This window comes from Empidonax traillii, unplaced genomic scaffold, assembly GCF_003031625.1.
Source record: "Empidonax traillii isolate 1590-97213 ecotype Southwest subspecies unplaced genomic scaffold, ASM303162v1 scaffold69:size3087049, whole genome shotgun sequence".
NCBI classification, from domain to species: domain Eukaryota; kingdom Metazoa; phylum Chordata; class Aves; order Passeriformes; family Tyrannidae; genus Empidonax; species Empidonax traillii.
In genome coordinates this window covers 793,882-938,060 of record NW_020955262.1, presented here as the reverse complement: position 1 = coordinate 938,060, position 144,179 = coordinate 793,882, and the positions used below count along the sequence as shown (strand labels likewise).

The 144,179-nt window shown below is 39.2% G+C and overlaps 1 protein-coding gene across 5 annotated transcripts; it reads right to left on the bottom strand.

The window, feature by feature from the left end:
* Nucleotides 1–35,571: 35,571 nt before the first annotated feature.
* NEK7 (NIMA related kinase 7) lies at nt 35,572–113,566 on the bottom strand. 5 transcript variants are annotated; one of them, XR_003570843.1, is made up of 11 exons: nt 113,453–113,566; nt 100,964–101,051; nt 97,028–97,168; nt 87,871–87,933; nt 87,209–87,319; nt 69,929–70,037; nt 67,596–67,703; nt 60,968–61,062; nt 56,401–56,514; nt 49,356–49,685; nt 35,572–35,582 (listed from the first exon to the last, which is right to left on the bottom strand). XR_003570843.1 is itself a non-coding variant. In XM_027880401.1 (10 exons), exons 2-10 carry the CDS (start codon nt 101,021–101,023, stop codon nt 49,575–49,577), a joined length of 912 nt encoding a protein of 303 aa, XP_027736202.1. In that variant the 5' UTR covers nt 101,024–101,051; nt 113,453–113,566; the 3' UTR covers nt 48,023–49,574. The 5 variants fall into 5 exon arrangements, 3 of the variants coding, with proteins under 3 accessions (XP_027736202.1, XP_027736204.1, XP_027736203.1); XR_003570844.1 differs by lacking the exon at nt 35,572–35,582 and adding an exon at nt 53,095–53,300 and having other exon boundaries at nt 49,577–49,685; XM_027880401.1 differs by lacking the exon at nt 35,572–35,582 and having other exon boundaries at nt 48,023–49,685.
* Nucleotides 113,567–144,179: the final 30,613 nt, after the last annotated feature.

The following is a 144,179-nucleotide window of genomic DNA, read 5'->3' as shown; positions in this document are numbered from 1 at the left end:
TGACTCTTCCTGTTGGTGTGCAGCCACCACCACTCTGCCTCTTCGGATCATCACTTGGGTTGGTACACGAGCAGAAATCCTGTGATCTGCTCTCAGCTCTGTCAGAGACGTTGCAATTTGTATCTTAAATTTTTACTTAGCTTTTCCATCTCTTGCCTGTAAAGTGGAAGTGACAATAGTAATTACTTAATACCAGAAAGCTAACTGTATTCACGGGCAGATTCTCTGTGCCCTGTTCTCCAAAGAGCTTCAGATGCTAATCCATTCAGGTATGAATCCATTCTCCTGTTTCTCCTTGCTATCTATTTACATTCAAAACATCAGGGAAGGAAAGGCTGCAAACAATTAGCACAGTGCTGTTGCCAGTGTCCCATTGCCAAGCCTCTGAGCTTGCAAGGAAGTTCCTCCATCCTGATGCTCTGGATCTTTACAGGACTGTGCCTCTGTAACAGCTTGTTTTTTGCATGACAGCAAGGACTGGGGGAGTCTTAATTAAAACCTGGGGTCTCTAATCCCTACCAGTATGAGACATAATCCTCAACTGGTGCCAAAGTGTCTGTAGGCCATTTGCAATGCCTTCATCAAGCCAGCCTCCTCTGTCTGCTTATAACAGTTACGAAATAGGAACCACCACCTGCTTGGTAGTCATTCTGAAATACAGAAGCTGTGGCTGTTGCTCTGCTCAGCTCAAACAAGAGAAGGGAGTTGATGTTACACAACTCAAATAGCAAGGAGAAAGTGTCCAGCAGCAACATTAACAAATGTACAGAATTCATTCACACTTCTTCTCAATATGGGACTGTTCCCCATATGCTTTTTCCTGACCAAACAGGTTTTCTATGCAATTTTCTCCCAGCTTCAAGTTGGATACAGTCTTTGTAAAACTATCTGCTTAAAAGGAGAAAATCAATCTCTTTAGCAAGGCTTTGGAAAATTAGCATCGTTTGTGTCACAGTGTATTAGTAGGATATCATGGGGGATTTTGTTTAGCCAGAAAGGCAATGTTTAGGCTAGTGACCAAAACACATCTTTGAAACATCCAGTGTGCACATACCTCTGCACAGTCTGCTGCTTCACGTGGGGGATCCATGAGGCTGGCACCCCCCTGCTGCCACCCCTGCACCTCAGCAGCCTCTAGCACCAGTCTGTGGTTTCCACAAGTGCTGATATTTCCAGTTTTCCTGTACCTGCAGCTGGTTGTTGTTTAGACAGCTTCCACAGTGTTAGAAAGTAGCAATGACTGATCTCAAGCCTGAAGGAGTATTTTCACTGCTAGCACTGCTGTTCAGCCTTTAGAAGCAGAGGTAAGTAATTCAGGAAGAATTTTCTCTGACAAATGTAAATATGATATGTGTAAATTTTCATTAATATTTCACATGAAGAAAACAAGGCCAAACGATAAGCAACCTGGTGGTGATAAGCAACCTCACCAAACCCACAACTCTCTTCAGTTCACTCAAGGGAGTGAACTGAAAGGGAGTCACCTGGCAGCAAATACAGCAGTAACTGCAACCCATCGGCCACAGAAGATGATAGAAACAAATCCCACCAGCCTCAGCAGGCTTCTATTTGCCAGTGGTAGAAAAACAATCTTCAAAGTATACCTGGCCCGTGGAGAAGCCAGAGGTTTGAAGTAAAACTGTAGGAGCTCTCCCACAGGTTAGTACCAGAGTCTGGTGAATTCAATCCGAGAGGCCCAGACAACTTCCAACTGTGCAGCCACAGAGCTGTGGACAATCTGCCTAAATTCTGCATTTCTCTGCAAAGAAGTACTTAACTCCTCAAATTTAACATTGAGCTAATGTCAGCACTAATCTAGAACACATATAGCTGTATAACAGCAATTTGAACTCAGATTTCAGAAGCAAGTTGAAAGTACTGTACTAACAAAATGCACTTTGTGACATAGTCCACACCTAGTTTTAGACACCTCAGAGACCCTTAATGGTTTGGGGCTTTTTTCTTAGTTGGGGGTTGTTTTCTGGGTTTGGTAATATTTCATTTACAGGAAGGTTGAATACTGTATGCCAATATATGCACTTGCACCATATTTCCTTAAATATGTTCCAGGAAATGCCATACTCATGAACTGCTCTGTAATGCAATCCTTCAGACTGGAGCAATTCATAAGATCCTAAGAACAAAAAAGCTTTTTCAGCAGGTATAGTTAATCAGGAAGTGAGTACATGCCACATTAGAATCCCTGCAGGGTTTCTAGTTCCCAAGCAGAGCATGGCCAGTTTGTTGTTTTGCTGGGAAAGCTGTCACGGGACAGACATCCTCATCAGAGCTCCATTTCCATGGTCTCTCGAGATCAGAGCAGAAGCTTTGCCACCTCTGCTCTGAGACCTTCACTGGTTGAAAACTAGGGTGGACTTGAAGAAAAAATTCTCAGCCCTACAGTCCAAAAAGTTCACAGTGTAAGAAGCAATTCACACTAAGGATAAACTGTGAAATGCATTCTTAAAAGTGTTTTATTATCGTTTTTTTCTTTGAGCCTGGTGCTGGAGGTAGATATATTTCTTTGACACAAAGCCCTTTGTCCCACTACCACTGTAAGAGCTCCAGGGACAAAACTGCAAATTGGTTTCCAAGTCTATTTTAGGAATGATTTAACAATCAGAAGAGGAAACGTGATATTCAAATCAAATGGCTAAATTTTTCAGTATTAAAGGTGATGGGGTGAGCTCTGCTCTAATAGCACAGAATGAAGAACAAAATGCAAATATTCTAGTGCAGAGCAGCTGTGCACGGGCCAGTGCCTGCTGAAGTCACTCATTTCTACCTGCTGACTTTGGTAGGGGATAAGGCTGTAGGGGAGCCCCTGGGGGACAGAAAACCTGGGGGCTGGGGCTTGCATCCTCCTCCTAACACAGCACAGCAGTCGATGGTGAGGAGCTCTCTTGCTGCAATATGTAAGCCACAGTACACCAATATGAAGTCCAACAGCCTCCAGCCAATCACCCACCAGGGAACACTTCCACCCTCCCGTGAACACCCCGAAAAGCAATAGTTTGAGGGACACAACAGCTTCTCATTGCTGGAGCAGACTCAATTAGAACAGGGTAACAAATTACACCAGGCTGGCACGTAAGGCAATCCCTCCCAGCCCAGAGTCTCTGGAGCCTCTCTGGAGCCTGGCAGGTGGCAGCAGGATGTGATATAAGCACCTAGGCTGTACCTGGGCAGTATTGCTGTATATGGCAGCTGAGGGTGGCCTGTACAGACATTGTCGTTTCAAACTCTTTCCAAAAACTCCACTGAAAAGAGAATACAGATACACATGAAAGTAAACCTAGGTTTGTTTACAATTAGCAGAGACAGGTTTCTTAGTGTTCACATAAAGCTTTTTGTGATTAGTACGGTTACTTGCAAAAGCAGAAGGCTTTTATAGCATTTTGCCAGAGAAATAAAACAAATATTATTCAGCTGACAGCATAACTCAACTGCCCCAAAGAGAATGGAGCAACACTAATTTACATGAGCAAAGGACCCAGCCTCCAGCATCCTCTGTGTATTCATATTAAATGGACACACTGCAACCTTTCGTCTGGTATAAAAAGTACTGAAAAAATCGCTGCTGGTTCAAAACCAGCTGTGCCTTTGTACTGGCTTTTCCTGTGGAGCACATTGTATGCATTTTCGTGGCCTGATTCACAAAACAAGGCACCCAACCCATACACCACACAGCAGGTACGAAATCCAGCTACGTGCTGCTTTAAGTGTATCTGCATATACCATTGCTCAAAAATTTAATTCTTGGTATCATTGGCACTGGGGTCGAGTTGGTGCTCTGAAACATGTCTACTTATGGGAAATGGATACTACTATACTTGTCTAAGGGTTTGTCAATATAGGGGAGATTTACTGAGGCAATTAAACTGCTGTAACTGAGCACTGACCCGCTGCAGTCACACTCATGCAACTCCCCAGTACTGAAGTACTTACTTGCAGCTCATGTTAAATTGCTTTGAATGCAATATCATTATTACACTGACATAATCATAAGAGCAAATATCCCTTTGCAGACAACTTTAAGGAGCAAAAGGCTTTTCTGCACTGGAAAAAACCTAGGCAGATAGAAACAATGCATCATCAGATTTTTTTCTTTCTCTGATTATCCATGTCTGTCTTAACAGCCTACATGTCAGGCAGCTTGGGCTAACGGACTGGGTGTGGGTTTAAGACACTGAGCATCTCATCTCCAGTTTTCACATGTTGAGTGACAGCAGGTAAGTCACCTGTGCTTCTTGCCTTTGAGTTTGTTAGTAGCACCAATATTTTTTCTGGCAAGTCAGTACAGGAAAAAAATGCCAATTTAATAGTTTTGCCAATTCAAATACTTTTTTTTAACACTAATTAAAATAAACCAAGACATCTATTGCTCCAGCATTCAATGTCACAACATTCCCCACACAAATATGCCTCCTCTGTTCAATGCATCTGGTGCTGACAGTTGCAAATGGTTTGCACATTTAGAAACTAATCTGAGCTCAAAACTGAGGTCCTCTGTGTGAATCTGATGTAACCCTCCAGAGACAGGTGAGGAAGAGCAGACACATTTGAATACTGTTCCTCTTAAACCACAGAGGAAGAAGTTCTTTGTTTCACCACGGCATTTTACCTGCAGTGCTGCAGAGATGCATGTGGTGACTGCCATCCCAGATCTCCAAAAATAGGTCTTATTACACTATCTTGCCCTGCTAGATATGGATTAGGTCCACCATCTGATTTAGATGACCTTAAAGTCTATTTGCTAATAGGTTGATGTTGGTCTAGTCTCAAAAAACACTCAAAAAGTCTCACCACAATCCAGAGCATAATGGGTCACTGCAGAAACAGAAGCACCTCCCAGCCAGGCACTGGATCATGAGAGCCTATGGGCCTCTGGAGACTGATACAACATCTCCCTGATTCATTTTTTCAGCCTCTACCATGGCTCCCTATTCCCAGTAAATGCTTTATGTGGTCTCCTTAGGCACCAATCTATGCCATAACTAGGGGGTTTTCAAAATTAGGGGATCAATAATGTCACATATTTGAGGGCTAGATGCCTGGACTGTCAAAATGACTTCAGGCTTCCTTTGGGGTAGCTAAGTCAGAGCATCCTTTTCTGAGATTGATTTTCTTTGTTTGGTTAACTGACAGGTGGGAGCTAGGGGCAATCTTCCTTCTTATTTTCAGGTGCCTGCCAGCACACAGGGACGTGGGCACAGCTGCCAGATACTCCAGTCACAGTGAGAAGCAGTGAGGCCAGCACCCCTGCCTCTCCACAGCACTGTAGGCATGCCAGGCAGGGAGTTCCACAGTGGGGACTGCTAAGCCTGACATCAAAACTGGGGAAACCACACCATGCTGCAAAATGCCCTGACAAAAGCTCAGCTGCCCTGAGCCCCTCACTTTGCCCCTGCACCCTGCACGATGCCCTATCTTGAACACACACTGCACCCTGCCCGTGTTTCACAGGGGTCCTGGCATGCATGAAGCATTTTAGAGGCAAAGAGTCACAAGCAACATGTAGGCTAAATAGGTAACAGCTTGACGTACATGACAGAAAAAACAGTACCCCCTTCAAACCCAACCTGCAAATACATGAAAAAAGCCAGTGCTCCCAAGGCAACTGTCCAAGATGATTCAGACTAAAAGCCAGTGATGTGCCATTATACTCCTGAGCACATCTCGGGATTTACCTTTTTTCCCTAGTATTGCTGAATAGCAAAGTGCAAATCATGTGAAAAGGTATGTGTGTCCTTCTCCACCCAGCTGCCACAGGCCATGGTTAGCAGGCTAGAAGAGATGATGCATCCCGTGAAATGCCTGTGAGAAAAAACATGGTGAATGTGCCAGTACATCCCAATAGGAAGAATGGAGCAAGGCAAGAACATGCTGGCACACAGTCCTTAAGGTCAGTGAGGAACATGAAAATATCAACCTTTTTTTTCTCATAACATGGAAAATGTCCATTCATATTGTTCTTCACAAAGCAGCAAAAAATGAGAAGAAAAAAAAAAAAAGGAACATCTCACAAGGGAATTGTTTTGGATAAACAAACACAAAGGGGGGGATTCATAAAGATAACACTTGCATCCTGCCCATCCAACAGCCTTGCACACCGAAATGACTGCATGAAGTCCTGAACTCACGAAGATTTGGAGTCAGTTTTATCCATCTAGGTAGGATCTTACATTTAAGAGAAAAGGGATTTCAAGCTTAAGTCACCAGTGAGGGTAACACCTGGAAACTTTCTGCATTGTCACATACCTGCTTTTTAACACAAAAGTATCCTGAAACACTTAAGTTAGCATCTCTCTGAAATATTCACAGCTCAGTAAAGTATAGCTGTCATATGCTGCAGATATTCACTTTACACAATCAAATGATCAATTCATGCCGAAAATGTGCACACATTTATCTGATATATTTTAACAGAAAAAATCCAATTCTGTCTATGTGGACAATGCTCTCAGGCACATGGTGTGATTCTTGGGGCAGGAGTTGTATTCCGATGATCCTTGCTGGTCCCTTCCAACTCAGGATAATGCTGATTCTATGATTCTATTAGCTGAAGTGAACTTTTTAAAATCAGTATTCATTATTCTTAAAGCATCTAAATGTATGACTCACATAAGTGTCCCATCACTATCTAAAGACCAAGGTAACCGTACGACTTCACACTTCTGAATGAGATTGTTCGTATTTGCTAAACTAAGCAAACATGTAACTCTTTGAAGGCATGGAAAATAGTTTGAGACATTAAGTTGTACAATGAAAAAAAAAAGAGATGGCACAAGCAAAGAGATCACAAAGACATGTTAGATCAGCATGACATGGCTACCTCACTTCTAGGGTACTTTTAAGAAAAGTATTAGATCTTCAAGAGATGCTGATTATTTACCTTCAGAGAAAAAACAAGCCCATCTGAAGGTGCCAGACAATCAGCCTGCTCTTGTGATAGAGGTCTCGGGTTTCACTTCTGCTGCACCAAGGGACATTCTGCCTCACCTCACCAAACCTCTAAAAAAATCTTGTAAAAACCACGATGGAAAGTGCCTTATTCCAGGACAAATGGATATCACGGCACTGGGAGTCAAATAAATATCTGGAAAAGAGTCATCAACCACAGCGTGAAGACTAGTTTGCTTCAGGGTTTTTCTTCAGCTTGTTTTCAATTTGGTGCTTGCTTAATTTTTAATCTCTTGCTCGGGAGCCCAGCACTGGGCGGGGAGCAGCGTGGGTCATCCTGGGCAGCATCTCGAGCTCCACCGCTACAAGTGGCTGCTCCAGGCAACAAGAAAAGCAAGAGATGAAGGGCATTGTGCACTTTTTAGGCGTAGGTTGTCAGCAAAGTTACTACGCATGACACTTTTTTGGTACGGGCACTCGTTCCTAGGAAACACTTTGGTAAACAACTTTGAAGTCAAAATGAAAAATTACAGCCTGAGTGCTTTTTTCGCTTTTATCCACCGTACCTTCATGACTGTACTAGTCCATTTAAATGGCAAAGCAGTGCTGAATGCAAACAGCCTCCTTCTGCAGGCTGTCTCCACAGTTCAATTACCAGTGCTTTAACAGTGCTAATTAGCATTCCTCAGAGCTAGATCTCTTTGAGTGACAGGTAACCATGGAGAGTCACAATCCTGTAGGTGATCAGCAAGAGTCTGACTTTTCTTTTTAATTAAAAATTAGAAATGCCTTATACAAAAATAATAATTCACTGATTTATGCTATTATCCCAGGGTTGCCAAGCTGGTGAGAATAACATTAGTGTTGTAAAAATGAAACAATTTTTAAATGAATAGACTAGAGCGACAGAAAGGAGAGCAGGTTTATTATCTGTAACAAGAGAATGTACTCGTAATGATGGTACAAAATAGTAGACACTTCTCCAGAGAGTTGGCATGGAGACCAAAAATAGGACACTTTCCTGAATGTTGGATGGGATTGCCACAATTTATTTTAGATTTTAACATGATAGATAGATAAATACTAAGTCTGTTGCACAAATCGGAAATTCATAGGGATATCGTTTCAGTAAAATTTAACCATGAGGTATATTGAGAGATAATATTGCATCTGGCCCAAGCGAGAGCCAAGACTGGGAATTGAATCAGCCAGATAATCAATTAGTGAAAATTGTTTTCAACGTAACTATGCCATTTACCGCCAGCTAATGATCCAGTTCTCTTTCCAGAAAAGGACTCCAGCAGCAAAAAATTCAGACATATTTTTGAAAATTGTATTGGGTTTAAATTAGCAGTGTTGACCCAACCTAATCTGAAGGTTATTCACCAACAAATAATAAGGAAAATTTTTAAGCTGAACTTGCCAAAAATAGGAGGATGGATATATGCATATTTGTGATTACAAAATATTTTCCAAGCCATCTCAACTCAGCAAACTCTTTAATTGGAGATTCTGATGAAAATAATAGACATACAGACAATAAAAGTAAACAGATGATTGAGCAAAAATTATTTTAGTTACCAACAATCACAAAGCAGAATTCTAACCATTGTTCACAGGCAAAATCATGGCTCTTAATTATGAAGCACTTATTAAACATGGGGTTTTTGAACCTTCCCCATATGATTTCTTGTATGCAAAAAACTCCCCAAAACTCCATGGTTAAATCAATATAGTTCTCTTTGATATAGAGGTATTTACATCTTTAGAGTAAATGAGAGTTAAATTTAACTCTATATGGGAAGAAAAAAACTAAAGGTAACTGCATCCCTATTAAAATTTCAATTGGATTGCCTAGTACTATTTCAATTTAAAATTAGAATGTCGACCAAAAAGTTAATTTCTACAAGTACAGGGAGGAACACTTTCCTAAAAACACAAGTAGCTTTCCAAGATAGCTTTCCAGATTATCAATTATAAATGTATAGTAGGCACAAGTAAAATAAATACCAAATTTTCAGCTCATTAATTTAATATTTTAAGCTTACAAATTAATAACAAAGTATCTATCTATAGCTGTCAAGACATGTAAACAGGCAGCGCTAATCACAGTTTTACCAAAGTTGATAATATAGTCAAATAAATAAAGAAAAAAAAAAAAAAGATGAAACATGTATCTGAGTGTAATATTATCTTTTGGGTTTTTCGTGTATTTACAAAAATATCATTCACTGACAGATTTTTAACTCCACTGAATGCTCTGAACTTTTTCTTTTGTGAGGAGAAATTTTGAAAGCAAACAAATCTGAGAACTGGCTTTGTGCCATCAAGAGACTTAAGCACTACCCAACCTGCAGGCTCTTACCCAAAAAGCAGATCTCAGCAGACCCCGCAGCACTGACCTGACTCAGCCTCAGCCAACCCTGATGACTCCCAGTAAATTCAGTTTGACTCCTTACTAGCTATCCACACACACATGCACATCTCCTTCTAACTCTGATATTTCCAGGATATAATAAATCAAGTTTTATAATAAAGCTATTTTGCTCTAAATTCAGTCTGCTTATGTATCCACGTGGAACGGTTCATTCAAATGCTGCAAACTTCAGTCACCAGCATTGACAGAAAATTCTTAATAAAAGACAACTAATTGGTGGAAAATAACTCGGTGAAAAAAAGGCAGCCTGCTCTGGAGACCAGGTTCATCAGCTTGCTTTTAAAGCTGCTCTGCTTTCCTTAATCCCTACTGCAATGCAAAGGGAGACAGAGAGCTTATGCAGGAAAAGAGGAGAAAATAAACCCACCACTATCTTGCCACAGCTGCTCTTATCCTTGCTCCTGGAAAGCAACTGTCTCTCTCATCTGTGAAGTTATCACCTACTTAAACAGAAAGTAGATTTGAGCAACTACAAAAATCATAAATATTTCTGTCAGTAAGCTTCAAACTTAAAGAGGTGACAGAAATAACCATCATCTCAAATGCCAAAGAAATTTTTAAAAAATTATTGTGTTTGGTTCAGGGTTTAATTAAAAACATTGAAAATTAAACCTTCAGTATTATTCCTATTTTGTTTAACCATTTACACGCTGCTTGCTTCATTTGCCTAAATAATCACATTCTGGAAATTTTAGCGTTTCAAAGATAAATTATCCTACCCAAAGAAGATTCATTTGCCTCGAGAACACTTTCCCTTCGTGTTGGTAAACTGATAAGCATCACCATGCTTATTTTCTACTAGTAGGCTATAACCGAAACAAGCTCTCTGGTAGATCTTAGCTGAGGGATGAAGTTCACTGACAAAGGAAGCTGATTAATTCCCCCCCAAAGTGGCTATCAGAAATTCTCAGCTACATCTCTCAGTATTACAGCCTCCATGCCTTGCCCTGTGGCTGTGAAGCTGGCAGGGCTGCTGGCTGGAATCTCTTGGTTTCCTTTGCAAAACCTTTGACAAAATCTCCATCACTCTCATCCTTCCCCCCAAAAAATCAATGCAAGCAATCAGACTGCCTTCAGTAGAACTTGTGCCAAGACTTAAATGTGCTTCTGTTACCGATTCTGTGATTGATTCTGGTGGATATTTTGGTATTTGTAAATATTTATAAAACTTCAGAATTTTTTATAAGCTATTATTTCTCCTTTTCCCTGACAGAAACCCTCTGGCTATGAAAATTGACTGGCATTTTTCTGAAACCACACTCTGCTTCTCTTCTTTCAACTCTTGCCTCAGATATCTTACAAACAAAAATAACCTCAGCCCAGTCCAGTCTTCCCATTAATCTAATAGGCAGGTATCATATGGAAATATCAACAATATTTTCTTTTTTTTTTTTTTTTTTGAGGGGTCCATAATTGTTCACCAGCCTTTGACTGTGGAGATAGTTTTCAAAAGCAGGAGCCTTTACAGGTGGTGCTTCAACACACTGTCTCTGTCCCTGCTGTGATAAGCTCATCTTGTTTTCATGATTTCTTTACACTTTGAAACGTTTACAATTTGTTACAATCCAATTTCTGAATAATATTACTGGGAGTACATAAATCTGCTGTTTAGAAGTCCCTCTGGATGAGAGAATAATTCTATAGCTGAAAATACTTCCTTCAAGATAAGAAACAAAACATACTGAAAATATTGAATTATTAAAGTGAAAAAAAATTGCTCTCCTGAAAAACAGAATGCAATTCTATAATATGCCTTTCTTGCTGCAAAGCCCACCCTGGCCTGAGCTCTGGCCTCCTCTGCAAGCCCTCAGAAGTCCTTGAGCCACAGAGCAGGGGTGTCATCTTCTCCTAATCTAAATTACACTCAACTGTATTTCTGTCAACTTTGGAAGAGCCCTCAGGTGTGTTGTGCAGCCTGAGCTCAGAAGCAGGAACAGTGCCAGTGGTCAGCAATGAACCCGCCTTGCTCCTGACTCTAGCACAGCCTAAGAGGTCAAAAGTGGAGTGTGGCACTCACTGCTATATATTTTCCTATCATATGTTTTTGTTAGGTCCATTATGGGGTCACTTTATAAAGGTGGCACACATAGCAGTGTTGTTGTTTTCAGGTGGCTAAACTTTGGTTAAATATGCGTGACACAGGGAAAGAGAAGATCTAAGTCAGACATTCAAGAAAATAACTTTTGCATCTCGTTTTTAAAGAGCCTGTTGGAAAAGCTGCTGGCAGATGCAGAAGCCCTGCCCAGTTTGGATACTCCTTTCAGATTTGGTGTCAAAATGGAAAATTTCAGTGCTGTCCAACATAGATGCTGCATTTTGACTTTCTCAGGAATAGGACAGGAATTGGAAACTAATGAAAGTGTACTCTACTTTTTCCTTTGGCACCAAAGAGGCTGAAACACATCTGAAAGCCTAGAAAGAAAAAGAGTAGGATACATCTTCTTATTTCAAATAAGAGGAATTAACTGCAAAGAAAGAAAATATCTCAAGCTCACATATTGAGTTTAAAATTTACATACACAGGTAGCTGTGCACATGTTATAAAAATTCCAAATGCATAAGGGGTAAATTTAAGTTTCAGCAATGTTAAAAAGCTGTTTGCTACTTATTTCATCAGGCCATAAGTGATTTTTATATTCAGACAGAATGTATTTCTTTTAGGTACAGCAAACTGAGTCTCTCGCAATGAAAGGCTGCATTGTTTTGTTCAAACTAGAGAGAAATAGTTGATGAGTGAATAAGAGCATGATCTAAAGCCTATTGAAATCAATGGAAAGATTCTCATTGACTTCTCCAGGCTTTGGATCAAGCCTCAAAAGAGCAGCTATTTCTCTCTGATACAGCGAGGAATCAATTCCCTCTCCCAGCGGTACTCTAAATAATTCAATATTTTGTCTCAGATCATTTCCTAAGAAAAATGATGAGGATGTTGTTTAAGTGGGCGATACCCTGAAGTGACAGAGTTTACAATGCATTCAGCCATGTAAAATGTGCTCTGTGCTGCACGCCCGCACAAAGGCAGGGCAGACTCAGAGCAGCCCTCAGACACCCAGGACTGCTCCCCGCCCACCGGCTGACGGACAACACACAGCCCTGCTTCCCCTCTCGCTGCCCAGAAAGAGCTGGAGGAATTTTGCTAAGTCTCGGAGGAATGCCTGCTCTGTGACAATTATTTAAAGAAGCAACATTATTCTTTTTCTTTGCAGTAAAGTCACGCTCTCTTTGCACACTTTGTTTCGATGTCCACAGAAAGGCAAAAATTGCCATGCTGATCATATTTTATTTATATTAAGAAAAAAAAAAAGAAATCGAGGGTCTCACCATTCTGCAATGGTTTTGCCTTATAGAGCAAAACACTATATGGAAGCGATAATCTTCTTTTCGAGCTCTTTTGTTCCACATGAAAAATTAATCCGTACCAAGCAGACCAGCATTAGATTAAGGAGCTCTGCTGCAAACTACAGCAAAACCTTGCTAATTTTTACTTCCCCACCACAGTCAGGTGGCCTTCTGCACACTATTCACTTTCTTCTGTAAATTGGAGAAGCCTGTTACAACTTCTTTACGGACAGCTCAGGATGAGCCACAGCATCCGTGCCGTCTCCCAGGCAGGCTCCCAGACAGGAGCACAGCCCTGCTCTCAGTCATGCTGCCCTTCAGCTGGAGGCAGAGCAGCTCTGGGATGTGTTCTCCCCATTTGCACATAGGGACAGCAATTTGCAATGCACAGTTTCAAGAGTGGGGGGAAAAAAATCCCACTTCTCCCCTCCTACCAGGCAGCTACCTAGCAACAGTTGACAAATGAGCAGGATGAAATTGGTACTGAGCTACAACTGGAGTGATTATCCCCCTTCCTGATCACTTCTGATTCAGTTACACCTGTGGGAAGCAACATGCCAGCAGCCCCTCTGATGACTGCAGACATGGCAGCTCTGGCACATTTGCTCTCTTCATTTCCAACACAAAGCATATCCCATTCTTCCATCATCATTTGTGGAGAAATACTAACCAGCATCTGTCCAAGCATGCTACTGTTTCCCTCTCCCAACCTCCTTGCTGTATATGTACACGTGTACTCACAACTCGCTCACCATGCAGTTCAACTGCTTACAGCATTGGACACTGTCTCAGGTGCACTGTGGTGCCCGTCCCACAGGCTTGTCCTGACTCCTATGCAAAGCCTGGAAATCCTCAAGTACAGAGAGAAATCCACTGCCAAGGCCAGCTTCCCCAGCCAGCTCTTCCATAAAAGCAGGAAAAGACACAGGCTCTTCCTTTCAACAGCGCTGCTCAGTGACAGCTTTAAGAGATCAGCTGGGTATTTGTGCCAAAGCCCACCCAGCTGCTGCTCACCACTGGCACAGCTGGGACAGCCACAGGGCATGGCTGACTGCCCAAAACCACTCGTGAAATCCTCCTCATGGGTGGTACAAAATATACCTGCTCTCCTCTCAGACAGCAGGAAGCGTGTGATCTTGGCAACACTGGAGAAGGGGATCCTCAGTCCCCCTCCCTCTGCCATTTGCCTAACAATGCCACATACAGCCTAGCTTCTCATCCACCCCCAAAGTATTTCTGCTCCAGTTTCAGAAGACTGTATTTGCTAAATTGAGCTGTTGCTCAAAAAAAGAGACTCAGAATATTTCTGACACATCCTTCAACTTTGTCAGAAAGTGCCCTTTTGGTTTCTTATAGGATCAAGACATTTAAGAATGATGAATTCCAAAGACATGTCCAAAGACATGATAATAATCAGACACTGAAAAACACTGTCTACACTTCTAGTCAGAGAAAAAACTTCTCTGTAGATAGATTAATGCATTCTAGCCATTTTGATTGTTGCTTTTATATTACGGTCACCAAAATGCCTACTTTTCAGGAAAAGGCTTTCATATAATGCAGCAATAAGCCATTAGCTTTATATCCTCTCATTTAAACAGTATTCCTAAACCTTTCAAATCAGATTCTTCCTCCCAAATCAATTTCTTCATTTGACAATTTGTTACAATACCGACAGGGATTTGGCAAAATACTATAGTTAGGACTCACTGTACAAAAAATACGAACTATCTCTATGATTTGTTGTGTACACCTACAAAGATGAGTTAATATCAACATCATTCGGCCATCTGAATTGCCATAACAATGCTTTGTGAGCAAACTGTAAGACTAAAAACAACAATTTGAATTCCTTGTTTTAATTCACATGTTGAGTTGGGTTTTAAAGAGAGCATAAACACCTTTTTGCAGGTTTTTTATGAGGAAGCAAAAATAAATGTTATAGTTAGAAACTTTCTTCAAGTTCAAACCATTTAATCTGTTGTATATATGAAGCATTTCACCTTTTTGCATGGAAATTTAGGCACTGCGTACAGAAGACAAGTTTTTCTTCTCCCCTTACCACATAAGAGAACCAAACTGAATATTCACCCCCTTTCATTGTACCTTAGACCCAACAGCTTGACTGTTGCACTGAAAAGACCACAATACTCACCTCTGTGCATCACTACAGCCTCATCAACAAGTGGCAGAGTAATGCCTACGTGTACCTCTGCCCTGCACCTCCGACCATTTCAAAGAACAAGAGGAGACTTTCACAGTGCCACAAGTAAAGGGGAAAGGCAGCACAAAAAGAAATTAGCTGCTAAAACACCATTCCCTTTTCTAATGAGCAATTTCACACAGCGATGTATAAAACAAATTGGAGAGCTGTTCTGTATCGCAAGGAAAATAAAAATGCTGAGAGCACACAGAAAGCACATTTACTGGGGAAGACACTGCATCCAGTTCTCAAACATATTAACCCCTAACTCAGTTGAGGGAGAAATGTTCAGCTTTTTCTTTAAGCAACCCTGGTTCATGTTATTAAACACTCCCCCCACTGTTGATAAAAACCAGCAGCGCAGGAGACCCCACACTGGCTGTCTTGCCTCTTTTCCACCCCAAGCATGGCTCTGCCTTTGGGAGGCTCCCAGCCGGATCCCACACTGCCAGGAGCATGTGTACGCCCGCTCTGCTGCCAGACACACAAAACCTCATTGTAGCCCCTTTGATTCTGTACTTTCTGTCCCTGGCTAGATAACTTTTCAGAAGCTGACAGAGCCTTTACAATTTAATTGGTGTTGACACCTTTTGAAGCAATGCCTTGAGGCACTGAGGGTCATTGTCTACTTTATCCTGCTTTTCTGCCGCTGCCTCCATTTGGCTACCTTGCAGCCTGTGGTGCTCTGGTGGCCCCTGCACTCTTCATTCATGTTTGTACTTGTACTGGGTCCCGTTACAAGGACCCTTGTTAAACGCCCAGCAGGCAGCACTGAATAGAGATTTTGACTATCTGGGATTTGAAGGCCTCTAGCAATAAGGGAGAAAGGCCTGTAAACACAAAAGTATCCCAGTAGCAGTGGGGTGTTAACGTAATCACGCATTTATGCCACAGGACCTCAGGACCAAGCTCCTTACTGTCGATTCACTGGCTATTAAGCCTTGGTAATTAGGTGGTTTCCCGTGACTTTTCTTTCCTGGGATTCACCAACTATCATTTTCCATATGTCCCTTTTTCCCAGAGCAGCTATACACCCTCACACACTCAATAAGCCAGGCAGATGGTACCACATTACCAGGCTCTGAGCAGCCAAAGCCAATTCAAAACAAGTAAAAAGGTTTGGCGCAGCATTCCCAAAGCTGCCCAGGAAACCTGGATCCAAAAATCACAGAGGTCACACGGCCCCGTGAGAGCAAACACATCTCTCCAGGTTCAGCCCTGCAGTGCCTCATAACAAGAGAGACGCTTAAGGGCAGTCACATCCCCAAAGAAGGCGAGCAGGAGAGACCACTTTGAGAACCATCTTTCACTCCATAAACAACTTTTAATATGGATTTCTCTGATGTTTTCCAGGTTTAAATAATTAAGGCTCTCAGATTTCCTACTGAAAATGCAAAGGACTCACTCACTTCATTTGGTCCTAAGCGCCAGTCAGCTTGGGGCCACATCTCAGTAAAACTCAGCCTCAAACACTGTATTAAGAGAGTGAATAAATGAGAGCATGACCAACTAAAATGGAAAATAACATTTCAGTTAGGTAAATCCAAGATATTAAAGAATGGCCAGAATGACCTCAGTGGCAATTTCCTATTTGAAAAATTCCCTGCCCTCCCAAAAAACCAATCTTGCTAGTCAAACCTAGTGGCTGGGTTTTGCATTTTCCAGCGCTCTCTCTGCCACATTTCAGAGTCTGCTTTTCCACAGTCATTCTGAATTCCAGCAGTTCACCTACAGAGCTCTGACAAATGAGACTGGTAATTCCACTGTGATGCTGCCAACTCCTCCCACATTCAGTATCTCTTGGTCCTTTGCCATCTGGGGGACGCTTGTCCCCGTATCCACGATCCCATTGACCCCTTGCTTCTACTGTGGAAAAAGACAATCAAAACCAGGCCCCTGTGCATGCCTGCATCCCATGGAAACAGGGATCCAACTCCAGATCTTTACTCCTTGTTTCCTCTCTCCCTTGCAGTCATGCCTGCAAGCCTCTTGTTCACAGCCAGCTGCAGCCATCCTCCTTCCCTCTGTCCCAGCCTTCCTGAAAGGCGGTTGCACCTCTGGGCTCTGCACCTGAACCAGTGCCATGACGATACATTTCCATTACCACAATTAACCTGCAATCATGAGCTACCAAGGTTCAGAATAAGAACAACTTTCCACACACTGACAAAGCTGCACTCAACTGTGACAAAGGACGTACCTTTCTTCTGCTTTACGAAATCCCTTTGTATCTTTCCATATGCCTCTCTGCCATGGACACTGGGTTTTCTGGAAGCACATCAACATCCAACAAACAGGGGCAGCGGAAAAATGCGTAGGCAAAGTGTAAGAAAGCAGCAGTTCTGGAGAGGCCAGGCCAGCCTGGTGATGAAAAGACACGGTAGAGAGTTCCACAGAAACCACTCCCAGTGACAGATATGCTGGTTCAATAAGCTAAATGTAAATAATTCCCAGAACAGCTTCCAGCTGCAACACGCTTCAGGCAGCTCTGCTAGGAGAAGTTCCCTTTGGCTGATAGAGGCGAAGGTCATCTGCAAAGCACAAGTGCCCCACAAACATCATCAGTGGTAACAGTTTGCTGCACTGGCAGCAAAGAAAGTCAGTGGATCAGAGTTGATTATATCCACCTTGAAGACTAAAGTCAATCCAAAGGTCACTACAGCTGAGCTGAGAGCACATGTTTGGGCAGAACTTTACTTTTTATTTTCTAGCTGCCATCCCAACTTGCAGACTTGGTATGAGATGATCAAAATAGAAGAAGAGCAAAGAAGCTCCTCTAGACTTGCCACTCTCTATCATGTAAGTTCAGCTCAAGGTGTTCCTTGCAACAATTAAACCAAAAACATAACTCTTTCCTCAAGGAGGCAAAGGCTTTACAGAGTCCATTGCAAGGTACAGGATATTATCCTTCTGCATGAACAACCACCATATCTGGTCAGATGAGAGGCAGACCTTCCTTTTTCTGTAAATGGCCTTTTGCACTTTTATTTTTATTTTTTTTATGCCCTTAGTGAAGCTTTCCTTTCATCATGTGCCCAGTTTCTTTCCAAGTCCATGCAAATTTTTGATACCCACCAGCAGATAACCACCCATTCCAGAATCACCACGCTCATTTAGAATATTTGCTGTTTTCCTAACAAATCATACAAAACAGCACAAAATTCAGGAACTGTTCTCTCAGCTAGAACAATTTTCTCATCTTGCACACTTGTCTTATTACCAAAAGGCTATGAAGAAAACATTAATTTTATTTCTGAAGTGTTTAATATCCTTCTTTTGTTAATTTGGTTTTTGGTGGTTTTTTTTCTGTTTGTTTTGCTCTGTTTTGTTTGTTTGTTTTTAATTTTTTTTGTTTGTTTGTGGGGGTTTTGTTGTGGCTGTTTTTTGTTTGGTTGGTTGGTTTTTTTGTTTTGTTTTATTTAGTTTGGTTGGTTTGGGTGGTGTTTTTCTAATTCCCCTGTGTTCTTTCCAACATGGCAGTACTGTACTCTGCTCAAGGACTTTCACCTACAGAACATGCTGAGCCCAAAGAATCCCCATGTCTGCCCTTCCTCTGACAAACTTTATGTGGGAGCTCTCTCTCACCCACCTTTCATACCCTAAACACAGGCAAACAAGAAAGGATACCCCTGTTCTTTTAAGAGCTAGCAAGGGTAAGTTATGTCAAGGTACAGCCTGTGTCCAGCAAAGCACAAAGGCTTCCCCAGCATCTGCTACTCAGACCTGTATCCTTGGGGCTAAATAGTCATGCTGATTACAATGTGCTCCAAAATCTGCTCATTTTAGGGAGAAAAGTCCTCTGGCTGTCTTCTGGGAATTTACCTCTGATCTACAGCACACTGAGGATGAAGTTGTCCATCTGAATCTAGTTACCAAAAAATCCCAATACTGATCCTACCAGGCGTCCAAGGGGAGATTATAAATGAGGGAAGGAGCCACCCCAACTGATTGGATACACTTCTAAATCCTTTCCTTTCCGCATCCTGCATTTGCTATTTATTAAAGCACAAAATAATAATGCGGTGTTTACTCAGTGCACAGGGTAGCTGTAAAATTTAATTAATCAGTGTAGCTTAGCTTGCTGAGATTTTTTCAATGAAAACCCCAATAAAAATGTAATGCCTGCTATAAAGAAAACCCCTCAAAATTTCCTGACTTCCTGCTTTTGTTTTGCACCTTATGGGACCTGAGATAGGACATTGCCTATAATCCTGATTCAGCAAATTACCTGAAAGTCAGTACATACCTAAGTCAGTGGACACCAAGGCATGCATTGATACAGTTAACTTGGGATGGAGTTAAATTGGTGCCCTACAGACTGTTTGCTGCCACATTTCCTGTCCCCCTCCAAGGGAGTCCAATTACAGATGAATCCTTCGTTTCTCACTCCCAGATTTCCAAACACAAAGTCAAAGCGTGAGCCCCCATTTAATAGTACCTTACTTTAGGAATATGCCTGTGGGTCTGAATGAGCGGGTACTGCTCATTGTGATCAACAATTTACTGTAAAAAACAATTACATCTAGGATTGCCGACCTAGGAAAAGAAAGATATCCCTTCCCACACCCATCTCTGCCCCACTGCCCCCCGCTTTGCCCCAAATTTGGCTGTGATTTGCCCCAAGGTGTAACACATGAATGCACATGGTGGTACAAAAGATGAATGCTGTATCTCAAGTGCTTCTTTTGTCCTCTGGGTAATTCAGTTTTATCATATGAATATATACTGTTACAAGCTGATAATCCCTACAGATCTCCTTTCTTCTCAATCAGATACGCTACAAGACAGCAAATACTCTTTTTTTTTTTTTTTCCCTAATTTACAGCCTTAAATAAAGATTAGGACATAGGGATGGGATGAACACAGAACATTTTCTCCCCCTACAGACATTATTTTCCCTGCTCCAACCTGAATAAAATAACCTCACAGGTTAATTTTTTTTTTCAGTTACAGGGAAAAGCAGAAGAGAGGGCCCTTAGTGAGGTACAATAACATGTGCAGGTTTTCTTGGATCAATTGCCAGCATTGACACTGTATCCTTCAGCTAGCAGTGTGTGATGAATGGTACCCTGTAGCATTGGAGAGAGCAACAGCAGCCAGGCAGCATGGGTGACTGCGTGCCCTCCTAACTGGTTGATGAATCAGGAAACTCAAGAGAGACTCTGAGTGTGGAAGCTGGAGTGGTAAATGTTTTCATCTTTCTCTTTTATGATCTTCCCTTCTCCATTTATATAGGACATTTTAGAGATTGAGCTTTGTTACAAACTATTAGCCCAAGGCAGTGGGCTGGGGACGTGAGATCTCATGGAAAGACAGAGCACAAGAAAGTGTGAACAACTGGAACTACATGTGATATTATTGGTTTGTTGTTGAAGGAATTTCTGTTTGGATTGTAGTTCAGACAGTTGCCTTGATGTACTGGAATGAAAATCAGCACCCAATGTGCCTAGAGACAAACCACAGAACTGTCAAAAAATACTTGTCTTTTTATCTCCCAGAATCCTGAATTCAAAATGAAAATCCCCATTCACCCACAGCACAAAAAACACAGCTCACCACTCGCAGTGCTGCACGGCACCATGCTACAGAAAACAAGAAAAATCAACTCCCCTACAAGAGCACCACAGTGAGACACCGGTGTATCCAATTGCTCAGATATACTCTGTCACTCCAATACACTGGAGAGCCCAACTGGAAGCAATTCCAGCTCTGGTAACAGCCAGGAGCCTGGGAAGCACCCACTCAGATTGACCAGATATCAGTTTGGGACAATTCATGATTCAATTTTCTTTCCATGTTTTCTTCCACACAGTGGAGAAGACTATGGTATTTGCTAAGTGTATCATGACCCACATGTGAGCAAGGCTTTAACCTGTGTGGGATCAGTTTGCTCATCTGTGCTGCAGCTTCGTCTCAGTCTGGTGTAAGCTCTCTATCCCCCAGGGAGCCACAGATCCACACAGGCCAAGAGTACGGGCTAGTGTTTGCATTCCACCCTGAGCTGGGAGCAACGTCATGCTTGCCACTGAAAACACTCAGCTGCAGCAGAGCTTGTGCAACAGCTTCCCAGAAAACAACAAGAAACTGCTCACACAGGTGCTCATTTAAATGGCAGTAGGCAGGCTACGAGTGCCAGGAATTTCTCTGGTCTCTTAACTAGCTACAGCTCTTAACTAGCAAGATGAGAAAGCCGATGCATTGAAAACAATGTCTTTCTCAGCACTGCATGCTTGACATAGCAATAGGAGAGGCTCCTAAAGAACACATACAATAAAATCCACATGGAGAGTCCATAGATGGAAAGGGATACCTGGGGACACCCCAGAAACATTTGGTTTCTCTGATGGTCTGGCAACCTCACTCAAAAATTTTAATTTAACTGAAAAATCATAGTGGCACAATGCTATGAGGTCCTGCATGATACTTGCTTGGGTTTACTACCACATGTCAAGGTGGGAACCACTGCGTGACTGAGTTCATTCCATGGGCACATTACAGAACTGTGTTAGATGGCTGAGTAGTCTTGGAGGAGCTCTGCAACTGATCAAAATTAAAAATATTGTCTACAGCTTGTTAAAATAGCTGGCTTTGGTCCTTTAATTGTGAGAAGACTAGCTGTGATTAGTTTCCTTCCTGTCAAATAAATGGTTTGTTTTCCACCTGAGGCAAACCAAACTGCCTACTGGGGGAGCCCTCCAAAGGAAAAGGCTGAGGTACAAACCCCCAGTTGTGAGGAACTGAGGGCTCTGACCAAAGGGAAGTGTTATTTCTTTATTACAATAATCAGTTTACAAAATATGAGATCATAAAGGAAAAGAGGAGTTCCCTTGTTAAATATTTACCACTAAATCTCTGCAGGGACCCCTACCATAAGCCAAAGAAAAGGAGAAGTTGTTTATTTTCTGCACCATGGTATCCATAAGGCCTGCAGGACGGGACAAAAATCTTCACCCTGAAGGAAGCATTAAAGATGGAACTGTCTTCTCCCCCTGAGTACACCTTTGAAGAGTTTAGTTTCTTCTCCTCTTTTACTCTCTTTCATTAATTATATTAAATTACTCCACAGGAAAACTTCAGATCTCAGCTCAAAACTTATAACAACAGGAAACTGAACGAATCAAGGCCAGGTTGGATGGGGCTTTGAGCAACCCGGTCTAGTGGAAGGTGTCCCTGCCCACACAGCAGGGGAACTGGAACCAGATGATCTTTAAGATCCCTTACAACACAAATCTTTCCATTATTCTATGAATGTTCACGTTTAAATACAGAGCGTGATCTTCCAAAGTATAGGCTAAAATTAATGAATTTACAAACCCAGCTTTATTATCTATTAAAGTTATTTTTGCAATGCTTCTCAGTTTCTTTTTAGAATATTTTGTAGAACAATTCTGTATTTTGTCTGCCCTTGCTTATGTGAGTGAGAAATTTTTAGTTAATGAAACAAAAGTAACTTCTAGGTCCTTCAAGCAGATGGAATGGAACATGCATGTTCTACCAAAAAAATCCAAACCAAACCAAACCAACCAACCAACCAACCAAAAAAACCCAAACAAACAAAAAACCCAAAACAAACCAAAAATACCCCCACCAAAATAAGCCACAGAACCACAAAGAAAATCACCATTTTCATGCTTAGGTAGAAAGGCATTTGAAAAATTATAATAGTAAATCCCCAAATAGAAAGCAGGGTCGTTACCAATCTAGGAGACATTCAGTGACAGGCACTTGAGTGAGAAAATGCCACATCAGAGGTGATTTCACCTACACAGTCAAAACCAAAAAAATCACCCAGGCAATTCTGCATGTCCATGAATATTAATGACACACCTTTCTATTTTCTCAACAAGAAAAAAATAACAAGAAAAAGGCTTCCTTAGTCTACCATACCCATCAAAACATGTTCCCATCACCTTCCTAACATTCCAAGCAAAGAACCCACTGATCAGCCGTGTTCAGCCAGGGGAGCAGCAACAAGGACAAGGAACTAAGACATCAGGGAAGACAACACAGGACAACTACAAAACCCAATGGCTTGGCCTGACAAATTGCATGTTAAAGTGTCTTCAGCAAGTCAATATCCTGACTGGTGAGGGTCAGCCTAAGTAAAGGTCACATTTTATTTATTTCTAATGGAAAATAAGAGAAAGAAGGAAGAAGTGTCTGAGGAGGCTGACAGAGGAGCCCAGCAAGAGTGACAAATGTTTTGGTTCCAGTTGCAAGTTGCTCTAGCAACCATGTGAGATTCCAGGAATGCTTTCACCCAGCTCTTGCCCATAACAAAGCCCAAACTTGCCTGGAATATGTTTAAGTTTCATATAGTTCAGGCACACCTCATTTGTAAATAGTCTGTGTCACTTTTAATAGAAATACTAGAAATACGTGTTATCACAACAAGACCAAATAAGGATGCCAGACCTACTTCAGACAGGAAAACCAAACTTTCCTATCATTCCAGTAGATGGTAAAGTTCTGCTGCCTTCAACCCTCAAAGTCTGGTGCCAAAAGATGTCGCAGTACCGCAGCAGCACCGCGATGGAAGTAGCTGTCAATGGCCGAGTCCTGAACTACTCCAACAGCCACAACATGTTGTACATAACGTGAGCAAAACAATCAGTGCCAGGCTTGACCCATCTCCTCTAACCTGACTTTTGCCTGGTGGCATCCTATCTACTGGTTCAGCCTGGGAACCAGAGAGAGTCCATGTCTCCGTGTTAACTAACAAGAAGGTGCCACAGGGAGGGAAGAGGGGAAAACATTCTCATTGACCTCGTGGATCTCTGTTACTCTGGCACAAATCCTGGAGAGAATATGGTCAAAACTCACCACTGAAACAAATATAATTTCCAGCCTTGAACTTCAGCCACCTTTTCACCTCCAGCTCTCTACGATTTCAGGCCAGAGCAGCCTGTTGTTGCCACTTGAGTGGTGCTAAATGGAGTGAACAGAAACTCATTTTGAGCAAAGCTCTTATGCAGAATAACCAGTTGTCCTCCTGGCCTAGACACCCAACACTGTGGATGTGGAAAAAATGCAAAAATGCAAAAAACCCTTAAACAACCTCAAAGGCTCATTCTTCCAAAGCAAAGATGAGGCATAGTGAAAAATGAGCACTCATTATACTTATTTTAACAAGCAAAAGATATCGGACTTGGCCTGGTCGGTGCTGAATCTTTCTGAAACACTTGGAGCTTGATTTTTTTTCTGCTATATGTCAATAAGGTCAAACTTCCAGAATTAACCCCTCAATTTGCATGGCAATGAAACTCAGGGAAAGACATACATTTATCAATATAATATACAAGAGGTAAGATGATATAATAAGGAATTATCCTCATTGAAAGTAAAACAGAAGGGCGAAATAAAAGGACTCCACCTGCTTTTAATTTGAACCCACAACACAAGGGAGAAGTTAAAACTGAAATAGGTACATACGTTCCTTTGAAAAGCTAGATCTGTGCCTGAACAAAAGAAAGAGGCTTTTCACTTACCTCCTGTGGTATCAAAGAGCCCATTAAAAACCAATAAAATATTATGAAGCTTTTTCCCTTTGTGAAAAAGTGCAATTAATATCCTTCAGCAGATGATTATTGATTTTTATAAAGCAATTTACAGGCTTCTAAAGTCATGATTATTCAACCCTCTGGAGGCCAGAAAGGAAGAGTTTTCAGAAGTAGGAATCGTATTCTCATTTCCACATCAGCACAGCCAGAATTTACAGACTTCTGATTTTTTTTTTTTTCTTGCCCCCAGGATATTTTTGTTGTTGTTGATGTTGCAGTGCTCCAGCACAGGATTAACCCTTTTATTCTCTCCCACCTGAGACAGATTTTTTTCGTGATCTGTTCTTGAAGTATATCGCCTGTCAGATATTTATCCGCTGCTCACGGCTGGTGGGTTGGATGCTCAGCAGAGTAGACTTCGTGTCAGAAAATCAGCAGCTGCTCATATATCACGGTGGTCATTAGTAGAGGATCATTCTGGACCTTTGCCCACAGCACCTTGCTATGGCAAGAGAAAGGCTATAAAACCCTAGGCCCTGTCAGCTGTTGTCATTTAGGTGAGAATTTATCAGGTCTCAGAGTGCCCTCTGACTGGATTATTATGAATAATGAATGAAGCTTTATGCCACACTGAGGCATTAATAAGACTGGGATGACTGGGGGAAATTCAGTGCAACATCATAGCAGTAACTTTCTGTGAGCAAGTACACAGCTGGTGGGCTCGCTGGATTCAGCTTATGTTAGATACTGCAGCTGAAATGAGGAGCTCAATTATTAAGCAAGTAGCACAGTGCTCTTGGTTTAGCCTATGGGTGGTATTACTGACCTACTCACAGAAAGCTTGCAACAAAAGCCTTTCTAGCCTCTAACCAAACTCATTTGCTGCTCTTAAGAAGCTGAATCAGTGAACCCTCCCCCAAACAGAAACAGTGAATGTCTATCTTCATGTTTACCTTTAATCCAACCTAAAAAAAAAAAAAAAAAAGAGATATGCAAGAGCAACTAGTCAACAATAACTCCCTAAAATCTCCTAACACAGAAGTCATCTAACCTGTTGGTGATAACTCTGGAGATATTAGCCAGGATTACCAGTTTTCTTCATTATTTTTCCTGAGTTCATTCAATATGTATCCCTACGGTGCACAAATGAGAAACAGAGAAGGAAGGAGACAAAAAGGCAGCCACTGACCTAACTTGGAGGAAAAAAAAAAAAAAAGGCAACAACAACAGAAAAAGCAGATGCTCAGCAGAGACTATTGGCAATAATCAACCTCCTGGTGTGGCCGTTCCAGCTGCACTCCAGAGGACTGAGCCCACAGAGCTGACAAGTACTGGAGGCTGTCATTTATCTTGGTACCAGCTCCACTAAGAAAATTATTTTATAGGGCTGGGCACGCTTTTACAGACTCTTTAGTACCTTAGGTGCATAATATCATTAAAACCTTAGGCTCTCAGTATCTCATATTACCATGTTCTCAGCAAAAACAAAACCTGCGTGGTCTCTTTCAAACAAACATGTTCTCCCTAAACTGATTTTCTTTTTGTTTTCCCCCTTTAATTTGGCATGCAGTCTCCAGCAAACCTGTGCTAATATTAGGCCAGATCTTCGTTCTTCCAACCAGCCCTAAATAAGAAGTCAGTGAAACAGGAGCCAGCCTGAAGAGCACCAACTGGAGGCACCATGTCTCAGAAACACAACCACCTCTGACAGAAATAAGTAATTCAAGAAGAATATTTCAACTCATTACTCATGCACGGGCAGGCAGTGCTAGGACTTGGCCTAACTCTCACATCAGTCTCTCCATTAATTGTTTTTACAGTAGAGCCACTGATGCACAGCCAAATTATGAACAGAGAGAAACTTTATCTTTTTTAAAAGGGAAAAAGCCTTTTTGGCAGGGGCTGGACATAGGAAACACCCATTTGAAAAGGTTCAGTTTCCATTCTACTCACACAGTCACAACTGAAGAACAGCAGAGCGTTGAGAACCACAGGGCAAGGCAGAGTGGGGGCACAGCACTGCTGGTGGGCAGCCTTCGAGAGCCCCCCCTGCCACCAGGGACAAACGTGGGCACACACTCACAGCCCAACCAGAACTTCACAAGCAATTGTGTCAGAGAGGTTTACGAAGCTTTTCTCTGAAATACTAATCAAATTATCAACTTGGATACATTAATGCTACAAGTCTTAAAATGCACTCACACTGCAGGAGCTCTCAAAGCAAATATTAGGCACATCAAAAGGCCTTGACCAGTCCCAACTTGGTTTTTTTTGCATTTTGATCCAAACTGCTTGGAACTCCCCGACCCTCACGCAGGACTCATTTTCCACTACAATATTCAAGATTTGGTTAAGAAAAATCTAATCAGGAATAAGAGGGAAGTACACACACACATCTATTTTTTTTTAACAGAACCTTATAACAGACAGCAAAGTTCATTATAATAAAGAAAGCCCAGTACAATCTCTGATTTGCAGTGACAACACAGCTCTTTTCCCACACCTCTAATGCATTTTTGAGAAAAGCACACTGTAAAAAGATGACAATCCCTTAATTTCTTTACTACACAGAAATAATCTAAAATGTTTCCTTTTCATTATTTCACTACAAGACACCTCTAAAAGCAAAATTTGGTGAAATCTGGAGCACTGAAACCCCACTGTACAACTCCTACTGAAATAGCAAGATTGCTATAGATTTTTCCTTTCACTGGATTTAAAATATTTATCATTACTATCATTCACTGTATATTTTTTGGATAATAATATCTTCAGTTTTTTACTGCTTTGATCTAGAATGCCTCATATTTGCATCCTGCCACTTTTGTTATGTATAGGGAATTTAAAAATGACAGTGCAATGGTTTGGGTTTTTTTAACTTGTGGACATTTTCATTTATCAGTCTTTCTCACAGTGAGTCAAGACTGTAAATAATCCATGCTTGATCCACATTAGTGAAACAAGCTTTCAAAAGCTGTTTAAAAAATTTCAGAAAAAAACCCTGAGTTTTCTCACTCCTTTTTATTTTTTTAGTAATCTTTATGTCTCAAGATGGTTTCCATGACAGTAAAAAGTTTTGTATGTTCACAGCACTTCTTTTGTAAGCCCTGGGCACCAACACTGCCCACCCAGCACAAGGACTGTTTTCAAGGGAGGATGTGGAATTCCACTTTGCTGAGGGGACAGGCATTGCCTGGGGCACCAACCTCACACCCTGATTTTCTGAGCGTGTTAAAGGACAAAAGGAAAAGCAGCACTTTGGATAACAAGCATTTGCTTAAAGCATATTTATAAATGGGGTTACATATCCTTAAAAGACATCGTCCTTTCAATGGTGGAATAGGGCCAGGAGAAACCCACCCAGTCTTAGCAATGTCAACCTTCCCCATCTCAGAAGAAACATATCAGTGGCAAACATGTTTGTAAAACTAGCAAGAAATTAATTTTTCTTTTGTGATCTTTAAACAACTATTTGGTATTACAGATGTCTTGCTGCAAAGTAACATCGCCAGTGCCACCTAAAATGTGAGAAACCAATGAAATACAACCACAGTTGTTTTTTTCTTTTTGAACTCATTGCACTGTGGTGGGTGAGGGTTTACCCAAGCAGTTACTCCCTAGTGATCATAATGTTTCAAGCTGTTCTCATGTTTAACAAATGATTACCACAATTCCCAGGAAAATTATATTCAGAGGCAGACCTGGTCCCCCTTACCCTCTGGGGGTGTCTCCAGGACTCACACAAAGCAGAACAGAGTGATTCTTGAGGAAAGAATGGAAGAAAGTCTGTAATGTGTGAATAATTGCCAAAAATTCAGCCTTGGAGGAACTGAAATAATTTATGAATTCAGTTGCATTTTGACTACTGAAAATAACTAAAACACATACCTAAAATTTAAGTTGCCTCCTCTGTGCAATGCTGAATTTTCACTCGGCATCTCTCCTGCCTTTTTCCCGGTGCACCATTCTAATGGAGACAGTATCTTAGGGGAAAAAACATCTGCTGAACCAAAACCCCCTAGCTCTGATCCCACACTCACAGTCTTTGCATCACAGTCACACATGCATCAGCCCCTTGGAAAAAAGTATCCACTCGTGAAATTGTGATTCAGAAAACAAATCTTCCTCCCCACCCCTCTGCCCTCCACACAAATCACCCAGCACCTTATGGCAGAGGCACTGCAGCTTCTGGATCACCCCAGGCTAGTTTTTGCTGTCAGTAGGGTCCTGAACTGTTCCATGGGGAGCTCTCTGAGTCTCCTTCCCTAATTTGGGCCAAAACAAGTAATAGAGATGAGTCCAGCTGAGTTTCACAGGATAACAGTCACAGAATGGGTAAGGTTGGAAGGCACCCCAGTGGGTCACCAGTCCAACCTCTCTGAATCAAGCAGTGTCATCCCAGATCACATGGCACAGGACTACATCTAGACAGTTCCTGAATATTTCCCATGAGGGAGGCTGCACAACCTCTAGGGGCAATTTGTTCACACAGGAAAGTTCTTCCTGTACATCAGTTTCTGCCCGGTATCTCCTGTCCTATTGCTTGGCACCACTAAGGAGAGCCTGGATCCATCCTCTTGACACCGTCCCTTCAGATACTTACAGACATGGATGGGGTCCCCTCTCAGTCATCTCTTCTCAAGGCTGAACAGTTCCAGCTCCCTCAGCCTTCCCTTACAAGAGAGATGATCCAAACTCTTAATCCTCTTTGTCTCTGCTGGACCCGCTCCAGGAGCTCCCTGTCTCTGTTGCACTGAGGAGCCCAGCCCTGGACACTGCACTCCAGATGTGCCTCAGCAGGGCTGAGTAGAGGGGCAGGATCATCTCCCTCAAACTGCTGGCAATGCTCTTCCTAATGCCCTTGGGGATCCTATTTGCCTTTTTGGCACAAGGGCACACTGCTGGTCATGGACACCTTGTTGTCCATCAGGACCCCCAGGCTCTTTTCCACGGAGCTGCTCTCCAGCAGGTTGGCCCCAGCAGGTACTGGTGCCTGGAGTTTCCCGTTAAATGTGCCTTTCAAGTCTTTACAGCAGAAAGCACAACTACAGCCTCTTATCCCAGAAGGAAAACTTACAAATCCCTGTAGTTCTGCTCCTGTAGAAAAGCTAAAAATCTGCATTAATTTTATTTTTTGACCATTTGGAACATTCATGGATTTTCTACTGCATGCTGGAGTTATTTTCTTTTTTTTATGATGTTAAATTTTGGTTAAGCTGAATTTCCATGAGTTCTGTTATTTGGCACATACTCCAGCTTTTTCTTTGGATGAAAGCTACGGGCAGCCACGTTCACATCTCTCATTTTAAAATTAGACTCTTCATGCAGCGAGACAACATTACATATTTTCATTTTTAGGGTGTATAATCTCAGAACATTGGTATAACCACTTTTTGATTATAACTGAGCTAATGGACACATGTAAGAACAGAAATACTGCCTAACCAGCTTTATTTTATTATCAGCAATAATGAGTAGCAACTCATTAATTTTAAAAGTTGAGGTATACACTGTGAAGTTAATGAGAATCCAGAGTCAATTAAAATAACAACAATTAGGGCATTTTACTGATTTTTCAGCTACCTTTTATCTGTAGTAATTTTGTAGCACATACCACAATGATCACAAGATGGTCAGTGTGGTGTGTTTCAATGCATGTGATCAATTCCATTTAGAAACTGCTTTACTTCACTATGATTGAGCAAAACATGGTGCTTAAGAAGAATTCTGGGTTTATACCTAAACTATGCCATTTATTCATTTTTATAAAGCTTAAAACCATTTTTCAAGCTTAAAATTTCTTAAGTTGGATTAGGGGAGTCTGGGATAGGTGGAAGAAAAGAATAGTCTTACCCACCCCATATTTTGTATGTGCTAATTCAAGGTTCTCTTCTGGAGAAGAACTTTTTTCCCCTAAATTTATTTCCAACTACTTTTGTTTTCCTTGAGGGACCTTTGAAACACTATATTGCTACTTTTCATGTTTTTTATTTGCCCTCTGGAACAATAAAGGCTCAAAGGTTCATAAATATGCATTCTGTAAATGTATTATGCTGACAAAGTGTTGCTCAGATAGCTGCTCTTGCCTTTAGGGAATGAATAAGTTTACAGCATGCTTAAACAACACTGTAAGGGGAAAGAGAGAGAGGGAGAGCTGTGTCAGCGTGTGGGCTGAAAATGGAACAAAAGAGTTATCCTGAATGCACAGAAAACACAGAAAATAAAGTTAGGTAAGACACCACAGCTAGTACCTTGCAATAAGCAGGGGTGGGGATTTGAGGGTGTTACTCATTAGGGATGTGCTTGAGAGGGCATTGTACCTTGTTTTCCAGGAAGGCGACAGCCAAGATTTCATAAATCAAACTTCATTTGCTAATTTTGGCATATCAACTGGGATAATTCCTTAGTTCTTCCCAAAACACTCAGTTCCTGACAGGGTCCTTGTCCTGCTTAATTCTCATCTGAGACACGGATCTACTTCTGTTTCAGTCATCTCTGCCTGGCTGGAAACTTAGGGCTGATGCTTGTCAACATGAACACTTTTGGCAAGAAGAAAACATTTAGCAATTAAAAATATCATTTAAACTCATACCTCCAAATTGGCTTATTATTTAATGTTGATGTGACAGGAGGATTTGACAGGTAAGCCTCCAGACCGGGGTACTGGGTTTGCATGGAAAAGTTTTGGTAGCAAGGGACTACAGGTGGCTTCTGTAAGAGGCTGCTGGAAGCTTCCCCCATGTCCAACAGAGCCAATGCCAGCCAGCTCTGGGATGGACCCACAGCTGAGCCAAGGCTGAGCTCAGCAGTGATCGTGGTAGCACCTATGGGACAACACATTATGGGGTGGAGGGGAAAGAACCTCTTAATAAAAACTTCAGCCAGAGAGAGAAGTGAGACTAAGTCAAAGAAGCAACTCTGCAGACACCAAGGTCAGTGAGGAAGGAGGGGCAGGAGGTGCTCCAGGAGCTGGAACAACTCCTCTAACTTGAGAAGCTAAATCCCTCTAACTTGAAATCAAGTTCAAAACCTCCTATGAACTACATACCATGAAACAAAACCAAGTTTCTAATCTAAAGTTTACCTCTTAAGAGAAGGCAAGTCTTGGGAAAAATAATCACAAAGCTACACCTCAAACACTTCTCCATATGCTGCAAAGAATGCATTGCAAAATCTATTTCCCTTTGCAGACTCTCCAGGTACATAAGTCTGCTTTGCTGTCTGGTGTTCAGCAAAACCCCAGATACTGCTTAGGGCAAGTCTGGGTGTTTGAGAACATAGTGACTTCTGTTTCTGCTCAGACTATCCCTGATGCTTATCCACCAGGAAGGGCCTAAATTCAGTCCACGTCACAGTTCCCAGACTGCAGTGAATGACGCACGTTCACCTCACAGTCTGGAAAGGTGTCTGTGCTATGAACAAAGGACTCGAAGGGAGCAAAGAAGGCTGTCTGGGAAGTTTGCCCTGTGAACGAGGATGGAGAGGCAGTCAAATAATCACATCTTTGCTTGTGAAGGTATGGATTGATGTTCTGACTTTCCCCTTCTTGCACAGAGCTTCCATGAGAGGCAGCAGGAGTCCAACAGCCCACGAAGCCTCAACTTTAGCCTGAAACTCTCTCTGAAAAGAGTGTAAAGTTTGAAACAGAAAATATAACTATTTTTCTAGTTCTCTCTGTTCTTATAACTCCGCTGCAGGCTGGCACAGCTCTGGCCACATGCAGCCAAATCCCAAATCATGAGGTTTTTTTCCTAATCTGCATCTCAGGTCAATATATCATTCCACTGCCACTTTCACTATTCCCATTTTGCTTTGCTGAGAAGCACTTCATCTGCTTGAGCATATATTTATTTCAATACAGCTCAATTCTTCTCAAAATTGCCACCTCTGATGCACACTATATTCCTATATCTAAAATTGAAGTGTTTGCCCACTTATTTCTCAGCTCAATTCAGGCAGTGACTCTGGACTTAATGTAAAATAAACTCACAAACAGAGGCCTACTTGCAGAGCACAGAATAAAAAAAAGAGGGCAGCAATCTTTGCCAATAACGCAGGACCAGTAAGTTTTCTTAAAAGTTTATCTCAAAATAATTAAATTAACTTGCAAAAATGGAGCAGTGCATTCCAGGGATCAGTCTGGGGCAAAAGCATTAAAAAACTTGCAGTAAATATATTAAGGATGAGAGAGTTTTAATCTATGTTTTCAGACCAGATCTCCATACCTATTCAACTAGCAAATAAACTTAGTACCTCCTAAACTCATGCAAAACATGGCTTTGACCTAAAAGCAGCTGCTCTGTTGATAGGAGGTCATACAGATGTACCACAGCAATGCCAGGGGCTTTCTCCTATGAGCCCTGAATTGTGCCAGACACCCACCCTGAGCTCTGGCTGCAGACCTTGGAATGACTGAATGCCACTCATTCCCCTGAAATGGCACTGATTGCAAATGAGTGAATGAAGTTAAACTGTTGGCCACTCGTTGAATTACACCCCTTGAGAGTAAAAACAAATTTTCCTGGTATGGAGCAGACTAGGTTTGAAGCTGAAATTGTAAGCAATAAATCTTTGACAATCAATTGAGAATGAGGGAAGTGGGGATACAATAATCCAGTTTCCAGCCAGGTTGTTCAGTCTGCAAGCATTCATTGGCAGAAGAAAGGTGAAAGTCCTAAAATGAAGAGGGGAGAAAAAAAATAGGCTCCTGGGCTATTCAGGACAGAGACAGACACACTGTGAGGGTTTCCAATAGAAAAAGTAACAGATCAAGACAGGGGATACAGATGCACACATGTTCTGCATCTCTCCCATAGATCTAGTTTAATAAAGCACAAATGATGATCATTTTTTTCATTCTTTTTTTATCTATTAGGTTTTTCAAGTGTGTAAGAGCGTCTTAATCAAAAGAACAGTTCCATACAGCTCTTCACATCAAAGGAGAGCATTTCCAAAGCTATTACAGTATCAAAGTAATATTCTGTGCAGAATCTAAGGTGAACCATTGGAATAGTCCTTCTGGGATAGAGATGAAAAAATGCTGCATTCAATGTTGCCCAGAAGCATCCAAAGCAATCTATCAAAAAAAAAGACAAAAATACTGGGCCACACTTACTGGATGCATGCACTCACCACTACTATTATTTTCCTCCATTTTCTCTTTGTCTGGTTAGCTACTAATCTTACCTTTGTCTGAAAGTTCCTGCTGTACATATGAAAGTACCAGAGCTGATTAGTGAGTCACAGGAGGAAATGACTTCTGATGTGCTTCAAATCCATACACCTTTTATGTAGTTGAATCATATTATTGAAAAAAGGTCTTAAGGCAAAAATAGCAGCATTGTAGCAGCACTAAGGTGAGACTGCCGGACGTGAGCAATCCTTTTCATGTGCCCTTCATTGATTTTCACCGTGCTGAACCCAGTTATTAGTCACTTCTCTTCTGCTTATTCAATATATGTTTAATACTAAACTATATTTAACTTCAGCAGTTTAGTTGGATAATCAATTTCAATAAAAGATTCACTAATCCAACCGACCATCAACTTAATTATAGGCACTGTACAATACACAGATTTCTCCTTTCAGCTGTGTGAGTGAACCACCAGTTTACTTGCAGAAGAGAGGGGCAGTCTGGTAGCACCTGTGGTCAAGTGAACAGACAGGGAAGGGGAAGAGAGGGAAACAAGGTAAGGAGAAGGTACCAAACGCAAAAAAGCTGTTCCATCTGACAACAGTAGTTAACTTGCTCCTTGAACTTCACATCTGGTAGCATTTTCATCTTCTGCAAACTTGTAAAACCTTATGGTACTTTAGACAGTGGGAGTTCCTTTCCAAAACAAATTTTAGCAGTACATAGAGACCACAAAATCCACTTCTTACCAGGCCACAGGGTTTTCTAATTCTCAACTCATAGCTTCCTTCAAGAATACCTTAGAAGTTCTCCATTTGTGTATTGTTTTTTGACAGTAGGTTCAGCACTAATTTTCAGCAGTCATAATATGCATATATGAAAAAGTTTCTCTCTTATAAGCTTTCCTCATCATAAAGGAGTAAATGTGGGTAGATATATTTTTCTCCTTAGCTGTCTAATAAGGCCACTGTGGGAACCAGAGAAAACTTAATTGCTACCTAAACCCATCTCAAATTAATATCCACAGAAGATACAGTATTTTGTGAAGTTACGATTCCCACCTTTAAATACCTACCTGGCAGTTCCAAGGGCCCGTAGAGGGTAAGGAACAGCTTCCCAACCCCTTGGAAAGGGGCACAGTGTCACAAAGACCATCAGGTGTTGTAGAAACTGTTTGCAACCAAGCTTCACTTAAAACACAAATAAAAAAATCCCTTTAAAAGGGTTTCTTTCTTACACATATATATATTGCTGCATGATGGCTGTCCTCAATATGCAGAATTAACATCTCCTTCTGGGAAAGATTATTTTAAAGAAGCAAAGTATGTGATTAGGTGAGGATGTCCTGGTGACTACTAAGTAGCTGTAGTGGCAGCACACATTGCACTTGCCACTCTCTCTAAATTAGCACCATTCCAAAGCATAAAACAATACCATGACTGTAAGAAAAACGTTAGCCAACCCTGCTGTGACCCAAAATGCAGTAATTTTGCCTCAGTCCATGATACAACATGTAATAAGCAGCCAACCCGGAATAAATACTAGGCTTTGCATAAGGACTACTGCAATTAACATAGGACTGAAGTACTTGCAAATACTACAGATTCATTAAGAACCATCAAGATTGAAGAAAACTGGGAGGAACCGAAAAATTCATTTACCAAAAAAGCAACACGTATCAGAGGAAACATTTTTCACTATGGTCAAACGCAAGATAATGCATCATAGAAAAAATAATGGAAAGAATAATTTTTTCCCTTCCAAAGTTTGTTCCAAAATTTATTATAAAGCAACTGTAGAAGCAGACACACCTGCAGACAGATCTTTAAAATCATTATGCTCCTACATCAGACAAAGGAAGTTCCAAAATGAAGGAGCCAGACTCAAATTTTAGCAATGCAGATACAATCTATGAAAAACATTGATCCTGAACAACCTCAAGCACTAAACTTAAGTGTGCTTAATCTGAAAGTGGGGCAGTGGAGAGAAAAAGTTAACACTTCAACTTTTGGAGCAAAATTTGTGACACTCACAGTCAAAACTATCCTTGTGAAGTTTATACATTTACTGGACAAGGGAAACTCCCCTTCCAAACTGGGCTGCTTCTTGTTCTCAACATCCTAACTGTATTTTCCTTAACACATATTAGGATGCAGCTGGGCACTCAGGACAAGAAAGAGCTGCTCTGGATGTGGGAAGCTTTCCAAGTGAGCTAAATCCACTATGCTGCTACTTTGCAAAATTTACTGAACTTGCATTTTCCCCTTCACTCCTGCCAGCTCCACACACACAGGGGAAGAACGTCCTGCCATACCTTCAGAGGGAGGGAAAGAAATAACACAGGCTGCTCTTCCATCTCATCCTGTTTGCATCAGTGTCTTGTGGTGGATTTAATAAAACTTTTCTAGATTTCAACCTTCACGAAAAACAGGTAGAAATTTGCTACGTATTTCTCACTATGCTGAGACAGATCAAAAAAAAAAAGTAAAATTGAGAAACATGTTCATAGACAGTTCCCCCTTAAATCCAGGTATAAGCATTTGTGCTTTCGAACTGTAAAAATTATCGAGGTATACCGCTGCCTGAAACAAAATGAATAACCTTGTGTGGTCAAAACCCAAGCAATATCTGTGAAACTAAGAGTGAACTGGGCAGCTCTTTACAGCACGCTATATGCTCACATACTGCATTTAGCATAGGCCATAACTTTAAAGATCATTATTTAAATCTTTACTATCTTTAACGGCTTCTCATTTGCAGTACAGAAAGCAAGCATCTTAAGAGAAGTGAAATTATACATGGAGCTATTTATTACAGGTAAAATGTTTTACATATTTATTTATGGTACCTCAAGTATGGTGTAGATAAAATACCATGAGAAACTGAGCCCCTCTGGGGACAAGATGGAAGGAGGCAGTTATAGAGAAAGCTTTCTATCCTATGGAAAATAACCTTTTTTTTTTTTTTTTTTTGCGTGCATATTTAAGAGACTCATGTATTCTCTTATTTCCTCTGCCTCACTTGTCTACAAGATGACAAGTGATGCCCAACTACTTTGGCATATCATATTGCATTGTGTCATTCCACCACCTGCCATTGCCAGTGGCCCATCAAGCCTGAAAAATCAAAAGCAGCAATTTGTTAGAAACTGGGGGGGAAAAAAAAACAAAACCAAAAACCAAGCACACACATTTTAAGCCAAAAATAGAAACAGTCATTTTGTATTAGTAAATAGACCGTGAAATATTGATCTGCTAAAGTAAGTGAGCAGGAGTAATTTCAGTATCACTCTCACAAGCAGATTCCAGGATATAAAGGCCTTTCCGTATCTGTGTATTGGTAGCTCTGTGGAGGACGGCATCTATCTGAGATCTTGTGATGAAAGAAGAGCTGAAGAAGCTACAAGTTGTAATAATAATAATAAAAAAAAATTATTAAGGAACTATAACCAAACATGCAGTTATCTTGGCTAGCAAAAGTAAAAGGAAGTGCCATTTAAAAAAAAAAACAAAACAAACAACAAACCAACAAACAAAAATCACCAACAACAAAAAAACAAAACAAACAAAACCAAACAAAATCCCCAACAAAGAACAAAAACAAAATTCTCTCCCTGGATCCTCATTTGTTCTTAAACATTAGCGCTAAATTAAAGAGAATTATTTGTTATAGAAGCACAGAAACATCCTGCCTTTTTTATACAGTACACATCTACCAATAAAATCATCTTGCAAGAAAAAAGGAATCACTATTTGCTTTCCTCTGCAGTGAGTATTAAGAGATAAAATATAGACAGTGAAAGCAACACATTTAACAGTACTAGCCAAATTACAGCAATAATTTTTGAAAGGTGCTATCCTTTGGGTAATTGTTTTGTCCCTTGCAATGCTGCAAGTACTCTTCACAAAAGTGTTTGCTTAGGATCTCATCCCACACTATCCTGAAGCACTACTTGAGATTTTCACTCAGGCAAATTTTCCCCTCAAAATCCTCCATGCTGTGGCCTCTCAAATTTCTCAATTGCTGCCATGTGCCAGTTGTTCTGTAATCATCCTTTGTGCTCAACCTAAGTAGCACAAAGCCTGCTCAGAGGCTCCTAGTCCAACTTCTGCATAACTGGGACTCTGGCAAAGTAGTTTGTGATGTTACCAGATTCTTAGAATGGAAACAGATTCTTACGTCCCACTAGGGAGATGGGGAAAGAAATCACAAAAGCCATCTCATCCTCAAATCACAGCAGGAGTACATGAGAAAGCAAGCACAAAATTACTAGGAGAACAAGAGAAGCACAAGGTTACCAAGTCAGCAGCTGTGAAAAGGCCGTAACATTGAAAGGAAAGGTTCTCAGAGCACAAAAATCACAGGACAGAGCAAAGCTAAGAGGAAAAAGGCAGAACTGACAGCTAAGCATGGTGTGAAATCCAGGATCCCACAGAAATTGGGAATGCTAAAAAAAGGCCGGAAACACTGTAGGAACTGGCTACACTCCAGAAAGAACAGAAACCAGAGCTACAGATATACAAGAGGAGGGCAGGAGCCGTGAGGTTTGCAAGCTGCTCCTAAGTTTCTGGACTTCTTTAGGACGCCTGCTCACTTAGACAATTTGCTGTGAAGAATTCTGCCTGGCAACATCCGCCTGGTACATGATGAAAACCCCTATTGTGTAAGTTGCATGGAAAAATAAAATGGGAGGTGAGACAATCACAGTCAACCTGTGCAACACCGGGTTGTTAGGGCAGAAGTGTGCCATGTTTTTCCCTACTGAACAGCGGATCAGGCTTTCCAACAGCAGTTGAGCAATTCTTTCAGATATCTAGTTTAAAATCATCTACATAATAGATGCTCAGTACATGTAAATAACCAAGTCCCGTTATGGTGGACACAGATGGGCATCCATAGAGTTCAACAGAATAGATATTCTCACACCACACACCTAAATTCACCAAGCCAACACTGCCTTGCTTGTAATGCACCCTGTGGCCAGGTAAGAGCACTGTCAGAGGCTGCACAAGCAGAGTTGCCAGAAGGTGAGTTCATACCACAACCTCCCCCAGAACGAGCCTTTCAGAATCTTTATAGGCAAATGGTATCGCTGACAGTCCACATGGACAAATCTACTGTATGCTAATATCTCTGGACAGACTGAGCTCAGAAATACCACTTTTATTCCTTTACAAACTAAACAAGATGCTATACAAATCAGAATAGCCAAAGATACAGTGTTAGTTCATGCAATCATCATCTGTTAACAGTTTGATACTTTTTTTTAATAAATGTCAACAAAAAGTAGTCCCGAGACTGTGATAATATGATTGTCAAATGAGAATTATATAAATTAATTTCAAATGAAGCATGTATATGCTTCGTATTTGTGTCCTGTAGCAGAGCAAAATTTATTCTGATATACCTCCATCAGTGTGTGTTCCTTGTAGGGTACACATAAATTATTTTAAGGGAATAATACATCTCCAAGGACATTTTAATGGATTAAATGTCAGGAATGAAATACTGCATTTCAGCTTGGTTAGGACCTTAAAGAATGAATATAAAGACAATTATTGAGAGGTCTGAAGAACACAATTGGTATCTTGGCAATTTCAACTCTGAGGCCCTTTAGGCAAACAGAATTTCTATTTTAAGTTTTCATTACACAAAATTACGAACCACGCAAAGATGTAACACTGTATTTTAAGCTTATGAGAGAACTGCAGAATATCTGACTTAAAAGGAAGCTGTGTTTTAGGACTGTATTTTAAGAATAGAATTTTATGCTTAATTATTGTGAAATGAATTACAATTATGATCTATAGTTCTTTTAGCAGTAGTTTGATGGTCCTATGCAAAGCCAGAAATTAAATATCATGAGAAAATAAAAAGGTCAAATTCCAACAAGAGCTCCATAAAGCAGGAAGTTATACATTTGGAGGGTACTTTGCTGCAGGTAGCTGGCAGCATTCCAAATCAGTGTGTAAGGCAATTTACTGCAGAAATATCTGTGCTCAATACAGAAAACATTCTCACACAGATACACCACTTAGTTACAATAGGATTCTGATTATAATAATGGCTTTTGGATACTATGCTAATTAGATAAAAAAAAAAACCAGGCTGTGTCTAATTTAAATTTCTTACAGAAAGAGAAATATAAATAATGAATTGCAAAATATACAGAAATTTCATAGCACATCATATTAGAATAACTAAGATGCCTTTAGTTACCTGTGGCAGTTTTTAGAGCTATCAGTGCTGTTTAAAGAAAACATTCAAGACTGAAAACAACAATAAAAGGGCAGAATATAGGACCTGTAAGAATTAACACGTTCCATTTCATGGATATTACCTGAACATCGTCTGTTTCTAACCATTTGGGACCATTGTCATCAACCTGTGCTCTCTAAGAAAACTAAAAATAATTTTGAAATAAAATATGTTATAAACAGATTGCTTAGCATCGTAAACATTTAGTTACTAAATAGGCAGAACTTTTTTTTAAAAAAGTAGTATAGCTCAAAGCAATCACCACCCTTTTGCAACGCAACTTTTAAAAGATGACAGCTTTCCAAGTGCTGCATTGGTAGAATTTCACAGGGTCTTCTTGGGATTTGTGACACTGTGAGGGATGGCCCAACGTTACAGCAACAGATAAAGGTCACCCATGTGAACCTTCGCCCTTTTGCCTGAGCTGACAATTCACGTTGAACTGCCCGCTGCTTTTAAAAACCCCAGGCAAGTGGGTCATTCCTTCCAATTGGTTATCCCCAAGGAGAAGTAAGGGATGGGGGAGGAAGCACTGCGGCCCAGAGGCCCCGTGCCAGCTCGCTGGATCAATGGCCGGTGTCAGCAGGCTCCCATTTAATGATGCTCCAGCCAGCGCCAGCCCCGCTGACGGCCACTCTCACCCCTGGCACCCCCACACAGGAAACTGCCTTCTGGGAAGGCCAAGTAATTGCCTCATTCTGCAGCAGGTGGAATTTTTGTTTAAAGGTGTACACCTCGCATTTTGCATTCACAGGACCAGTCCTTGGGTTTTAACAGAGAAAACACATTCATGTTCGCAGCAGTGCCACGTGACAGCCAAGTACAGCTCGCAGCAAGTACATCTGTGTAACTGCAAATCAACTTACAGGTGCTCACTATAAAGAAGAACACAGTGTTTCGTAAGCTTTGCTTACGTATGTATACATAAATGTGTATTTCACACGCAAAGAACGATTTTTATTATCATTTTCAGGTCAGAAGTGTTTAGCAAACAGACAAAAGCAATCAAAAAAACCCAACAAATACACAACACAGGAAAACACAAAAACAAGACAAGGGAACTCTTGTCCTCTTTCTATTATACAAGGATGGAGTTGTTGAAGTCATCTCCGTATCCATGCAAGCTCTGGAGTGGAACAACTAAATTATGGAAACAAGATGACTGTACATGGTTCTTCAAATTACTAACTTACTATTATTACTGGATATTCCATGCAAACTACCTACAAAAACTCTCCCACTCAAGGCAAGATTGTTTAGCCAGGCTGTGTTTCAGCCCCAAACATGCAGTACAGGCCTCTCAGCTGAAGGAGAATGGACAAGAAGCCTTTTCTTTGAATTCAGCCTAGTGCATTCTGCAGCTGGAGACCCCCATATTTCCAAAGCCTATCTCAGAGGTCACAACACAAAAAGCACTCTCTCCAAAAACAACATTTTAGGATCCCTTTTCTTGTTTGCAAACAAATACAAATCAGAAGACATTCTACCATGGTGAACTCAACACACATCAGGAGATTTGTGTTTACACAGGACCCCTACCTGTCCTGTTCCCTGGTGTCACAGGGTCTGACCTACGTGGCTAGTGCTGGGAAGCAAGAGAAGGGAGCAGCACGTGCAGCTTCACCCTGTGCCAGTACCTGATTGGAAGCAAATATCACACAAGGCACACTCACCACCACCACCCTGACAGATTGGTAACAGTTAAATGATATTTTCTAAGATTGAGAAATTATTCTTGGTTTACAGAAATTGTTTCCTAAGACAATTTCTGTCAAATATGAAAATGAATCCACTTCTAATATTCTTTATTTGCTTCCAAGAAGTTTGTGGTCAGAAGTTTCAAATTTTGAGTTCTCATTTAATATGTAGAAAAATTTACCAAAACCAACTACTACTCTGAAAGCTGCCCCCACCCCAGTTATTTTCCTCCTTAAATTTCAGTTTTGATAAATCTCTCTAGGCAAGTTTCCACCAACACATCGAAGTTTAAAACTAAGTTCCCATAACCACTTAGATGCACATTAGTCTCCTTCCCTGCCCATCCCCAGTGTAAGCCACCTTCCCCAAAGCAGGCTCCAGAAGACAGAAAGGCAAAGTTGTATTCAGGATCCCAACTTGCCTGCTTCACCAAGGTGGGCAGAACTGTGATCTGCCAGAAGACATCCAGTAGATTTAAAAGGTAACAAGAAAAAATGACAATTTTGAGAAAATCCAGGCCATAAACACCACAGAAGTTTTATATCAAGTTTACTGCCAAAAATTTTATTTTACACTCGAGTTGCAAATGAATATAGTGTACATGTCATATATGAGGCACAAGTGCTACGTGAACATAATTGTTAGCAACCATAGTTTCAGAAAACAAAACATCCTAAGTTCTGTTTCAATACTTGACTTACTTTTTTTGCAATACAAAGAACATTTGAAGAGTGGCAGAAGAACAAAGAATGGCCACAATTTGTAACTGAGGAGTTTCTGACTGAATGCAAGGAAGACAAGGTTTCCAGTACTCCAGCTAAGCCTCGGAGCAGGCTGCCCAGGGAAGCTGCACAATCACCATCCCAGGGGTTTTCAAGATCCAGCTTGCTGAAGCCCTAAGTCCAGGTCTGAATTCAGCACTAACTGCTCTTAGCAGAAGGCTGGACTAGAGAATTCTCTCAAGATCCTTTCCAATCTCAATAATTATACAATTTGATTCAAGCACAATCAGCAGCCAAATTCAAACAAATCAATGAATGCCTTCCTTTTTTCCCTCTCCCAACAAAAAAGCAATACTCATCTTCAATCATCTTTACAACAGTCCAACATTAACTGAAATCAAAGAAACAGACAGCAAATGAAGAGTATAGAAGAGTACCAATAGCACTTTAAAAGTCAAACTAAGAGCCTAAAATTCTCTTTGTAACAGCAGACACACATCTTTTTTATTGCTCTTTACGTATTTGGAATCATCAACTGCACAACAATATCAAAGAAATTCCTAGTGATTTTTAACTGGGAGATTCCCTATCCACACGAAGTTTCCACTGGCTCTTGATACCATGGCAATGCCAGGTCCCCTGCAAGTGCCCCAGGGAAGCCAGAGAATGAGGGTATGGGAGGTGGAGAGGAAGTAGGGATCCCCAAAACATCTCTGTTCTGGAGACCATTTTTGTTCCTGTTTGAGACCTCTTTCTATTGCTGGGATTTAAATAAAAAACAAGTAGAATTATCAGGAAGGACTCAAAGCACCAATAATTTCTTAATTTATTTTTAATTCCACATGATAGAAAATTGCAATTAGACAAAAGATCTACAGTTTCCACTTATCACTAAGGCAGCTGTAGAAGAACAAATGCTATGATGTGATTACAAACAGGCAACAAGTGTAAATACAAAACCTGAAAATTACTAGAAAAATTCTTTGTGCCAACAGGCAACTAACTGACAGTCTGGTGTCAGTTATTCTGGTGCAAATAAAAAGTCAATAAATGTGTATATATCTAGACACACCAAACTAAATCTGACATTCAGCTCTGTGTAGATGCCACAGTTCCAAAAAACTCAACTTCTTAGTTTTACAGAGAATTTTGTTTCTCAGTCTCAACACATATATGAGGATAATTATGAGCAATCAAAGGTCAGACAACTTGATCAACAGTGAATCTCTGCAAATATACCACCATCCCACTCTGAAAGCCTGCTAAAACTATGAATTCAGATAGTGCACTATTAACACTCTGGGTCCAGTCCATTGACGCTCTTAAGCACATTATTATTTCAAGTAATAGTTAAAAACACTGAAATCAACTTGCTATAAAAACAACTGTTAGCTGAACATACAGGAACAAGACAAGACAAAGTTACACACAGTAAAGACAAAGCAATTAAGGGAAAAAACTTTTCATCTGAATGACAGAAAACTAAATCAAGGTCCAAATTCAAGGACTTTTGAAGTACTTGGAAGAACAGAATCTACTCCAGTCTACAATACTGAAATAAAATCAGATTTGTGGGATTCAGGTCTCTTTAAAACACAAAAAAGTAGTAATTTGGTGGAGTTCCTTCTTCAGCACACAAAACAGTGAAAGCCCAATGACAGTTAAATCCTGTCAATTTTGATACTTTGAAGGGGGAAAAGAAGTCAAAATGACACAGAGGTTAAATCAGTGAAGATAAAAGATAAGAAAGAACACAGTGAAGAGGGCTGGAATCTGATATATCTAACTTTGAGACATTTGATACACAGGCATGGGAGCAGTCTCAGAGATGGAGGGTTGTGGCCTTGGAAAATAGGCAAGTAAAACTGTCAGGGATGTTGGAAAAAAAAGTCCAGAGGGAGTCAGAAACAAAAATTACATCTTTGAATCTGAACAGGTCTGAGGCTGGAGAGAGAACTATGGGAGAACCAGACTGGTGGGAAAGGGAGGGAGAAGCACTGGATTTTTGAGGCATTCGAACTGGAAGTGTAATGTAATAAACTGGAGAGAGGGTGTTCAGATATATGAAATTAGGAGATAAGAGGATGAAAAAAGGACAAGGTATTACAAAATATAGTTAGGATGATGGTGCTACTCCCTTAAAGACAGAGGGAAGAGAAACTTTGTTGCTAGTGAAGGAGAAAAGTCCTTCAATTAACAGAATGAGAAGCCTAAAATATACAGAAATAAAAGGGGCAAACTTGTATAGTTAAGAGGCAGAGAAATTCAGTTCAGAAACATATCCTGAAAACGAAGGATAACTTTGAAAAGGATCTTGTCATGCAAAAAATCCAGACTGAAGATTTTGTTTCAAGAATGAATGGAGAACTAAAATGAACAGCAAATCTGCAAAGCAAGCTCAACAAGAAAAAAAGTGTGAGAGAAGAGTGGTTAAAAAGTCCATTTGTGAAGAGAATTAAAGCAGGTAAGGCAAAGTAGAGTCCAAAGCTGTGTTGTAACAACATACTCTTCAGTGACATTCAGAAAAGCTGGAATGGAAATTAAGAAATTACAAGAAAAAAAATGTCTGGAGGGAGAAATGGAGGCAGGACAATGTCAGAAGCAACCAAAGATACCATATATAGAGAAGCAGATAGAGATGAAAATAAAGACCAGTGAGTCAAAAGAAGTGAGACCAATGAAGGAAGGAGGCAGCTGAAAAGATAAAGGAGTCAAAAAGGTTAATAGATTGGAGATCCCAAAAGGAGTGAGTGACAGGGTAAAGGAGAGAGAAAGACAGATAAGCTGAAAGGGAGCAGGTAGTGATCAGAGAAAGGGAATTTATAAATGAGAGATAATAAAGTGAGCAGTATTTAGTAAAGACAAGGTCATGGGAATGATTGAGGCAGTGAGAAAATCTGTCTGAAACTAGAAATCACAGGCACTGGGCTGGGAAAACAGGATGTAGAACAATGGAGTAAAATACTTACTGGGGGGGGAGGCTTGCCCATGGAGAGGGATAAATTTTGAGAAGACAGAAATGGTTTGAGTTTAGCAAAGTTACAAAGAAGGAAGCAAACTAATGGCCACTAAGAAAACTAGACACAGAGTACTTCAAAATCAGGAAGAGGGTAGAGTAGACAACGGGACTGATCAAGCAGAAGCAGCAGAAGACAGGAGTTGTAAAACTTTAGAAGTGAATTTGAAAGAAAAACACTTTTTAAAAAGCATGAACTGCAGAAAAAAGATTCAAGAAAGAGAGTCAAGTTTGAAAAACAAACTTAATCTGTATTTAAGCAATCTTCAGAAACATAAGTAGCACTCTGCTTGGCGTGGCCAACACCCGTATTTCCTCTTTGGGTAATCTTGCCAGAAAGGTTTAGTTACTCACCCAGACCAAGCCAGAGATCAGAAATTCAGAAGACCAACACTGCTACTGTGTAGATGATCTGGGGTTATGGCTGGCTTGGAAAAGTTGTGACTGCTAAAGAAGTACCAAAAAGTATGGAAACGTGATTTCCAGATTAAATGAACTCTTCACAAAGCAGCCCTGAAAGCCTTTGTTGATTCTCCCTCACATCAACCTCCTGTTCCTTAAAGCTCAAATACCCAATGCAGCATTTACCACCGGCATTCAAATTCAGCCATTAAGATTCTCATCTCACTGTGTAGCAGCAAAGATAAGATATTAAGTAGACAGATTGTTGAAAACAAACATCACTGCGATTCTGGGTTCCATTCAGAGGTATCTGAGAACCACTGGTATAAGAAGTCCTTCTCCATTTCCAAGCCTCTGTCAAGAATTTCAGTCTATGGCTTTCTTAATCATGAGCATGAATAAAACACCAGCCTTCTCAGACACTTCTAATACTGCATTTCATCTTCTGGTACACTGCCATGTTTTTAAAGTTTCTGCTCATTACAAAAAGACGACACACTTCTATTGCCTGCTCATACAACTGGGAGCTGGATCATTAGAGTGAACAGAAGAGGGGAAAAAAAACCCCACATTATTCTCTGCTACCAAACCAGTGACATACAGAGAGTATAAAAAGTGAGCTGAGCATATAATTCCTAGATACACTGCTGATTGCTATTTATTCACGTGTGTAGATGAGGTTCACTCAAATTACTGAAACTACATAAAAACCAGCCAACCTATAAACAAGAGCTCACAGGACTGGGGCCATAATGGGAACTCGTTGTTATTTTCATGCTTTACTATGTATTTTCACACAGCATGAAAATGATTTTACACTTTTTAATTTTAAATTAAAACACTCCTTTAGGTTAATTGTGAATATACTGGATCCACTCTTTTCTGATAAACTTCTGACATATAATACAAAAAAGATTTTTTTTTTTTATTGTGATATCTTTGTTACAGCCAAGAAATCTCACCTGGAATCAACTACTGGAAGCAGTTAAGTCGTCCACAAGACAAGGTAGCATCTATTGTAACATATTATATATATATATATATATATATATATATCTAACAAGAAAAGTTTGAAAAAATATCATAGAAACACTGTAATTTTTACATTGTATTTAATATCAGTATGTTTTATTTGTATTAGACTACTGCACAGCAGGGGAGTTTTCAAGACAAAAGAGATTTTATGCAATGTCAAAGAAAGCACAAAGTTCACTCCTGAAGCAAGTTAATACCAGAGCATCACTGAAATCAAAGGAGCAGCTAGTCCGACATTTTGGGTAGAAATGTAACATGTTTTCTTCAAAGAAAATAAACACATAATGACGTAGCTTAAAATAAATAGTGCCATATGCCATCATCAACATATGAAAAAGAGAATGGTCATTTATGAAAGAAAATATTTTATTAGTATGTAGGACACATGGGAGTGTTATAACAGACTTAGCACTTTGATATGTTACCAGGTGCTTTACTTTAGGGATAGATTCTACAGTTCCCAGTTATGGAAGCAGTGGAATTAACCCACGTGGGTTTTTCAATTATAAAGTTTGGTACAGGAATCATCTGTACTTTTTATAGATTTTAAATCAGGAACAACTAATTTTTTACCTCAACACAAGATTTAATCACAAATACTAAATCTCCCCCCCCCACCATACTAAAAAAATTTAAATGCTTAAGCATGTACATCTGCTAACTCTTAACTCATCATTTTTTTGCTCAACATATCCTTCCAGAGGGAGAGATATCTATTAACAGTTTCTTTCAGGAAAAGTTCAATACTTTATGCATAAGACTAGATACAAATAGCCTGACTGCGTTGAGGGTGGGTTTTTTTTTTCAGTGATTTTTAAATATTCTAGGCCATTTCAGGAAAAAAAAAAATTGTATGAGTACTCGTGCATATTAAGAGCTAATCCTGGCAGTCAAGCAAGTATTGTGCTGCCTTTTTCAATATAAAGCGTTTCATTCTATGACATATAAAATATAGTTACAGAATATAACCATTTTAAAAATTATATAATCAGATAATAAACAAAAAAAAAAATACCTAGAGGTTGTAAGACACAAACCAAGGTTGCTCAAATACCTCTTCTCTACGAATTGCTCTACACAAGTCCTACAAGATTAAGCACACACAGAAGTGAGAAGAAAAACTATGGTTTCATAAGATTCATCCTACAAAATCTGGAAACAAAAATTTAAAAAATATGCATTAAGATAAGCCCATGATCTGGCATATACTATTTAAAAACTCCTGTATTTTACCAAATACAATTTCCATACACTTGGCAGTTTTAAAAAATACAAAAAACTAGAAACAACCCTGACCTAGATTGAACATTTTATCCACAAAGTCCACAGATTTTTATTCTTTGAGCATTATATCAAATAAAAAAATTAAAGCTGCACAGAGAAACAAACAAGCAAGAAAAAAAATCTGAGCATGCAGGGAAATGACTGCATCTAAAACCTATAGGTGTATGTACATATTGCTGGTTTTATTTGAACTAACTTCTTTTTACCCACATAAGGAAAAAGATTTAACTGATTGTAACAGCTTCTTAGCTGTTTTCACTGAAAAGAATTATGTTTAGACAGTTCTGTATAAAAAGTTCAGTCATGAAACTCTAGAAATTTCATTCAACTCTCCATTTTTGCCACATTTCAAAACAAGGCACATTCCATTCTTAGCAATAAAAATATTATTTAAACATACTCAAAAAGGCACTAAGGTCTAACAAAAATATTCAGCATTTCCTTTTTATCTAATAAAGTATTAGTAAGACAGTTTGCATACATATTTATTTCCCAAATGAAGGGCTGACAACTTTCTCTTAAGCGTAAAAGCTAAAATTCAACTTTGCTAAATATAAAACTAATTATCAGGATACAGTATACAAAAATTATATATTTATGTAGAATACATTTTGTGTTATACTACATCATTGTATCTTTCACAAAAGATTTCTGTATTTAAAAAAAAAACCAAACACTTTAAAATTTAAATACATTGTAAGGTCATTCAAATTATTTTAAACACAAAAATCTACAAAACAGTGACATATACACAAACAGTTGGGAACTTGTAACCTAAAGATCACATCTTTTAATCAGACCTGCTCAAATGACAGCCTCAGAAGAACCCTCTTTGCTACTAGAAGCATCTGCATGGTTTTAAGACTCAACTATGCAAACTCCTATTGCCCCAGGGCAGTGCTGCACAAGCCTATTCAAAGCGATCAGATTCATGAATCAACACCTTAAATTTTCCCAGAAAACCTCCAACAACAAGTGTTTTATGTGTATTATGACAGAATAAAACAAAAAGGGATGTCACAAGAATTTCAGCATGACAAGTTTTTCCCAAACTATTTTCCCATCGCACTTGGCAAGTGGAGAACTAATCCTATCACCTGTCTACTCTTACAGCAAGAACTGCAAACTACAATTCAATATAAAATACAATAACCCTCTATAATAATTATGTTCTTCTCAGAACAAAGATTAAAATAAAGTTAACTGTGCTAATTCATACTTTCCATAAATTACTATAAAGGTGAGAGATTCAGACATTTTGCTTCTGGATAATAAGCCTAATATCTGTATCATGTGCAAAAGTGCAACTGTGTTTTAGAATTGAGGCCCAACTGAATATAATTTCGTTATTACAGAAAATATACTTGAACCCACGTATCACGGAAAACAAGTGGTTCTTGGCATCTTAAAAATTACGCTTTACACAACCTGTTGTACAACTGCAAGTTAGTAAAAAAAAAGACAAACGAAACCCCCAGAAATACACAGAAAACAACAAAGCTCGTGTATAAATCGGTTTACAATTCAAAGCACAACAGTAAGCTTCAAACGATTACATTTGTGTGGCACACAGAGGGGTGGGATGAGTTATTCAAAGTACTTGGTTATCTCTGCTCTCTCTCTCCCTCCCGGTCTGGCGGCGGTTCAGCTGCTCGCCGTGTGTGCGTGCATACGTTTCGCTACATCGTACACGTAGGTGATGTCTGGTCGCTTCTCCGGATCCGGGTTGATGCACATATTAACTAACTGTCGCAGCTGGGGAGGGGAAACAACACGACAGGATCGTTGGCCTCCTTACAAGCAGTACTCGTGCATTATCTAACCCGAATTAATAAGATCGGCAAAAATTAGCCGAACAGCAGTTCTGCGTAAGCACTCCCTCAACCCTCCCTCTCTCGACACGCAGTTTTATGCAAGGATGTATGCAGTGTGCTCCCAGGATCATTACATTTTGCACTGCTGTGCACAAAAACTGAAGAGCGAATTTAAGTTCCAATCCTTTTAGCATACAACTTCAGGCACGCAATTTAGTCCAGCCGCACACAACCTACAGCAAATTCCCAGTGTTTTTGGAGGGGTGTGCCTGCAAGCCTCAGAAGGCTGAGGCGAGGTAAATGAGGACTGGTTGCTCATTCACTCATACAAGAGTTAGCCAGCAATAAGTGGCATTTCTGCATGACAGGTTCCAAGGAACAAAAGGCAGCGGTTCTCCTTCTAACACATGGTTAACCCGCAGAACCTCCCGCTGCCAGGAGCTACCAAGGCACACACAGTCAGAAAGCAACGGAGCAAATTAAACCCACTGTGGGCTATTTGTTATAAAGACTTCACCCCTGAGGAAATTTCTGAACTTAAAACCGGAAGCTGGGGAAAAGTACACATTCTATTGGCCCTGTTCCTTCACCTGTCCACTGTTGAAGATACTATATTGGAATAAATAACCTTTGCTCTATATCCTGGTATTTATTCCTTAGGGTTAGATCATTTATTGTGTTGCTTACGGAAAGGACCTAATTAAGAAATATGTTCACAAAAGCCTGGAAATAAAGAAACCACTACAGTAGAAAACCCCTCGTTTCCACACACACCATAACTTAATGGGCCTTTTTAATGCACATGTCCAGCAGAAGCAACCCCAAAGAGCTTCCCCACCACCTGGATACCTTTCATTGCCTTCCCAACCCGCAGGACAGTTGAAAGTTTTCTTCCTCCATTTATATGCCCAAGAACTTATGGCATTAGAACTTAGTATATTGTCTGGATAACCTTCTGATAGGGCATGTTTTTTAAATTGTGTGCAAGTCCTAAGTGTTTTTCAACATGGAAAATATCTCTTTCATGAAGACTTGATAAAATGTTTACAATCCTTTGCAAAAAAAACTTAACCAACTCTGAAGCTCTTCCTTTATGCTTTTTAGTAGTTTTGCCAAATCCTCCTGGATCTCCTTATAGCATTAGGGACAGTGGAGAGGGGGAAGGACACTCCAAACGATACATGGTGATCCACCCTTCTACATCAAATTTGGTTTGGTCTCCCATGCAGTACTGTTAGGTATAATTATTGAAAAAAGGTCTATAATTATTGCAACTAACACAGAGCAACCTCATCACCCTGAGTATTCAAAAGTAACGCAGGCTGCCTCTTCAAACCTGCCATCAGAGAGTTTTCCTCCTACCTTTTATAAAAAGATTAAGAAGGATTTTAAGTTATAATTCTACTCCTTTCACTTTTCACAAGATTAATTTAAATGCATGGGAATAGGAATTCTTGAAGTTAAGAAGCATTGCACAGCTCTATATAAAGCTTTGTCCATTTAGCCTTTGCAGATAAACTGCACACCATGTGTAGGGATTTTGTACTTAACACAAAACCTGTGTCATTGGACATCCCTACTCCCTGGCAAAAGTAGCTTAATATATAAAATCAGAACATTAATTCTGAAGACAGCAGTCAGTTTGCTGGATTGAAAAGAAACATATTAAATCAAAATAATCTGTGGCAGACTTGCTATTTGAATCTTAAATATCTTAAACACATTTCCACTAATGGAGTTATAAAAGCCATCATATTGCTTTTGGCAGTAAGTAAATAAAATACAGTGTCAATGACAAGAAAAAGTATTAGCCTGTAATAACTCAAAAATATTTGAAGAATGATAGAAATCATTAGCTACTGTAAGAAATGATAATTTCCAGCATGTAATACAAACATGCAAAGCAAAACAGTCTCCTGCAGAAGAAGCAGGTGGGACACAGTGTAAGCAGGAGGCACAAGTGCACTAGCAGGGACAAGCAGCTTGCTATGTAACACCTCAGACAGCCTGCATGGAAAACAGCAGAGACTGAAGAACACGCAAAACCCTCAAGCCTGAAATTAAGAGTCAAGTAAGCAAACGTTTTGTAAAGAGAATACAGGTGTAATTTATCTGCAATATGCAACATCTGATCTTGAATGTATACATTTTCTCTGTGAAGACTTCCATCTGTTCAATAGAACTGCATACAGTAAATAGTCTTTGTAAGCATCCTTGAGGGATTGAAAACTATACAGCTAGCATCAGAGGGGAAGCAGAGTATTCTTTCTCCTGTTTTTCCCCATTGTCTATGAATAACTTTACTGCATGTAGAACAGCAAAAACAGATCTTCAAGAAACTTAAACCTGTGAAGCACATGAGAAGCCTTGTTTACCTCCAATAGACTAGTTCATGTCGTTCTGATTGTTCTCTCAGATTTTATTTTCTAAACTGAACTTTATAATCTAAAACCCAATTTCAGACTCAAACTGCTTAAGTCACTAAACAGTAAGCCTTCCTTCAGAGTTACTTTTGTTCTTGTTACAGAATATTATAATTCCAAGCTGCAATAAAATGGTCAAGAAGATTGATTGCTTAAAAAGATAGTGAAGCAAAATGGCATCGTTACTCAAAAGTACATGTAAGACTTTAGGTCCTATTAATCCCTGTAGATACACTTGGGAAAAAAAAAAATCATTCACCCACATGGTATATTGACTGGTGGCTTTTTACAGCTTCTTATTTTTTACTCTAACTGAAATGCATACATAGCTACCCTTGATAGAATGCAAGAAAGAATACATAAGAATCAGTTTACTTAGAAATTCTCTTCCCAACATAATTGGTGAGCTCCATTAGTGACAAACCTTCACTAGTACTGTAATAAAGTAAACCACGGGGTCACAGACCTCTTAAAATGGTAGTCACTGCAATTACTGCAAAATCTCTGTGCCCCTCCTCCCCTGGGGAGTCCAGAATCTCTCTCAGTAAGGTCAGAATGCTGAGCTGACTATGCTTGGGACAGTGCACAACAATAGTGCATATTCCTCAGTAATTTCAAAACCCATGAGTTCTTTTGAGCCTTGTAATTGAACAGCAAACCCTTGGAAGAAGGTGAATAAATTTTGCTGTACAGGATGAAAATAGTTACATGAGAAGACAGTCTTTTGGGACTGAAACTGGGACCATGCTGGATACTAATACTTATTAGCACTATTGCTTTGCTCCTACAGGAATATCCATTTCAATAAACCTGAAATCCATGTCAGCCCCTCTATATGTATCAGAAAAGCTCACCAGTATCATGGGAAGAGGCACTAGGATTCTAAAGTCAGACCATCATTAGAGATGGGAGTAGTTTTTTTATTACCTGGCACAGACTGTCCAACAGGCAGAGCAGACTTATGACTGAACTAGAGGGACCTCCTGTTGCATCCCCAAGCTGCAAACTTCTTTGGCTGCTTACTGTTCTTAACCTCCTCTGTGCACTCAGCACAGTGACTGTCTTTAGCCTGGAGCTTAGCCTGACATTGGAGCAGTGGGACACACTTCCTTTAACTTCAGCAGGCTTTTCAGCTATGAAATAAATAACTATCAGACAAGTCAGAAGGAGAGGGAAAGACAGAAATATGACAGGCAAGTACTTTGCATTGCTAGCTAGCTGAAAAAGAAATTTTCATACAGGGAATTCTGGATGAAAAAACCCCACAAGATTATTATTGCTCTGAATAGGAGATCTTCTTGAAGCCTCTTCTGAGTGCTTTTCTCAAGACCTTCTGCTGGCAACTAACACTATCATCATGCTGGCTCATTCAGCTTTCACACCTGGATAGGAGGTCAGAAAATGGATAGGAGGTCAGAAAATGGACTTTAGAAGAAATGCACCTCAATCTAAGGGAAGATATTAAAACTTTATCATGAAAGCAATGTGATATTAATATTGGCTGACAAGATTTTAAGAGTATTGATTGGGGGTGGCAAGGGAGCCCCAGCTTTGAATTCCCTAAAGCAGAACAGCTTTCAGTAAATGCTGAACGCTCACTCTGAATACCAGATGTTTTTAACAGATACTAAAAAATTGAGATATCCAGAGTTATTAAGCATTGAAAGTTTTGGCTTGTGTCTCTACCACTGAAGCAATAGTTTGTGAAAATGCATCTTAGATTATTAGAATTTCTAATCAAAGGTTTTTAAAAAATATACCCATCTGTCCATCTAAAGATGCATCTTTCTGTCACACTATTCTCTAATGACACAGATGTGATACATTACTAACAGGTTGGTCTTGTAGAGGATTCAAAATTTTGAAAAAATGTCACACCTTAAAACTCACTAAAATTTACATACAGAAAGTTTCTCAGAAAACCACTTGTCTTGTATTTCATAATGAAAGTATTTACACTCCCATATTAGAGGACACAGAGATCAACACTGAGTGAAATTTTTCTTTCAGAAAATCTTGGTCATAAAAAACAAAGTGGGCTTTACTGATCAGTGAACCCTGATCTTTACTGATCACTGAGTGTGCTTCTGACCTGCTTAAAGGTTTGACATTTAAATTTCTAGTACAGGTGAAACACTTAGGACAGTATCCTAATATGACAGATAACACTTGTTTCTCTTTTTTTTTGAGTTCTTACTAGCACAGTATTTTTTCATACAAGTAAAAAAAGGTCTATTTTGGTGCAATAGCTAATAAATGTGTTTTCCACGTACCTTAGTGAAGGCACAAGTCTTCATATCAGAACATAATGTTCCCATTACAGCTTCCATAGCTGATGACTTCCTTTAAGTAACTATTTTCTTACTTATCTTGATACCTATAATAGCTCTGAATTCTCTCATTATCTTTCAAACAACTTATATGTATTCTGCAAGTAACTGGTTTATCCACCGTGCAGAAGTACGTCTGCTTTGAAATAAACAGAAAGTAACATGTTGTGCTTTGCATGTGTTTGCAGCACGAGAGACTATACAGATGTAAGGAAAAGGTGGAATCTCTTTCCCCATCCAAACCCTGAGACCTTCTATCTGGGCCAGACTTTGATATTTGCCCCTTGGCTGGGAATCCACATCTCCAACTTCACACTTAGCTGCAGCGAAGTAGCCCTGCAGGCAGGCCAACTTCAACGAACCACTAGTGGTATCATCATTAAAATCCTGCTGAAGGTCACCATGGAAACCGCCTGCTGAGGCTTCGCTGCTGCACTCGGCATCTCCTAATCAGCTACCATGTGAAATGCAAATTCAGACAGTCTGAAAATTAGTCAAGAAGAATAGAGGATGAGGATGCAGATATGTGAAATATTCATGCGCTTCATGGAAAAAGGAAGACAGCATGAATGACACAACAAAGAACGGTCCCTGACATTCTTGCTATCATTTTGCATTATTGTTCACACCCTACTGTATTTCTAGGCCTCCAGTTCTGAAGTTGGTTATATGAACTGCCATATTTATAGTCTGCAATAAATAATAATTAAAAACGGCCAAGGTAAAATAACTAATTGGAAAACCCACAAAGAGGTATAGTGTATAAATTACACAATAGATCGCTATTTCATCCTTTGTAACATCACCCAATTATCTTTTTAAGTCCAGTTTGTTTCATAAAAGGGGAAAAATTGTCACTATAAATACAAAACAAAACACTAAGTAGTAATCTTTTATTAATAGTCCAATCACTGTCTTTGAATGCAAGAAAATTTAAGGTTCAGAATTAGAAATCCCTACTCTATAAATGAAATTGCATAATGTTTTATGTTTATTTGCTTTTTCAAAGTAATCTTTAATTCATGTAGGCTCAATTCAATTAGAATTGGTTACTAAAACCTGTTCTCTGGTTTATAGCTTCTATCAGTTTGCCCTGTTCTTTTCAAACTGGGGAAGTATTTCAAAACTGGCATCTCAGAACATTAACAAGCAAGTGTTTATATTTTTCCATTCTGTTACACTAAGAAAGGTATTTATTTTGTTTAGTTTCTTTTCATTTTATAGCTAAAAATAATATTCCCCCTTAAATGCACTAATGACAATAAGAACTGTTACCTATCAACTTAAAAAAAACACTGTTGCGATATGCATGAGTTTATTGCTCTAATTCAGTTATGTCTGCCTATACTTCTCTGAAATTTACTATTAGTGTTGTCAAGAACCACTATTTCTTGCAAAGAACTGCCATTCAACAGTATTGAACAGCACACTGCAGTTTTATAACGCAGGCAAATGGGAACTAAACAATTCATTTTTACTAGCAAGTTACATTATATCTATTTTAATGCAGGCCCTCAGAGAACCAAGGCCAGCACACTAATTTACTGTGCAACATAAACTTGTTGTGCTTTTAGAAAAGCATACTATGGATGTAAGACTCTATCCCATCCTGGCATGTGGAACATACATCATTGTGCATTCTGGGAAAGCATTCTGTCATACTTGCAAGGAAGCCCAATGAAATTAAGAATCTAACTGTGTGACGTTTCCATCATTAATACTCTCAAATATAAATCATATGAGAGACTTGTTTTGACAGGAACATTTGAGTGAGTTCAACAAGCAAACACTTATGGGCATAATCTGCAAATAACATAAAATCACACAATTTCATTTGTTTCCCTGGAAGCCTGCCAGCTTACATAAACTGAGTATCCAGCCCATTAAAAGGAAAATTACTTACTTCCTCTGAATAGTGATCTGAAGGGAGAGGTGGGTAGTCACACTGTTCTATCTTCTTGCACAGAGAGTACAAGTTCATTTTATCACCATAAAAGGGACTCTGCAGCGCAGCCATCTGTTTAAAGAAAATGGACAGTTTTCTTTTGTGTTTCTAAGTAAACCTATTTTGTCATAAAATCCGTAACACTCACAAATCAAAAGTGATTCTTAATGACTTTGATTCCCTGCTTAGATAAAGTGTTGCAGTGCTAAAAACAGAAGTTCCAAAACTACCAGTGTAACCAGTGTGTGTACTTGTTCTACGTAGTGCAATCACAGCTGTCACAGTCCTCAAAGTGCAATATTTGAGTTGCACACCATTAGGATTTTATTAATAGAGAATGAAGAAAAATCCAGTAGTTTACAACAGTGCTCTGAGTGTGGAGGGTCCTTGCACCATGAGGGAGACCAAAGAAACCCAAAAACATACTTTTCCTCTGAAAACCTTTGGAAGAAAACATGACTTGTATGAAAACATTATCTGACCCAAAGCAATGCAGTGTGTAGAAAATGCTGGGTAATAGCAGTAGAAGATTTTGTAACCTTCCACAGCCATGACACTAGACTGCCATACAGCTGGGGTTTTTTTCAAGCAAGAAAACACTATCATCTACACTTAAAAAAAAAAAAAAAGACCAAAAACTTCATAGTTCAGTATGTTATTCAAAAAGATGCTCAAAAAAAAAAAAATCCCAAAACTTCATCAGAAGTACGGAACTGGCACCTACAGCTATAATTTACAATTAAAATATAAAAACGAGGAAGTCTGTTGCAGAGCACTTATATAAAATGACAGCTTAAAACCAGCATTAGTTAACCTTCCCTTTATTTCCAGACAATGTTGCAACTTGACATTTAAGGTAGAAACAACAAATGCTATGGTTAAATGAATTTTTATATTTCTAATGCAGCTAAAATCTCTCCATTCCATTCAAAACCTTCGAAATCTTTTAACTGCAGCAGCATGAATGCTGCTCTGAGTGCAGAGCTGCCCCAAAGTCAGTCACCCTTTTCTACATGTGCTAATAAGTTTGATTTTGGAAGGACAATGTGTACATTCCCCAGACAGGCAGAGTGTGTGTGAAACACGCTAGTCCATGCTGTGCTACTCAGTGAGCTTCAGCAGGGACAGGACAAGCTGAAAATGGCTCTCATCTGTCTTGTGGTCTTCCAGATAGCAGTTTAACTCTTTCGTGTCTAAGCACCAATATCACTGAGGGAAATGTAGGAAGAAAATTACCAAAATTCTCTTACGTTTATTTTGTGTCTGACTAAAATGCTCTCATATAGTTCAGTACTTTTTCATTTTACCTTCAAGGAAGGATAAAAAAATTGTAAAGCTCCCAAGACAAATATCATGCTACAGTTCCACCCTAAACTCCTCCCAAAAATTTTGTAAAGGTATTACCAAAATAACGTTCATTTCTGGATTTTCATGACATTGTCTCTTTCCTTAAAAAGAATGTTAAAAACGCAAGCTAAAGACCAAAAAAGAAAAATCAACTGCAGGGTCTGTACACATGCAGAAATTCTAAATAAATGCACAGATACTCATTTTCATACTCTAGGTGTTCATTAAAAAGTACTTTTGTTTGAATGCTGCCGAGTGTTAAAAAAAAAATCCTGAATGTCCCCTAAGGAGTTAAAACAGGAATACTATATTTTCATGCATCTCCTGCTTTGACAGATGAAAAATGTCAACTGTCCTGTTTTTATTTTCAAGCTTTTGCACTATTCATCTGGTTCATTAGTGCATCTCGCTGCTGCCCCTGACAGCTGCTCGCCCTCTCCTCCCAGCAGCTGAATTTTTCAGGCTAATTTGATCCTCCACACTGAGACGATCACTAGAATGATTGACTTGCTCCCTGACCTCCAGGGTCTGACTTTCCTGATTAGTATTCTGGGGGTGTCTGAGGGACGAAAGCCCACTGTCTGTCTTCGGGGCTGGTGGCAGCTCGCTCTCTCTCTTTTTTTTTTTCCCTTTCTTTTTTTTTTTTTTTTTTTGAACTGTAAGCCACCAACCTACAACCCTGTAAGGATGCAATTGCTACGCTGAACAATAAAAGGAAATGTGTAAGACCTACTTTTCCATGTAAAGGTCCGTGTAGCAAAAGCACAGCATCTTGATTTTAATTAGTAAAGTCTACTTTGTTGCATATCAATTAAAACTCTAGAGGTAGTGTTTTTGAGGCTTCAGAAATACCTGGGGCTCTAAAAAATTCAGACTTTTAAACACCTCTAAAATTCTTATTGGTTGCACAGCATTGAATAATACATTGTAATATGCATTAGAAATAATAATTTTTAAAAACAACACACATTACAGCAAGTTAGTCTAAAATTAAAACATAACTGAAAAGAGTTTAGTAGCAATTAAGCATTTCTTGAGATGTGACAAATCTGCCACAGCTTTTTTTCTCCTATTAACCTGGAAACAATCCAGAGTACATATGAGCACATATCACCATCAAATCAACATAATAAAACATGCTCAAATGCAGGCAATGGACATATCACAAAAAGACACCAAGCACAAAACTACAGATAAAATGAATACAATGCATTAGTCCACATAAGTCTTGGAAGAACCTCAAGTAACCACTTTCAAATAATTTTTAAATAATGATTATACTGAGAAAAATGCTGAGCATGTATTTTGAGTTTGCTATACCTAAAATTTCAAAATTACATTTCAATGCTCTATGAAAAGCCCCAAAACAAAATAGGAAAACCCATCACAAACATCTGGTGTGCTGCAGAATTAACTAAATGGGATAAATGCACCTCTAAAAAATTTAAAAGCTATAATTGAAGACACCGCCATATACTGTAGCTATATATCAACAATAAGGGTCCTAATAACTATTTTATATTTATAATAAGGAAAACAAATACTATCATACCAACTTCAATACCATCCTGTTAAAATGTCTAAACTAAATCAAAGGAGAATGCTATTTCAAGATGCTGAGTGAATCAATGGAATTGAGATATTTAGCTGTTTTGAAATTCTTTACCAGATCAAACAAAAATTTAATATTCACGTAAGTGTTTAATATACTGTACCAGCATAAAGGCAGAAAGCTTAAAAAAAAAATGAGATCTTTGGAAAAGTGCTACTAATTTCTGTCCAGCAATTTAATTTCCTATAACATAAAAGAAAAATTAAACTTAAAGCATGGGCTTTTTACATAATGATTTCTTATTCAAAGGTTTTATATTTCTGCTTCCAGATTTAAAAAATTCCTCAGGAAAACCAACGAGTAGCAAAGAAGCAGAAATACTGAAAAATGCTCATCTACCTTTGTGTTACCTTTGGGCTTGTGCAAGTGTGGACAGCAAAGCACTGAAACTGATGGCAGCTGCCATGGTCAGCACTGAGGAATTCCAATACAGGATTAGGTTTTAGTTCAGAATTTCAGCTTGTAAATGCTATCAGCTATGAGACATAATTCCTGTGAATCATCCCCAAGGTTCAGAAGCAAAAGCTATACATAGATCTGCAAACTGCACAACTGCAGTAGAGCTATTTGCTCTTAATATTCAAAGCAGCATGCCAGTGATAGAAAGTAAATGAATATTACTGGAGACAATTCACTAGTAGTAACACACAACTTTAACAGGCTGACAGTGTCTTCTACAAAATCCTAAAATAAACAGGAGGTGCTGATACTGTTGAGTGTGTGTTAAATGAATTCCACCGACTCATGGAGGCAGGTGGCTTTGAGGTAAACAAAAAGTGTATGACTTGAGTATATTAGTTTTTGCCTGGAAGATGACTAGGAAGACTTCACAGACATTGTTGATGGAAGCAAATTTTTTTCCAGCATCCTTCAAGACAACTGTTTACTCTTTGGATCAAGAAATTATATGCAAAGATCTTGGAAGACATAATTGCCTTGGAAGCCTACCTGTTTTTAACACCTTCATTTGCCTCCATTTCAATTTGCCTTGTATCTTTATTTTCTCAGAATATAATACTATTTCAAATTACCTACCAATCTTGAATGTAGAAATACAGAAATTAAACATTAATTGCAGTTTAACCAATCGTACAAAAATAGAAAAGTTACATATGTCTGTGCAGCAGAACTCTTTATCTTGAGAGATAACCCAAGCTAGGAGCAATAACTGAACATTTTCTATTGTTTTACTTAGGTTTTAGATATTCATAAAAATAAGAATATTTATTAAAATTAGAAATTTTTATAAAAGTAACTTATTTCAAAGAATCTATCGTGAAAACACAGAAATTTTATATGTGCTTGTTATTATTTATAAATATTCATATATTAATCCTTCATTTATATTAATTTATTAATCCTTCATTTATATTTATTTATTAATCCTTCAGTTAAGCCCAATCTTCACCAAATTGCTGCAAGATCTTTGTAGCAAGCCCAGCAAAAGGCAAGTCTCAACTAACACACACATAAAAGTATTCCATACACTGAAGTTACATAAGGGGAGTGGGGGGGGGGGGGGAAGTACAAGAGCGTTATTAAGTTCACTGTGTATATCAATATTACCTCATACAGCAGACAGCCTAGAGACCAGATGTCAGATTTGAAGTTGTAACCATTTTCATGTATCCTCTCTGGAGACATATAATAAGGTGTACCAACTGCAATAAACACAGAAGTATTTTTGAATGAAAATTTCTGTTGTTACACAGTAGTAAAATTACAGTTTTCCTGCCTGAAAAATATTTTTCATCTTCTATTTCTCATTTTGCTACACATATAATTTTGAGTCTTATTTCTGACACCTCAGTTTGACAGAAATACATGAATTCAATATCTGTTTCATTCAATACAGTTTTATTTCCACTACTGATAGCTAATTACCAGAACTATTTCAGTTGTAGAATACTTCCAATTTTTGCTTTTAGAGAAGCTCAAAAGTAATTACTTTCTCCTGAAGAGAACCCAGGGAACATAATAAACACATACACACACACATCCCTGCTTCTGTTCCAAGCTGTTATCACTAGCTACAAACAACAGCTAGAAATTCTCTTCCATGGGTTGAATTTCATTATTTGTTTTGCAAGTTGTCTGTTCTTTCTGAGAACATAAAAATCTGAAAAAGCTGTTTTTGAGACTAATAAACAATTTAGTTTGAATAGCTGGAATTAAAACTGAGCCTGAAATCCAGGACGTTCAGAGATGAAGGCAGGGAAACTTGTGAGCCCAGCAGAGGTTGATGTTCCCATAAGCAACTCAGCCTTTTGCTGCAGGACTCAACTCCATGAGGGCTTTTCAGCTCCCAAACCTGTGCCTGTCCCAGCTTAATCCTGTCTGAGAGCTGTGGGCTCTGGAGACATCTGCTCTTGCTAAGCAGCATTTACTAGGACTGCCCCAGAGTAAATTTACATTGGACATCCAGCACATCTCTCCCCTTCATTTTAATCCAACTCTGCCCATCTTTACTAATTGGAAGAGAAAAATTCTGAGAGATGTTTCAGCTTTATAAAAAAAACACCATTACAGAAAAAAGTATCTGAGTGATGCGTTCTTAAATGATTGAGCAACAAAAAAAAAGCAGTTATGAAAAATAAGGACAGAAGTAATTTTGATGCATTGTTTATGAACTTTCTCTCTACATCCCAAAATGATTGCCTAACAGCAAAGAGTCACAAGATCTATGTAGAATTTTACTTCAATTTTGTTTAGAATATTTTCTTAAACACTGAATCCTGATGATGAAAACCAGCTGAATTCTGCCAATTCAATGTTTAGTTGCAAAATAAAATCAACTTAACATCTTGCAACACCAGAAATTAAAATCGGCACTCTCAATACAAGCTACAAAAATTAAGAGTATGAGGCTCACAGTACTATTTAACACAAAGATTTTGTAACACTTCTACACTTCTGAATAGATGAAGCTAATTCAGAATTGATCTCTGAATGAATGTTAGAAATGGAGATACAGTGAACACAAGTAATTCCACACGTGAGTAATCAGGTTAATAATTTTAAATTATCAGATAGATAATTTTACTCTAATCATTTCCAAACATTAAGGGTTTTGCTGTGACAAGGTGCCTTACCTTTCTTAGGGAGTTAAGGAGGAGGGAGAAGTACTTTCTTACTTGAAAGGCCCAGCTCAGACAGGGAAACCCTCTACCACCTTATCTCAGGTCAGGCCACTGCTGCTGGTAACCCATAAATTCAACTGATCTCCGTCTTGGTAGACAATACTGAAAGTCCATAGAAACTGAGAATGTGTTTCTGTAACGTAGGCAAGGACAGAAGTCCCCAGATTGTGCCCTACAATGGATCTGTCCCACTAAATATTCTGGGGCAGACTTGTAGCCCTCGGAAAGCAGGAACTTTGCAGCCCCTCTCCTTCAGTGCCGGTCTGAGGAATCGCTGCAGCTCTCTACTGAGACTGCAAGTGATCAAGAGCTTAAAAGGAGAAAGGCTGGGGAAAGGCAACTCAAAAAACTGGATTACTGCAGGAGACATTTAGTCTCATGGGATATTTGAATTCACTCAAGAGAGGAATGGTCAAGAGGAATGGTTCTTTCCCCGTGAAAGAATACACAGGGAGATGGGTGGACTGCAACAACAAAGTAACTACCAGAATATCCAAAGCAGCTCTGCTTTCTAATGTATCAACAGCAGTACTTTAAAGGGTGTTTAATGACAGATATCTTAACATTGGAAACTGTAATTAAACAACATTTGGCATGACACAGCTTTCATATTTTTATTATCCTTACTGTTTTACTTCTGTCTTGCATTTATTTTCTTTACCACCCCAAGGACTTGTGAGCTTGAACACCTCTGAGAAATCGCAGCTGCATTTTGCACCCATTATTTAATGCATTGGTTTCATATACTGCGGTGCTTTGTTGGCAGAATTCATCCAACAACAAAAAAATAGGTTTAATAATAATCTGGTTGTTCACTGGTTCCAGCAGCAGTGCCTTTGCTGCTCTGAGATATCACACAAGTAGCTGGCAGTGAGTAATGTGCTAGAAAGAGGCTTCACAGAAACCACAGGGGGCAGCTGAAAACATAGAGGTTTGAAGGTTCATAGACTACCAAAAGCAAAGGTAATTTTAACCAGTAGCTCTGGGAAACCTGCTGATACATTAGGGGTCTGATATGACTGTGAAAGATTGATGATAGTGAAAAGGAAGAACAAATGTTACCATTTTACAGCATTTAGCCTAGTGTAACACCTTCACTGCAATACAGCCTGAAGCCCCTGATGACCAACTAGTGAAAGGAATTGAAATTACCTATGTTAGTCATGGAATCACAAAAACAACTAGAAGATTCAGACATCATTACTACTTGTAAGTTGTTTTTTAACAGAACATGACACCAAAGATTCATAATTCTGACATTCAGGAGCTACTGAAAGCACTGCAATGATCCTTTTAACACGGTGAGCAATCTAGGGACATAGCTGTGCTGCTGGCAAGCAACTACCACTTGCAATTACACATTATGTTTCCTTCCTGGATTCTTTTTTTCTGTTAAGTGAAATACAGCACCCCAACAGCATAGAGATAGGCAACTTCCTGACTTCCTTTACTCATCTGAAGTTACAGAAGTGGGATAATACAAGAAAAAGACATAATCGATTGAGGTGCTGATTTTTTTTAAGATGAAAAATCGGTAACTTTAGTGTTCTCTTCACCACATTTGCACATCTCTGATAATCTGCAGGTCTGAAGAGTAAACTCCTTTGAAATGGTTGGGGTCAAATACAGTGCTTCCTCAGAATCTGCTGCTGCTCTGGAGCTCCCTCCCTTAAAGATACTGTAGATCCAGAAAGTGTTGATTCTACATGCAAACTTTCTGCTACTGGGAGAGGGAATGGATATAATGGAAATGGTGGCAAATAGGGAGCAGGAAGTTAGACTTGAAGGCTCAGAGGCAAAGAAATCTACTATGAAGAAGGGAGTTATGATATAAACAATCCATCTTATCACCTGCATAAACACATAATTCACACCACTGAGTTACAGAGTGTGTTCACTTAAAAACTGAGCGCATCAACGAGTGCAATGAAATGCAGTAAACTGCTCTAAATACTATCAAGCTGGGAGAAAAATCTGCCTGGAAAATGTTAAACCTACTCATACAAAACAATGTAATGACTGACTCAGAAGGGGTTTATCAGCCTATCGTTTTAAAAAAAGGCCAACCACTGACAACAAATTCTCTAAGACATGGCACTTCGCAATGTGGTTTAGTGGGCATGGTGGTATTCAGCTGAATGTTTGGCTTAAGGGTCTCTGAAATCCTTTCCAACCATAATGATTCTATAACGTTGAGGGTTTTGTGCATGTTTAATACAGGCATAGATTTCCAAGTCAAGGGTTTGTCTTCAGCTACAGATACAGGACCTAAAATACCACACTTATCCGAAGTAATTCTGCAATCTAGCCCACATTATGCAAATATTTATTATAGAAGTCTATCTATAAGTATCTTGGGTTATTTTATAATGGAGCATTGTAACAGCACAACAATTTATCTTCAGCTTTCAAACTACTGTAAGAGTAGTACTCTGTACACAAAATATGAGCTGTTTTAATACAGCTTCTTTGATGACTGCAATTAATCCGCTGCAGATTTCCCTGCCAGCCTTCCTGTACACGTTAGAAATCCACACACAAGAGAAAAGACGTGTATTTGCATGTATTTTCATGAGGTATTTTATTCCCCACAATCTTCATGAGTTTATAGTTAAACCCTCACAACATAGCTCTTGGAAATGACAGAAGTTGTCAAAGCAAGAAGAAACACCAGAACTCAGTAGAGATGATCCTTTGCATTCAAGCATTTTAATAAAATTGCATATCTGCTACTTTGACCCCCAAGAAGGTATTGACATCCTGGTGGCAGTGCCTGCCTGGACAGCACACTGTGCAGCTTTATAGCACAACCACAGCAGAGAAATGAAGTGATTCTTTCTGTAATGGAAATACTGACATATGGACTATTTTTACATCCACTGAATGGCTAAAAAAGAACGTTTGTATGTTTCCATGAGTTGGCATTAAAACTGCCATGTCTCTGAAGAGTGTAAGACCTGGCCTTCAGCCATTAAAACAACAACTACAAAAAAACCCGATAGTCATAGGGAAAGGTATATGAAGCCTTTGTTGAACCATATTCCCCTTTCTAATATAAAGTCTGCTGAAAACAAGAAATTCTGTCAAGTTTGTATGCAATCCACAATACCAAATGCCTCCTTTCCCTTTGCACCTTTGGAAGAAAGGTTTCCTATTTTCAAAACGGTATAGACTTGACACAATTGAAAAATCTACTTCTTGATAAGGCTGTATAGAAAGAGTTAAGAATATGAACAAACCCTGTCCAGCACAGTTCATCTGTTTCAAATGGACCATCAGTAAGTATTCTAATTAAATCAGTATTATTCATAATTAGCAGTTAGAAGCTGTACCTAATTAAAATTTTAGTACATTTCTTTATCTCTGAAAGCCTGAATCTAGTTTGCTACTGAAATTTTTATAAAGCCTGTAAACAAGTATAAATTGCTACACATATGTTTGTAATTCACTGGGTTTTGTGCACCAAAGGTTTATAGAATCATAAAAAGGTACAACTTTGAAGGAAATTTCAAGAAAACCAGCATCAGAAACTGCAGAAGAAATTAATTTAAAGAAGTGGTCTCTGCTAGTGACATGATAAATCAGAGAGTCACTGTCTCCCCTGTAGCCAAAGTTAACAGCTGGAACAAACCTTTTTCCCAGGCTGAATTCTGACATTAAGTCATAATTAAGAGTGAAATGGGAAAAGAGGAGACAGGGGAAAAAGAATATAAAAAATAGCAGCTCCTTCACCAGGACACAGCACCCAACACTAGAAACAAAGCTGCCATCCTCCCACCCCCCACTCCCTGGATGATTCTTGATCTGTAAAAGATGAGCTTTAAAGGGCTTGGGGGTTTTACACTGTTTTTAACTCTGGCTCAGTCTCCAGCTTTTTAAACTTGTAGCTCAATCTTTGCAACCATTCCCCTGCCACAAGCCACAACAATCCAGGGTTGAGGTAGTTTTTTCCTCTTTAACTTCCTGACTTCTGCCTCAGAACACAGGTCTAACTCTGCCACCCTCACTGCTGACTTCTGCCTTTTTTGTGAGCTCCTAATCCACAGACTAGGATTTGCATCTCCCTCTTCACATCCCTTGTCCATTTGCCGACAGTAGCAGGACCCAACTACAGGTTGATCTCCACAGTGCCACCAGAGATGGACACTGGGTTATGAGGGCAGCACAAACAGCAGCACTTGAGATAAAATACTGCCACGTGCTCATAGCAGATCTTCAGTATGGAACTCAAGCACATTTCCAGTCTGGTCTCACCACTTTGCTGTCTCCTCCTCTCTCTTTTTTTTATTAATGCAAGACTGCATATCTGTGTCCGAGGTTCACCTCAGTCCAGTTAGGGGTTTTGACTCTGCCAACACAAGGATGCAGCAAACATGGTAAAAAACAGGAAGGCACAAAGGAGTGATCAGAGGCTTTCTAGAACACAGGGAAGTAAAAATTCAAAGTTTCGCTGCTAAAATATTTTCGGGGGCTGTTAACACAGGTATCACCCACATCTCAAATGTGGTACAAACACGCCATCACCATCCTCTCTTCGTCCATGTTCTACTGGTAACTGGAAAAATCTAAAGTTAAATTAAGAGATGAGGATAAATACAGCATATTTTAATTTGAGAAGTCTGCTATTTCATAATCTAATTACAAAGATCAACATCTGAGCAAAAACAGTTCTTTGTGTGTCCTCCCATGGCTCTGACATAGGCACTATAAGTATTACTTTATCATTTTTAGGAAACACTTGTTCAGAGGCAGAAATATATATTAGATAATTCAAACAAAGTGGGGAGAAAACCCAGTGAGCTGTAGTGCTGAAAGTACTGCCTCAGTGTTACAGCTTTTCTGTATTTGTCCATGGTGCTGACCATTTCTTTATTATTATTTTTATTATTATTATTTAAGAACACCTTTATGACCATGTTTTTATTAGTGTTCAAGAACAATATAATGGATGTAACTGTTTTCTTCCTCCTCTTGAGTGGGCACAGTATTTCCACCATGTAAAAAAAAAAAAAACAAACTACCTGTCCAACACCCGTACCTCAGAGAAAACTTACCTAAAGAATGTGCAGCTGTTGTTTTGGAGCTGAAAAATCGACCAAGCCCAAGGTCTCCAAGCTTTACCACTCCTGTAGCTGTAATGAACACATTTGCTGGCTTTATATCTGAAAGAAAAATAAATTAAATTTAAAAGTCACAGTAAGGTTGCAAGAAAAGCTACTGCTCTAATAATAGACCAAAAGAGGATTATATTTACTGCTACTATTGGTAAAACTGAATGGTACTGTTCAGAAAGAATGAGTCTGAAATTTAGAACTTCAACTATTTTAATAGTACAACCATTGCTCAAGCAAGCAAATCAAGAGCCATGGAAAATATTTTTAAAAAACCCAAGCAAACAAACAAACAAACAAAAGCCCCAACACTCAAAGCCACGCAGCAGACATAAGGCAGCTCATTACTACTTTATATAAGCTACACAAAAGTCTGCCATTAGAACTAAAGAACCTCTTGTTATGTCTAAGTAACAGCCCAGAAATGTTTTCAAAAAGTGCAAAAGATTTTTCATCACTTCTGCTGTTCAGATTACCCACAGTGACATGATGTTATTTATTTGAAATAGGTAACTGATTCTCTAATAGCAGGCATTAAAAAAAAAAAGAAGCAAGTTTTACTCAGGAGAATGGTTATTTGCACTCGTCAGTGGAACTGGGCTAATCAAGTAGAAACAAAGAAAATAATGATGTATACCCCAGATAGTTATTTTTCATAAGTAATATTCATTTTAAGTTTTAATCCAGTCCCTTAGAGACAACAGCATAGACTTTTATTTTATGATTTTTAAACAAGGTACCTATCCTGTTTCTAAATAAACTGACCTGTTACTTGTTTGGGAAGGGAGTCTACCTCATACTCAGCTCGAGAGCAATGTACCATGGCTCCAAACTTGAAGAAAATCACTTCACTTGGATAAGAGGGGATTACAGTTTGCATAAATAAGAGTAGAGTGAAAGGAATGGTTAATAACCCTTCAAATACCAGTCTTTTCAGGTTCCCAATAAAAGAGTTACAAAACCTTGTAAGCTTTACAGAGGAATACAGAAGCAATTACGTTATGCTGCTATCTGACCTAGTTTTCAGGAGTTTGGATCATCCTTTGTGTAATAGTCCAACATGGACAAAGCTAAACTTAAAAACAGCTTTAATTGTCATTGGCTTTGGTGTGTAACCATGGAATCAATCACTAGATTTGCCATAGGTTTACCAGAAGCTTTGAAGTTAATATTTCATTTTAAGGAACTTAAAATACACTTTTGGTTTTGAGTTTAGTCATAAAAGCAATAAAGGGAGATACCTGTACCCTATGGAAAGAAACTGTAATTTTATGTCCTTTTCTCTGTATCATTTGCCCTTGCAGGCATCTGTACAAATGAATAAAGGGGAAAAAAAAAGGAGAATCACATGGGAAAGCTGTTTACAGAGGCAGGGGCATCTAAAGCTCATCTCCTGAAGGGTGCAACATTTCTAGCTGCAAATCACAAATCCCAGCAGAGACCAAGGGGCTGCTGCCTTCAGGTAGCTCTGCATCCCAGCGGAAGGAAGCCACCAATCTAAGACATCCAATTCCCCCTGAACCCAAAAAGAGAGCCCACATACAACTCACAACCAGAGGGATTTCCAAGGGAAAAAAAAAAAATTGTGCTTCTTAGAAGCAGTTCTACTATGATCTATTTTCCTTGACTCAGAGTTAGAGGGTAGAATGAAGACAACATCCAGAGGAGACAACAGAGACAGCAGTACTGAGGTTTAAAACGGGCCAAGGAGGTTTAGTACCTGACAGGGATAGCTGGCAACTACGAGGGCTGTTGGGACACAGAACCTGACAGAGATGGGATTAGTGGTAGTGGAGAGGAGCAGACAACTGGAGAAAACACTCACAGCTGCACACAGTCCAGTAGATAAGGGACTGGGAGAAGGGTCTGTACATCACCATTAGGCACGGCAGGAGGCAAAGACAAGTAGGTGCAAGAGTTGGACAATGTCTGTGCAAGAAGGCAGGTAACAACAGCTGGATGAGACAGGGGGCAAGTACAGAAGAATGAGAACAGGACAAAAAATAAGAGCCAGAAAATTCAAGCAGCACGTGGCAGGGTCTCCATCACTTACAGAACTATCACTTGTTTGGAAAACTTGGTCCCACAAGCCATGGCCGCAAGCAAATGCCTATCACAACAAATGTACCACCACGAACTTTTGTCACAGTTTTCCATTACTTACAAAACGTTACAGAAACATACATTTTGTCAGCTGCCAAAATTGATTCCAACCGGCTTAATTCTCACACAGTAAAAGGCTTAGTAAAGACAAATCATCTTTGATCCTGTATTACCTCTATGCATAACACGACGAGAGTGCATGTGTTCCAAGGCACTGCAAAGCTGAACAAAGTACTTCCAAACTGTTCTTTCAGGAATCAGCCTCTTCTGTTTCTTAAAATGCTTAAAGAGAAAAGGACAGACAGTGAATACTAAAAATTAAAACTTGCATAAAATGACTAGAGAAAGACCAAAAATCCTTTATTAAAAAACAAACAAACAAAACACAAATACTAGGGGCTCACAACCTGATGATAAAGGTTTAATACAATTTCTTGATACAGAAAGCTTTTCCCTTAAATATTAATACATTTATCATCACACAGAGTTACAAATAACATTAATGCAATAAAACTGCTATCCCCCCCAAAAATTTATACAATATTTTGCAATCCTCATTGCTGAATTAATGTGGTCAGAATAGTCTAGCATGAAGTGGCCACAGGACAAAGAAAAGGGCAGATACAAGGGTATGTGCCACAGAACTTCCCAATCTAAATACTTCCTTACACCAACAGTGATTTCCATACCCCCATTTTCTAAATAAAAGAAAAACACAATAGTAGTGACACACAGTCACAAAGACCATGTAAGAAGGGTAGATTAGATTAGTCTTACAAACTTTTTCAATACATAAAAGGGGACTAAAGGAACTGATTTCTGAAAGTTTCATAGTGATCTAACTCCTGTTCAAATATTTTCCATCCTGTATAAAAAAGCCCTTACCAATCACCAGTAACAGTTCACTGGCCTCTTAAAGCTTAAGAGAAACAAATATGCTCTGCTACACACATCTTCAAATATTATATTCAGGAAGTGGAATCATAGCCCTCCGAAGATGCAAACTGAAAAATTGGAATTCAGCCAATGCTGAAACATACAAGTTTAACAATTGAAAATTTTGCAGCTAAAGGTAAGAAGACTGACAAATCGTTGCTCATTTAGCCTCTCTTTTTAAAGAAATTGTAATATGTTAGATTTTAAAGTTAAACAAACGAAGAAAACACCTAAACATTAATACTAGAAAAATTTTAGATGCAAAGCAAAGTACTTATATGTATCTTAGCAGTGTGTGTACACACACACTTCACATTCACAAACACCTTACAAAGTTCACATCAATATTAGTTTGGAAAAACAAAAATATTTCCACATACTATGTTAAAACACGCTTGACAGCTGCATCTACATGTAAGAGACATGCAGGAGTATGAGAAAGATGGTTTTAAAATGGCTGTAGCAAATGCATCAGCGATACAAAGGATCGCAACATTCCACCAGAATGTTTTTAGCTATAGGGATTATTTCAAAATGCATTTTCATTTAAATGAGGTAATGCATATAAATTACAATTTTAAATATAATTTTCTTTCAGTCTTGGACTGAATCCAAACAAACCCTGTGTATCTGTTCTCCCCATAGCTGAATTTGCATATCAGAGGATTGTTTGATGTCAACAGGAAGATGGAGACCAGGTTTCTTTTCATTTAAAAACAAATACACAATGCATGTAAGTATGTGAGCATGAAAGCATAGTTCCTTGATTTAAAATGCATTTTGAAATTATCATAATTATAACTAGGTACTTTATTTAAACATTCTGAATAATTATTTTTTTTAACTTGAATGTAAGTACAAGCAAGTGATGAAACATCATTCACAAAATGTCTGAAATGGGAAGATTTTCCATTACAGATTTCCATTCCAATGTACCTAAAGTACATCAATGTACTTTCCAACTATTTATGTACAAGTTTTACCATTTTATTCACTTGCCATCTGTAGCACTGTAGCTGACTGTGCACTTAAAAATTGGCTTCAGTTCTTACACTGCAAGGATGCAATGTAAGTGTGTCAGATGTAGTCTCATTCCACCGAAGGCATTAATAATTTTGCAGGATAATAATCCCTTCTTGAAAGCATCAATATTATTACTTAACCCGATAGAATTTGTCTAAAGAAGATGAAGAAAAGCTGCGAGATTTGCTAACAGAGTTTAAACTAAACAAACAGGCACCATTTTCACTTGTACAGATTTAAAAATAATCTAGTTATCTTTAAAATACGCACAATGAACATTATTTTGTTTAGCAATTAATCACACTATCTTTTTAGTCAAAATAAATATTTTCAATGCTTTCTTGGGCTGTTGCCCAAGAAAGGCAAATCCGTGATGAAAAGCCCACACTATCAAAAAGATTAATTTTGCAAAACTAGCTATTGAAACAAGTTGTATGCTTCCAAGAAACAGTCTAGCAGGCACTGTTAATTCTGAGAAAAGTCAATAAGGAAGAGGAATTCCATTTCTGTTTCAAACCTTATATTCTCACAAGAAACACAAGTTAATGGAAAACCTGGTCAAACCTATTTTATGCTGAACAGCATCACTAAATTCATAGCTCACATTAACTGTATTCAAAGCAGGATCTTTTTCTTTCAACTCCATTTTAAAATGGTCCACAATGCAAAATGCCGTTCTGACGGCTGTGGCGTTTGCTCCCTCCCTACAGGGAAGCCAAAATGCAGAAGATACAATGCTGAAACCATGATTTTTAACCTCTGTTGTAGCAGAGCACAGTAGCAGCACCACAAACAGCCCATGCTGAACAAACTCGCTGCTTAGTTCAATAATGCCTAAGGTCCACACCATCAGGATAACTTAACACAAGTTATCTACCATTGTACACAGGTTGATATTACCTGTCCAAATCTGCCCTCACAGGAATCCAGCCTCATGTACACCTCTCCAAAGTACTCATCTGCAATACTTCTTCCACCTGTCTCAGGCTAAAAGGACAGTGCTGATGTCCCTCATACCCCTGACATTAAAAAAGCATGATCCTGTTTGAGATCTCAGCATGGCTGAAACTGGGCGAAAAGGGAACTGCTCACACATGTGCATTAACAATTTAGGCAGTGCTGCAAGTGTTTTATCAGGTAAACAGAGAATACCAGGCATGCTTAAGCAGCAGGTTGTCTTCCAGCAAGAATTATTTGTTTCAAGAGCCATATCCCATGAAATTTCCATCTCCATCTGAGAATGGAATCACAAAAAACTACTTTGTCTGACATGTCTTCACAATGTCAGTATAGGTAACACTGCAATTCAGTCATTCAATGCAACTGGAAATTTTTGTCATAAATTTGCTAATCAGATGTCTTAAAGAGCTCTAAAGCAGGCAGACTGTATCACCAGTTCATATTTTCATCCCTTTTTACAGAATAACCGAGCAGTTTGCCAATAAGAAAATGTAACTCTGCTGGATCTCTAATGGATTGCTAAAAAAAAAATTAAATATTCTTCTAATGTTTCCATCCTGGTCAAGTTAAACATAGCTGCCCTGCACGGTTCAGAGAATACCTAGGACTGTGTTTGGATTTTATAAGAAACTTAAGGATTTCCTGCACTTGAGTAGACAGTGAATGTAGATGATTTCAACACAACTCGAAATTTCAGATATGACTCCCTACATCTCAGTAACCACACTTGGAAAAAATTTAGTATTCAGTTCTGAATTGGGTGTATCAGAGGATTTTACGGTATGATTTACCCTGCTTTAGGCCTCACTGAATAGGAAAAAAAAAAAAAAAAAAGGAATAAATTAAAAGAAGACAACCCAATGAGTGTTTAAGAGGCAAACTGGACCAAAGCAAGACGTTTTATGAAATTCTCTTGCTAACAGTTGATAATTTTGCAGAGTCATTACTTTTAAAAAAAAGAACAGAACTGTGAAATTGTCACATAAGCCCACAAGAATATATACCTGAATTTTTCACTGCACAGGCTGTTGCCTAGAGTTACCTTCTGAAAGACTATGTTTGGGAGAAAAGTGAAATGAGAACGACGATTAAACAGATTGCTTTCCCTTTCACCACTTGGTGAGACTCTAGATCACATCATTTTGTTCTCATGACAAAACTTCACTTCTGGCTTTCAAAAACATAAAATGTGAGAGAGGGTTACATTTTATTGCATACCCTTACCAGAATACAGTGATTCAACAACAGATACTAGTGGGAAGAAATCTGAACTTCAAAAGGAAAGTGATGCAGAAATTATTATTACATAGAATTTTCAAGAAATACATAATGAAGTTCTTGACCACTTCGGACTGTTTCTTTTTAATATGGATCAGTAGAAAGAAGAGAAAGAGGAAAAAAGAGATCAGGTAGCTGTAACTGGAAATTATGGAAGCACAACCTCACTCTGTGAATACAACAGAAACAAAGCACAACTGGCAAGGGCACAGAAGGCCAAAAAGACAGACCACTGAAGATAAACTTTAGCATCTCTGTGTTTTGGAGACTGAAGTAAATGGAAATGAATTACCTACACAAGTCTTATTTTCTATTTAAAAAGCTAGTACCAATGCAGCATCACAGGAGTTTTGTCTGGCTCTGCTCTTTCATGAATTCAGCTACCCATCTCTTTAGTCCATGGTAAGTTTTATGTCATTTTTCTTTGCTTTCTATACAGAACAAAAATAGAACTTCCCACCACATCCTGATTCATTCACTCAATTTGATCACAGCGTGATCAAATTTGCCTACATTTCAAGAGCAGCAGCTGTCTCTTAGTAGTAAAAAGAGAACAAATACAAAAAAAAAATCCAACCAACCAAACAAACAAAAACCAAACAAAACACAAATATTTGGCATCTGCCAACTTAACATATAGAAAATAGCAGGTACTCAGCCAATAGAGTGACTAAAATGAAAATATTTACCTGGTTCTTTTTCCAGCTTTTATTTACAGTTGCTTACATCTCCAGTTACTGAAGATACCATACATTTACCTTTTCCCTTTCACCCTCCACAAAAAACATCTTAAAAACCCAAATCTTCCTCTATCAGTCATCTCAGTATACAACACACTTTATTTAACCAAGAACAACAAAAGACTAAGGCACAGGACAAAAACTAGCATACAAAATAATGGTACTAATAGAAGTACCTAGAAGTATCAGAAGGACAAGTTACTAGAATTAAACTCTGGTCTTTCTTTAAAAAGTTAAAAAAACGCCACATGGACACCATAGAATTGAGATAGAAGCATCTTCTCAAACAATATTATCTCATACACAAGCAAAATAAAGACATCTACTAACAAGAAATAATAAGCCTTATAAAAAATCCAAGTAGAATTTTTCATATTTTCCATTTTAGTATGTGTTCTTTCATGCTAGTAATCAGACTGTTAATAAGACTCCTGGTTAAACTCAGATTCCTTAGAAAACTCTGAACTAAGTAATTTTATATATATATGTATTTTTATGCAACTTTCTCTGCAAGGATTCACATAATTTTTCCTTATTGAGCAGCCCAACTACAGTCACTCTGTTTCACCTAACATTTTTGCTAATGCAAAAAAGCAAGAACATACAGTGTTCAAAAATTAAAGACACCTACAGAAATTAGATCTACTTGCAGAGCCACTCATAACAAATTTCCAATACTGCATCATTTTCCATGTCCCTAATGTTACCACTGAGTAAGGTTTCTTAAAACACACAGTCACATGTTTAAATTCAACAGTATTTGTTTATAAGCACCTCTCTCCAAAAAATCCCCATAGGAAAACTGGTGCAGCATCAAGAGGTGAAATTCATGCTTGAATCATTAACTCTACTTCCTAATAAAAAGCAATAGCATGACACAGTAAGTAAAGAGGCTATCATCCTAAATTTTTTTTCCTCTTTACAAACAAGGTAAACAGATTTGGTTTCTCTTCATTCTCAGCAAGTTTTTCATACAGCACAAACACTGACAATGAGAATTCTCAAACTTAACTGCATGAAAAATTAAAACTGAACTCCAAGTATTGTTTGCAGGCCACTGCAAACAAGAAAAGTACCCAGAACTACTATTTCACCAAGTTTTTCAATTCTCCCTGTTCTTTAAATGCTCACAGACAATTTAGCACCAGTGGGCAAAGGCAGAAATGAAATATCCAAAGCCTTTCTGCCCAGTTAGAACTACCTGAACAGCCCGCATAAGCTAAATTAAGTTTCCTATTAATTTAACTTTTCACAGTTGACTGATACCATTACTCTCCCTACACATACAGTCAGTACTTCCACAACAGCTTCAGGTGTGATGTCTGTGAAGGGGACTGACCACAGGACAAAACACTGTTGACAATCTAATTATTTTAGCAGAAAATCCGCCCACTTATTGTTCCAGTGGCAGACACAGACAATGGCAGACTCACAGAAAAACTAACAAGGCTGACTGGCAATTACCCAGTCCAATTATCCCACTGATTATAAACTGCAGGACCAGCCAGTTTTCATTTGGCCAGCACATGTATGTAGCTTGCAAATGATAAACTGCTGCCACTGCTCTCCCTGTGGTTACCTGTGGTTGACAGCAAAGGTGACAGTCCAGCACCTGCCAGACACCCCAATAACTCATATGTAGAGCAAAAGCTGATCAGAACCTGCTCTCCTACCTTGGCAGGGCTCTATGCCTTGACTTTTTAAGACTTTGCAGCTCCATCTGCAGAGTGACCATTTCTCCCTCAGAACAACCAGCCCCCTCCTTTTATACCTGCTGAACAGCTAACATATATATGCAAACCTGAATAAGGATGTACTAGTGGGTTAAAAAAGTTTTTTAGTAGCTTTAAAAAAGATTAGTGGCAAAAATTAGCCTGACTAGTTCAAAGCCCCAGGTTCCTCCTTTAGGAAAAGGCACATAAAAATAGTTTAGCTTTGATCTGTAATTAGCACACTCTGTGTTACACCATCCTATTATATTACAGGCTTCTTGAAGCTACATTCTATCTTTTTAAAGTTTTATTCAAAAGTGAGTATGCAAAAAAGCTAACGTAAAAGAGAGACAGAACACACACAAACACACACAAAAAAAACTACTGAGGAAAAAGATATTTTGAAGTTTCTAACAGATATCAAAGATGTGACTCCAGCACAGTGCCAAACAGGTCTATATTATAAAATATAACCATATGCTCAATAAAAACACTTCAAGTCAGGAGGTTTGGCACAGAGGTGGTGGTAGTGGGGTTTTTTGCTATTTAAATACAACAGTCATGAGGGGAAAATAAAGCACAAAGAGACACAGATTCTGATGAAAAGCAATCAATCAGATTCTAGGTTTTAAAATCTGCAATTAGAGATCAAGATAAGTCAGTGTGATGAGAAGAAAAACAAAACAAAACAAAACCAACCAAACAAACACAAGACATGCACAAAAGACTACTTTAAAAATACTTTTTCCAGAATCATAGTGTCAATTATCTGGACATAAATATACATAGGAGGAGAATTTCAGAATTAAAGCCACTATAACTTCTCCCCCTTGAGAGTGTGTGTGTGTATGCTTGCAGTTTTCAGTTCTTTTTTCTTTACTTTAAAAGATCCTTTACTCTTTCATTCATAACATCAGCTAATGAGCTGTTTGAAAATGTCTCTAGGCTTTATTTATTGTGCATTATTCAAAACTTATATTTAATAATAAGTTTCAGGGAGGGGCACAGCTTCCTGGTATGCATTACTGGAAAATCAAACTAATAAAATCACCTTTGTGAAGTTTACCTTCACAAATGGCCTTAGAAATGATGAAGTAGTAATACTCCCATTTTACAGACTTGAACGTGGGCAAAGAATTAAGATCAAAAGTGTTAATTAATTCTGGCACCAGTTTAAGCTCCTCCCTCTCAACATACATAGCTTTGTGAAACAGTTCATCTTCAAAGCACAGTTTCCACCCAGAACTGATCAAGCTGTGAACACTCAATACTTCTACAGATCAAGACACACAGTTTTTCCTTGACTGTAAGAAATACCAAACAAGCAATTACAATTCCCACCAATAAACAGTGGTTGAAGTGGTTTATACAGTATCCCTTAGGAACAGTACCAATAATTAAGGAGAGTCTTTCAAAAAACATTAACCACAAAAGCTTTGTCTCTCAAATTCCCTGCCTTGGAAATGACCACTGGGGCAAAGAAGGCAGCACAGATGCAACAATTTCTACACTTAGTAGCTGTACCCTCAACACTGAGTCTCATCACATCCTGTTCCCACCACTCCAAGTTATCCCATCCAGGTTCTCTCCCTACTGGCAGCAACTTCATCTATCCCTAGGATCCTTGCCTAGTCTGTCCTGTTCTCTGGCAACACATTAGCTCTTCTCCAATCTCCCTGTGTTCATCTCCAGTACTGGAAATCTCATTTCATAGTTTCCCAATAATCTCTTATATTAATTCTCTTACACTCCGCAGTCTCTACTCATTGTGTCATAACTTTCCTGCCTACCTTCTCTCAAACACTGCCAAGCAGCTCGTACAGGTGTACTTTTCTTGCTTATTCCCAGTCAGATCCTCCCTCTTTCCTCACTTAATGATTCGTTAGCTGTTTGTCCCAGTCTACTCCCATCTGCCTCATCTTTTGTCTTCTTCACATTCATCTCAGATTACTCCCCATGTTATTAGGAAGAAAAAATATCCTCTGAGAGACAGGAAAGCTTCAGCCCATCCAAAGCATCTGGAAAAAGCTATTTCTGGCCATGCCATTTCAGTCACCCGTACTATAGGTCAAAGCACTGACAATCACCCATCCTGTAGTCAGTGCTGTCAGCACCAAGGGATGCAAAAGATTCAGACATAGAAATTCTCCACTTTGGCTATTTTTCCTCAAACAAATAATTTTTTGGGCCCAAAAGTCAGTGTTTTCCCAGTCTGTTGGCAAAGGGATTTTTGCCAGAGTGGGCAGTGGAACTGCCCAGGAAGTTGAAGTTAGGGCAGGTAGGAGGATTTCGGGTTTCATGTTGGTCAGGTGTGGCCGCAGAAGGCGGGGGACGCCTCCCCTGGATTAAACTTTGTGTTTCTGCCTAAACCTGGTAGTGTTTGCATACAGAGCCTGCAGAGTGTGAGTGCTTGTGTAGCTGTGAGTTCTAGGCTAGATCTGTAGTTTTCCTCGTGTGTTGTTTGTTAATATGGGATGTGTACAAACTAAAGGAGAAATTCGAGAGGGAACCCCTCTCGCTTTGATTTTACAGTATTGGGATGATTCAACTGGCCCTGAGACATCTTTAATAAGGCAGAAGTTAGTTAGACTCTCTATGGATGTTTGACCCTACACCAGGCAAATTAGAGGAATAGCCTGGTCGAAATTTGGCTCTTTTGAGGTAAATATAGTGTTTCATCTTATGACAATCCTTCCTAAGGAGGAAATGTGGTCTGAGTTGCATTATGCAAAATTATTCTACCTTTTCTTAACCCGTTCGAAATTGAAAAAGGAATATAAAAAGGATAAAGTTCAAATAGAAACAGAACTCACAGAAATGGCATTAGAGGAAAAAAAGAAAAATCATGCTAAACATGCTATTAAGAGTGAAATTAATCTTGAAAGCCCTGGAAATGAAGATCTGGACCTTTTATTCCCCCAAAGATAAGAATAGGAAGCTCATCCTCCCTTCGGCTCTGGTTGTGGCAGGTGTAGGTCCATCAGGAGCGGGGGTGGCCCCTGGGGCAAGTCCTGCTGGCTCGGCAGGGCCAGCTGGACCTGCGATGCCGGGTCCGAATGTTTCGGGGGTCTCGGGTAGTGTGGACGGACAGGCTGGGACCGCTCTGGGCAGAGCGGGGGGGCCCTGGGAACTGCTGTTAGTGCTCCAGAACTTGCAGGGTCAGCGCTGGCTGTTCCAACCAGCATGGGAGCGGCAGGAGCCCCTGGGCCATTCTGGGAATGCCAGGTGCAGGTGCAGTTACCACAGCAACAGGGGTGGGAGGTTCAAATCTCAGCACTGCGGGAGGAGAGGGATCTGTGGAATGAACTTCGAGCCTGGATTGAAGATTTGCCTGGAAACTGTCCCTCACTGTAGCTGTTTGAAGACTGTTAACTTGAAGTCTCCTTCTAGGAATGCTGCCCTTTTTAGGTTTGAACTTAAGGTGGAGGTTAAGTTTACAGCACACAAGGCGATGATCTGTTTGGGATTCTGCACTAGGCATCACGCGGGTGTGATGAACATGGCGGATATCTCTGTCAGACCATGATATAATCAATGAGGTGCCAGTGCTTGGACCTAGGATGCATCCTGGTTGTCTTCAGACTATCTTTCTGCTGAAAAATAGTGTTGGTGATGGTAAGCTGCTGCTCAGCACAAAACTCTAGCAGAAGACGACCATTATCATTGCAGTTCCCAACACCATGTTTGCCTAGTACTCCTTTCCAGGTTTCAGAGTTCTTTGCTACTCTGGTGTTGATATCACCAAGGATAGTGATGTTATCATCTGCAGGAACCTTTAGGATAAAGTGGCGTAGGTCTTTGCAGAATTTATCTTTTTCAGCAGGGTCAGCTTGGAGGGTTGGGGCATACATACTAAAGAGAACAGCATGTTGCTTATTGTGTAGCTGGAGCCATAGGGAGATAATACGATCAGAAAGACCAGTTGGCAGATTTTCAAGTTTAGAGGCAATAGCGTTTTTAATCTATTAACCTTATTAAAAATAGCATTCTGCAGTCCTCTGAAGAATCCTTAGTGTTCTCCCTCAAGAAAAACAAGGATTGGTTTGATGAAAAGTCATGAGATCCAAGAATTGTTGAATAAGAAGAGAACTGCTCACCAAGCCCACCTTGCTCAGCCGTCTTGCCATATAAGAAAAGCAGCCTTTTGACTCGCATGCAGCAAGCTACAGAAACTTTGTGACATCCAGAACAAGTGGTGGACCAATCTAGTGGAAAAGATCCAATTATGCGCAGATACAGGTGATTACAGGGGATTCTATGAGGCTCTGAAAACAGCCTACCGTCCTACACACCAGGTTCAAAGCCCTTTACTCAGTGTAGATGGCCAAATGCTTCTCACAGATAAAGTTTCCATTTTGAATCGATGGTCTGAACACTTCCAGACTCTCTTCAGTACCAGCCGTGTAGTTCAAGACTCAGCAATGCAGTACATTTCACAACAACCAGTGAAAATTGAACTGGACACTGCCCCCACCATGGGAGAAACTCTTAAAGCAATATAGCAGGTGAAAATTGGCAAGGCAGTTGGGGTTGATGGAATCTCAATGAAATCTGGAAGCACAGTGGCCAAGCACTCCATGTTAAGTTTCACGAATTTGTGGTGCACTGTTGAGAACGAGGTGAACTGCCTTCAGACCTTCGTGACACTGTCATCGTCACCTTGTACAAGAGGAAAGGAGATAAATTAGACTGCTCAAATTACAGAGGTATTACTCTGCTCTCCATTGCTGGTAAAATCCTTGCAAGAATTCTTTTGAACAGATTAATACCCAACATGGAAGATCTTCCTGAAAGCCAATGTGGTTTCCGAGCCAACAGAGATACCACAGACGTGGTATTTGTTCTCAGGCAACTGCAAGAGAAGCGTCGGGAACAGAACAAATGATTCTATCTTACCTTTGTTGATCTCACCAAGGCTTTCAATACTGTGATTAGAAAAGGTCTATGGCAGATTTTGGAACATTCAGGATGTCCTCCCAAGTTCCTCAAAATGATCATCTCGCTTCATGAGGACCAGCGTGGTCAAGTCAGATATGGCAATGCACTTTCTGAGCCCTTTGCAATAGCCAATGGTGTGAAGCAAGGCCGCATTCTCACACCAACTTTATTCACAGTCTTATTCAGCATGATGCTCCAAAGGGCCACGGCAGACCTCGATGAAGAAAACGGTGTCTACATCTGATATCATACAGATGGGAGCCTATTCAACCTAAGGCAACTGAAGGCCCACACTAAGACCTTAAATCATCTTGTCCGTGAGCTGCTTTACGCTGATGACGCCACTCTCGTTGCCCACACAGAAGTAGCTGAGCAGCATCTAACATCCTGCTTCGCAGAGGCTGCTGAGCTTTTTAGTCTGGAAATCAGCTTGAAGAAGACAGAAGTTTTCTATCAGCCTGCACCTCAGGAAGTCTCCTGTGTCCTTGAACAGGCAGCAGTCAAGAGCATTGAGGCCATGCTGCTGAGAACACAGCTGTGCTGGGCAGGGCACGTCTCCAGGATGCAGGACCATCGCCTCCCTAAGATCGTGTTCTATGGGGAACTTGCCACTGGCTGCCGCAAGAGAAGAGCCCCGAAGAGGAGATACAAGGACTGCCTGAAACAATCCCTCAGCCTTGGCCATATTGATCACCACCATTGGTCTACCCTGGCCTCCAATCGGGAGGCCTGGAGACACACCATCTATAATGCTGCTGCTGCTTTTGAGAACACACGCAGGATCACTCTTGAGGAGAAAAGACAACACAGAAAGAATCACGTCTTGTCGATATCACCTGGGGAGTCTTTCTGCTGTACCTTCTGCAACTGGACTTGTCTCTCTCGCATTGGCCTTTTTAGCCATCAGCACACTTGTAGCAAGCGTGGGTAGAGCCCTTCTCAAATCTTCGTTCGCAAAGCCTGGCCATGATGATGACGACTGTGGGAGGAGGAGCGGGGGCAGTGTCAACAGCCGGGGTCCCCACCCCAGCTGACACGGGACCTCAAGCTCTGCCATGAGGGGCAGGGACAAACCCGCCCCCATCCCTTCGGCACCTCCCTACCCTACAGGGGAAGGAGGGAACCAGGGTTTAGAATTACAGCATTGGGGAAGGAGCAGGTTAAGGATCCCAAAAAACCCTCCTGGATCAGCAGGAAGAGCAGATCCACCTGCTGGAGATGGAGCGGCACCACCTACACAAGGACATCCAGGAGCTCAAGGGGAACATGTGTGTGTTCTGCCGCATGCTGCCGGTGCTGCCAGAGGAGTCAAGAGCAGCAGCGGGGGCTGCAGTACCTGCACTTCTCCCCCCAGAACCCCAAAGCGCTCGTCCTCATGCAGCCTGAGGAGTCCCACGTGGGGCGGAAGCGGCGGCCAGAGCTGCCCTACGACTTAAGCTTCGACCATGTGTATCCACCCGGAGCTTCCCAGTAGGAAATATTCCAGGAGATCCAGCTGCTTGTCCAGTCTGCCCTGGATGGCTACCCTGTGTGCATCTTCGCCTACAGGCAGATGAGAAGCGGAAAAACCTTCACCTTGGAAGGGCCCATGGTGATGAATCCCACATGGGGCGGGAGCGGCAGTTGGAGCTGCCCTACGACTTCAGTTTCGACCGTGTGTTCCCATCCGGAGCTTCCCAGCAGGAAATATTCCAGGAGAGCCAGTTGCTTGTCCAGTCTGCCCTGGACGGTTACTCCGTGTGCATCTTGGCCTACAGGCAGATGGGAAGCGGAAAAACCTTCACCATGGAAGGTGAAGGGACTCATGATGATGAATCCCATGGTGATGAGTCCCACGTGGGGCGGGAGCGGCAGCCAGAGCTGCCCTACAACTTCAGCTTTGACCGTGTGTTCCCACCTGGAGCTTCCCAGCAGGAAATATTCCAGGAGATCCAGCTGCTTGTTCAGTCTGCCCTGGACAGCTACTCCATGTGCATCTTCACTTACGGGCAGACGGGAAGCGGCAAAGAAGTTTAAGAAGACCCCATTGCTAATATATTTTGGCATGGGAAGGAGAGTCTGCATTCCAAACCATGTGGAGGGGAGCAATTGCCTGATGCAGTTTCATATGGAAAAGTCCAAATATCCACCACTGATGTGAAACATCAGAGTGATAACCATTGAGATTTCAAACAAGTCTAAACAGAGCTACTGCAAGGAGCTATTTAGATATGCATCAACTGCTTGGAAAGAAGTGACTATCTCTGTTTTTTGACTACCCTATAAAAAACGAGTTTAAGGACAAAGAATTCTCTGTTCCCAACTACAAAAACCTCAGGTATCACCATGAACTTCATACTGATGAAAGGCTTTAGGATATTTGTCTCATTTTACCTAGCTAATTATAGTATGTTTATTCCTTTATTTGAAAGTTAAAAAAAAAATACACACAAAAAGTGATTTCTGAAGAGTGGGTGAAGTTCTGGGTGACATTTTGTAGAATTCAAGTTACTTTCCATCTATCTTGAAAAAGATGGAAACTTATTTTCAGTTTCTTAGATGAAAGCTTTCATGCTTGTTCCCAAAACATATTTAACTTCCTTAAGATCTATATGACATATTCAGTTTAGAGTTTGCATTTTTTTGGTGCACTAAGCTTATTTGCTGCAAGAACCTTAAAACTAAATATATTTGCAGAAAATAGACCTAGAAGTTTATTGCTGAGTTAAATAAAAAACCCCAACATTTTAGTGTCTTGATAACATCTCTTCTTACAAGCCTAATAACTCTATATTCAATCTTAACTAATATGCTAATTATTCTGCAAGATAATTCAATTCTCCTATTTCACCATCTTCAGGACAGACTTTACTAACTAGCTCTTTTTACTGACTTATTATAATGTATTTTCTTTATTTATTCAATTAGTAGATTCTTCTTTATTTGTGGCATTTTCTTCATCTAACATATCAACTGTTGATTGGGAAAAAAAATCCCAAACTAAAAAATCCACAGAAAAAGTTCACCTTGTCACTGCTTGTGGTAGAGAACCAGGACTAATATGAAAAGGGATCAAAGCCTCAAACCTGTCCTACAACATATTGTGTTGCAGAAGGAAGTGCTATTATGAAGAAACAACAGTTCTCATGAAATACCCTTAACCTTGGCAGCCACAGACTATCACAGGTTCCTCAGTAGAGACCACAGATACCAACAAACAGACCCTGAGCAACTGAGAAACAGCACAACAGTAATTATTTACCCGTACCATATTTGAAGTTATAGTATCCAGCAACCTAATTCACAGATGCAGAAAACCAAGAATTTTCCCTTCTTTCACCATCCCCACACAAGGGTTACACAGTGTTGAAGTTCAAGTTATAGTGCAAAACCAACTGTGAGTCAAATGCAAGTATTTCCCCATCACTGATGTTTGCCTCTCGGTTTTATGACGTGTCCAAGAATTCTAACAGGCCATTAAAAGCTGTATGGTAAGAAATTCTCCATTTCAGATCCTCCTGCTTTTGAGAAGGGAGGCTATTTTGAAACATCTCCCATATTTTTTTTAAATACCCAGAGGTAATTAAAAAAAAAATTAAGGTAAAGTGGATTAAATCTCTGTATGTACATACATCAACACAGAGGCAGAGAGAACATGAGATAGCTCTGATTTCATTATGTGACATGTAAATGCCAATGCACAGCTGCCTTTTCTTTTTTTTGGACATAGAGCAGATTCTATGAATTCTATTAGAATACATTTGAATGTACCAAGTGATTTTCCTCCCTACTCCACTCAATGGGGACAAAGAATATTATTCACAGGTAACAAGAGGGACTAAATAAAAGCTGGGCAGCAAGGATGTGGTTCATCAAGGGAAGAACTAAAGAATTCATTAAGGTGCACTGCCAGGCACAGCAGCCTTGTAAGTATTCTCTGATGTGCCAATAATGTCATAACAAATACCCAAGTAAACTAGTTAAGTAGTTTTCCCTCACATTCACATTGGTTTCAATGTCATTCAGGCTGTGGTCATTTACAATTTCAAAAACATGCCTGATCCCTTCTACACATCACACAACAAGCCTGATACCCAAACACTCTTCTGGGAGTGTCTCAACATTTTCCAACAAACTCAGAATAGCATTCTAGAAAGAACACTGGAAACCAAAGCATGGTTTGCCTTAATAGCACAACATAGTGATTTACTTGAGTAGTGTGACAGGCAGCCATGCTTCTAGGAAGTTTCCATGCCATTACATATCATTTATTTTTCAGGTAATTTTTAAAATACTTAAGAAGATGCTACATAACTGGTGCGCCCCACATTTAAACTCATATTGTCAGAGTAATCCACCAAATCATTTCCTCCACCAGCAGCATGAAAACAGAGCGCATTGTGACACCTCATACATATTTAATAATAGCCTGATAGGCTGTCATTAACATCAAACAGCAATCAAAGTTTGCTACATTAAACATGATCCCTGTGTTAAGAGGACAGTCACAAAGTACCTCCAAGATCGATCCTGTAAGAAATACCCACCAACTTGGACAAGGTATAATGAGGCCAACTGCACTGAAAAAGCCACACACTGGATCTAAAATTAAATAGTAATTAAAAAAAAAAAAAAAAGCAAGCAAAAAAGAGAAAGCTTCAATGGGTCATAAGACCAGACATGCCATAAGGCAATCTGTCACAGAGTACTCACATTAGTAACTGTTGTGTCAAAACTGAACATTCAAAAGAAAAGACAAACCTTCCTTTATGTTTTATGAAATGTAAGCCCACAGAATTAATAATTTATGAGATGAAGAAAAATATCACGTTTGGCTATAAATATTAACAGATGCTGTCAACCTGCTTAGAACTAAACTTTGACTGTCCTACCTTACAATTATCAATTTAGAAAGGAATGCTCTTCAAAAGCCCAAAAAAAAAATATCAGTATGAAAGTCATTAATGAAGAAATTAACATTCTCTATTCATGTATGTCCTGAGCAAGACAGTCTGTGTTCTGTGCCTGGCTGCTGTTGAGCCAACAATCATTGAGTGGCATTGTTTGTGCCCAGAGTGGTGGTGTGCTCTGCTGACAGCAACAACATGGTATGCACACAAGAAAGTATCCCAAAAGGACACGCTAAACCTGAGATGCAGTGGAAAAAGGGAAAGGAAAGAAGGGAAGTAGTTGTCAAATGACAAACAAAGATTAAAAAAGGCAGCTAAAACTTAACATAAGTTTGCAAATACAGAAGTTTATACAGTGGGTCTGGGATAAATTTTTTCTCATTAACTAAAAATAGGCACTTAAGAACCACAAAAAAAAGGCAATTAACCCATAAGGCACAACCAGGTATCAGTAAGCTCACCGCATGTGACACCAAACAAATACAAAATACATTTTCAAAGTTGTTAGCAGTTCTAGTTCAAGATGCAGAAGACACTTCTGCCATATGACACCAGTTATTCTCTGCTTTCATAAGATTGCAGAAAAAAGAACATTGGAACACAAAACAATTGTGTCAAAAAAAAAAAAATCAGGAATGCCATTAAAACACACTGTTCTAAACGCTGGTGACACTGCTTTTCTTTATAGGTTTTTTCTCCTTCTCCCCAGTACTAATATAACTTCAGCCTACTTATGTTCCCAACTGAACTTACATTCTGAGCAACAGTGTTAAAAATACTTAGATAAGCATCAATATTGGGCATATATTAAAAAAAAAAAGAAAACACACAGCAAGTCAGTCTTAACACTCCACTTTTCTCTACAGTTCCTGATGTTTTTTTCACTGCATTTCCCCCACTGACGAGCATGTAGAATGAAAAGCCCGAATTGATAAGTACAAGTTCATTTTTTTTTTTAAAAAACAGTTAATTCCTACCTTTATCATTCGAGAGAGATCTCCAGCATCTGCTAATTCCAACACTATGTTCAGCTCATTGTCTTCAATGAATGAGGCATAATATTTAATAACATTTGGATGATTCAGTTGCTAAGAAAGCAAAAGAATAATTCCCATTTTAGCGTAGAGTACACCGTATTTACTAAGACTGACACAAAACATTCTTATTTAGGCAAAAAAACCAACCCCTAAAATCTATTACACTATGATACAAATTACAAGAAGTATATGTTTACAAGAAGTATTTACAAATACTTTTCAAGAACATGGTTGCATTTCAGGATCAACATGACGACTGACATTACAATTTTAGAGGAATTTTGCTTCCATATGTATATCCAATAGTGTGCTAAACTGTTATCTGAAACAGCAAAGTCAGTTTTTAAAATCAAGATTTTACTGTATGTGGGACACAGTTGTCCACAATATTGCAGTTCTGGTAGAAGTTTCTACTTCAAGTGTTGTTCATTTTTCTATTGGATTTACTTCTAAATGTTAATTTCTACAATAATAAAGACCACAAAACTGTTCAAGTTAGGCTTACAGAAACAGTACGCAAACAGGAGTGGACACTAAGTATGTCTATGAAAAACTTAGTATACTGTGATGATGGCTGCACATTTTTTAAACAAATGTTTTACCTTGAGAAGATCTATTTCTTTGATGCAGTCAGCACGTGCTTTGGCATCCATTAAATCAAATATCTAGGCATGAGAGAGAGAGAAGATTTTTATTAAGTGATAAAAGTAAAGCAAATTCGTTACTTTTTAGCATCCATAAAGCAACTTGAATTATGCACTTCATGGCAAGACGTAATATTACACTATGAAATATTCCTAATGACCTGATGCACTGATTTAGTGCTATGGCCATTCTTTTAGCCCCCTCACAGGAAACAAGTCCATTTTAAGTACAAGCTTTTCAATTACGTATGTGCCATCTCCACATTTCTGCTCAAATACAGAGGAATATTCAGCACACTTCCTTATATGTGGCTCTAATCCAAATTGCAGGGTCCTAACCCATTCCTGCCACTTCATTGCCACAAACTGATTCTTACTAGTATTGAGCATTCCACTTTTTCCCCTTAGTCTCTTGCTAGGAATCCTTCCTGTCTCCTTTGCCATTACATTCTGAATTTAACAAAAAAAAAAAAAAAAAGCCAAACCAGCCAAACCAAAATAATCATCAACTCCCTTGTGGTCTGCCTACTACATTTTAAACTATTCACAAGAATCGTAAAAGACACTCTATGAGGTTTATTATCGCAATATTTATGAGATTAAATTTTTCAGTTACGACTTGCCAATGCGCATCATTTGTTTCTAGATAGTCTCCAGGAAAAAGCATTTTTTCTGCTATGAAGATCAGTGGTATCTGGTTCCATAAGCTCAAAATCTCCAAGAGCTCAACAGCTGACAACTTCCATTTGATATCTTGCCACTAACTCCAGCACTGAATGTGTGCAGGGAGGTCCTCTCAAACTGACCACCTAACTGTTCATGTAAATCACACCTTCATTTGCTCTTCCTGAAGAAATTCAAACAAATCAGGAAGTTTGCCTATGATCTTCTAAACCTCATCTTCATTTTCCATGCCACTCTGCACACTGAGTTTGTCATCCCTTTAATCAGCTGAAAGAAGTCTGGAAACTGCATGCATAGAGCACAATCCTCACAGAGCACACACCTGCTCCTGACTAAACACCACTTCCTTTCAGATATCCACTCTGTCTTCAGAACTTGCATGAGAAAGAGGAGGTTGGAGTGGATATGACTCACTTTTTGACACAAAAATAACTCAAGGAAAGACATGCCAGACTTGGAGGTAGTAAAAGAAAAAAGGGGAGGAGAAAAGAAAGAAAGGGAATAAACCATCTCACAACTACTTGTATATTAAAGCCAGGATGATGGGAAATAAACAGACTGAGTTAAAAGCAGTTATTCAAGGAGGAGACTGTGGGGGACTTCAGAAGAACACAGCAGAGAAGTCACAAGAATGGAATGCTAACACTAAAGCTATTTCAGCTATTTCAGACATAGTAGAAGAAGAGAGTTAGTACTATATGTGAAATTACAAGTACTGAAAGATAAATAACACCGATAGATAACATAAAAAATAGAGTTTATGAGATAAAGTTGGAAATTTAGTGAAGGAGATTAAACAGTCTGTATCTATTATAGATCTCAACTTCGAATGAAAAAGCATTGCTCTTTAATAATTTTGACAATAGACTGGAGTCCTCATGTTTGGTAGAGAAAGGATTTTTCTAGCAAACACCTAGGAAAAAATCTAAATATGAGAAGCAGCACATTAACTGAGGAAGCACTGAGAAGGCATGAAATCGTAATTGTCTTCCCTTGTAACCTTCGAGACCAGCAAACAGAAAACTTTATACACTCTCTCCCAAATACAGTCAATTAAAGTGTGTATCAGGGAGCAGGGGAAAAAAAGGGGGCAGATACAGGTGCACTTCTTGAGTCTTCACATTTTTGCCAAGTTCTAGATAACACTGAGATAAGAGCATTCCTTAGAAATGTTACTGAGATTCAACTCCAAACACATTGGAGCCTAACCAAAACTGGAGATGGAATTTCAGATTGAAAGCTGTATACAAACACATACTTTGAGGATCTGGAACACTTACCAAAGCACCATTTTAAGATTCAAACCAGAAGAGTTTCATTCTGTGACAAAGCAGGGAAGTTTGCACCTGCTCCAATATACCAAGAGGTACAGTAACTTACTTATTCCAGGAATATATTTTCCCTACACACCTAAGCTAACAGGTTTTGCAAGAAAACTTTTTTATAAGCTACGCCTCTGATAGGGACATAAATCAGTACCTGGTGTAGAGCAATAACAACACAAAAATAAAGCCCTAGACTCAGGATTGTGAAAGATCTAGAATCAAGGCACAGGAAAGAAAGAATTTTGTTAGTGTATTCTGCATAGTATTCCCAGTACTTCTAATTTGTTATTAAACAGCTCTGGAGTAGACTATACCAAGCAGCTGCTCTCACTAAAGGACTGACTTAAGTTTTATAAATATGACTCTCTATACTTTGCTACACTTCATACAGCAGCTTCGCAAATTTGTCACAGCTACACTGAATATTTCAAACATTAACCAAAATAAAGCAACACAGAAAAAATGAGTCTGATTTGATCCTTACCAACACAAATACAGACAAATCTGAAGATTTACTGTTTAGCATTCTTGCGGTTCTTCATTGGAATTTGATCCAGTTCTAATCTCAAGAGACTATAAATAGCATTTCCCAGAAACCAGAATTTCAGTTTCACAGACATCAACCTCCTCCAACATTAAGACTGGTATAAAAACCTCCACAACCCAAAAAAAAGAAAATGACTCAATCCCTGGCCACTGAAGAACCTCTGATTCATACCAGATGCAAAAAGCTTCCAGAGATTTTCATTCTGAATAGATTATCTTTGTATTTTGCCAAAACTGCTGCAGTTCAGATCAGAGGACCCCAGTATAATAAGCCATGTCAGGTCACACAAAGAGGTTACTGTCAACACAACGAGAAAACCTCCATGCTTCCTCACCAGAAGGTGACTCAGCATTGAAGAACGTCTTAGTCTGAAAAATGAAAGATTTTCAGAATTCAAGAAGATCCTTTCAAGCACATGTCACAGCTACCCAGGGCAGCAGGCCTGTTCAGCAGGAGAAGCTGTTCCTGCCTGCCGTTTACTGCAGACTGACCACTGACCTAACACTACAAAGGCATGTCAGTGTTCCCCTCACAACTGTAACAGTTCACACTTCTGCAAGAGGACTAATTCCATCTTCAGCTCCTATTACTCAGCAGGTCAAGCTGAAACATCAGTTTATGCTCCCCTCCCTCCAGCACGAGCATTGCACACACATCTCTCACATGCACAGGGTTTGCAGCCTCGCAGAGGCAGCACCACCATCGCCTTCAGCTGGCCACGGGCCTCATTCCACCCCAGACACACACTGACCAAGGACTTCCAGCCTCCTGACGGCCTTCTCTTGGATTGCACTCACATTCTGAGCTTGGCTTTAGCTGTAGCAGCACATGCCCTGCAGCTGAGTGAACTACAAAGTCATGGCAGTCAAATGACTTGTGTCTAACCTGGGTTTAGATTTCAGCTCAGCTCTGTGGTCTTAGGGAAATTATAGCAGATACAAACAAGGCCTAACAAAACCAGAGTGATTTTTGGATAAGCTTGAGTGATAAGCTTTTGGATCAACACAAAGCATTAGCAACTGACTGCTGGAAAGCAGCCAGGAAAATCCCAGGTTCAGGCACTACCAGTGCCGTCCTTCCAGCAGGGCTCAGATTGCTGATGATGCCCCATACACTGATTATTGGAAACTAGCAGCCATTAGAGCACAAGCATTAACATCATTGTAATTGGCTAACAATAAAAACTGCTGCACTTTGATTAGACTGCTAGGGCATTCATTAGACTAACAATAAATTCTAATTCTTGACTCCACCTATGATGCCAGGATCACAGGCTAATTCAGGCTAGAGTTATGTTTCTCTAGTCAGCACAAACTCCACTCAGCACAAACTGCATAGAGTAATACTTTCTATTTAAAATTTTAATTATTTTTCCCCAATTTTTGCTTCTAAGATATATAGTCTATAACAAGATTCATATTTTAAAAAGGAATTATGCTTGCCTAATGCAAAAATCTAGTAAGAAGCAAAAAATACAGCAAACACATTTATGATGGGAGGGTTTTCATGAAGAGTATAATCCAAAAAATCTCGCTGTGGTAAGCACCACACCTTAGCAATTACTGTGAAATTCTTTAAAACAATTAGGTAAACACAGCTGAAGAGGTAAAGGAGCATTGTAACAGCCCTTGGCAATTAGCACCTAAGTGAAATGAAAAGTATCTTTTCAGCTCACTGTTTTTCATCTCATCCTGCAACCAACTGCATACAGAGGGAGAGTGAAAGGGCAAATACACATGGATACTTATTACGAAATACTCCCTTCTGTGTGCTATGCAACTAACAGATCTCTAACTTGGCATTCCATCACTTCTCTGGTACCTTCACGTGAGCGTAGATTACAACTTTTGTTCCTTCCAGCATTCCAGAAACTTCAGTTGTAAGTACTGTCAAGAGATACAGGTATTTTTAGAATACTAGCTTAGCTATTGTAAGCTACAGAGAAGGAACTGTTCCTATGCAGATGTGTAAACTAAAAGAAGTTGCAACACATGAATCAACTTGCTCAGTAAAGTTCTTACATACGTGCTCACACATGCAGTTACAGCTCCTAGAAAGCTATGGGCACAGCAAGAAAGTTTAGAAACATTTAACCACCTGATGGACAACAACAGGCCTTGGCTTTTAAATGTAGACTGTATCTGACCAATTACCAGCTATCAACAGAACTCATCGTCTGAAGTAACGTGACAAGCTGGGAATCTGCCTGATTTACTCTCAAGTCCATCACTTTTCTGGGTTCTCCCTATTCAGTACTGAAAAGGATAAACATCTTTCTAACCTTATCATTTAAGTCACTACATAACCTATTTATGTTCCATTTGAGACTCTGTATAAAATAAAAATATCAAAAAGCATTTCCAAAACAAAACACAAGCATGACTATTGTAACATAAGCCTTCAGAGAAGTAGGCAAAATAAAGACCTGAATGAACATAAATATTAAGAGATACAAGTATTAGAGTATTTTGCCACCACAGCCCTGCTGTGCTGAGACAATAGTGCTTCATAAAGTGTGAAATTACAAGTGTTTTTCTAAGATTAATTAACTGTAATTCAGGCCTGAAGTAGCAATCCACTGACAATGCACAATGAATAATGAATGCAAGTGCTAGATAAAAGGATTCATTGTCTGAATGTCTAACATGGGGCCTCCAATTTTGGAATGAACAGGAAAGAAAGATAGAACAACGTAAGGCAGAAGTCTAATGAATTGAGACTTTTGTTGCAATAGTCAGTTTTGCATAAAATACTACATTTTGAATAGCCAAGGCTTCTTAAAAAATAACTCATGAAGTAAACTCATACAGCCTTACAGTCACTGATTTAGATATGCACTTTTTGCTGTTTAAGGATGTTTTCTGAGCATTTATTCCAGTATCTGGTAATTCCTTACTTTCCCCTTGGAAGTGACTACTGGAATGCTCATTGCTCAGAACTCTGCACCATACCCATGGGTGTTTTGCTGCACGGGTGACGTTGAGTGGCAGTAACAGAGAGGTACTGGTGCTTCCTCAGGCATCATCCTCAGGATACTCTGGACCTGAAACTCAACACGTGCTGAGACACTTAACTAGAACCTCTTCAGTTCATACTGCTATGGTCACTATTAGTGGTTCATGTTTTCTGATGTTTCTTTGACTCTAAGTGTTGTTTAGACACTAATGAAAGTTAAGTAGTGAAGATCTGTTTTTTACTTGTTTTTATTTATAATTCAACAGCATCTCAGAAACATAGTTCCCATTTCCATGGCAGAAAAAGAGAGAACCTAATTACTGTATATACCACTTTGCTAATTACACATAGGCAAACTACACACTGGAAGATGAATCATAAATGGTAGAACAAGAAGAAAAGACTCAACATACTATTTTGTGTATTCTGCTTGTTAAACTACTATTAAAAAAGCCTGTAAGTTTAACAGTTCTCACTGTGCCACATACCCTACTGCAAACCAATACTACAACTTCCTGTCATATGGACTCTGTAGTTTCTGCTTCAAATTCAAGAAAAGTGGTTTCTGTCACCATCTGCTTGTCCTTTCTCCCACAGCATCTTACTGCCACTTGCTTCTGCTCACATTTCATTCCACAAACATACATTTTGAACACATTAATATAACATTTATCAATATTGCACATGTTTTAGCCAAATAAAATTTTATTAGTGGAAAATAAACACTCTTTTTGGAAAGCTTCGTCAGAACTCAAAACTGGCAATCCTTTTGGAACAAATAATGGCCAGAGATCCTGCAGCTCTGAAAGAGAGGGTAACTGAAGGATTCTAAGCCACATCAGTCCTGATAGTAGAGGCACACATGGGGAACCACTGACCAAACAGATAAAGAGAACACCCAACCCAGCCAGGAAAACAAAATGGGGAGGGGGTTAAACAGACACAACTTGCAGCGTTGGAGAGAAAGGTATGTAGTAGAGAAGATGTGAGATGAGAATGGGCAGATAATGGCAAAGCTGAAGAAAGCTCGTATCTCAGCTACGTTATTTAACACAATGTAGACCATTTAGTGATACAGTCTCAATGTCGATGCACAGGTCTAAAATAGAGAGAATAAAGCCCCTCTCTCACAACAGAAAGAAGTATTCCTCCTTTTTTGTCCATGCTGAGCTTTCAGTAAACAGGCATCAGAAAAAAAGGCCCTATTTTAATTTGAATGAAACATGACTGAAATTAAAAGGAAAAAGCACCATCACAGAGTTCCTCTGAAAAGCTACCACTTCTCACCAGAAGACATGAGTGAAAGCAAATTTTATATGAAATTAAGTATTGTGACTATATTTAACAAAAATATTTCTAGGGAATCTTAAAAAAGGTAACAGAAGCACAGTAACAATTAAGATGGTCTTCTGTCCAAAAGGAACATCTTTAAATGACAACTATGCAACCCACAAGGACTGTGCCAACACTCAGTGTCGCCATGAGTCTTTTGAATTCTGGGTAAGACAACACTATACACTTCAGAATTTTTTATCCTTACAAGTTAATCAAGTCTCACTTTGCATTCAGGTAATAGTCTCCTACATACATCCAGCCTCCACAGTAAAAGTGACTTTACAGATCACAGAACACAGCCACTCCTGATGTGGACTAGGTAGTAACATGCAATAGGAAACCATCCACCTATGTTGGACACTTTAAGATATTTGGAACCCTATCAGGATAAAGCTATCTGGAAAAGCCATAACTCTTTAACACTATTTCCTACAACCAACCAAATGTATTCTTAGAAATTTATTAAAGGATTAACTAAAAATTAAACAAGAAAGCTTTTCTGCTAGAGAAATCATCACCTGTAAACAGACAGCATGATGTTGCCCTCACGCACTGAAAAAAAATCTTTTGTCAAACTGTGAAGTCTGATGTGAGAACACAGCTATACATACTGACTTCTGAAATACTGTTAGGAGTACACATGCTAAAATGCCTCTGTATTCTTAAGGCAAGCACCGTTATAAAAATTTCATGGCTGACTTTATGACTTTCCTCCAGTACCCAGGCATTCCACATCCACCCTAATTGACATGCATTTCAAGTCACATTTGACCTTTTTGGTTTCTCACACACTGCAAATGAAGGCAGAATTAGCCTAATGTTTTAAGACTGTTGATCAATGTTCTTAGAATATATTTCAGCTTTTGAAGTAATATATATCTGGCAGTTCTCCCAGAAGGGGGAAACCAAGTCTCCTTTTTTATGACTGCCAGGACTTGCCCAGCCTCCTGGTGCACAGGAAATCAGAGAAATGGAACAGCAAGTCAGAATATGACAGAGAAACTTACAGTGCATGCATTAGCCCAGCAAAAATAAAATTATTAAAACGCAGAAACACTAGAAAAGCATCTACAAAATCTTACACATATTGTTTTGCAATCTATAAAGGTAAAAATACTTCTTCAGAACTGATGACACTACTCCAAGTATTATGCTAAGCATCTCAAGATCAGAACTGAAATGAGAGTTATAGTTTTGATTTCAAAACTAAACACATTGTCAGACAACTTTCAAAATAAATTCTGTGGAGAATTTTCTCAAGGAATGGTCTTACAACAAACATCTCTGAGCAGCTCCAAACAAAGAGAGAGAATGAAAATGATACTGGAGAGAAGCATAGCTCAAGCTGTCTTTTGCCTGTGTGACAATGAAAATGTTCCAGTTTGAAAAACACTTTTGATTTAAACTATCACTTTTGATTTAAACATTTTAAAAACTGCTAACTGCTAAGACAGAATATCTGAACAAATAATCAGTCCATTTCTTAGGCCAAAATTTACCAGGACTGGGCTTAACGTTACTTGGCCACAGTAACGCAAGCAGCTTGCTGCTCTTGTCCCAACTTCTGTGACAGAACTGCTGTTTCACCACTGGTTCAACTGTGAATCTTGGAAATGTTCAGAGTTCTCATGAAAATATTTTGACCAGTGGGATTCTCTTAGATCCACAGTGCACTCTCATTTAATTACCATATAGGGCCCCACACACAGATTTATTATTCATGAAGATGATAATATGAACTGAGTTATATCCTGAAATCTGAAGGAAACACTGAGCTATGGATTCAAGTACAATTTTGCTTTATACTTGTCTCAGGTAGTTTTCAGTCTTTTGAAACAGTAATTCCTTTTCACTATTACAAGATTGATTACATATACACCATATTTGATTTATGCCCTTTTGAAGCACAGTTACTTATCTGAAAAGTTACAGATTCTTATTTAATAAAAAATGCATGGATTTGCATAATATATTTTCACATTAGACACCACTAAATATTTATATTATTTATAAATTCCAAGCTTTGGTTAGGACTGTTCTTATACAGCTCATTTTCATATGTTATCTTCTCCCAGCAACTCTGGACTTTACTTTTAAAACACTGCTTTGTGGACTAGTATACAAAGTCATATCATAAATTTCCAAAGTTCTTGATCTCCTATCATCTCTAAGTATTTCAAAATTCATTAAAATCACATCTAAATAACACATGCCTTTCAAATTTAACTGTATCAAATCCTCCCAATACTTGTAGAAAAATCATCCTTACCTGAACCTTCTTCAGAGCCACTGGTACTCCATCCAGGAGGCAGGTTGCTCTGTAGACTTCACTGAACTGCCCACGGCCAATCTTCTTCTCTATTCGGAAATTAGCAAGTGTATTATAGCCCATGTCGGGTCGCAAGGCTTTCTAGAATCAAAAGATATTGGAAAAAAGTTTACATTGAAGTCAGTGAGACTAATCCTACCAGTGTAAAGACACAGTTGAAATATGGTTTCAATTATTAAAAGTGCCTCATTCCAGTGCATTAATACCAAAACTGTCCCAGCCTGATCACAAGACATTCTAAAGAAAGCATCCATACCATCGTTTGTGGAGTGAGAATTTAAAATTTTAAGTTCTTGAGATGTATCTAAAACGTTCTCAGCTTATTAGGAGTCTGAGACATAGGAGAGAAAAAATGCCATCGGGCTTTAATATGCCACATTTTCTTTATATGTTTTAGCTCCCTCCATCCAAAAAAAAAAAAAAAAGGCTAAACAACACACCCAAACCCACAACCACCCACTTAACAAGAAGAGAGACACTAAAAGTAATAAAGGATCAGCTTTTATGAAAGAATTTCAATGCCAATATTCCAGCATTTTAATGCTCCTCTTTCAGTACAGATGCAATATATTTTTATATATCTTCCTGTTGCTCCAGAAATCAAAATACAAGAACTCTCTCATTTTAACAAAAGTGGTGCAGCATTAATGCTCCAATGCATCCCAAAGCGCGGGACCCCGCTTAATGACATAGTTACAGGGCTTTTAGGGAAAACGTCTAAAACTACACTTCACCTACAAGATTTTAAATTCTCTACACAGAGCTGCAAGATACAGACTCTCTAAATAGGCTGTATTTAAGAAGTATTGTGTACTTCCCCTTTGAATTGGGAGTCGCAGCCTCTGCACAGCAACTTGACAAATATTAGCGTGAACTACTAAGGCAGTGTGACAACCGCATGCTGAGAGCAAAGTCTCACTAATGTGTTTTGGCATGCAGGTTTGTAATCACACATTTACATATGCAATGACCTACATTTGCATGTCAGATCACACACTGTCTTGCTTTATTAAGACCGGGCACCTCCCTGTGCTTGGCGGCCAGAGTGGCGAGAGAGGGCCAGAGGGCGGTGTTTTTTGGCAGTTGAGGGATGAACTGCCACCAAGGATTAGGCTGATATGGCCTGAGCATTAGACACTTCATTAGAGGTAATCTGTTTAACAGTGGGCAGTGTATGTAAACTTCACAGCCCATTTGCGGCACCTTTTCCCCCCCATGGCCTTTCTTCAAAGGGCAGCGTGGCTGAGTGACAGCTTGTCTCATCTGCTCCCTTGTCCTGTCATACAATTTAGATGTGGAGAGCTGACATGAGAAGCAGCATAGCTGCACATCTCCAGCTACCACTGGGTCTCTCCTCGCCACAATGCAATTTGTAGAGAATGAGCTTGTGCAGGATAAAGATTTCCTTCAGTCTGAGACCGTAACAGAACAGATTATATCCACTTCACCAATGATCACATTACATTGTATTCGCCGAGTGAATCAGTGAGCACCCGGAATACTGCAATTTCCATGGAAGAGATATCTATCTGACAACATTAACATAACCAACGAGTTGCTTCCTCTTTTCAGATTCATTTCTTAAGCTTCTGGCCAAGAAAGGTACTAAAACTGCAAGAATATTAGTCTTTTTCCTGTTCTGAATACACTTGGGTAAAATTTCAGTTCTCAGCCATATATTCAGTTTTAATCCTGCACACAGAGGAAACGCAAGGTGAGGAAAGATCAGTTTAAACATTCCCACAAGAGAGAAGACAAACATCATGATATACTAACACCGGCATACTTATTATTGATATGTTAATTAATCGTGGCATTACGAGCTCATTTATAAGACAAGCAAATTAAGGCAATCTTCAACAGAAACCACTATCCTCATTTTCAGACTGGTTTCAGTCTCAGAGAAGAGCTGATACACAATTTAGCAGAGAACTGCCAGGACAGGAAAGCATCCACTGGCGAAAGGCCACAATAGTTAGTACAAGGTATTCACAGTTAACTTCTGACTATGCCACACAGCAGCTCTCACTTTAGTCAGTGCTCTCAGAAGGTGTTCTACTTCAGTCTTTTTCCAAAACTTTCTATTTGCATACAGTTCCCATCATGTAAACCATCTAAAGGCCCAGAAAGTATCAATAAACTTCAGTATTGACCTAAGGAGGCACATAAAAAGACAACATCTGTTAGGAGAATGCTGAAGAAACAAATGAAGTCTTTATGCACCAAAACACTGTATCTTACAATCAAGGAGCCCAGCCCACATCCACTTCTCCAGTCATCAAGCCTTCCCAGGAGGTCCTTGTTCTCTCCCACTGAAACTTGCTCACTATTGCTGCATCACCATAGTGCACTATACTGAGTCATAAACTGATCTGGATTGCTCAATTAAAATGAAAAACCAACTTGTTTGTTTTTCAATTATTCCCAGATTCAGTTCAAAAATATAGCCAAATAGCTGAACTGCAGCAATTTGGAGATTCTAATAAGCAGTTATGAGTGGGGTGAGACAGGCTTTTCTGCTGAAGAAATCATACCACACGCTTTTTACACACGTCGAATCAGGTTTCTTCTGTGAGGATTCCTACCCTATAAAAGTAAGCTCTCTCAGGTTGAGATAACATTAAGCAGATTAACATCCAGCTCCAAAATGAGAAACTGCAGCAGAAAAATTATTTTTTTTGGAAAAGTTACCAGTGAAATCCCCAAGGAAACTACACTGTTCCATACATACAATGCTTCAATAAAGTTTCTTTAGAATCCAAACTTATACAAAGAACCAGCTCAAAATTTGACTGTAAAGCTTTGCAGAAGATTTCCCTAGATTTCCACCCTGGTACTGAGTACTAGTATGACAAGGCTACCACCTTAATGGGAAATACCACCCTGAAGAACGTGAATTATTGTTTTAAAATTAGCTATTACCACACAGGAAAAAGGCTTAAGAAATACCACTGAAAAACTTCAAAGCAAGTTACACATTTTTAGGAAAGAATTTGAATGAAACAGAAAACAAAATGTTTCACTCCTTAAGTCTATTGTGTGCACACTGAACACCCACAGGGCTCTGAGCCCTCATTTTTAGGGGAATACTATCAAATTAGTCAACAGAGAGCAAAACAGCAATGTTGAGCAAGGACGTGCAATGTCTTCTGCATAAGAAGAAACTTAAACTATTGTTCTTCAGCTTCTGGAGAAACAAACAAAAAAAATTCTACTCTTGTAAAAGGTCTATAGCTTAGAAGTCTAAGGCCTCAGATTTTTTACCTCCTCCTGTTATCCTTTTCACAATATGCAAAGAGGTTTGGGAGTGTTTCAGTACCCGCATTTCTGAAATGTCCTTGGAAGTAATGAGGTACAGTGCTTTAACCTGGCAGAGAACAGACTAGGCCAGAGCTTCCAGGCACTTAATTTCAAATAGAAAAGGAGTTTCTAATGGCACAAAGTCTAGTTAGAGGCCAGTAGCAAGCAGCATACCTCAGAGGTCCATACTGGATCCAATCCTGCTTAACATGATCATTAATGATATCGATGATGGGGCAAAGAGCACTCTCAGCAAGTTTGCTGGGGACACAAAAACAGGAGGAATAGCTGATGATGCCATCCCAAGGGACCTCAGCAGGTTGAAGAAATGGGCTGACAGAACCCTTATGCAGTTCAACACAGGGAAGTGTAAAGTCCCACACCTGGGCAGCAATAACTTCATGCATCAGTACATGCTGGTACACTATTACAGTTAATTACAGGATAACTAGAACACATTGTGTCTGTTTACAGTTTCATTGTTTCAACAAGAAATAAAATTATCTCTTCCTCTATTTGAGAAATCATAGCATCCACTCTTGAATAAATTTAAAAAAAAAAAAAAGATATATGTACCTGTGGCTGAAACGGTGGAGCAGTAGTAGGCCCCTGCATGCCTTGTGATTGTTCATCCATTCTGTAATGTACAAGTGTTCCTTATGTCCTGAAAAGAAAAATACAGTCATTACACTGTAATTCAATCTGTATTTATGATTGAAGAAAATCAGAAGCAGAACAAAGAAATTAATGTTCTCATTTGTACCCTTGAGTTTTTGAACATTTAACTATTCCAGCCCTGCCCTGTTTGGGGAAGGAGGGGTTTTTATGTTTAGTTATTCTATAAAATTAAATCAATCACTATACACATCTGAACTTATTATTAAAAAGTGTGAATTAAAACTACTTGCACCAGACGAACATCTCTGTCTAACAACAGCTGTATCATCCCATTATTCCTCAGAGTCACCAACCACCTGTTTAACTTTACAAATACCTGTTGGCCAGTACCTTGGACCTATGCACAGCACGGGAAATAGCAGATCAGCAGGAGACTTAAAACTGCAGCACACATACTGCTCAAGCTGCAAAATCTGTAGATTCTAGGCAGTATGCAAGACTGGTTGCATCTAAATAGAAAAAAAGCTAAGCAGGAACACTAACTACATTCTGACAAGCTAGCTAAAAGGCCTTTGAAATACCATATTAGAAGTACAGCCTCTATTCTCAGACATGCACTTATCATTTCCCATGAGTAAGATGGGAGGAAAGATGCCTGCCAAGTTCCCAGGACAGAGACACGAGGCTTTGACCCATCATAAGCATTGCAAAATGCACTGAATCATTACTAGGAAGAACAGCAGAGACAAAACGACAAATACTCAGGAGGTTTTTTTCCCTCAGCTAAGTGAATCCTTTCTCAGGCTATTTGACACTGCTGAGAGGAGCAGGTGCAGTACCAGTGCTGCTGGCACCTACATGGGCCACCTCTGTGCAGATGAAGACAACAAAGTTCCCTTACAGCTTAGAATGCAAACAATGAAATAAACTTCCATACAAATAAGGGGCAAGCCCTAAACAACTTTTTCATCACACCAATATGAAGTATCTCTGCCTATTACCTGGTCAAACCTGCCAAGACCTTTGGAGGAACAAGAGTCATGTTTCTGACATTCTTTCTTTTCAATTTTTTATTTATTTTCTTATTTCCTACTCCAAATCCTGAATGTTCTAGAGATAGTTAGACATAAAGCACTTTTTATGATGCCTCCTAACATTTAACATTAGGAAATTTCCTATGATAAATTTCTTCTGCTAAATCTATGTACTTCTGAATACAAAGCTATTTACATTCCACAAATCTTTGTTTAGTGGGTACATAAAGTTTTCTCAAATAGCATTTAAAATTGAGCATGAAAGCACAGAATTTACTAGCTGTTAAAATACATGCAAATCATCCCAGTAACATCTATAGAGCATTAAAGGGTTAGAAATAACAGAAAGCAGAAAATCTTAGGAAGATTTGATTGCAAAATATTTAAGAAACTAACGAACAGCTCATGTCCACAATAGTGTTGTTCTTCTTGCAGTATTATTGTGATAACACTACTAACAGACAAAATAATCACAAAGTAGCTCTGCAAAGTTTCTCCGTGTGTACAAAGTTTCCACCTTGTGTATTAAGCAGTGGATTGGATACACAAACGAATCACTAGTGATGCCCTCTCCGTGGCCCACTTAAAGCAGTCACCCCCCACCATCCCAGTGCCATCAGCTATTCTCAACACCAAACCACAGCCACCCTCCAGGGCAACTAAAGGTCCCTTTAGGTTTTGCCTTCCCACCCACTGTACGAAGCATACAGGCAGCAACTTCCAGTTTTAACGTATTAACCACAACTAGGCCAAAGACCAAAAAGATGCGAAAAAAACCCAGTTGCAGGCAGGTCAAAATAAAATAAATAAATAAATGAAACCCCCTCAATTATCAAACCACAGTGAGAGGCAGAAAAAAAGGAGGTAGGAATTGCCAAGGCTTCTAAGACCGTCAGAGGGATCATGCTGAGAAAGGACAATTCAGCTGGCAGAGACAGGGCACACCACTGACCAGGCAATCCTTCAGCCAGCACTAGGACACCAACACTAACACTTCTGGCAAGTGCGAAAGCATCTCCCATACAGCCTCCCCTCCAAGGCAAGAAATCATAACACAGAAGCACTGAAAATTAAACTGTTATCACAAAGCTTCATCTAAATTCCCCGGGTAGACTCACAGGGGTTTATCCAGTTGCAACAAATTCTGAGGAAGAAATAAGGAATCTTTTGCTAGTTTCTTGTTGTAGAGATCTTTCTATCACTGCTAAAAAGGCAATAGTTCTTTTCTGAAGTGTTATTTTGAAGAGTCTTTATAAGAATTTTAATCTTTTCAATAGCATCAATATTTCTTCTTAAAGTTTTGTGTGTGTTTTACTAATATGTTTAAGTATTGAAAATCCTGACCATGTAATACACCAAAAGATAATTCCTATGGGTCAAACACTTGTATCAAAACGCCTAGGGAAAAGAAGTAAACACAAAACCCTTTATCCCCTATTGTAAATAGTTACCCAAGATTAATGAAATCTAAATTGAAATGTTTAGATGTTGTATGTTGATCCAGGAATTATAAAACCCATTCATCTTCTCTAAGTGGTCAGGGACACATCAGTGCAAATGTCTGGGACTTGATCTCTCTCTTTTTTTTCCCCTTTTTAAATCTGGGAAAAGAGTAGAAATGGGAGAAGTCATATTATCACTGCCAGCAGCTCTACCTTCTGTGGTTTTATAATAAAAAACAAGCAGACCAAAGAGGTAACACATTCCACCATATGAAGCATGGAAGATGACCTTCTGGATTTTTTGTCACTTTTGCAGAAAGACAAAGATCAGTATCTTATGTCCGTATGTAAAAGTTAGTCTTTTTTTTAATTTGCTTTTGTCTTTGAAGACTGCCACGATAGATACACACTTTAGAGAAATTTGGCATTTTGATCATACAAAATCTCAAGGATGTAAAAATACAGCAAGGATGCAAAGTGAATCTTGTACTGTTTGTCATCATAAGCAAGAGGTGGATTTTGTTGCTTGAAGACTTTTCATTGTGAGGCATGCCTTTCACCTTAAGTCCAGAGGAAAAAATGTAAAGGTATAATATTGATCATCTTTAAAGGCTAACTGAGGCTGTAATTGTTACTCTTACAAAGATGGTTTTCAAGTTCTAATTTACAATTGAAAGAGACTAAAAATACTGCAAAGAGTCCATGCTTGTTTAAAATTGAAATGAAAATCACAAAACACATCTATTTGAGACATGTTTGTCACCCCTTTAAACAAGTAACACAAAGGTCTTCTTCTGCAAATCCATCACCACAACATATAATGGTTCATGGAAAATAGACAACAGATGAGGTGAGGGGTGAGCCAACTACCATCACCCTCCAAAACCCCCAAAGAGCCAAACTAACTCCTGTTTCTAAACTGTCTCAAACCAACTATGCAGAGGGAAAGGACTCCTTGCCTACAGAACACCACTTGCAAAGAAAAGAACAATGAAAGAGTTTCTGAATACTTTCTCTTGCAAAGATGATGTTTACCATTTTGAAGATCAAAATCATTTGGATTCAGACAGTCTGCACACAACAGTGACCACAGGACACAACCATATACACTAGATCTTATACTCAGATTATGGCTGCTAATACTTTACAGTTATGAGATGACTTTTAGTTAATGGCTAATATCTCAAATCTCAGACTTTTTCAGTTGATTTAAACAGAAGGTGGCACCTGCACATAAAGGATGCACGAGGAGTACCTGGGGATAAAGACAACACAACTCATTTTTCATTTGAAATCGCAACTGCACAGGAACTCCTCTAATTGACACTCTTTACTCAAGACAGCTAAAGGAAGCCAAGTCCTCACCAGTAAGTCAGACTATCAAACTACAACTGCCTGAACTGTAACACCTTTTCCTTCCTTCACAAACAGGCCTCGCTGTCCCTACTCACTTCCTCAGTGGCCACCTGTCACACGTCTGAAGATTACGCAAAGATATAACGCAACCCAAAAGGCAAGGGTGCACTCCCATATCCAAAACTCACATCCCACAGCCAGCACTCAGCTTCCTAGGTTGTACTAGCAGGCTGCTAGAGTAGAGGTGGGATTACCCATGAGTGTTAGGCAGAGCAGAGGACACAATCCTGAGCAGGAGCCAGAGCTCATCGCTTTCAGTTCACTGGAATGTATTTTAAAATAACATTTTAAAAAGAAAGATACCTAGGAAAAACTTGAAATCCTTGTGACTTAAGTCTAGCAACTAAGTCTTCATAAACATGATGAAATTACTTCAGGAGAAAAAGCTTACATGCACTGACTGATCACATGAAACATTTTTTTTAAGCACCAGTTTCACAGCTTCAAGTCCTTAAAGCATTCACATTGAAATACATTTCACGGTATTGAGGCAAAAACGGTATTGCTTTAACATATAGCAAGTTTTACAACAACAAAAAATACTGTGTTTTCACTATAGAAAACATCACTAATAATCTCAAAGATACATGGTTTCCATTAGCTACACACTAAGCACCTGGTTATCAATTTTTCATCTTAAGTGAGAACATACAATAATCAATGTCAAAGCAGGAACAGTTACACTTGAAGAAAAACACAAAAGTAGCAGCTACTTCACAGAATATTCAGTGTTACAGTTTTGCTGAGAATCTGAGAATCTCAGTCTTCTTTCTTTCTGCAAAATATAGGTGTAACTACTCCACATAATTGCTAACACAGAGAAACATGAGGTTACACCAGTTCACAATGTACTGATCAGGCACACAGTCAATTTCGCTGCTGTTCACAAACGAAGGAATGTACTATGTTTACTTCTGGATTACACCATCAACTGAAGGCAGGTATTTTTAGTTTTTACTATAGCCAGTATTTGAGTTAGGTTAGAGCCAAGGCTCTCCAAAAACAATTACCCATTTAATACCCTACACACTGTTTTTTTTTTTTTCCTCAGAATCAAGCTAAATTCTTCAGTATCTAACTTGGATTTAAAACAGCAAGGTTTAGATAACTCAGCTTCTCAACTATTTTTGCTAGCTAAATTCAAAGAAAAGGATCATCCTCAGCTGAGGGGGGGGGGGAAAACCCAACATATATTAATACTAGTTTGCATAGAAGCACACAGGCTAAAGAAATATTCCCATTTGCTTATATCATGTGTTGACTCCCAGCTACCCAAAACCACAACTTAAACACAGGTAGAATATTCAAAGAGTCACCCTGGTTGAACCTGAAAAAAGCCTGTGCTCTGGAAACAAGGGCTTAGATTTCCAAATGCCTTACTGAATATCCCAAACACAGTCAGGCAGCCCACCATGCCAGTGTTAATCCCAGCAGCTTGTGCCAGGGAGCCCAAGCGTGCCAGTCCAATTCCAGCACTTCTGTTACCTGGAGAGTCACACTGACATAAGCCCTCAGCTCTGAGACTAAAGCCACATAGCTCATGGGAGAAGACAAACTTCAGACCCAGAAATGACAGCCTGGCCCTTCAGCTTGATGTGAGCAAGTTAAAAAACAGCCACAGTACTAGTTTATATACCAGACTTAAGTAATTTCTTTACCTCTTTAAGGGAAAAGCTTGGCCACTGGAGGGAATTGGCTTGCTGGTCAAACCCAGCCCTTATGCTTTGTAAGGTCACCAACACTGATCAACACTTCAGCACCCACTCAACACTGGGTGTAGCTGCAATTTATAATGTTTATATTTATATGTATTTTTATATGCAAGCATTAATAACTCAAAATGCATGTAAGATGACACCCGCTTGAACTCTGCCAAGACTAATAGGCAAGAGATAAAGCAAACTCAGTACTGGAAGACCATGTTAATCATTATCACAATAAAAAGTCATTTATCCCTATTAGGATGCATATATATATGTATGTATACACACACTGTATTTATGCACAGTAATATATATATATATGCACACATACACACATCGGCACATTCTTACAGATTGCACATCTATACCTAAGTATGTGTGTACACAGAATATTTAATTTTTACCACTGCCAGCTAAGAGCAAATATTTGCTTCACACTGTCCAGAAAAAAAAAAAAAGGTATTCTAAAGTGTGGAAAATACATACTCCTTCGTCAAATTCTCTGCAGAAGCAACCACAAAAGAGGAAAGTTGTATATGCAACTTCTAAAATGATGAAAGTTATCGAATACAAATCTGTATACATCTATATTCAAGTAGGATTAGCCTTAATTTTAGAAACAGCTCCTAAAAGCCAGATCAATACTCTCACAAGACATTTCTCTCCCCACACAGACAGCCTTGAATCTGGACAATACAAATCCCCCAGACCTTGTTACTCTGCAAGTACATAGCTAACTATACAGAGATATTGTGTTTTCCAGCAAATGTACATCCAAATTCCCCACTCATGGGTAGTTCAGTCAAAGCAGTCAAAGAACACACAGATAGTTAAGCTGGGATAAAAGTTGATTCTAGCAAGAACAGAAGCAGCCATACACAAATCATCCATTTGCAAAAAACTAAAAGAATATAGTAAAGGTTCACATGCAATTTTCTAATCCATTTGGCCCAACTTATCAAGTATATTTGCACTCCAACCCTGAAAACACACATGGCAGTCACCGTCTTCCCCCAACTACTAAGAGTTAACTCTGTCAGTGTTGTCTGAATAGACGATTAAAGTCCAAGCCCTCCCTCTTCACAAGTCTGCTCCCCTTCCTCTTCATTCATTTGCAAGAATTTAAGACGTTATCCTTTGTTTACTTCTCCCTATTTCAATTATGTCACTCAAGTATATTGCTTATCTTGCAAGGTGCTCCCGAAGGGTTGTACATGCACTGACTTGCCCCTTATTGAACCATTTCTTTGTTACTTCATATGAACTGAAACTGCTTGAGCAACAGCTATGTTTTCATTTAATGTCAATTCACCTGAAAGGAATCTGATAACCCATTTCTTTATACTGAATAGCCAGTTATAAAGGACATAGGTGGATCACGATCACGTCACAGTGAAAAGTTTTACAGGGAACCAAGTACTGTATCTAACCAGGATACTGTGAGGACTCTTCAGCCCACATTGCACTCTGCTGTGCTCCTGCCTGCATAAGAATTAAGTTCTAAAACGGCATGAACTGGTTACATGATGCTGCTGCTTCCCCTGCCTGCACCCATGACTCCCAGATCCCTCCTTCCAGTGAAGTTCCTGTGGCTACCCAGACACCTGGTAAGAGAACTGAAACAAGCTAAAAACTAACCTTCACCACAAGTCACTTTTTCCCAGTTCATTTCCCCATATTGCAGGGAGAAGGACAGAATCGTGATGGCAAAAGACAGAAGGGAAGACATAGCTGAGACTACAGCAGCCCTGATTTGGATCAGTTCAATCTACTGTCAAATTCCATCTCTAACATGAAATTATACAAGTCAATCTAATAGCTCAGTAACACAAAAGGTCTTGCTTTTCCCTCCCTTTCTCTGCCACATGTTCCCATGTTGCCATCTTTAACTCTTTGGACCTGGTGCTGAGCTGATTTAATTCTCTAAAGCACCTGGGATTGTGCTCTGCAAGCTGTGAGCAGAACCAGGGCATGCAGGAGTCTGCTGAGCGCAAGAGAAAAAAACAGGGCAAGTTCAAGGATGGGAGATGGAGGAAGGGAACTGTAGAAGAAACAACATCTCCCTTCTGGCAACAGTATGAATGTTAACTCACCACATTTAACTGTATTTCACCCTCAGCATGGAGGTGAACAACCACTTCAACTCAAAAAAGCTTTAACTGGAAGGCAAGAGCCAGCACAGAGAGAAGGCAATTGATTCAACAAGCCAAGAGCTCCGTCAACAAAACACTGTATGGAAAAGTAGAACTAGGAAGCAAATTCAATGCAGGGAGAATAAACCAGGGTAACAAGTCAAACTAGGGAAAAAATAAAAAAAACACAAAGATTTTTCAGAAAAAAGGAAGCTAAGGCATGATTTATAAACCATTACTACCACAAAACCTCACAACTCCCTCATGCAGAGAACGAAGAGATCTATCCCTAATTTCCATAAGGAAGGGATGGGTTTAAATGCACCTGTAAAAACAAGTTATTCACACAGAGATGCTGAAGACATTTACTCTAAGTGTAAACAGCTGAGCTTCACACAAGAGTTAACAAATATGCAGGACAACTTAAAAGACTAGAAGCACTGTCAGATAAACCCATTATGGCTAGGTAGAGGGAAAATACATCCAGTTGGGAAGGCTGGGTGGATAACACTGTGCCACAGCTGTGTCTGATGTGGGTGACCAACACCCACGTTGGTGCAGGTGATGAAGAACACATTTAACAACAAACTCCACAGTGTCTAAATATCTTACAAAGCAGTGCAAGATAACACCTTACTGCAGGTGCTAATGCACATTCTCAAGCTGAAAAAGATTTACCTGCAGTATATAGTTTAAAATCTGCTAGCCCAAAGACGATAAAAATGAATGAAGCACTATAAAGAAAAGAAACACCAACCACGTTTAACAGGCTTACTGTGATCCTCTGAGCAGCATTACCTTTGAATCCCAAAACCATGTATGACAACAGTGAGTAACCCAGGATCCCTGGCTTCAGAAGAAAAGCAGGTAGCAGCCAGCACACTCACTTCTGAGGCAGGCCAACACTTCAGCTCACAGCTGTTTCTGTGTTTTATACTAAACCACCACTGCCTAAAATACTGAAAACCATTTGTGGTTCCGGAGTATCCTCAGTGACTAGCTGTGTATTCAGCACTGTCTGCAGGCTGCTCACTGCTCCTCCTGTGAAGTCTTGCTTGTCTCCATGAACTTCACACACAGCCCACGCACCTAACACACGGTTCTGAGTTTCAGTCAGGGCAATGACTGGAAGTTCACTGCTGCAAAGACAACTCCTTTTTTGGATCTGCTCTCAGATGAGAACAAAAAGGCTACAGAAGAAGGGCCTCTACAGGGCAGAATGCTATACATTTTCCCACCACAAGTTAATTCTTATCTTAGAATTAACTTTAAGTTCACCTGTGATGTTTTTGAGTTCAGCTTTCTAGGAATCAGTTATTTTGTCAACACTGTACACTGACAACAGAAAATTAAAATGAACTGGAAAAGACTGGTTCATCAACACTTTACAGTACCCAACTCAAATCTTCCCAAAGACTTCAGTAAGAACCTAATCTACAAGCTCTACATGTACTTTTATGACATTGTGAAGTAATTAGTCTGGTGCAACACAAATCCAGCTACTAAATAAGACAGCAATAACTTTGTTATAAATAATTCCAAGCAGTTTAAAGCAAAGAGGCTTGAATGCAGACTCCCAAAAGCCCTATGATGCAAGCAGTCTATTTACTTTGTCACCTGTAATCCAAAGCAAGAAAATCACTAATATCACAAGATTAGCTACATGCAATCAGGTTTTAACATGACTATTTGTAGTATTTTCTTAACAACTCCCCTTTTTAATGTCTTGTTTAAAGTTTTATAACAAATTCCCTTACATAAGTATGTGTTCTGTTTGCCCAACGGGGAATAATGACACTTGAAATATACTGCGTATTTTCTAGCTACAAAAATCACAACTGAATCACAGTTACGTCTCACATGCTAGAGACAGATGTACAGGATGTTCTTTACCAGAGAAGCAACTCATTTCAATAGCATTGCTTCTTTGACGCTTTTTTAACTAACCTGACAGGAAGAATCACTTTAATACTTACTAAAATAGGAAACACATAGCAAGATGATGTACTTCAGTCTAGGGCTCAGTTCCTTCCCATGTGGCCAGGGAGGTCAAATGGTGATAAACACAGCAAATCAGTGCTCTAAAGGCTGCCCTTATCACCACTTTGGTATTTTGGTCAGTTATTTTCATCTCTGTTGCAAAGCAGATGGAACGCAGCTAAACTGAACAAATTCTCTGGAAATTAGTCAGTTAACTCCTATGACTATCCAGAACATGAACCTGCACAAGATAATCCCCACCCCCTCGGAAATCCTACTCCTCGGTAATCAGGAAAGATTTTTGGGTACTAGGAAAAACTCCCTTGGAGGTAGAGAAGTTGTTACTGCAGCTTGACTTTGCCTAGGGGACTTTCCAAGGTAACATGAACTCAACCACTCAGCACAGATGTTTGGAACGTCAAACTTCAGGAGGCAACACGGCATCAATGGCAATACAACTGAATATAGAGCTGGTATAAACGCAGAGAACGGGACTTAGAGTTTATTAAATGTGGGTGGATTTTGCACATATGAACAAACTGCCTCTCCAAATTGTCTCTGCAGACAAATACACAGGACTGGCTATATTTTGTGCAACTGAGCTCAACTCTTACTCAAGAAAAGAAGGCATGGATAGGCTATCTATCTAACAAATCAGAAGATAGCACAGGTCACAGTAAAATTAGCAATTAACTTCCTGCACTCTGTTTTTCGTTTGAGTCTCTCATTTGCTCACGGGCCTTCAGATTAACTCCAAAAGGTTAAATTTTTTTCTTCTTTTGAAACAAGCTTTTAATTCTTGTAGACCCTGGAAGACCCTCTGATAAGTCAACAACAAAAAAATTGAGTTCAATAGAATTCCCTGATTTGTTCTCAAATTATTTTTTTAATGCAGTGACTAAGTGGTGTGGTGAATACAAGATATCTAGGACAAAAGCAGTATTTCCACTCTTACAGTGAAAAATCTCTTAAGTATGCTTTGAGAAGTCATCTATCCAAACATCAAATATTTATAAATACAGCATCCTCGTGTTTTGAAACTAAAGAACCAGTGCTCTTAGATATTATTCTTTCTTCCAGTATCAAAAAAGAAAAACAAACAAACTTTCAGGGCTTCACATTCTTACTTTAAAGCTGTAGGACACGGCTTGTAAGTTTCCCTCTTTCCACAACACAGCAGTTTTCCTTTCTCTGCCTAAGTTTTCCACAGCCCTTGAACTAATGGCTCTTTTCTACCGCATTTCCTCTCTCTTAAGCCAATGCAAGTTTCAAATACAGACATTTCTACAGCACTGCAACATTTGAATTGTCTGCTAAATAGCCTGGAAAGTAAAATGCTTTTAAATTTCATTTGTCTTGATTGATCGAATTTGCAAATCTACTCATCCAATATAATCATCTAATAATCCAAAGTGCATATTTTATAGGTTACCATATTATTCACCCTAATTTCTGCATCTCAAGCTTGTAATACAACTTCATATGGCAAACATACCCACTGCAGTCAGTGAAACTACTGTGCATGTGTGACCTTTCCCAAGAAGTGATGCTACCACTGCAATCTGAGAAAACACTGATATCACTTTAGAGGTAATAAAACAGTTACCATGGAGTTGGTGCAACACGAGAAAAAAAACTAAGAAACTTTTTTTCTAATAATAACCACATATTTGTGTGATTAATGAACACCCCCTCCCCATTATCTTTTACCAGAACTAAGGTGAATATCTAAAGTTCTATCATTCAAGAAGCGATGCTGCTCACAAAACGCAGATCAAAAGCGAAGCACGTTCCGCTGACACAACAGCTTCCTGAACCTCTGAACCCGAAGGCCAGGCAGGTACAGCTCGCAGGATACAGAACAGAATGCAGGGCAGGGCCAGTACTAAATAACCGCGGTAGGACGCTCGGCAAAGTCCAGGAGGGGGGACACCCTCAGCAGACGGAGGATGCCTCCCTTCCAGCGTTCCCCTCCTAGCCTCAGCTCCCGCAGCCCCGCACATCGCGGGGAGCCGGTCCGGTCCGCACGGGGCGGGGAGCAGGACGGGGGACGCGCTGCCCGCACCGACGGGACCCCGGCCGAGCACCCCCAGCGCCTTCCCGGGGGCTCCCAGCGGGTCAGGGGGCCTAGAGGAAACCAAGGAACACGCAGAGGTACACCCCGGGAAGCTGGCGACAGGCACCCGAGCAACCCAGAGCGGTAGAGAAGCGGGGCCGGGCAGCCGGACGCGGCAGGGCCGGGCAGGGTCCCCGGCCGCCCGCTCCGCTTGGCGGAGGCAGCGCGGCAGCCGCCGCCGTCCGGAACGCCACGGCAGCGCTCGTGGAACCGCTCCCCCGGCCGGTACACACACACAAAAACACAAACACAAACACACCGGCTCGGCGCCCTCTGGCCGCGGGACAGGGCCGGCAGTGCCCTGCTGGCAGCTCAGCCCCCAGCGCAGCCCGGGTCGCCCGCAGCCGTCACCCCCGTCCCGTCGCGTCCCGTCCCGGCCGCGCACAAACTTTCTCTCCGCCAGCCCCGCGCCGCCCCTCCCCGCGCGCGGGCGGAGCGGCAGCTGCCGCGGCCAATGGTGTTGCGCTCCGGGGCCCCGCCGGCCAATGGGAGGCGGTGGGGGGCGGGCCCGCCGGCGGCCCCCGCAGCGCGGGGAGCGGCCCCGAGAGCGCGAGCGGGGCCGCCGGGACCCCCCGGGAACACCCCAGTCCCCGCATCCCCCGGCCCCGCCGCCGCCCCGCTCACCGGACAGCGCGGCTCCGCCTGCTCCTGCCGCGGGGGCCCGGCACTGGTCGCCGCTCCTCTTCGGCTCGCCCGGCGCGTCGGGCCGGAGGCCGCGCCAGCGCTGGGCGCCTAACGGGAGTCCTTGCGGGCGGCACGGATACCGACAACAGCCCCGAGAAACTCTCCTTCCCCCGCCGCTCCTGCCGGGCCCTTAAACATCCCGGCATCCCCGAGGATGGGGCGGGGCGGCCGCCGGCCCCGCCTCGCCGCGCTCCCCCGCCTGGCCCGGGGCGCCGGGTCCGCCGGGATCTGTCCCGGTCCGGGTGTGTCCCCGCCGGGCTGTGCTCGGGGAGATTGGAGCACGGTGGGGAATGGCCTGGTTTGTGCCTGCCTTGGGACAGGGAGCGCTGATCTCACGGTTTTTATAGCAGGGGGCACAGCGGGGCCTTCCCGGGCCCGAGCACTGCGGCAGCAGCGGGTACGGGGAGCGCCGCTCTGCCCTGGACAAACCGGGAGAGGGAGAAACACCCCGTCCGGCCTCTGCGGCCAGAGACTGCTCCTCCTGCAGCGCCCTGAACAGCACTGCTTTGAGCCTTTGGCCCAGCCAGATTTGGACACACAGCGTGTCGAGCAACGTACTTGCTCGTTTTGTATGTAAACTGAGATAATCTGCAAGACGTTCGGTATTAACTGAGTGTACGGGCTGGAAGTGGCTCAAACTCCTTTTTTGCTGTACTTGGAGAAATAAAAACGATGGGAGGAAAAAAAGGCCAGACTCTTGATGAATCCTGTTCCACCAGCTTCTACTTTTCACTGGGGTTAATTAGATAAAAAATACTGAATTCAGGAATACTGCTGTTTTTCAGGTTCATGAAAGTTTAGCCTGCTTCAGGGCAAGGAAAGGCAATTAACAAAAGAGAAGCCTCAAGGACCAACCATAGGGAAAAAGTATGAAAGCTGGCCAGAATTTCCTTAGTAAGGTTAGGGGTCACTGTGATGAAATGACTTCTTCCTCAGGTGTGAAAGCCATCTGAAATAGGCACTCCAATAATTTGAAACTGTCTTGAATCAGTTGTACTTTCCAAACTTCAATTCTTATAAGGGCTTGGAGGTTTTGTTGTGGTTTTTTTTCCTTGTAACAGGTAAAGTAGTACTTGATTTAAATAAATAGGAAATGGGACACGGTCTGAAAAAGGTGTCTTCACCTCCCTCTGTACAACATTATACTTTCTGCTTTTGAGGCAAAAATTTTCAGCTTTGAGACTTCTCCGCTGTATTCAGTGATATAAAATCTAAGGAAGTTTGAAAGTAAATTATTTTTATTGGCTCTCATTTCCCTGACGTTAACACATTTATTTATCTTTCTGCACACTTCCTCTTTATTAACATTGGTGCATTTGATGTCTCTGGCCAAATACAGTGACAAGGTGACCACTCAGTCTGTGGAATCAGGCATACACTATAATCTTCCCCTTTGATGTGCTTTTTCTATTTCTTTAAAGACAGTCCAAAAGAATGAATTGGAATCACAATTAAGAAAATATATTTTTTTAATGGATAAACTCTTTTGCAAATGCAGTGTCTTGGACAAGAATTCCCTGCATTGTTTTCTTGTAAAAGGTCCAATACTTCAGGTTTCCCCACATATCAAAGACTGAAAACTTGATAGGTCTGCCATATAATGTTAGGGAGTTACTCAAAAGAATTACAATCAGCAATTCCACTGACTGTTTTCCATTTCTAAAATTCTCTTTAGTCTCAACCAGAAATTGGGTTGGGCAAGACAGTCACCAATTTGCAGAACCTCTGATGGAAAAAGGAGAGATTGTAATTTATTGCATAGCTGACCCCAAAATACTGAGTCTTAATAGGTATCATTTTTTTACAGGTAAAGGCAATTAGTACTGTAATACCCAGATTCTTTTCTAGACTCTCCGAGATTGAAAATGAGCAGTTCACAACCTAGACCAAGGTGGCATTTGAAACCTTCTCTATATTCATTCATTAAAAGAGAATAATCTGACTGTATTGGGCTTTTTTGTCTTTCATCCTATTTTTATACTCACTGATTTCACTTTCATTCTTTTTCTCTGATTTTCTCCATGCTGTTATTTCACTGTACATTTCCATGATATTTTGACTTCTCTGTTTAGTCACCTGAATCCAATGGCTACTTTAGCCTGACATTACCAATGGCTGCAGCATCTTCTCTTTCCTGTATTCCAACCTTACCCTTCTTAGATGACGTTTTTTTCCATTTTCTTCTTGATGCTTGAGACTCAGGGAACCTAAAACTGAAGAGGCTGCTTTAGTTAATTATTTCATCATCACAACCAGACAAAAAGCCTTTTATATAAACGCAGCTACACTGTGTCTATTAATTTTAAATTTGCAAACTGATGAATCTTCCACATACCGCAGAAGATTGTCTTCAGACCCGTGCTGTACAAATGTTTATTTTTAGAAGGATGTTTTCTTTTACTTTTCAATGCACATTTACAGTTAAATAAATTCATCTAGTGTTCCCTGTAATGGAGACTATATCAGACAGAATCAGAAAGGCAGAAGAGGCTCCAGAAAATCCAGTAGCCTTAGGGATTGTTAAGGAGCAGGCTGATGTCTGGCAAATGCTTCTCTCATAGGCCAGAGGGGACACTGCCTAACCAGCTAGCAAAGGATTAGAGAAAATGGACAAAGACATGCTGGAATTAGGGACTGGGAAGGGGAACATGTCTTGTTCCCTAAGTCTTGCCAACTCTTGAAAGTGTTGCCAGCAAATGCTTTACACCTAGAATCAAACTGGCCAGAGACAGAAGGAACAAAGACCTCCCTATTTGTCAGTCAATGCTCCACTTCACTAGCCTTGCTATTATAAATCTATTTACATATCAACATTAATTTAAGAAAGCTCCACCGGTCTTTTTCTGATCACTGAAATCTGTATAATTGAAGTCTGTGAATATACATAACCTACAAATATAGTCAGGGTTCAAGGATATCAAAACTATCAAATGAGGACAAAGGATATTCTTTGGAATGGCAATGTTACACTTGGATTGTCACTGAAAACAGTGTCCTTTCTCAGGACTAAGCTGCTAGACTTAAAAGCATCTAGACACTGTTAAGTAACAACATAAAAGTCAACCAGGAACTCAAACATTCAGCCCTACTCCCCAGATGATTCCTAGCTTGCTTCCACTATTATCCAGGGCTCTATACAGCTTGATTCTTGAGATGTTCATTAACAGAATAAACTTAGGAGTCAGGAAACATATAGATTTGAAAACTTTAAAACTTTGAGACAGAAGAGCTCAGTAGGACAGCGCAGGATGGGAATAGATGTCTTTGGGGTCACAGAGATAGGAACATAACAGCTCACTGGTTAACAATTCTTCAGGTTCTCCAAATCAATAAACTACAGGAAATTAATCAGAAGGAGCAACTACTCTGCTGTAAGTCCTTGAAGCCTGAAAATTCAGGCTTCAAGTCTCCCTCTCTCCTGGTTCTTCGTTACTAACAGTAAAAAGGCTGGGATAGCTGCCTGTGACATGGATAGGGAATGAGAAAGGCTGTGAAAGCAGGAATAAAGAGAGATCCATTATATCTGCACTGGATAAATATTATGATAGGGCCTTATGCAGGACTTAAGCTTTTTAGACAACATAAACCATTAAATGGAGCAATCCAGCGGAGCTTGGAGAACTCCTGATTTAGATCAAGCAGAGCGTCAGAAGTTCTTTAGAACTTCTGTATCAAAGAACCATTTCCGAATTTCGATCATAATATATTCAAATTCAAAGCCCTTGTAGAAGTTAGAAGGCCAAATAAATTTACCATAGCAACACTGAATGTTGAAAAGAGGACTACATAAAAACAAAGAAGTCTGTTAAAAGTAAATTAGAAGGAAATTACCTGTATAAGAGTTTTTGAGTAAGTATCTATTGTCTGTTAAAGCCAGCTAGAGGATTCCTTAGAAGACTAGCAGAATTCTACATGAGAATAAAGGATAATATTAAAAGAAACTACTAAAAAAAATTGTGTTCAGATGAGAAAAACAGAAAATAGCAAAACCTCTGGCAAGCTAAACGTAAAACTGTGAAAAGCCGGCCAAAAGTATTTGAAGGAAAATGTTGGTAATGGTATAAAACTTTATTGTAAAACCTCTTCCAAACACATCAGAAGCAGGAAGCCTGCAGGATAGAAAAATTGTTTGCTTATGTGGATATTATGAGAGGTTCCTACAGGGAACCCCTTTATACCATAGAAAGCTGCGAGAGTTTTTGGAAAGATATGTGGAAACAGTGAGCTTGGATGATATGAGATTCTGTATTTCAGTAAAACTTGTTGAAAAAATCTTAACTAAAATTTCTTCAAGAAATTAGGCTGCATTGCAAAAAAAGAGGAAAGGATTAGTACTGAGATAATAACTGATATTAGGTAGGGAAAAAGGTACAAATAAATAATCCACTTGCTTAGTAGAGGGAGGTCTCTACTAGAATCTCACAGGGATGTGTGCTGGGCCCATTGCTGTTTATGTACTCTTTTTAAATAATGAAGAAAGGAGATAATAAGATGAACAAGTTTTCCAGTGGTACAAAATTGTGGAGGACAATCATTTTAAAAGAAACAAAAAACTAGAAGGCAGGAGGAATAAAAAGGAAAATTTAAGATAAGTAAAAACTTCTGTAAGAGGAAAGATCAGCTTAAACATAAATGACTAAATGAATTGACTGAAGGGAGACAGAAAATGGATTTATCAATTTCTGAAAGGCATGAAGAAGATAATTGTGATTCTTATTGTTTTATTGGTTAATATTGATAAAAGTATAGTCATTCCTTATCTCCTATAGTGAAAGAATTACATGCCATAAAATTAAATTAGCAGGTAGACCAGGCCTGGCAGGAAGCCTAAAAGGTGCTGTTTGGACAGAAATTGCTATAGCAAATAATTACCGCTTAGAACTTTTATGATCTGTGAATCTGCATTCGGGATTTGTCACAAGGGGACAGGAAGTAACATCTCAGAGCATTGGGTGGTTTCTGTTACAAATACAGAGGGAGGTGAGTGCTCCACCACAGGGAAGGAGCTTTGTATTCCCACGCACTGCCCTTCAGAACGTGCTAGTCTTGGATGGTCTCCTGCTGTGAGCCTGGGTGCTTCCCAAGGAGCCAAGGCTGGTTTTGCTTTATGGATTAGCTGGCACTGTTGCTGCAGCAGCAGCATGGGCAGTACACACTCCTGCCACAGCACACAGCCTGTAACTTGTGTCATGTGAGTAGCAAGCCTGACACCACAGACCTGTTTCTAACCCTTAATGTTTTGGTTGGCAAGGCAATGCTTAATACTACAACTAGCCTCTTAATTTTGATCTTAAAAACTGTGATTAAAAAAAGCCCTCTGTGCAACACTTTTTCCTAAAATTTGATGCTATAAACAGAACCACAGCAAAATGCGTTTCTTTCTTCCAAAGTTTTTCTTTGCCCTAGCACACTGCTGTTTCTATTTGTTATCATAATATAGGTATTATTGTTTAACTGAAGGAAGAAAACATTTGTGTGTTTCCTACAGTTATCACATTAAGCTCATGTAGTTTGCTACTGGTAATGAAGAAAACTACATTTTGGTGCAGGTTAATTGACCACCTGCTGATCTCAGTGTAGGACAGGCTGTTCTGTCCATCCAGACTCCCACTCCACTCAAGCTAGATGAGCAGGGTTCAGGTTTTTTACCCCCCAGTCCATCCACATCTCCCCTCAGCATGTCCTGGCATTCCCCGTGTTCCTTGAGGGCATTCCCTCATTTTAGCAACTTCAGTAATAGACTATCCAGCCAGCAAGTTTAAATGCAGTTTAGAGATAGTTCTGCCATTCACACACGATGGAAATGACTGTTCAAGAAGCAGGCACAGACACACATGTTTGCATTATATCTTACCTCAGTTGTTCCTATTTAACAAATATTCATCATAAACCCAAAACTGTTCCTCTCGGGATTTTTTTTGTTTTGACCAGGACATCCTTTCCACCTATTTAAAGGTCCAACCTATTTTGAATATTACAAATGTAATGGTCTTGGTAACTATGTGACAATGATCTTCTAATTAGTCATTGGAAAGTATACCTTTGATATATTTTTTAATTTTCCACCTTGTAAATTAATTGATTAGCCTGCTCTGAATGCCAGACTCTGACTACTAGTACATTTTTCTAATGGTAGAAACTATCTAACTTCTGTCTGGCAAGAGTTGTTCATGCATGAGATTCCTTCAAAGAACAGAAACGTATTCATATAAAAGAAACTCTTACAGCAGTGGGTAAGCTCTTCAGCTTCCAAATAATTGTTCTGTCTGTTTGTCCAAGGCGGTAGTGTTTACGATATGACACAGGATTAGAAACTGCCTTCAAGTCTATAAACATGTACACATGTACTTGCCAATAAAACCTACAAACTGTATATCTGGTGTCACTGAAGTTCAGATTCTTACCTAGTGCAAGTTGGTGTATCTGCTCTGATTTCAGTGGAGTCATGCTGATTTACACAGCTGAAGATCTGGGCCCTAGCTGTTGGGTCTGGGAATTTTAACCAAAAAAAAAAAAAAAAAAAAAAAAAGAGAGAGAGAGAAAATTTAGTCAAATTCATCCTTTCCTTCTGTAAGTAATACGTTTATGTAAATATGTTTGTCGATCCATATGCAGAATCCCATTGGCTTCAGTGGTGTCCAGAAAATGAGGAGGTAGTGTTTGGAAAAATTACTGAAACTTTAATCATAACTTTCATTCTCCTCTCCCACCTGATTTAATGCTTAGGTAGATCAGACATCTACACCATTGTACTGCCAACTGTTTAATCCTTGGGGAATCTGTAGAAGCAACTTATTTTTACATAGTAGCACAGGTAATATCTGGAAGTTTGTAAAGTATATTAGGATTTTTCAATGGAAAATTATAGATATGATAAATTCATGTCTTGTCTATTTAGCACACAAGTCAGTGAAGCCACAGACCTCATAGAGGTGTGTATTCAAATGTATTATGGTATCCACTGTATCATTCCAGGTGATACAACTGGACAGCTACTATAAATCTCAATAAAATATATACTTTTGTAAAATGCAGATCAAGGTTCATGACTAATTAAACACCATTCAGTGTTCCCATTTAGTCCTGACACAAGACAAAAGGGTATATACGTTGCATGTAGGCACTTTGCCCAGAGACCAATATGTCTTTGACTAATATGTTCTCAGTTTCAGTGTTAGTTGATAAATTTAATTTAAATAGCTTTATTCAGTCATATGAGCTTGACTGAATTTCTTAATCTCTTGTTCCAGCCTCTCAGATAGAAACAAAATCAAGATAAACCAGCATTTGTTCTGCTGCCATCCCTTCTCTTAACCTGTGTCACAACTGGTTAGAGTGCAGTTCTTACAAACAAGAATTGTCTCTCACCATGTCTTTGCACTTTGCCTGGTAGAATGGAGACTATGCCTCTGCTGCAATGCAAATGAATAATAATTTATGATGATGTTGGAAGGGTGTTGACAGAAACGGAGCTAACGGCATTAGCAGGGAATAGCTGCATTTATACTAAAAATAACTATTGTCAGTCAAAAAAGCAAACCTAATTTCCAGTGTTTAATCTTTATTAGCTGAAACTCCCAGTAGAAAGAGCATGATTTTTTAGTTGCAATTTTGCTAGGATAACGACTACAGAATTTTTCTACTGACTTCAGAAGACTTCAGAGCCAGCTCGAGAGAAGAAAAATCCACAGAAAAAGTGAAATAAATATTGTTGGCATTTTACAATAAAATGGGGGTGCATTTTATAGGTGGCTAGCAGCTTGTAATTACTCTTAGTAAAACTAATCCTTTCCCTGTGCTTATTAAAATGTTTCATGTATCAGCAAGCCATGAAAAGAACTCACTACCAACCTCTTAACTTGCACTTAACCCGAGAAATGTCCACTTGAGTCACAGTTCCCAGTGCCAGTCCTGTTTCTCTGCCTGCTATTGGAATTCAAACCCTCTGAGGGAATTAAAACTAACACATTAGTTCCTCATTAAATCCAAAAGGGATGTTAAATGTAACCAAATAACTTTATAGTATTTCTTGGGAATATGATCTCAGGAGGATAAGGAAGGAGCAGTGGCTTTCAATTAATGATTTTCCCTCTTCTAACACACAGAAAATATCTGTAATGTTCTTTTGACCCCTTTTAATTTCTTCAAGGGGAGCATTTGACTCTTCAAGCTTCCTCCTACAAATATATTTTTTAAAGTTGCTGCAGGTTTGTAATAATTTAGTAGGATGAAGAAGTACAGTCATTACTATTGCAGTCCTTTTTTCTTCAATTAGTATTTCTAATCACATTAGACATGTTTTCAGTATCCAGAGAGGATGCCTGATCCCTACAGCTATCGTGAACCATTAACTTTAATTAAAATTTACAAGTCTAATGTTGTTACATCTGCTAAAAGCATTAACTGCCATGTTAATTACCAAAATGTTAATGTTGCGTTAAAATATGAATGTTCCCTTTTGACAGTTCATCTGTGGTTTAATTATTTATTTTTGGTAGAACATTTCTTCAAAAAATAAAAAGGCATAAAAGCCTAAACGCTGACTGAAATAATGAGACATAATGAGAAAACTTCATCTAAGAAGAAAACTTAATATTTAGAATAGCAGTTGTTAGCAGTAATTTGTTTGTATTCTTTGCTGTATCTGAAATAAATTCATGGCACTTGTGCCATGTCTAAGATGTTATTTATAATTGCAGCACATTCTTTTGCTATTACTTTGTAGGGATATCTGAAGTGCAGGACAAGTCTTAAATCCCCATAGTCCAAGTCTTAAATCCCCATAGTCAAGCACTGCCCTTGTGTTGGCACTAAAATAGAAACTTCCCCAAGAGAGATTTCAGGACTTCACAACAAAAACTTTGTTGAATTTCTGAAGGTTTCTCCCATGTAACTCATTTCAAAATAGATTTACAAAAGGAGATGTCTAGAACTCAGTCATGAAGTTACTGTACTCCCTATCCCAAGAGTACAAGATCAAAGTGTAAGACTTTTTAAATCACCGCAATTAATAACAGGCATAGCATAGAATTTGCAAGTAACTCATGGAAAGTAAACAGAAATCTCTGGTTAAAGTAAAGCTGTCACTTGCTATATTTCATGGTAAGATACTCCTCTATGATATTGTTCTTAAAGGCATTGTCAGTGAAATTAATAAATGAGAAACTTCTGACAAACCAATGTTAAATATAATTGTTACATGTTTCTCTCACTTTGAATAATTATTTTAATGGTTGAAGTTAACAGTCTGCCAAATGTGGTTGTAAATAGGTGCTGCTGTATTTTATGCCATACTCTATTTTTTAATTTTACATTAAGAAACCCTCACTTCACCCATAGATCTTCTATGCTACATGTCAGCTGCACATTCCTCCTGTTGTACTCTGTTGAATGTTGCAAGTAGGCAGATGTTTAGTGGCATTTGCATAAGTGGGGGGAAAATGTATTTTTAGAGATCAGATGTCAAGTTCACAGATTTAGACAGTTTCTTAGATTTAGACAGTTTCTTGGAATAATAAAATTTTTTAAGTCTACAAGTCAGACCACTGCAAGTTGTCAGTGAACTGTCAGCCAGCAGGATAACACCTCTTGCTTCACCACAGCCTGCCCTTTGCTAATGTCCAGATCTTATCTCCGCTGTACAGTGGAATAAGGTAGTTCAACTCATAAAACAGGAGTTTTCATATAACATATTTAGAGCTGCTCTTCTTGGAGGTAGGTATTGTACCACATTTACTGGATTCTCCTAGAGGAAGAGTTGCATTCTGTTGTCTTTTCAAGTTAACACAGTAGGAAAATGTTGCAATAAAGCATTATTTGTCTTCCACAGCGTTTGGAGAATTCACCTCCGTATATATTTGCAGGGCCTTTAATAAAAAAAGGACCATCGAATGAACTGGCCTGAAAGCAGAGAAAAGCTCTGCAGCCTCCCAGGCCTTCAGAGCAAAAAATTGGTCAGAGTTCATGGAATCTGTCCACACCCTATCCCGCCCCGCCTCCAAAAAAACACAAACAAACAAAAAAAAACCCCAACCCACACTTTCCAGCTCAGTCAGTGTATAAAACCCAAGCTATGGCTGGTTATGTTCTATGAGCCATGTTGCAGTCACATTCAATAGAACTAGTGCTAAGATTTACTCAGCGTGCTCTGATCCCAAGGCTTTTTGAAATGCTACTTCAAACAGAAACTATTTCCATTTAAAAATAATAGTTGTTATTATTTTGAAGTATGTAGCAAGTTGCTAAAGAAATGTTTTCTAATAGTCTGCCAGAAGGCAACCTCTCTCCTGGGCTTTGTTTGCTTGTATAGATTTCATTGCCTGCAGCAATGCTTCCTAAAGTCAAGTTTACAGAAACTTTTGTCTCTCTTGAGGAGATGAATATATTTCAAAGCTCATTATTTATTTGGGAATATTCAAACACTCTAGAGAAGGCAAGGAAATAACTCAAATGATTCATTTGCAATTAATCTTATGTTAACTTTCATGTTGCAGTGCTCTAACTTATGTAACTTCCTGAAAAGGTCTGTCTTAGTGCATGGAATTCACCCCTCTCCTTTGCAGTCTTCCAGTTCTTACAGCATGGGGAAACTACTTTAATTCCTCCTTTCCTAACGAAAAATAGAAACACATTTTTCGTCTGCTTGCTTCTGGCTGCTTTCTTGACTGCAGAAGGAGAGAGCTGAACAGCCACTGAGGCACAGACAAGTCAGAAGTTTCCCTGTCCGTTTCTGCAATTATCAGAACACTTTTTATTTTGTGAAATATAAAAAAATAAATTAACCCCACTGCACCATGCCCACAGAGTAGCTCTAGCAAAGATGTTACTTTTTCTCAGTCATTCTGATTAAGGAAATGCCAGATCTTCTTCTAAGATGTAGCATTAAGGAAATGGAGTGCCTCTATTCTACAGGTTCTGATTAGCCACAGAATGTCCATTAAAAAAAAAAAAAAAGTAATTTGTGTTTAAGAGCAATGCCTGCCTTAAAATTTGCATATCTTCCTTCTCTGCCTACTTTTTAATCTTTTTTTTTTTTTTCCATAGTGCACATACTATTAAATGGGAACTTTAAAGTATTTCTCCTCTTCACCAAGCTTTTGGGTGGAGGATGCTCCTCTGAGTATACTGTAATAGCTGGCAATCAGCCTAGCACACCATCCACCGAGAAACTGTTATTGAACTCTAGAACAATGCACTCTTATTATTAATAGTTAATTAAAAGGCCAATGTAAGAGTATCATTTTACGTTCTCTTTCAAGATGTGTTCCCTACAGTTTCTATGAGACAAAGCATCAGAAGGCAAGCTGCACAATTTTGCTGTGCGTAACTTTTTGGTAAGAGTGACAGGCTCAGCTTCAGCAGTAAACCTTATTTTAACCTTTCCTGCAATCATCCATACATTCTTTAATGAACACAGAGAAAAGCTCTGCATTCTTAAAATTACGGTGGAGTTCTGGATCTCTGCTGCAGAATCACTGTTGTTACAAATCCAGATTTACTTTAAAGAGAGCAATATTGACCTCACATACCTGATTAAGTCCATAGTCAGCTCCCATGTGTAGGCACATATGACCTCACCTACTGTCAAAACCCGATTTTTATGGGACTGCACTATTCACATGTTTAATTTGGGCACATGATTTATGTACCTTACAGAACAATACAGGTTTCTGGTTCATTATATGTATATATCCATGTATATATGTATATTTGTGTGTGTCATATACAGGTATATGTCTGTATATATATTTATATAAAATATTATATGTATAATTGAAATTAACACATCATAAATAAATAGTGCTCCTTTGTCTGCAGTGTTTCAGATAAACCTACACATACAAACTTATGAGAAGCTGAATACTTATTTTACAACATGCATACAAAAATATGAAGATACTTATTAAATATACTAATTAAATGTCTAGAAATGTACAACTTTTTAGTCTATAAACTTCACCCTGTCAATGGACAAATACACTCAAGACCCATTCCTAGTGCCTTATGTTTCTTTTTTCTAACACATCTCCCCCACGTCTCTGATTTGTTTTTTTAATCCTACCTTATTAAATGAAAAATGGAAATCTCTGGCGGTGTTTTCTTTATGAGTGAAAAATGGAATATATAGTTTTTTTCCAAGTACTCCACAAACTACTGCTTCATCTGGCATGACATTACAGCCAAAATTGAATTTGGAGGCTTCCTGGACTGCTTTCCCTAAAAAACTACTAGAAAATATGTATGAATAGAAACTTTGTTCCAGAATATCCAATTCACTTTAAATCAGAGCAAACCAACAATGATTTTCCTACTCCTGTTGTTGCTCACTTTCCACTTTTTTTCCTAATAAGAGAGGCATTTCAATTACACAGAAGCTGCTGAATAAAATCTATACAGGTACACTGACTATCCCCTGCTGTTCACTAACGTTCAAAGCATGTAGTTGTTCTTTATCTCTTCAGTCCATCTGATTTCCCACAGGTTGACAATATCCAAAATATTTAGCCATGATATGTAATTATTGTAACCTTTCAAATTACTAAAATGTGACTTTAAATCTGTGGACCAATCCTTAATTAAACAAACATCAAAGAACAGAATTCCAAAGAAATCAAACAGGGTACGCTAATTTGCTCAGGAAAAGACTTTCCTATTGTCAATATTTCACACAAATGAGAACAAGAAGTCATAAATTCAGGGGGAAAAAAAATTGCACATAAGACACACAGTTTCCCAGTAGTACATATTGCAAAAGTTAGGCTATGTAGGTAATGGGATAGCAACATTAAAAAGGTGGAGAAAGCATCCTTATGTTCAGCTTTTAGGTATTCTTCAAGAATAGCATGAAAGAAAGACGTGATTTTGGCCTAAAAATCTGATCATCTTAAGTAGGTCCTGATTGCCAGTGTAAAGGACTGTATAGAGAGCCTTTAATAAAATAACAGAGTTTTATAAAAGTGTGGGATACAGAAAACACTGTTTCCCCCTCTAATGATCTTCTAGGTTTCCTTTTCATACAGACTTCTGTTGCTGCTTATACTCCTCAAAAGAACATGTGTTATAACTTGTTATTCTGTTGAAATTTTATACATGCTTAATAAAACAGGGAGAAACCTCAGCGGTGTTTAATGGAAGGTGATAAACCTCAGGAATAACAAAGTCTTTTGGTATGAGCTGGAACTTTATTCTTGGAAAAACCTGAGGAGGAGAAGGACATCCATCTGCTTCTTGACTAAAGAATGACAGTGACTCAAGAAAATGCAATGTCATGCAAAGATATTTAAGACAATGATAAGATACACTGGGAGCTGTATGTTCAATAGCTTTGTAAAATGTTATTATAATCTCAGGTGGAATATTTCAAGAAATATCTTCTCACTCCTTTTCAAGAAAAGTTTTTCATTCATGTTGAACCAAATTAAGAGACAAGTTAGTGATATTATTAGATGAGTATTATCTAGTCAGAGTACCATTTTATTCTCAATTTAAATAATAAAAAAACCCAAAACCACACCAGGGAAAATGGGGGAAAACTTCCCCAGTCACAGGCCAGCAACAGAACTGAAATGAAAAGCTGTCTATTTGCACTCTATACCTTAGAGTCAATGAAAACAGCTCTTCATATAGTTGCAGGCTTTCCTTGGAACACAGGGCAGAATCCACAGATTTCAAAAAAAAATGCACTGAATTGAGAGGATGATATGAAAGACAATGAAATATTGAGAGTGTCTATAGTCAGAAGTAGTTATTAAATCAACTACCCTAACCTATGTGACAAAGCAAAACAGAACAAGTTTCTTCCTTTTGGAATGCTGCTTCCAAAATCCCACTCCAGTCCTCTTGAACCCTTGCCACTGCTGTAATAAATTCCAGAGACCACTGGGAGCAAGGTTTGGAAACACTTCAGCAGATGAACCGCTTTCTGAGAACCGAAACCTTTGTTTGTAAAACACATACAATACAAGCTGACTCACATGAGGCCTGGAAGTTGGAGCCTCCTTCTTTCTTTTCTGGACTCAGTCCAAGGAGAGAAAACTTGGGAGAGGGAAGAAGGTTGGTTTAGTGATCAGGATAGAAATAGACAAAACATATATGCAACATTGGTACGCATCTGCACAGATGCAAGAACAAAAAATTAGCATTCATTCAGAGCTGCTTCTGCTTTCTGACAGGTAATAATGATTGTTAATGGGACTGACATTTCCACTGTACAATCAAAACATATTCTTCAAAACCTATTGCATAATTAACATTACTAACACACAATTCACATCAAATAACATCAAATTAGAAAGACTTATGGGGCTAGTGAATAGCATCCTGAAAAACATCTTGTCCAGGTGTTGAGTGAGCCCTGATAACATATGCAAGGCCAGGCTCAAGTTGCTTCTCTCAGCCACGCAAGTCCTCATTTCTTTCTGCCATCGCTAATAGTAAGAGGTTGCCCTCATGAATACAGGATTTACAGGAATGCATTTTCTTTCTGCACATTTTACCAACAAGAATAGTAATTGATTAACCATACAGAAGACGTGTTGCTGCGTCTGGTAATACATATGAAACAGCAGGAGAGGCAGGAGCAAGGTTCATGTCCTTACCTACCTTAGTAATGGGAGGAGTTCCCCAAGTAGCCTAGGATTAGGAAAGGCAATAAAGGAGTTTAAATTCTTGATTTCCTTATATCCTTATTAAATCAGATACTTCATGCAAATTATATTCACCCTCCAAATAAATTTCTCACTCATTTTCTAGAGCAGAGACTAATCTATGCACAGATATTTTCAGAAGCACTGCACCTACCACGTATTAACATTTCAGCTGCGTCCTCTTTGTAAGCCAGAGGAAAGACTAATGTGGAGTTAATCACGTGGCCCCTTTGCCAAACTAGAGACATCATGGTCTGCAGTGACCTCCCAGTGAAACAGTAACACAGAAAAGCCTAATGACTCTTAATGTGGTGCTCAGTCATTGCAGGAACATCATTAGATGCTGTAGGGCCTGAACAAGGCCTTCCAAATCTAAAGTTTGTGTGGGTGGGAGGAACCTTGAAGACAACAACCAAACCTTTTCCTGTTCTTTACAAACTCTTAGAAGGAACTTGACATATTTTTTGGGATTGCACTGGGAGAAGGAGGAAGGAGGAGGAAGGGAGGCTGCTATCAAATAGTTGTTAAAAACATGCAAAATAAAAGGCCTAGATAAAAAAAAAAAAAAAAGAAGTTTCTTCTACAGACTTTGATGTTTCCAGACATTGATTCTGAATTGAACAAGAAAAAAAATAAAGCAAGCTGAAAATGTGCTGTCAGGATTTTTATAACACCAAGCTTTTTTATGATTTTTTAATGCTCTGATGACAGATATATGAAAATGAGTGCAAAATGAGTGCAAAATGCACAGAAGAAAGAAAATAAAACCTCACTGTAGAATTTGCATAGACAAAGAAAAAAGTATCATTTCCTAGCACTGACGACAGCATAAGCACAGAGTAACTTTCAGGAGAATTATTTCTGCAAAACACCAGTGTGTTTCACATGCTTCGGTTTCTAATATGTCATTGTTAAATCAAAGAGTATTTGTATTTTTTTTTTTACTAGGCATGTAGAAGTGTTAAGAACCATGAAACGAATTGTAGCACTACCAGTACCGCTTTTAAAAAAATAAAGCAACCTGTTTATATTATTCAACAGATAAAATAACCCACAGATTTCCAGGACCAGCACATGAGCATGCACAAAATAAGGTCATTAAATCTTGCATGAAAGTTTATATAAAAGTGTAATTATATCTGACATTTTAGTTTGTCACTTTTTGAGGATTTATGCAGGAGATAGGTGGTACACAAGTCATGTGTTTCTACTGAATCCAAGCAGGACTAAATTTCACTCTATTTAGTCTTTGTTTGTTCTTCTCATTTTGTGTATCAAGCATTAAATAGCTCAAGCTGAGTTTTAGGAAAATTGCATGCTTATACTTTCTTAGAGTCTGGATGTTATTCCAGTCTACCTATACCATAATAATCCATGTGTGGATCACTCAAGTATAAAGACACATTGTTCTGTGTTAGGAAATTATTTAGGATTTTGCTTGCTTAAAACATAGCATTATAGCATTCATATCACATAGAAATGGATCTGAAGATATATTTTAGTTTTGACTTCAAGAATTCACCTTCCCGAGGAAAAATATGTCATCCATCTGACCTCAGGCTGTTACTGGCAACAACCTGCAAGTAGGTCATAAGTATGTTGTTAAACTCCATCTCCTGGATAGCAGGAATGAGAAGAAGGAATAGACAGATGAGTATATTGCTCAAACATTTCTAGAATTAGAAGTAATTATATAATTTGATTTATAGGAAAAAAATTCACAGTAAGACAGAAACTGTGGGTGATTGAAAGAGCTTCATGTTACCATGAAGAGGAGTAAATGAAACCAACTTTCTTGATAGTGGTTCCTGAGTTTTAAACTGTCAAGGGAAAAAAAAAAAAAAAAGAAATCCTGAAATCTGTGTCCCCAGCTTACCTTCCTCAAAACCATCATTTAGGATGTTATACCTAAGAGACTTTTCAAAACTTTAGTTATTTTGATTTTTACTGCCTGTAAAATCCACTCTTACATATCTGTCAGCACTCCAGTCTACCTGAAAAAGGTGGTTGTAACAACCCAACCGTAACAGAAGTGGGTATTTCAAAAGTGATTGAGGAGGATAAAATGTAGCCTAAGCCCAGACTGAAGCTAGCACAATGACACCGCAGTTTTTCCCACGTGCATTTGTGTTCTCTTGTATTTGCATTTTTAATATGAAAATAACTCCAAGGGGAAAATCCTCTATAATATAGTTGTTGGTTGCCAAGACCATTATTCTGAGAATTCTGTGATGAAAAGGGTTTAAATTCCAGAAGCAGTTTTCTTATGGCAACTTTCAGTGTGGAAAAGTTTCAGTGTGGAAAAAAAAAAAAGTTTGATAGCACTTAAGATCCATCCTTTGATTATGTGCTCTATTGTTTTCTTCCATGGCATTTCTCCTGCTTTGGGATGCCGGGATGGATGGTCCAGTAGAAGTTTGTAATGGATCTCTCTGCCCATGAGAGTCCCCTCACAGTAAAGGTTGTCCCCCCCAGATCCCTACAAGTCTTTGTGATCAACAGCACTGTCCACACCCTTCACAACAAATTTGGTGAACAGTCACCTTTTTCTTGTCCTATTCCATTCTTTGGGAAGGGAACTTTATACTACCATGGGTCCAGATCAAGCTTTCCTTCCAGAAATCATTTTTCAAAGCAGAGGCAACTCCCTACAGATTCCCAGAAGAAAGAATACAGGCAGGCTGGAATATAGTGCAGAGATATTCAAGGTAAGGTTTAAGCAAGCTGGATCAGCCCTGGCATCAGCAAAGTATTTCGTGCAGGCTCATTTACCCGGTTTCTTGAAGGGTGCTGGAAAGATTTAGTAGTTAATTATGTGTCGAGGCAGCATGCCCAGGGCACTGCGCAGTGACAGGAGACAGAAGGACCCGTTCTCTGCTCTGTAGCTGATCTGCTTCATAACCATGAACCACTTTGCCTGACTCTCCTCCCCTCGTGCATCCGTCTTGCTCATTAGGAGCATAAGGGTTTTTGTGTGGCAGGGAATGTTTTTCGTCACAGGTGAAATCCTTGGTGTGTTGCAGTCAACAGCAAAACTCCAAGCTCCAGGCATTCCAAGTTTTAATTCTATGCATTCACAGACTGTTTAGCACAGTAAGGGCCCTACTTCAGTTTCTAAATGGGATAATGCAAACAAATTATGGCTATAAAGCATCTCCTGAATTGTGGTTTCAAAGCAAAGCAATGGAATCTTTCATAGCCAGGAGGGTGTGTTTATTTATCCATATATTTGATTAAATCCTAAGCCTTCCACGGAGAGGGAATTGATTTTTTTAACCATAAAAAAAAAAAAAAAAAAAAAACATGAAAAGTAGGTATAACATTTACCCTTATCCCCTGACTAGGCACACTTCAGATAGACCAACAGCACATATTGGGACCCAGTGTGAGGTGTTTGGAGGAGGGAGGAGAGAGGTTGGAAAAAAGGGAGAAAGAAAAGTAGATTGCAAGTTTGGACAACATTTGAATAGTTTGGAATTTCTTTGAATACACCACTCTGAGCTGTTGAGCTATGACAAATTTAGCCTTTGTTTTAAACTGGCATAGTCTGCTGTTACCAAGAATGCTTTTAATATTTCAACTTAAAGATATCCTTTAGGGTGACATATTGCAAACATGTTTTCGGTTTTGTTTTCAATTTTCTTTGTTGTTGGAGTTGCAGTGTAAATATGCACTGTATTTTCCTTTGCATATTCCTCATTATACTCATTTTAAAGTCTTCTCTATGAAGTACCTTCCTCCCAGCACAAAAGCATACAAGAATATATTTTCTCTATTCTGAGTCTGACAATGAAAATATTCTCAGTAGTTTATTTACACAAGGGCAGAAATTGTGATGGTAGGCAACAGCATATGAAATTCATTAGCAAACATCTCAGACAACTGCATGAGCAGGCCCCAGCAAAGTGTGGAATGAGCAAACGATCCTGGGGAGGAGATGGGGGGACAGAAGGGAAGAATTACCATGTATGAAAAAGGCTAAGGAAAAAAATGCCATTTGTCAATACAAATCCTTTCTTCGCCCTGATTCTAGTTCCTTTTCCCCTTTTACTTAATACGAGAATTAAGAAACTCAGGATTCCTTTAACAACAAATTGCTCCTTTTCACTCAGCTGTCGATTGCACCGGGTTCAGCACTATGGCACGTACTTCCAGGAAAGTCTTGCCTTCCTCATTTTTCATTTATTTGCTCTTAATTCACACAGTCAGCACCAACCTGTGCTGTCCCATTTAAAACCAAAGGATGAGTTCATGGTGGCTACCAGAAGGCAAAACCAGCAGAGTGCTCCCTAAGAAAGGAAACCTACATTATGTTGTTAAGCCTTGTTTTCTAAATCATGCTTTTTATTTTATTTATTTTTATATTCTTCAATATCTATTATGCCACCATAGCAACTACAAGTCCGTGCCGTGGCCCACCGTGCAAGGGTCTGTGGAGAACAGAAATGGTCCAAAAGAGTTCTGAGAGAGGCATACAGATGCCTGGAAGAGAAAGGACAGATTTTCGATACACAAGATAGTTTGTGATATCATTGTGTCAGCAGTCTCAAAACCAGCAGATTTACTGTAGATACTACAATAAAGGAGAGGTTTGGGAAGGATGGAGCCTACAGGCACAGCAATGATTGTTGCAATGTTCTGCCTGGTATCTGAACACACATGCCAGCTTCTCAGAAGGCAGCAGTTGCCACTTCTAGTGGTAAATAGGATTGATAGGATTTAACACCTCCTGAAATTGCTGGGTAATACTGAAAAATTTTGTGTTATTCCTGTTAAAATTTATCAACAGTTGAGGGTTTTTTTCAGTCTCACAAAACTTTGTATCACTATGACCGAAAAGAATATCAAAGAATTATTCTACCATTCACCCTATAATTTGTACATTAGACATTACACTGACTTTAGGTGTTGAAATTAGGTGTGTTATTTTTGTACTAGAGCACTTGTCATTGCTTTCCTGAATTTAAATTTGACTGTAAAAAACCTGTCATTAAATTTTTAAACATGCTTAGATTATTAAATTTCAAAACAAAACAAGAAGTGAATTAAGTGCTAGAAAAAAACCCGAAGCATTAATTCAATATGTCAGTTCAGAATTGTCAAATGCATCACTCTAAGCAGCAGTGGTTTTGCTATTTTCCTGTTTGCCTTTAATACCTTCTTTGAATAATGTTCAACTACATTTTTTTTGCTTTGTTTTTCTAAGAGAGCCAAACTCATCTTTTATCTTGAATTTATGGGCACAAATCAAACAAATCTCATTGCTCAGGCACGGTGTATGCAGAGAGGGGTTCTCAGCAACCCACAGCTAAATTCAGCAAATGCAAATATATCACTTTTCTCCTGTTGAAATACAATTCATGTATTTTTTTCTGTATTTTCTGGTCCAATTCTACCACAATGGAGAGAGTAACCACACTTTTGGTTTTCTGAAGGTTGTATTCCAATAACCACTTTAACATTTTGTGAATGCTGTTTACTATCTGAGTTCTTGAAGGTAAATGAGATTTGCACTGGAGGTCAGATCCGTTTTCAAATAAAGTTCCTGAGATGCTCCTGTGTCTGATGAAGCTGATGGTTTTAATGTTTTTTGTGAAGGTTAGGGAAGCTAATCACCCCCTTCTAGCAGGTAATTAATTTTTATTTATGAAGTCATTAGTTTCATGCAGACTGTGGTGGGATTTTATGTTATTGGTGGAATGGGTGGGAGTTTTTTTCCAAATATGCACATTTCAAGAACTGAAAGCATAAAGTTTTATCTAGATTTTGATTGTTGTCATATTTGAGCAATTGTTCAGATGTGCCAGTCGGGCTTTTGGAGGAAAACTGGCCACATTCTCCTGCAGTTGTTATGCATTTGTCATACTGACTCCAACTAGAAAAATCATCAAGTTGAAACCACTCTTTTTGGAGCTGTGACCGTCCTTTGTAGCAGTGTCATTTGCATTAGAATGTCTGGTATTGTTTTCAGATGTGATGATTAATATTTCAAAAGGAACAAGAAAGGCAAAGCAGTCTTTTGTTGAAAGTTAGCTCGTTCATGAGTGCAGCAAGGAACATGCACACTGAGTCACAAAGTAGATCAGATGGGATTTTTATCCTTCAGCAGCTTCCACACACCTTCCAGCAAGTCACTGGGAATAGATGCAGTTCTCACAAACTAGCTTACATTCTTTCAAATCACTAGCTAACAAAAAGGCATAAATAGACATCTGTGATGAGGAATTACAGTCCAGGACAGTTTCTACAGTCACCAATTCTTTTTTAAAGTAGCAAATGTTGCTAAAAGTCTTTCCAATATTGGTCCTTTCAAATAGTCATCCTCCCAATCAATGTACACAGGAAACAGACAATTCTATAAGCTATTCATTCTTCCAGCACTTAAGGAAGGGTGAGTTTTTCCTAATAAGAAAAAGGATGAATTTTTAAGAACTGAGTAGATAACTTGACACAGGAATAAGATAAAAAGTAATTCTCTCAAACCAGAGGACACACTAAATCATTTAAGAACTCTGCAGCAAAATTTGCTTCTTGGCAAACTGCTTAAGCATATTTCTATGACAGTGATTTGTCTTTTTTCTTTCCGCTGGCACTCCAAGACACGGATGGTAGATTTACAGCATTTTTTAGTGCCTGGTTTTTGTGCTCCTTTGTCACCACGGTATACACACCCTAAGTGTGAAATACTTGCTTGTACTGTGTTCCCTCCATTTCTTAAACTCAAACAGCTTTCCACTGCAAGATATTCTAATAATCTCTTCTCACACCTATTTTTTTATTGTCTCATTTACTCTACAAATTATCTTACTTGTCCTGTTTGAAGTCCTACAGGGCACCAAAAGAGCCAGGTTTGCTAAAGCATGAATCTCAGTAATAATCTACTAAAATAGAAATATTTATTTATTTATCTGCAATATTTGGCTGTAATTGGCAAGCCAGTTATTCATAGAAATTGATTTCAAAAATTGACCAGTGATGGAACATGAAAATTATGGAAGTAGGCTGCATTTGGTGTAAGGACAAGAAAGAATTTAGATGAATTTAAAGAACTGAGTCATGTGAACAACGGAATGCAAATCATTTAACAGCACATTGGGGAGACATAAACAGGGAGAACTGAAAGGGATATTGACACAACTGAGTATTTTAATTACACATTTTAGTTGTGTGAATGAATAGAAAAAGAGAAATCTCGATTAGTTATGAAAAATTACTCAAGATTTGACTATCACCTAAATGTGCAGATCACAAAGAAATTATGATTACTGCATAAGTGGCAAAGTTTAATTTTGTTCACAGTTATTAAAAAGGAGGAAAGGAACAGCCTGATGAAAACACTAAAGGTTTTAGCTGTCTCACATATGAACTGAAATCCAAAGAGCCATAAGATCATGTTAGAACAGCTAAAGCTGTAGTTTGCATGGAGGGAAACAGGTGTGAAGATGAAAGAGTGAGAAGATGGTTCTGCACGTCATCTGCTCAGAAACAATTCTTGAAAGATAGATTTGCTGGTTTATGAGAAGGGCTTAGAAAGCACAAGTTAAGGAGGCCAGACAGAATAAGATGTAAAGGAAGGACACCTGCTACTTTCAGAAGGGTAACACCACCAGTCACGAGATTTTGCTTGGATGAAGTAAAGGCTTTGGCAAAGGTGATCTCAGTTATGGTTAGGACATAAAGCATACTGGAGAAGAACTAAAATCAGTTGTTGTCATCTTTTCTAAAGAGAACAAACAAACAAACACTTCTTGGTATTCTGCACTAGAAGCAATCATTCTCACTGTGTGTCTCTCACAGCATTATATTGGAAGTTTGAGAACCCAAGGCTGATTTTTTTCAATTATATGATTTTGGAGTGCATTTATAATGAACACTAAAGTCTGACTCTGAACTTGGCATTATTTTCAATGAGGTCTGACGGATCTGACTGTGTACATATGTGACAAACTGAGCCCTAAACTTTTACTGCAGATTTTAATTTCTAATACCATTCATGTGCTCATTTTCAGGTCTAGACCTATAATGCTTTGTTAGCTTGAACAGCTGTGTTTTTACGGCTGGAGTAGATTTGAATGAAAGTTTAAAAGCTTATGTGTACTTATTGTATATGTCCAGTTAATCTTCACTCTGCAAAAATGAGGTTTTTTCCTTCTTTTTGCTACATCACAGTTCTTATGCTTGCTTTGGACTGCAAACCTGGCTCACACTTCAAGTTAACAAGGCTGTGGTACTACCCTAATAATCCCTAACATGTTTAAACAGATGTTTATAGCTGCTGGTGTACCTAAGCTCTTGTTTTAATTCGTGAGGTTACTTGTTAAACCTGAGTATGACACAAGGTTCTGGTGATAAAGTGTTATTTTTGCTGTATTTGATTGATGGTATATGAACGCCAACACCTGAAGCATCTCAAACTGTTCAAAATAAATGACTGGTACAGATATGTGGGGTTTAAATCTCATAGCAACACAGTAGAATAATTTTATCTCAAATTGTATCAAGACATCTAAAAGGAATATAATCTGACCAAGATTCACTACCTAACAAACTATTTCGTGAAAAATTTTGAGGGAGACATATTTAAAAATCCAGTTCTGGATTTATAAAATCCATATGAACCGGCTTATTCAAGAAGGGCCAACAGAAGAATTTTGTAACTCCTCATTTAATTCATCAGATTGCTCTGCAGATGGCGATAAAATTTATTTTCTTTTTAAAGAGCGTCTCGCCTCATCATAATCAAGGAAATATACTTTCCAACTTAACCAAAAACTTGGCAAGGAGAAAATGCTGCACTGGCACCAAGTAATCCCATACAAAAAGCCTGTCTCCCATCTTACTTGTTTTGCTGTGCCAGAAATATTTTTAAAAGACCACAAAGTAGGCCTTTCATATTTTACTGTGAAATATTCGCACTCACTTTCAAACACACATGCTCTCAAGACTCCAGCAATTGGCTCAGCCTGGCCTGCACCACATGAAATAGATGTTTCCCTTCCCCACAAACAGGCCTGTGGGAAGTCAGAGCATCTCCAGGCTTTCAAGACTGGGGCAGAGCCAGTTAATTACCTGCTCACACCTTGGGTGGGAAATGTCCTGAGAGGAAACCAAGGGCTTCCAGAGCAAACCCTCAGAACTTTCCAATACAGCTGTTGAGTCACTTTTCCGCAAAGGAGGGAAAGCGAAGAGCTTTCCCAGGAGACTGGGAAATCAGAGCTATCAGGTTAGGTGTCAGAGAATCCAAGGCAAAGGATGGGAAGATAAAAGGGAAGGAAGACTGCATTTAGCTCCAAGATGAGCACAGAGCCACTAAGACAAAGTACCCTCTTTCCAAAAGCAAGGGACAGTGGACAGACAATCTGAGCCATTTCCCTGGAGCAGGCTGCAGACAGGATAAAAGTCTGCATAAATGGCATTATCAGAAAGGTAAGTTCTGTATCTTACTGCACTTCCACATTAAAACTTGACTGCCTTTTCCTGGAGGCAGCTCAGGAGAAGAAAACAGCCACAAGGAATATGCAGATGGCACTCAGGCTTCGAGAGTTTGCTGTGTTATCAGTGCTGAGTGATTTGCAAAGATGTACTTTTCCTTACTTGCACTTACAAGCTATTCCTGTGACAGTAAATCCAGGACATTTACCATTCAAATATTTGGGTAAAGCTGCAACTCTACTCAAGACATGTCATCAGGTGGAGCCAAAGAGGACTGCTGCCACTCCTTGGCAGCTCTCACTTTACAAAAGTGATTTATATACAAACATTTTCACAGTAAAAGTTAATGACAACTACACATGCCTTTGTGAGATTGAGAGTTTGCTAGTAAGCTAAGAATCAAAATCTTGGAAGACTCTGAAGCATTTCTGATGACTTTCCAAAGGAATATTTAACTGTGTTAATTCATCTGCTCAGCAGTTCAGCCAAATATTTTCCTAATCAGGTGGGTTTTGGTTTTAAATGGATAAAAACTCCTTCATTAAATGGTGGAAAATATGTCAGAAACAATTTATCAGTCATTCAAAAATACAGATATGGGTATGATAAATATTTCCTCACCTCCAAAAGTGGTTTAAAGATATATTTACAACTGTAATATATAAATCAGAAAAATCTTATGGCATAAAGTTTTCTAGCTCCGAACCTGCTGCTTGGAGTAAAACTCAAGACAGAATCAAGGCAGATCTCTGTGAATCTAATGGCAGGAGCATATATTGAACTGCTGGGAACATGAATATGCACAGCTCAGTAAGGGCAAATAACAAATAATGGCCTATTGTACGCAGCCAAAATGTGTGTATATATTTGTTCTTTCTTCAAGGTGCAAAACAAGTTAACAAATAAATATTTACAGCCCTTTATTAAAGTAGGTTTCATGTTGAATTTTCATATTTAATGTTTTAGATTTGAGGAATCTCATCAGGTTTCATTACTGCAGTGTGGTAGCATCTCCTATATTAATGGCAATGGGACTAATAGTTATAAAGAGAACATAAATGTATATTTTAAATTACATTCACTAAGTTATATTATGCAAGAGAAAGGAAGGGACCTGAGATTAGCACCACAGATCATATGCTACTTTGAAATCTAATTGCTAAATAACTTTATAATGCACAAAATCTTTACTTAACTTGAACACCAAGTAATTGTTCACTAATACCTGGCACTTATTGGCATGGTTTCTCTTATTCAGTTGCTAAACAAAATGCAAAATTATAACCCTTAACACAAAACCAGAAATACAGATGAAACTACTCTTTTGTCACAAGTCTGTATCATTTTAATTCTACTTGGTTTAAAACATCTTGAGGGATATAGATGCTTATGCCTGAGGCAGCAAAGAATAATAAACCTAAACACAAGTCCTTCCTGTAAGGGTACTGCTGCAATACACCAGCCAGGCTTCAGTGGGATTGTTTATCATCAAATATACATGAAAGACCAAGACCCCTACTTGACTAGACATGACAATTTAACTTTGCCTCTTCCACTGCAGTGACATGATCATAAACATATTATCAAGTCCTACAGTGTGATCAACAACAGATGTAAAATCAAGAATTGACAAGTTTTAGCAGGTAGCTGAGCCTTATATATCATCTGACAAATTTAGCTTCAATTTCCAAAAATCTTCCAGGCAACTAACTCTCTCTTAAAGACTTCAGAAAATACTCTTATTTTTCTTTTCTATTCTTGCTGTTGGTACCAGTGTTCTGAAAAATTAGAATTCGGGCATTGTTTCTTTTCAGGATAATCTGCCTGCCCTTTCCCCCCCCCCCCCTTTATTTATTATTTTTTTCAGAAAATAAATCCAGGAAACAGGTTTCCTATATTTTCCTGCGCAATCTGAATGACAATACACCATGTGCTGCTGCAGCAAGGAAAGCCAGTGGGATGCTGGGTTATATCAACAAGGGCATTGCCAGCAGAGATAAAGAAAGCATTATACCACTCCACTTGTCAGGCCACAGCTGCAATACTGCGTTCAGTTTTGATCCCCACTGCAAAAGAGGATGGGAACAGGCTGGAGAGTCCTGAGAAGGACCACAGAGATTATCCAAGGACTGGGAAGCCTGCCATATGAAGAAAGGCTGAGACAGCTGGGATTGCTCAGCCTTGAGAAGAGAAGGTTTAGGGGAGACCTTGTCATCATGTCCAGCTGCTTAAAGGGTGGTTACAAGAAGGTGGAGACTCCCTTTTTACAAGGACTCGCATGGAAAGGAGGAGGAGTACTGGGTACAAGTTACTCCCGGGTCGATTCCAATTGGACGCAAGAGAAAAATTTTTCACAGTGACAACAGTCAGCCATTGGAATAATTTCCTACAGGATGTGGTGAATTCCCAAACGCTGGGCACTTTCAGGATTCAGATAGACACTGTGTTGGGTCATCTTACCAAGACCAGGCTTTTGCCAAAGAAGTTTGGATCAGACAACCCTTCAGGTCCCTTCCACTGGGTCTTGTGTATTTCTGTGATAAGAATTTAACAACAAGCCATGGCAGGTAATGAACTTACTATTTGAGAGTTAACTCCCATGTCTTTGTAAAGTATAAGGTACCCATAAATGTGTCTATTCCCTTCTGTGTAATTATATTTCAAAAGCCAGTTCCTGGAGTTGCAGGTGTAGATTCTTTTTGGTCAAATGTTTCCCTATCTTCCATGAATTACACTGATATTTTTCTTGAACGGTATACTATGAATGGCAAGTGTTGGTGTGAGGATTTAGTTGTGCTATGTCAAGTTCAAAGTTTAGTGCTCACGTTGACAAGGTTTAACTGTGACAGCATTATATTGAAACGTGAATATCATTCTTCTAAAGCAAATTTGAGCTAAATCAGAAAAGTCATCTGCAGCATGGTGAAAATAAAAGGGCAAGGAGAAAGGATAAGGCTTACTCACAAATTTTGGGAGCATTTAGCCTAAAACATTATTAGGGCCTAAAACAGAACGGGAAAGTGAAACATAAACAACTACATGCCTGGATCATTTAAGTTAAATGGGTATTTACATTTACAAATAAAATAAATATCTACTGTGGTTTAATGAAGTCACATTGCCTCTCAATTATACCTAACTTCTATATCATGGCATGGCCAAGGAGCAAGTAACAGAGCCATGCTGACCACGTCTGGTCATTCAGACCCACAACAGGATATGACTCTTTCTTTTAAGCATTTCAGGCTTGCTCCTATTGCCCTATTATCTTTATAGAATCTTTTTTTTTTTATCTTACTGCTCTAAATTGAAAAATTGTTTAGTGGGGGTTTTTTAACAGGGATTTTTCATTTAAATGTTCCCTGACTTTGAAATTTATATTTGCAACCTTCTGTGAGTCACTCCCCCATACAAACTTTTATAAATGTAATTTTTAAACATGAAAATACCTTGTGTTAAAGTGCAGTTAACTGCATATTTGTAAGATGGACCATAAAGAGAGTTTATTGAATGTTTATACTGTTTAAATTCAAAATTTTCAAGAGCTTGAAAACAAAACACAATTTCTTCATAAGGAAAAATAATTATGGTTGTGCTATAAAGGTACAGGTAGTGAAGTATTAAAGCAGATCAAAAGGTTATGAAATCAACCCTTATAAAAAGGTAGTGATAACTGTAGGCAACAGGAGAGAATATTGGAATGAAAAGGTGATAATCCAGTTTAAAAAGCTCAGAACAAAAACTGAGAATTGCAATTAATGAATAAAACAGAATTGAGGGGAAGGGGGAAGGGTTAGCCATAAAAATCATATAAAATGAGTTTGTCATTTCCTCTAGTGAGTGATGGGGACTCAGACAAAAAATGTAAGGTTTGATCTGTTTTTCTATACTTTTTCTTCTGAAAAACAAAAACAGAAATCCTGCTGACAGATTCAGGGCACACTTCGCAGCAGTTAAAAGTGGTGATTGCTCTACTACTATTCCTTCCCATTTTGTTCTATTCAGTTATGACTTCCTTGACCTCTGTCTACACCTTCCAAAAAAGGATTCCAGGACACCTAATGCAGTGAAACAGCCCTAACCATACTCATTATATACAATTATATACAATTATTAATTAGCAGAGCCACTAAAACTACCTCAAAATTTTTTTTATTGTTTTTCGTGCATTGTTATGCTATATCAGTTTACTCCTTCTTACTTCTTTTCCTTAAATTAACAATTCCTAACTGCTGCTTGTTGGTTATATGCTTCATTCATTTCTAACATCTGGAATGGTACCTCAGTCATTCACTCTGGCATCAGTACTCCACAGCAGAAATCTGCCAGTAATACTCTACTATTCTGAGCTGTTTCACTTCTTGTGTTCTAAATTAAATCTTTTGTGCTGCTTCATTAATTTGAAAGATTTGATACAAGGGAAGTCCACCAACACCTCCGTGATTCCTCACTTTGTCTAACCAGAACCCTGTATTTCACTCCCCCCCCAAAAAAAAGGGAAAAAAATATCTAATCTTCATTACTATTAAATTATTCTGCTCTAAAGAAGCTTATTTTTTTACCACCTTTATTTGCCAGATGTTTACTGCTTCAAAACATTTGGTGTTACTTAAAAGACAAATTTGCCTGAGTTCACATTTCCTCCAAAACACAGAACTCAGATATGCCCGTATTTGGTGGAAGAGTGTTACCAAATTGAATGAATCATAGATGCAAATGAAGTCAGCTAATTGAGTTACTATTTTATCCTTAATATGTTTACATTTTCCCAATTGTTAGTAGTTGTGGAAAAGAATATGCTGATCCCAGATCTCATGATCTGCCAACAGTTTTTATTTATAATTCCCAATCTCTATGCAGCATAAAGAGTACATTTTGTAGCTCGTCTACACATAAGTAGTTCTGTGCACTGAATCAGTGTTTGTGCAGATATCATCTTTCAAGAAGCTTGAAAGCATCTACCTGAAAGTTTTTCTAAACTGTAGAAAGGCATTTGAATGATACTTTTACGTAGATGAAGTTTTTGCCAGAATTTCCACAGAACAATACTTCAAAACCTCATTTAAATGGTCAATGTGGTTACACATTAGGGTATCAAAAAACCCCATCCTCTTTGGAGTTGCTTTCTGGCATTACCCTGGTTACACACTGTCACTTGTTTCTCCAGGGACAAACTTCGCTACCATGCACACAGGTTTTGCTCCTTTCCCTGTTTGCCGTGCCACAGACAGCAATGTTCTGACACCCCCCATTCTCTTTCTTTCCCTCCCTCCCACTCCTTATCGCAGCCCTTGCTGCCTTCCTTGCATGAGACATATAAAGGTCATTGCATTTCATGGAAAAATAGATCGTGCTATCATCATATAAAGGCAAGCCCTACCCTTAGCTGTGTGGAAACTCCAAGGCTAAACAGAATAAAAAACCCAGTACCATGTCTTGCTGCCTCGTCATCTGCCTGCCCCATCCTAGTAACTTTCGGATTCATTACCCAGCAGAGAAGTAGAGGCTTTAATCTTATTAATGCTATTTTAACACAGTAAAAATAGTTTGATGAGTAGTTGCCCCTTTGGTGGGAGAGGCAGCCACAGCGCATCAGCTGTGATTAGAAAGCTGCGCAATCCACCCAGGAAAAAACCCTCCAGTTTATACTTCATTGCACATCACAGGACAAAGTTATAGGAAACCAAATCCACTAGTTCTGCTCCTTGTTAAAATAATTGCAAGTTCAAACTACCTGCTAATGTGCCTTTAGAGAGATTAAGAGTTTGGAAGTGCTGCACTACTTTTAGCTATTATCACCTTTTTTTATAAGCAATACAGTAAAAATCACACAGTGCAAGTAATATTAACATTTTATATTTCTTTAGAATTTTGCCATAATCAATATTAAAACATCTGTAGTTGAATGCATAGAAGAAATAAGCACTGAATGTCTGCATGGGAAGTCAACTCCCAGTAAACTGGCCTTAGTGAGCACCTGTGGGTTGGTTGTTACTTTACCTGCCCCTAGCACTGCCACTGGATTTATGTTTCTCCTGTTTATTAGTAAGCAAAGTTCAGGTGAAGATGAAGGTATTTAGAAGTAAATAGTCAATATTACTAGTTGGCAGTAGAATTCAATTTTTTCTTTGCAATATCTGAGCCTGATTTCACCTATAGATAGTGCGTACATGGAAAGTTTCACAGAATCATCACCATATATGCACACAAATTGTTTTTGCTAATCAACAATGTACCTGTAGATGGGAGTTCATTCTAAGATCTGTGCATCCCCGGCATTTCTACTATGCCTGAGTGTCTGGTATGTACACCCTGCTTATCCATATTCCTAAATGTTTTCTGTCTTACCTTCACTCATATACAATGAGAGGATAAGACTTCTTCAAATGCATCAGCAATGTGTCCTTAGCAAACATCATTTCAGCCAGAGTGTCCTAACGAGGCATAATCTGTTTCCATCAGCAACTCAGAAACACTCAAAGAGTGTGGTTGTACTTTATAAAATCCATTCCATTCCAAATAACATAACAATAAACAAATAAACAATAATAAACATTGTTTATCAACATTTGATCTGTAATTTCAATTAG

Coding starts and splice junctions, on each gene's coding strand:
- NEK7 (XM_027880401.1), bottom strand. CDS start 101,023: ATGGATGAACAATCACAAGGCATGCAGGGGCCTACTACTGCTCCACCG. Junction 87,320..87,870: donor AAGAAATAGATCTTCTCAAG/GTAAAACATTTG, acceptor TTGCTTTCTTAG/CAACTGAATCATCCAAATGT. Junction 56,515..60,967: donor TAGGCTGTCTGCTGTATGAG/GTAATATTGATA, acceptor TTCTTTAAACAG/ATGGCTGCGCTGCAGAGTCC.